At 37.9% G+C, this 144,179-nt stretch overlaps 2 protein-coding genes across 3 annotated transcripts; one reads left to right on the top strand and one right to left on the bottom strand.

The window, feature by feature from the left end:
* The first annotated feature begins 36,065 nt into the window (after window positions 1-36,065).
* Window positions 36,066-39,265, top strand: CCN2 (cellular communication network factor 2). Its single transcript, XM_032484934.1, has 5 exons — window positions 36,066-36,254; window positions 36,399-36,621; window positions 36,942-37,193; window positions 37,325-37,536; window positions 37,919-39,265. The coding sequence occupies exons 1-5, from the start codon at window positions 36,189-36,191 to the stop codon at window positions 38,213-38,215; spliced, it is 1,050 nt and encodes a 349-aa protein (XP_032340825.1). The 5' UTR covers window positions 36,066-36,188; the 3' UTR covers window positions 38,216-39,265.
* A 27,910-nt stretch (window positions 39,266-67,175) lies between these two features.
* On the bottom strand, window positions 67,176-141,364 carry ENPP1 (ectonucleotide pyrophosphatase/phosphodiesterase 1). Of its 2 annotated transcripts, none has more exons than XM_032484933.1 (25): window positions 141,097-141,364; window positions 107,567-107,639; window positions 105,037-105,153; window positions 104,146-104,271; window positions 103,254-103,314; window positions 101,210-101,307; window positions 99,207-99,286; window positions 98,191-98,310; window positions 97,026-97,135; window positions 95,596-95,661; window positions 95,112-95,184; window positions 92,935-93,043; window positions 91,864-91,995; window positions 89,993-90,024; window positions 89,119-89,246; window positions 87,812-87,881; window positions 87,021-87,108; window positions 85,180-85,349; window positions 84,317-84,368; window positions 82,851-83,005; window positions 81,182-81,311; window positions 80,061-80,141; window positions 79,066-79,198; window positions 77,756-77,918; window positions 67,176-67,564 (listed from the first exon to the last, which is right to left on the bottom strand). In XM_032484933.1, exons 1-25 carry the CDS (start codon window positions 141,334-141,336, stop codon window positions 67,490-67,492), a joined length of 2,682 nt encoding a protein of 893 aa, XP_032340824.1. In that variant the 5' UTR covers window positions 141,337-141,364; the 3' UTR covers window positions 67,176-67,489. The 2 variants fall into 2 exon arrangements, with proteins under 2 accessions (XP_032340824.1, XP_032340823.1); XM_032484932.1 differs by lacking the exon at window positions 67,176-67,564 and adding an exon at window positions 70,892-74,866 and having other exon boundaries at window positions 141,097-141,363.
* Window positions 141,365-144,179: the final 2,815 nt, after the last annotated feature.

Raw genomic sequence — 144,179 nt, 5'->3', positions numbered from 1 at the left:
CAGGCAATAATCTATTTTCCATTGTTTAGGCTAGATGGAGTTACTACTAAGGAATAAAAAAAGGAATATTTCTATGTATATATTCAAATATATGTGCAATAATGCTTATTAAATTATTATTTGTAACAGCCAAGATTTGGAAACAATTTAAATATTCCTCAATAGAGGATTCATTAAATAAAATATGGTGATTTCATACTATGAAATATTATGCAGTTGTTAAAAGAATGAGGAAGCCTCATAGCTACTGATACAGAAAAAACCTCTAAGATATGTTACTAAAAGATAAAGCAAGCCACAGAACAACAAAGATCATATTTATTTCTTAAAGGTATATATATATATATATACACCTTTATATATATGTATGTAATGTATTTACTAAAGTTATTGAAATAGAACTGTAGAAAGAAGGAAAGACAGAAAGATGGGGAAGGAAGGAAGGGAGGATGGAAGAAAAACTGACACAAGAAAAATAAAAAATCTGAATAGTGCTGTATCTCTGAAAGAAATTAAATCTGTAATTTCTCTCCTAGGAAGAAAACTTAGGCCCAGGTTACATCAGTGATTCCTTGAAATCTTTAAGGAAGAAATAATACCAATCTTACACAAAGCCTTCCAGAGAAAGGAAACAAAGAATAGTTCCACTCCCATTTTGTGAGAGCAGCAATGTTGATATTAAAATCTGACAAGAATTTTATAAGAAAGAAACTTAACAAGAATAAGCCAATCTCTCCCATGAACATGAATGTAAAACTCATACACAAAACATAAGCAAATCAAATCCAGCTGCATATGAAAAGCATAAAATACTGCAAACAAGATTTGTTCCCTCTAGAAATGCACAGGTGATTTAATATTTGAGGCCTATTAATAAAATTCAACAAACTTACAGAAAAAGAAAAGAGAAAACTCATATGGTCATCTCAAATGATCCAGAAAAAATAATCATTTGATAAAACTCAACATTCATTCATGGTAGAAAAACTTCTTAACAAATGAGGAATACAGGGGAGACTCTATACTCTGGTAGCCACAAAAACAAAACAAAACAGAAAAAGCCCACAAAAAAAATAATTTATAGTGAAATAGAAAAATCCCAAACCACTCCCCACCCTTGATTTAACAACCAATATTTTTGTGTGTTTATTGTTGTTAAACTGAGAGAGAGAGTTGAGAAGTCGCAAGCCAGAGGTTCCAACATAAATGGCTGACGTGTTGGCCAATGACCAACTTAATAGCTGTTCCAAAAATGTTTGCTGTATTACTTGATTAAAAATACTACAGAATTACAAACACTCTCCTCTGGAATCCAGGCAGTTCAATTTAAATTCAGCCCAGTAAAGTAAGTGCAAAATTTGAGGCATAGCAATAGAAATTGTGTAGATTTATTACTTGCATATTTGTGTTCTCTTTCCCCGTCTCTTGAATTTCTACTCTTAGATACGTACATCCAAAAATTTAATTCTGTATTCTTTTATTTATTTTCTATTATTTATTGCATTCTATTATTTATTTTCTTTATAAGTTACGTCAAGTCAGTAACAGAATTAGCCCATGAATAAACACGTTAAAAACAAATTTTAAAAAGTTAAGATAGGACTCAGCTAACAAAGTTGCTGTCTTTAAGACCTTGCTTTTTCTTATTGTGAAAAAAAATCTAAATAACATCAAATCCTAAATTATGTTGTTCTTTGCCATTTAAAAATGTTGTTTTTAAAACAAATTTAAAAGGTTCTTTCAAAATATAGGTAGTTGAAATACAGACAAAATTCCCTTTAGGCTTTACTTGGTGAACATGGTAGGGAGGAGCAGAGATCATCTGTGAACAAAAATTACTTTCTAAAGAAAAGTGACAGTTATTAACCTGAGACATTATCTTCCTGTATTAACTCTTGAGAGATTCTGAGTTATTTGAATGATAATGAATATTTTCCTGCCACTTAAACTTTGTAGTCCATATTAACAATAAAAATGATATGTTGCATTCTAAAACACAAAACAAGATTTTGTGCCCATTCAACTCAGCCTTTAAAATGTCTTTTTCTAACATGATTCCCAATGCATGAATACAGAATATGCTATAAGCTCCTTGAGAGAAAGTGCTGTGTTAGTCAACTGGCACACAGTAGGTACTCAATAAAGAGCTGTCGAATGAATAAATCAAGTTTATTTTATTTTATTTTAAAATAGAAACACTAAAATATACTTGTTAAAAGATAAAATTATCTTAGAAAGACAGTAATTCCTACTGGAATATATTTCCAAATTGTCTTTTAAGATAAACAACAAGTGTATACAGTATAGCACAGGGAAATATATTCAATATCTTGTAGTAACTTACAGTTAAAAAGAGTATGAAAACAAATACACATATGTTCCTATATGACTGAAACATTATGCTGTACACCAGAAATTGACACATTGTAAACTGACTATACTTCAGTAAAAATATTTTTTAAAAAAATAAAAATAGTCTGTATTCTACAATCAAAAAAAAAAAAAAAAGAATAAAAAGAACATCTGATAATGGCACCAATGGTTGAGAGCTTACCATGACCCAGTCACTTTACATTAGTTACTTTATTGAATCCTGACAAAAGCCCTACAAAGAAGATACTATTTTTTCAAATTTATTTATTTCATTTATTTGTTTTTTTAATGGAGGTACTGGGGATTGAACCCAGGACCTTGTGCATGCTAAGCACACAGTCTACCACTGAGCTATACCCTCCCCCTGCTCCAAAGAAGATACTATTAATATACATGTTTTACAGATGAGGGAAATAAGGCTTGGAGTTACATAGACTGCCTGAGTCACATAGCCACTAAATGGTAGAGGATTCAACCTCAGTCTGTCTCTCACATTTACCCTTTTAACCACTCTGTTACCCTATCTTCAATTTTTTAAATCACTTTTCACTTAACAGCATGTAGTTTTTGAAAGCCAATTATTAAAAAGACAAAAAAACAAAGCAATAAGCAGACCCCTACTTCCTAAAAGGAGATATTAGACAATAATGAAAGTACTTGTAATGGCACATATTGGAGCCAAGATGGTGGTTTTTAATAAAACTGAGCAAGGGTTGATTGCTTTCCCACAGAAATTGTGGAAACACAGACGCTGTCCAACCTTAAAAATGTAAAATTGTTCATGTTTTTGATCTCTGGACCAAAGGAAAAACTACAAATTCCACTGTTTGGAACATTTAATGGAAGAGTTTTAAAGGAAACCATTATTATAATCATGGTACCCACCAGCACTATGAGAATCCAAGCTCTGTCAACATTTCTTTATAAATTCACTATTAGGACTTTCTAACTCATCCAGTATTATTCGACTAGAGCTTAAAAATCTGAAATGTAAGATCTTAAATTGTGAGTGATATTATTCCAAGAATTATGCAGAGGAAAATGGATATCATGTGATACAGACACAATAGAAAAATGTTTGGCTTATGCAGCATTTTAACAGGTATTAGCTGTCTTTTATTTTGTTTTTCTTGCTTTGGAAGAAGGTTTAGGGGAGGAGGGTTGACCTGGGATGGAAGATTGTATCGCCAACTAACCATGAGCAAAACTTTTAAAGTTTAGTATGTTATATACAGCTTGATAAACTCTTTTAAAACCTAGATATTGTCTCCACTTTCTAAGTCTACACAAAGGCTTGGAATCTCATAAAGAAAGATTACTTTTAAGAACTCTGGCACTTTGCTTTTAGCCTAAACCATAAAAAAAAAAACCCAAAAGAGCAGTCATTTCTAATCCTGTCCAGTACATTCCAGCTAAATGGAAGCAAGAAAACATAGACTAAAAGGAACTATTCGGTCATTTCAGAACTTCAACAAATATTGAGTTAAAATCTTTTCTCAGTAAAGGTTAAGGCTGAAGGGCTCTGATTCCTCTGAAAATGCTTCTCTCATCTCTGCACTCTATTTTCCTTGACATTATTTTTTTTAATCTCCCTTCCTTGAGATGACTTGCCTTTAAAACTAAATCAAAGGTGAAAAAAGAGATGTGGCAAATTGTATCTTACAAAGGAAAATGAAATAAACTTACTTAACAACTCAGTCTGGAATTATAGTTCTTGCCACCATTTATCATGCTTGAAAACCATGATGAACCATGACCATGTTAGATGATTAAGTCAGAAGAGAAGCCATGAAATAATGCAACCCATTCAATTTATATGGCCAGTCCACACAGTCACAAAATATGGAAGAAACCAAGAACAATTAGGCCCCTAACTGACACTGGAAGATAACATAATGGATTGTCCAAGGACACTCTATTTTCCTGGAATCACATAAATGTAACTTTGTGTGGCTTCTTTTGTTAATCTATCCAATTAGATATTTACCTTACTGGATCTTTAAAAAAGATAGAGTCAACATGAAGTTCTAATTTTAAGCTCCCTTGCCTCCTAGGATTACTAAAAATCAATCGGTTGGTTATTAGAGTGCAAAGTAATTTAGATTTATTTTCTGGTAGGGCTTGGTACTCCCTACCTTAGAGTTGTCAGACTATTTTACCTAACCTAGAATTTTTGCGTCTGGATTTATTGTACATAGTAAATTTCTGCATCAAACATTCACTTAATGAGTAAAGCCTGATAATAATAGACCCATTTTAAATAAACTGTCCAATAAGTAAGTAAAGTCTTGAAACTATGGAAAATATGTTTTTTTTCACTATTATGCTTTAAATCGTATGATGCACATAATCTTCTTATACACATTTTTTTAGCTACAACTACATCATAATATTAAATAAAAATAGTTTAAAAGTAAATTAATTCATGTGTCAGCATAATCTAAATATGGAAGGCCTCAACTTATAAGTAGAAAATGGTGCTAAAATTCTGAAGTTAGAAGGTTTACTGTAAGTAAGAAGCCAAAAGTTCAGACACTCAACCAAAGTTGGTCCAAACCTCTTGGCTTGGAAATATCACAAGAGCGGGCTTTTCCACGAAATGGCCTGTGTTTCCTGTTTTCAGCTAAGCTGGAAGTGCAGTAGGAACAATACTTTTTATGGCATGTCATTGCGTCTACTTTGGGTTTGAAAACACCAAGCAGAGACTATGAGCATGACGAATCAAAAGAAAAAAAAAAAATGTTGAGGGGAGAGGTGTTCTGGGCTAAGAATGGGAGAGTTAATGGGAACAGAATTTCCTAACTTGACCACCAGTTAACCATAGCTTGGACGCCCAATGTGCTGTGAGTCACTAGCAACTTGCTCCAAAACAACACAAGAACATCTTGGGCTAGATCACCACTGGAGTATATTGTTAACAATATTTCCAGAAAAAAAAAAACTAAGCAGAAACAGATATTTAAGGGGCAAAATGGTACTCGTGCGAATTCCTTTTTTACAGAATAATCTGGAAATGAGATCATGCAAACAACTTGCTAGACAGATAGTCTGATAATGTTATTCATCACATCCATTTAGAAATTGTAGGCAAAAATCACAGCTCTCATCAACAGGGTTGATAATAACTCTTCACAGGAAGAGTGTCAAATTGTTAGAACACACAGTGAATTTTCAAAAGTGAAGTCTCAAAAGTTTTATGGATTGTGAATACAGAAGTGCATTTTGCATTTTGCAAAAGGCCACTTAATGCTGTTGTCTCTAACATAATTTCTTACAGTCTTTAAACCTAAAATTTCTTAATTGATACACCCAAACCACCAATATTCAACCATTTAGTTAATATATTTATTGGATGTGTACAATGTTGATGTGCGCTCAGCCAAGAAAGGAAACTTGGGAGTTATTCTCCTTTTCTACTTGATTGCTCTACAATAAAGGCCAGGCTGCCAAGTTGGACAAGTCACTTAGTGGTGCAATATCTAAGGGTCCCCTTCCATAACCTGGAAATAATACTTGCCTCCTAATAAGTCAACTCTCAAAGATAAAAAACAAAAATTATAGTAATAATGAAACACAGGAAAAAGAACACAAGTGTTCAGGATTTGCAGCCAGGATGAGAGAGACTTAATAGTGCAATATAATGACACTAACTGTAAAGGAAGTTTGTGAGTCCTCGCAAAGAAGAGTAAAAAGCAAGAAAACAATGAAATGAGACAGCAGAACTGAGACACAGGTCCAGGTGTCACTGGCGGCCTCATCCATCCCTTTGTGGAGGTCTGCTGGTCTCAGACAAAGGAGCAGGCTAAGCAGGCTGGGGGGCAGGGTGGCATCCTGGGGGTCCAGGGCTCAGTGGTGCGGCAACCCAGACAGAATCAAACAGAAGAGCAGAGACACCATCGCTTAGAACTGGCCCTGGGTCACGTTTTCCTCCAAGACCAGGGTATGAAGCCAAGCGGGGCAAGAGTCAGTAAATTCTAGAACAGGGAGCTATTCCCAAATCACAGGCACAAAGGTGATGCCAGGACGTAGACCTTTGTAGAGAAGAAGGGCGGCCTAGAATGTGCTCTCGGTGGGTACAACGAATGAGGACATGCCCTAGAGTCTGGGGCAAAAAGCCAGCACCAGTGTGGGCTGTTCTGTTTGGTTTCTGTGTGTTTGGCAATCTCCATTTTTCCACAGTTCCCGCCTCTCCCCTTTGTTTACCCCCTTGACATTTCATGTGTGTGTTTCTTGTGTGTCCCTAGGAGTCTGAACCCCAGGTCTGAGGGATAGTTAACACAAAAACAGATTAATCAAGTACACATACAGTGTGTTTATTATTCATTTCTATGGCTGGGTTAATCATTTAGTACTTTTAGTTAATGGTTAAACAAAGAGTGAGATAAAGACATAATGGGTTTCTTGTTTGGTGGCAGTCAGGCCTCCTTCCTGGAGCCATGCTGCTGGCGGGCTCTGAAACAGGCATGAGCTCCGCTATGGGGCTACATTCAACCGATGGTAAAGCCTAGAATAGCATGTTGCTGGACTTGAATCTAAGAGACTATGTATGCTTGTTTGTTAAACTTTGATCCCACAACAAAAAGACTGATTTCTTGAGAAGCACTTGCCTAGCTGAGGGAAGACCCACACAAAGGAAACCAAAACTACACAGAAGTAAAGAAAACACACACAGTGTGGCTCTCCTAGTTTGTCAACTGCATGACGATGAGCCCCTTAGAGTGAGTTATTTACTGAGGCAAAGGCCATGTCTTACTCATTGTTTCATTTCCCAGCATCTAAGCATAGTGTCTGGCATACGGTAGGCATTCCGTAAACATTCGGTGAACTGAACTGAACTGTGTTGTTTCATATTCCCACCTTTCATTAGGTTAACAACTGTTCTTGCCCTTGGCCCGGCCTTGGCTTCCTCAGAAAAGACCCTACCTAACCTCTCCAGCTTGATCAATTCTTCCTCATATTTACAGTTATACTATTATGCACTCTCCTTTGAAGCACCTAACACAGCTGTAATTTTACATTTATTTACAAGGCTCTTTGCTATAAACAATACAAACCATAAACAATAAATTTTGAGGAGGACTGTGTCTGTTTGTTTTCCGCTCATGCAATAAATGTTGTTTTTGTTGGCTCTCAGTAAATATTTATTAAAGTAGTGAACCAAGAACCCATAATTTCCATGGTTTCCTCTCATTCTAATAATACTCACAAGGCCTTAAATAATATGAAATAAATTAACCAGCACACACTCACATTAACAATCAGAGCTGGGAAAGCAAGTTTGTGATGCAGGCTATCCAGTTAGGAAGAATTTTGATAAAGCAAAGGAAAAATGCAAATATCTTTTACTATAGCCAGAAGTACATCCTCCTGGAGTGTACCATAGAAATTTTTGTAGAGAAATTTTTATTCTTTTATAGGCATCTCAGTTGTTTTTTTTTTTTTTTAAGAAGAAGGAAAAGCATAATCCATTAAGTTTAACCACTAAAGGTCAAAAACTCTTAAATATCATCAATTTCATACAGCCTAATCTAGCAGACTGTGTGTATTTACATAGCTTCGTTCATCACATGTGAGCAGTTTTTCTATGGTATTATTCTCTGTACCTTGAGAGTAAAAAAACAGAAATACTGCCCTGATCCAAAATACAATACTAAAGAATATGAGATGCGGTAAATGGCAAAGTTATTTTCTGATTAAAGAAAAAGAAAGAGCAGAAACTGAAACTTAGTCATGTTTAATCTGACATCTAAACATTTATACTAAACCAATATGTCCATTTTTTTCCAGTCAACAACTTAAGTAAAATTCCAGGAGCATGATTAAGGCAAAAGAAGACCATCCAAGAGGGATGTTGCTTTAATTCAGCTGGACCATATTTAAGAAGCAACTCCTGTGTGTCAGGCAGTGTATACAACACAAAAGATGCAGCATGAAAGACATAGGAACTTACATGCAACGACAAAGTCCCTAGTCCATATCCCACATCCTTCGTACCTCTTCTATCTTCTTCCCATCCTCTAGGGAAAATGCCTGGCCTCTGGCAGGTCCACAGAGGATGCTCTCTTTCCCCTAAAGGAAATTATTTCTCTTCACTTAGCCTGAATTCTTTAGGAATGGTGCTGTGTGCTAAGTCAGGTGTCAATAACTACTCTCAGAATAAATGAAAGAATAAATCAAATAATCACCAAAATGATAAGAAAGGGAGATGTGTAAATGAGGAGTTGAGCAAGAACACCTATGGCTTGCTTTCAGCAAAGGTCAGGCTTTCTGGCTTAGCTCTGATCTTTTACCTGCTCCTGGGACAAAGACATTTTTATGGCTGACTGAAGTCAGTCTTACCCAAAAGTAAAAGTTCAATTTTCTTCTTTAGCCATGTAATATGTGCAAATGATACCCCTGGCTCTTAGAAGGGAGAAGAATCTCAGTTCTGTCACTGAGTGACTTCAAAAAAGTTACAAAATCTCTCTGTGCCCATTTTTTTAACTGTAGAATGATGATAATCATACAGTAATTTCGTGAGGATTAAGTGAGGCAATATATGCAAAGCACTTGGCACAGTATCAGGCACAAATTACTGCCGTGATGATAATTATCATATGATTTGAAGCATTAGTATCTCTCTTTCTATGTATTTGTTATTGGGGAAAGCAAGGTCCTGGTTAGATTGAGCTATGGTTAAAAGGCTCAGCAAAAGACCTGGTACCTTCATTTGATCATTCCACAAATATTTATTGAGTTTCTGCAAAGGCACTGGGGTTGACCAGCTCCCAGAATCAAATGGGTGACTTACTAGGGACTTGGAAGGGAGAAGGTAGAACTGTGGAAGAATACGTGAACCACAAGTTAATGGGTCCAAACAAATGTCCAAACCCTATGGACAGTTAGCATAAATAAAAGAGGTCAGGTACAGAAGTGAACCTCAGAATCCTTGGGCAGCATTAAGTCTTAGAAAACTGCATTAACCATTAACAAAAGGAGAGCTCAAGCTTGGAGAACTTTCTCGCCCATAACCAGACCCTACTTAGAATGCTAAAGAAAAATTCCCCATCTTAAATGAGCATGAATCTCATCAGAGATAGTTAGCTGTGTTAATGTCCACCATCATGAAAAATCAAGAGACAGAACACGGTTATCATGCCAAGAATTACCATCCAAAAATGAACCGGAGGTCCATTCAGAAATGGAAGTCTAGTATTGAGCTTAGGATGAAAACCCAGCCTAGTGAGGAACAGTGAGGATACTTTCCAAATATATTGAGCAATAAAATGGGAAAGTAAGAGGTGTTCCCCAGCATGAAGACCTACATCCCAGGTTTGCTCAAGGATGGCCTTAAAGAGACTGAAGTCTGCAGTGGAGGAACAGCAGTGAATTATCTAAAAGCCCCCAAATTCTCTGCAGTGTCATTATTTCCTGACTACTTTCCCCCAACTACATATCTGGTTTCCACAGTGTTCATTGTGAAATGCCAGAATCATCCTGCTAATAATGCACAAGATTCAGGAAACCATATGCAGGTCTTGAAATGTCTTGTGCTTTCCCCCCCCCCCCCCAAACTAGAGATTAGAAGAAGGAGAAATGACTCGTGACCTGTCAGAACTATACTGTGAAGGCTATTTGCAAACTAACATTCAGCCTGTCACACTTTTACAGATGCTGGAAGAAGACATGACACAGCTGAGTCAGAGACAATTGACTTTATTCCTCTTAGCAGTAGTGGTAGCCAGAATAGCAGCATTTTCTTGCACTGGTTCCTAGAGAACCAATTCTCATAGGGCAACACAGAGAGGATCAGGTGGCACCTGGACACACAGTAAGCATTGCAGGAGAGGGACCCTGAGCTTAGGGAACCTGAATCCTTTATACTGGACAGTAAGCATGCCTGCCCTTTGCTTTGGAAGGAGATATTATACCTTCCAAGGCTATTCACTGTATAAACATTCTGGAAATAATAGAATGGAATAAAGTTAGTTATTCCTCTGCTTACAAGATAGGAAGTGAGACTCACCCCAAGAGTTGTCTTCCAACATGACCTTGACACTAGAGTACTCACAAAACATGCTTTAGTGCTTAGCACCCTGTTGTTCAACAGCTTAAACAACTGTGGATCTGCAAAGCCCTTTCAGATTCAAGGTGTCATCTAATCTGGACAAACCATTACTGCACATTCCCAAGAACATTTTTCTGAGCTTATCAAACCACCTACAGGTATTCATTTCCTCTTTTTTAAGGTCAGCACAAATTTCTAAAACTATAGTCTTTTGCCATTTCCCAGAAGGATTTAGGGATTCACATTGTAAAAGGCTTCTGCAAAGTAGAACATCTCTCTTCCACTAGTGCTAGAACAGTAGTCAAAAGTAGTCTATACCTATATCACAGATTTAAAGTAGGCACAGTCCTACTTTATCCTATAAAAGCCTTTCAACAATAATGCTTTTTGCATCCACCTACCAGTCCACCCAAGCCTCCTAAGTAAGGATGTCAACACTAAACAGTAACAAAGGCATGAGCCCAGGCTTTAAAGCTTGCCAGCTAGTGCCTCGGGTGCGTCGCTTCATCTGCCTTAGTCTCCTCATTGTGAAATAAGGGTGATAATATTCACCCTTCCTTCCTCATCCAATTTTTGAGGCTATCAAATGACCTAACACCTGTGAAAGCATTTTATAATCAAGAAAAATTCTTACCCTCAGAAACTGGGTCACAATAGTACACTAGGCAGAGCTGTGGGGTAACTGGTTCTTTACAATTGGATTCATGTGTTACTGGGTGTCCAGGGGGAAACCTCTTTATCATCAAGGATCTGGGTGGGGGAGGCTGTCCGGCGAAAAGGGTAGGGGGTGAAATGGAAGAACATTGTTATTTCTAGGTCAGAAGCCATTTCCAGATATATAAAGTAGCCAAGGTTTTATGATACTCAATATTGACTCTTGGTTAATTTTTAGTTGAAAATCAATGAATAGAAAGAAATAAAATATACTATCCACTTTTCATTAATATCTGCCTTCTATGTTTTTATATTTTTCCAAGTTACCAGTAAGATGGCTGTCAGAGTATATTCTTTTCCCCCACCAGTGTCAGGGTGGGTCTACACATAATGCACAAAAGTCTCAAGAAAAAGTAGTTTAAAACCCATAAAAGATGCCCTGCAACTGGTGAAACAGTTCTCATGCTGCAAATTACAAAGACTTGGATCAAAACTTCTGCTCGCTGCCTAAATTTCCAGAAACGGAAAACCTTATAGACTGTTAATACAGTAAAAAGGCACAGAGCACAAGCACTGACAGATCAAAGAAAACAGGAGAAAATGAAAGGGGCAGAGATCTTCTCCTGATCCAAATAGTTCTGAAATGGAAACCAGAATAAAAATGAAAAAAAAAAAAAAAAACCTAAAACATGGACAAATGTTCTTTTGACATTGCATTATTTCCTTTAAGAAGAAAACTTGATCTAGATTATTTCTACTTCCCAGGGTCTTGAACTCCGTTCTCTTTCCAGAAGCTGTCAAATTTTGGTAAAGATACCACTTAAAGGAAACAGATTTTCCATTAAAGGTAACAAAAGTATGTCTCAATTCCCTAAATTCCCCTGAAAACGCAAATGCTTTGAATCAGCAATGGAATTAGATATGTCTAAGTATGTTTCTAATAGCTTCCAATAGTCTAGAAAGAAGCAATCCATAGAGCTTCTAAGTATGAAGTCTCTTTCTGGAGAAAAGAGAGAATAGTGAGTTCAGAAGTCAGCTTGTGTACTGTGTGTCTTTTATGCTCTGTTTCCATTCTCTCTTAGCTTATTTTGATCTGTCTTATTCATTAATCCTGTGTTCTGATGTTTTTCACCTGGTTGTTCAAAACGCCTAAAGTTCTTAATATCAAATATTCTATTTTTCAGCTTAAGAAAGTCCATTTGATTAATTTACATAGATTCCAATTCGCTGTTGAAGTTATTCATCTTTTCATCGATTCTGTGCATCATTTTCTCCACTTCCTTGATCGTATTAACCATAGTAATTTTAAAGTCCCTGATAACTGCAATATCTAAATCATCTAAGGGTTTATTGTATTTTTTTCTCTTGAGTTTTGGTAATTTTTTTTTCTATTTTAAAGCATGTCTTCTAATTTTTTATTGAATGCTGACTATTATGGAGACTCTGATATCTTCCTTCAAAGAGAATTAAATTGTTTTCCAAAATTCAGGAAAAAAATATTCTGATAGATCACCTGATCCTGTCTAGCTTGACTTGAAGCTCTGTTGGAGCTTGTGTATTTCATTTTTCCTAGGGTAAGGTCCCTACTCCCAGGGCTTGACAGACAAGGTCCCCTCTGAGAACTTGAGGTTGATTACCAATGCCCCTCCACCTTGGAAGCACTGGAATTCCTCTCTCTCTCCCAAGCATTATGTGGCTACAAATATCCCAGATCAGTTATTTAGCTGTTCAGATGTCCTTTTGTGCTAGGTTTCTTGAGGTCTTTGTCCTGCTTATCTGCAGATTAGTAGTTGACAACTGACTTGAACCGAATTTATATGCAGTTGTCCGGGCTACTTTTCTGCAGCTTCCTCCCCTCCAGAAATCTGCCCCTCCAGTCCTAGCCACTTGGACTGCCCCAAGTTCTGATGCTGTTCTCCTCAGTGCAATAATACCACACTTTCGTCTTATACTTCATTCACCTATGCTAGGGTTTAGAAAATGCTCTCATAGGAGAAGCCAGGGAGAACTTAAGTTCAGCTAATGTGCTTCTCTCTTCTCAAGGACCATAACCCCCTCCCAGCTGTGTCGGTTGCTCTCCAATGTCTTCAATCTATTATCTTACATATTTCTTCCAGCTTTTACAATCATTTACTGCAGAAAGGTCTGTCCATGAGGAATGACTCCATCATGGAAACTGAAGTCTTCAATGCAAACTTTATTACACAGAATGCTTAGAGACTGAGGTAGGCTCTCAGGTAGAAGCAAGCACAGATACATGGATCATGATACAAACAAGAACGAGATAACCTCCTTAAGGTTGGTAGAGCAGTAAACATGGCTTGACATAGTAGAAAAAGGTTAAGTAGAGTTCACGTGTATGGTGGCAGCCTACTATGATAGCAAGCAATAGAAATAGACTGATTTATGGTAGCAAACAAAGATGGACCCAATTCAATAACGAGGTAGCAGACAATCAGGTGAACACTTGTACCAGGGGCCTAGCTGATCCTGAAAATCCTGAACTCTAGTGTGAGCAAGGAGGCTTCAAGAAGGCAAGGAATCCTGAAGCAAGGACTAGCATATTTGCATGGATCTCTGGTACAATTCATTTTCCCTGCCAAAGGAAGCCTTTTATTTTGTCTTGATCATGGCTAATCAATCAGGCCCAATCACTGAGAGGAACTATTCTAGTTTTAAAGCAATTTTGACTAGTTAAACAGCGACCATGGCCATCAGTAATTATACAAGGAGATATATTTCTATCTGGAGATCTACAACCCATTACTACCCCTTCAGGTTCCACCGTAAGATTAGATAACAAGAAAGACCCCGCCATCCTCAGCGTTTTTCACCTTAATCAGTGACCTACCACCAAACAGAGTTTAGGGGGCCTCCATCCCATGGGATCAGTGACTCACAGCAATATCTAAATTATTTACTTAATTAAAAAGTCATTTAAAATAAAATAACTTTTTTGCTTCAAAAACAAGTCTAAATAGGGGAGGAGGGTATAGCTCAGTGGTAGAGTGCGTGCTTAACATGCACAAGGTCCTGGGTTCAATTCCCAGAACCCTTATTTAAAAAAAAAATTAATATGTAAATAAATAAATAAACCTAATTACCCACCCCCAAAAAATCCACACTTTATTCCTATTTCCTCAGTTTGTATCTAGTGTCTTTTTTTAAAAAGAAAAGTCTAAATAAAAATAAAAAATTAATCAATTATCCTGCCTTTCTAGAATATATATTAACCATGAACAGAGCATTATATAATGATTAATATTTAATGTTTAAAGAATCAACAGTTCAACACAATTTTTACTTTCCAGCTAAGCTGCTACAAGAAACATAGTATTTATTTGTGTATCTATCTCATATTCCTCCTATACCTATGAGGGAAAAGATGGAGTTTTCATCAACTTGATATTCCCAGGACTTAGCATGGTGCCTAGTAGACACTCAGAGCAGGTGATCAGCAGATGATTAATGAATTAATCTATTAAACATTGGGATGGATTTGCACTGATCCAAGGACATGCCCATTATGCTGATACCAAGCTAACAGACTTTCTTGTCAGGTACAGCTCTACAATAAAAGTGGAGAAAGGAAAAGAATCTGGATTGTTAAGAGCTCTAAGTTACAGATTCTTTGCTAGGAAGGATACAGGGTACAATCAAAAAAGCAGACAAGGTGAAAGTATTTATTCAAGAACTGGCTTTAGCGCTGTCTGTCCAAAGTGTGTCTTTGAACAAGGCACACATTGCCTCTGGGATGAGTTTCCTCCCCATTAAAGGAGAGGTATGCAGATGGGCTTTGCAGAGCCTGGGTTCTGCAGGACTGGTGAGCTCAGTTCCAAACCCCTCTCTTGTAAAGACCACAGCTGCTCCTCTTGGTTTCTATAGATTACATTTGTGCAAGTAGGTGTCATGGCTAGAAGTTCAAAAATCATAACACTACATGATCCCAAAGATTTTTTTTCCAACTTTACCAGTCTCTAATTCTATATATATATATATGTCTAACTAGAAGAGAGGAAAAAAAGTAGCTGTCAACTTCTATAATCAGAACCAAAAATGAAACTACTATTTTTATGGTGCTTACTTCTGGCAGATTTTCTAAGACAAATTCCCAAGACTTTCATAATTTTTAAACTCACATACTAAATGAACACTTAATCCACGCCTTAAATCCATTTACACAGCATTCATCACAATACTGATATTCTGAGAACTAATGCCACATCTGAAGGGACTTCTTAGTCTATTTCACTAATATTTTTTTAGAACAAAGCCTGAGTTTCAAAGCCAGATAATTTAATTTAGTAAGCTGCTAATTAAGCTTGTTTATGAAGTTTTTACTAATTGAAAACATTATTCTCCTGTTTTTCATTTAATGGCCTCTCCCATGAATTAACTACGCTTGTGAGAGAGATCACTGGAGTACTTAAGAAGCCCTTTTCCAGAAAGTGAATTTCCCCTCGATCTTTAATTTTTTTTAAGTATTTTAACTTGGGATAGTAAATCTTTCCTCTTCCTTGATAATATTAATTATTAAAGTAAATAGAATATTATCTAACACTTGGTGGGGAATTACTATAGACATCAACACTATTATAAACACTTTAAATAAACTATATATACCTCATTGAATTCTCACAACAACCTCCAAAAGTAGGTTTTGCTGTGCTTTCCATTTTCCAAAGGGGCAGCTGAGACACAAGTTGTTACACAGTGAGGGGTGGAACCAACCTCACCCAAGCGCCTGACTCCTGAGCCCAACTCTGGAGCCACCACACCGCACTGGTGCACATCAGTATCCCCTGCAGGACATTAACATCTGGGGAATGAAATAAACCAGGATGCTGAACATTACTAAAGACGACAGCCTTACTCTTTTCCACTTATTTTTATTTTCCTCAGAATATATTTCTCCATAGTAAATTAAATAAGATGGAATGAAGTAATGAGAAAGAAAAAAAAGCAATGGAGATGGAACTGAAGTCAGCAAACCTGCCCTTAGCACCATTCTGCCACTAACTGGCTATGCAGCTTTGGACAAGTCTTTAAATATATATTCCAAGCCTTAAGGAAAAAAAAATCTCTATAATGTTACCTCCATAAAATTCATGAGAGTTTTAGGGAGTTGTCAACAGTATTATGAATCACCAGAACATATGTGACAATTATTATTATTAAAGGAATAACTACAAATAACTGTCATGCTTCTCTAATACAATCCTAAACTGAACTTTAAAAAAAAAAAACTATTCTAAGACATTTTAAGAATGGTTTCCCTTGTTTCATGGGATGTGTTGTATAGATAAGAGTAAAACTGCCAGTATTTCCGGTATGATTCTTCTTCACTACTCTACAACTTCCTGAAGATGAAGCATGTTAAATAAATACTAATAGGCCACGGTTAGAAGATTAGGTACTTAGCAAACACTGTCTCAGGTTTATTCATCTTATAGGACAGATGCCTTGCCTTTTGTTTTCAAGAAAAAAGAAACTGAAATTGAAAGCACATATTTTTTTCCTATATTCATCTCAAATAAAAATCTAGTCTACAAGTGTAAATACTAAATAGTAAGGTTTGGTCCGTAGGTGATCATATGTTCAAATTTCCACAGGGATTGTTCCTTTCTCTCATACCTTACCTTTTTCATAGCAGGAAGTCAGGCTCTGTCAGTCACTTCTTCATCCTGTTAACTGCAACCAAACGACATGGCGTTATTTTCACAACAAGATAAAAAGAAAACTCCTATTACTAAATTTGCTAGTTGTATGTTCAAAGTCAAAATTATATTTCCCTTCTATTAAGGATTTGCCCATTTAAAATACCTGCTAACATCTATATATATATAACTTTTATAACCATTTAGGTCAACTGAGCTTTAACAAGTCAACCCAGTAAAATGTGTAAGTTAAAATACTTTTAACTCCCTTCTTTGGGGGTGGGGGGTGGAAGTGGAAATTTGACCCACTCTGTATTTGTTTTTCTATTTTTGGTCAAACATATGCATCGAGAATTAGTCCACAAATTAAATGGGTATAAAATTAAAGGAAGAACCACCAATTTTAGTGAATTTTCAATTTGGTTGACTTCTCACTTAATGTCCTAAGTCTCTTTTTTTTTTTAATACATTCATATAACACTGACTCTGTATTGATTTACCCATTCATCTTCTAATTCAATTGTTGTTCCTCTTGACTGACTGATAATAACGATCACCCACCTTCACAGCATTCAGACTTTCTACTTTGTAATGCTCTCAGTGAAAATGACTTCATCACTTTCATCCATATGTAAACACAACACATAAAAGACAAGCTATTGACCTAAATAATCCTGAAGAATCTAAGAAGAGGTATAGTTTAGAATATATGCTTATGCGTAACTCCTGACACTACTTCACAGTGAAGGGAGGAGAAATCTGACAAGGTTGGCTTATTGGGTCTGAAATGTTCTGCTTTAATATCCAGCCATTTTCCACTCTTTGTGATTATCTGCGAGAATTCCAGTTCTGTAGAGTAGGAAACAGTTCCACACGTTAGCTATTGAAAAGGACTGCTCCATCTCCACGCCTTTGGGATGCCAGTTGACTCAAGAGCAGCTGGATCCAACCAAGCTAAATTCAATTCAAGTCAACTCATATTTACTAACGTGCAAAGTACCCTGCAAGGGGCATGAAGAAAATTAAGACACGCACAAGCTGGCTTAAGGCATTTCTAGGGAGAAATAATACATTTCAGCAAGTCTCCTCATGAGACAAAAATCCAATAGTGCTAAGTCTTCCCTCTCATTTTGCATTTGTTTAAACTTAATCTTCCAAATAGGGTTCTGAGGACAGAATGACATCATTGCCTTCACCCAATCCAAGACACATGAATTGTTTCTAGCCTCCAAATGTGTAAAGGCACATGTCCCATTATAAACTAAATACCTATGTTTACCTTTTACATAGATTCTATTTATTCTCAGAAAGTTGTGGTGGGGATTGAAAACTCACAATAAAATAAATAAGAATATGCTAGTAGATTTCATTTTATTTATTACAAACAACATTGCTAAGTTTGTGGAAAATATTTTAAATCTAATCAGTCTCCATTTCTAATCTAAAGATAACTTACTTGGTTTGAGAGAGTCAAAAATAAATTTTTGAGTATTATTTTACGTTGGTTATTTAAATAGTTCTTTATTAAATCACATATTGAATAAATGTCATCCCTTCATTAACAATTACATTTTAATTAGGCTTTTTAAATTTAGAAAAATATCTTAGTCTAAAAATAATTAGGTAGTAGGCATTTACGCTGGTTAAAAGGAATATATTGCATACATTACACAACCTCCATAATTTCTTCAAAGTACACTTTACCAGGAAAAATTATTAGTTTTTCTTATTATACAACCAAAGAAAGAACTGAATGCTCTACTGATGTAATGGTATTTTTTTTAATTCCTGAATTTAGCCTTTCTGCTTCATATTTTCATCAAATTCTAACTTAAAGTAATGATCTTAAATCTATGTTGTAACAGGGTGATTTTTTTTCCTTTTTAAGAATCACAAAGTCATTCATGAAACCACTTATCTAACAATAGGTAGGTATTTAAATGCTACAGAAAGCATTATGCTTTGTGCTTTGTTCTTCTTGATCATACCATATTACCTGACAAATATTGATAGGTTACCATATTCTCTTTACTTTACAAAAGGTGATCTGGTGTCTGGAAAATGGAATTTGGGGAGTTAGAAGGGCTTGATGGGAATCCTGGCTTTGCCACTTAATTGACTCTGTGACATAAACATGACATGGGGCGTCTCCTCTGGCTCCCCTTATCCATAAAAAGGGAATAAATTTTATAAATTTGCAAGTACTGTGTAAGGATCTGAGTTAATCTACATAATTAGCCTAACACAGGTCCTCAATGAATCGCAGCCATTATTGCCATTAGTAATATACATGCAGGTCACTCTTGGAAGATTGTGGGGGGAACCATACTGTGGCAACTCCCCTCTTCCTCCAGAGCACGTGGATGGCCACAGGGGAGCAGTGTGTATGAAGAGAGAGACCACCCACCAAGCCCCTGCAGTTGTTCCCTGGAGTGTACATGGGGGGCTGCTGGGACAGTAGGATGGTGAGGTGGAAAAACTGGGGGCGGCAGGGTTAGAGTGGGCTCTTCTACCCACTGTGGTATCGACAAGGCAATCACTGAAATGTCCCTGCCTTTGTGCACACTGAAGACAAGTGATTTTATTTATTCAGTTGACCAGCATTTGGACTGGATGATCTCAAAGGTCCCTGCTTCCCTACTGTTCTCACACCCAGTGCAAACTTAAAGGGTTGCCTGTAAAGTTTCAATGAAAACACTACAGTAAAAGTTTGCTGCAATAAAAAAATGTGTATACCCACACAATATGACTAGTTTGTTAATGGTAATACACATTTCATTCCATATTTTATATCACATTTTCATGACTTTTTAGTTTTTCTTTCTTGTTAACTCACATCTTGTCTCCAAAATGTTATAAATATGATGGTAGTTTTTTTTTTCCAGTTAGTTTTCTGAACACAATACTTAAAAGTCAAATTGCCAGCTGAAAGCCATATATCTGACACTACCATAATTAAAGATTATATTTGTTCTACAAATATTTACTCAACAAACTCTTATCAATATGTATAAACATCTATAAACAAGATACTGGGCTTGGTTCTAGAAACCAAGAGGCGAATAAATCAGTTCTGCTCTTATGAAGCTCCATCTGGTAAGGGATACACACACACATTACCATATGGCTGGAGAACAGTTACGAAAGGATAAGCACCTAACTCAGGCTGGAATGCTAACAAAGAAAGTAATATAAACATTTTCAACACTTTATAGTTATTGGATGTCCACTGTGTGCAAAACACCATATAGGAGACATGGAGAATCACAAAAAGAAGAAATATAATCTCTGCTCTCAAGAAAGGTGCATTAATTCAATAAATGTTTATTGTGCTTTGTGTTTTCTCCATATGCCTTGCACTTTGCAAGTTGTGGAGAGAAAACATTACAGATGCTACAAAGCCAGAGGAGAAACAGAAGGAGAACAATTTCAGCATCACTAACTCTAAGTTTTGAGACTCTCTTAACTGTTCCCTATAAATCCGCAAGTATATTCTTAACATTCTCTAAGCCCTGAAAACTATTATAAAGCAACATATATGTTCCAAAATACTAGAGGACTAAAAATAAAAATGATATATTGAACATCAGAGTAAAAGAAAGAAACTAGGATTCCAGTTACTGTAATGCAATCTCTTCCTTAAATCTTTCCAATTCATCCCCATGTTGGCTCCAGTCAAAACAGCCCATCTATTCTCTTCCACATATGTCACAACATTTGCAAACTCAAGATTATTCTTGACACCATTCCTAAGGTCTGGAATGCCCTTGCTGTTCCTCTTGTCCTCATCCTTTAACCTAACTATATCCACTAAAAAGTCACGCTGGGTTTCCCCACATTGCTTACTTCTCTCTCTTCACTCACAGAGCACCACGGATCTGTTGACACTTGAGGAAGAGTTCTCAAGCCTCAAAGCATGTGGCTCTATCATAATCTACACCTCAAAGTTCTTCAGAAGTTCTAATAAACTTTTGAGTCATGAAATACTACATTACAACAATCCTCAAGAGTTTTCAGTGTCCTGTGGTTCCTCCATCAGACAACTGTGAGGACCACTGGTTTAACTCTTAGTCCACGTACAAGTTGCTTCTGCAAATAGATCATGATTCCTCATAAGCAAGAACTAGGTATCTTTTGATATCCTACTGTGTTTAAAACAATGTTAGAGATATATCAAATGCTCAAAATATTTGTAAAGTATTTACTTCATTAAGAGAGAGGCAATTATGAATGATGGACTGAGTTTTAATTTGGGACATCTGAATAGATTTATCAGACTAGAATAATTTTCCACTAATATTTTCTTATTCTTAAGGTTAGGCGATTTTGACAGTTGCATTAATTTTCACAATTACATTAGCCAGTCAATCAGCAACTTCTTCTACATACTTAGTATTGAAGATTCTAAGGAATTATTTACTTCAATAAATTATGGCTCAAATGAAATCAACACTGTATTCCCCAGTATTCTGAAAAGCACAAACTTACTAGATAAGAATACATGGACCTCAGAAATTTTATTTATATGGTCAATAAATTAATTGATAGAAATATGCTGTAATGTAAATCACCAGAGTTCCTAAGACCTTAATAATTAGGCAATTTTAGCTAAATAGGGAATATTTATAGAATATTTTAAAGCTCAAGCTAGTTCTCAAACTTTATATAAGGAATTCATTCAACAGTAGATTTGTTTGTACTTGATGCTGTGAGAGGTTATTCACAAATACTCAGAAATCAACTTCCAAGAAATACCTTAAATTACCTCAAAACTTTTTTTAAAATGTACAGTTTTCCAGTAAGCTGCCCTGTGATCTTTGATATCTTTAAACCAAGGGAATTTCTATACCTTTACTGTTCCAAAATTTTAGAAAGCCTTTGCCCCAAAATGCCATAAAAATATTATCATTTTCTATGTATTCTGTTATGTTATTTTAAAAAGGGGTGGTCTGGAAAATATTGTTATATCCTAATACCATGAAAGAATTAGAAAATGCTGTAAGTAATTACACTGGAAAACATAAATGTGAAAGTGAAACTATTATCTCTCTCACATTGGTAAAGTCTGTTTCAGCTAGGAAATTGTGTAACACAATACACAGAAGCCATTAAAAAAAGAGGAGTAGACATACTGGCTCATAAAACTGGTAAAACTGATTTAGTACCCCAAACCCAGGTTTTCTCTGTATCTCTGCTCTGTTTCACTTAAACACCAAACACTGGTCTCCCAGCAACTAAAGGTGCTCTTTTGATGATCCCAGAATGTCTACAACATCCCCAAACTCACATCCTCACACAACCTTCCTCTTCCCTCCACTGCGTATTCAGGTAGCCTACCCTGATCACCCGGGGTTGCAGAGCTATGTCTGTATACCTTATTTCTAAGGCATGGGTTCAAACAGACCATAAAGTAAGCTTGGAGGTTGCTAACACAATTCCTCTGTGTGTGTGTGTGTGTGTGTGTGTGTGTAGGCTTCCTCGCACCAACAAACTATTCAGATTACATAATTAAAGGGCTCAGTAGACTGCCCTCTACGTCAGATATCAGTCACAAACCCAGCCTGTTACCTGTGCTTCTGACCGACTGGCTATAAATCAGAGGTTCGCAGACCCCCTCCTTGAATTCAATCAATTTGGTAGAACAGCTCACAAAACTTAGAGAAACATTTTTACTCATCAGCCAGATGGAAAAAATGCACAGGGCAAGGTATATGGGAAGGGGTGCTGAGCTTCCATATCCTCTCCAGGTGCACCAATCTCCCCCAAATCTCCATATGTTCACCAACTTGGAAGCTCCCTGAACCCTGAACTTTTTTTTTATGGAGGCTTCATCACATAGGCTGATTGATATATCATGGGCCACTGGCAGTTAATTGAACCTAGAGCCCCTTACAGCTCCCAGTAGGTGGGCTAAAGGCAGCAGGAGAGGGGTACTGAAAGTTCCAACCCTCTAATCTCATGGTTGGCACCACTGGCAACCAGCCCCCATCCCAAAAGAATTCACATAACAAAAGACACCTTTATCACTCTCAACATTTAAGAACTTTCAAGTGTTCTGAAAGCTATGAGCCAGAAAGGGCATAAAGATATATTTTGAAATACATGCACCCCAGTGTTCATAGCAGCACCATTTACAATAGCCAAGACATGGAAGCAACCTAAATGTCCATCAACAGATGACTGGATAAAGAAGATGTGGGTGTGTGTGTGTGTGTGTGTGTGTGTGTGTGTGTGTGTGTGTGATGGAATACTACTCAGCCATAAAAAAGAATAAAATAATGCCATTTGCAGCAACTTGGATAGACCTAGAGATTATCATACTAAGTCTAACAGAGAAAGACAATACCATATGATATCACTTACATGTGGAATTTAAAATATGATACAAATTAATTTATTTACAAAACAGAAACAGACTCATAGACATAGAAAACAAATTTATGGTTACCAAAAGGGAAAGAGAGTGTGGGTAGGGGTAAATAAGGAGTTTGGGATTAGCAGATACAAACGATCACATATAAAATAGACAACAACAAAGTCCTACTATACAGCACAGGGAACTATATTCAATAGCTTGTAATAGCCTATAATGGAAAAGAATATGAAAAGGAGTATGTATATATATGTATAACCTAGTCACTTTGCTATACACCATAAACTAACACAACACTGTAAATTAACTATACTTCAATTTTAGAAAAGGAAAACAATGAGCTGCAAAAAAAGAAAAAAGAAATACAATTCAGTAATCTAGATGACCAAATATATTTTTTAAAAGTCACAATATCACAGAGGTCAAGACTAGCATTTTTGAGAAATGGAATGGAATCAGTCTTAAAATACTGGTTACTAGCAGCGGAAGCAAGTGGGAAGGAATAAATTGGGAGTTTGAGATTTGCAGATACTAAATACTATATATAAAATAGACAAACAACAAGTTCATACTATATAGCACAGGGAAATATATTCAATATCTTGTGGTAACTTTGGTGAAATAGAATATGAAAATGAATAAACGTACGTTCATGTATGACTGAAGCATTGTGCTGTACACCAGAAATTGACACAATATTGTAAACTGACTATACTTCAATTAAATGTATATATATGTCGAAAAAAAAGAAGTGAAAAAAATTTGTAATACCAAAGGTATCACATGTGGTAACAATAAACATTGTTCCCATGAAATTTTTGTTTCACTGTAGACTTGTAAATGTGAGTGTATATGTAATGGAATAAATATAAAACAAGCCCTGATACAGTCAAAAGCTGAATAAGCGACAGGAGCAAGTTATAAAGACATGATTATTGAAGAATTATATGATTCTTACTGTTATTGAAACAGATTGGAACAAAATAGGAAATGAAAAGTAGGGACTAGGGCAGGGGTGGTGGGTAGTGAGAAGTAAGAATGGGGAAGATAGGATGCAGACAAAAGGATTTTCTTGGAGGCAATGGAAACCTTGTGAAGGTTTTAAGCAGGTGAGTAAGCACTTTGCATTGATAGATTCTTCAGGTAGCAATGGAGGGATAAATCGGAAAGGGCAAACCACACATGTCAAAGACCAGTTAATAACAGGAAGACTAATGCAGTGATTCAGACAAAAGATGCTACTGGCATGGTATGCTGGGAAGATAGAATGAGAAGGTAGAGTCCACAGAGCTTTGGGACTGATTAAATACAGGAGGTGAGAGAGAAAAAAAAATCAAACAATGTACAGGCTTCCATTTGGAGTGAAACGGTGGTTCCAATCCCTAAGACTAGGAAACGTTAAAGGAAGCAGATTTGGGGGCGAGAGCAATGTGACTGGCTCTGAATATGCTTACCTTAAGGTCTGTGTAGGACATTCAGATTAACGTCCTGTACATAGCACAATGTTTCTAGTCGAGATCCAGAGAGCAGGGGACCATCAACAACGTGGCCATGGAAGAATATGTAAGAAGAGAACCAGGGACAAAAGACTATGAAGTACCCACATCAAAGGGGCAGACAGAGGGGAATAAGACTTCAAGGGAGGCCAAAGGAAATGGTCAAAGAGATGGAGAGAGGACGGGCGTCGACTACAACACCCACAGAGAAATCAAGTTACATGAGGACAGAAAAGAACCCACTGGATTTGGCAATGAATAGGTTGTTTGGTGGCAATTTGCAGTGTTAGAATTAGAAGACTTATTGCAATGGGTTGAATGGTAACTCAAAAGTAGGTATTTAGAAACAGTAAACCCAAAGGATGTGTGTGTGTGTGTGTGTGTGTGTGTGTGTGTGTGTGTGATCATGTGCTACGAGTATGTGTGTATTTTAGGAGCTTCAGAATAAAAAAAAAAAAAAGCACTACATAGAGGGACGTGTAGGACAAGGGGAAGGTTGTTCTATTTTGTTTGGGATTTTTCTTTTTTATGTAAGAGAAATGTAGGCATCTTTAAAGCCTGAGAAGAAGCCACTAGAAAAAAAGAAATTGAAAGACAAAAAAGTGAAAGTGTTCCATAGGAGACAGGAGGAGAGCTAGACCAAAGCACAAGCAGAAGTCTGTCTAAACCAGAACTGTCCAATCAGACTTTCCGCAGTGACATTAAGGTTCATCATCCCTTCCAACCCAACAGCCAGAGCTGTCACAACAATTGAAATGCAACCAGAACAACTAAGGAAATGGATTTTAGACTCTGATTAATTTAAATTGAAATAACCAGATGTGTGTGACTAGTGGTTACAGAACTTAATACTGTGGTTCCAAACTAGAGTGAATACGAGGCTGAGAACCCATCCGTCCTGGGGAGGAAGGCTTGAGTTGTTCATGCCTGACGGCCTTGTGTAGGAAGGACTGACGTGCTGGGAGGCAAAGGACAGGGTAGGGACCCTGAGGGGAGCATTAATGTTTGGAAGAGACACAAAAAAGAAGACAGAAAGTTGATGAGCAGAACAACTAAAAGCACAACTCAGCCCAAGTGAGGGCCCAGCTGAGCCTGGAGACCACAAATATACGATAGACAGTGGAAGAACAACTAAGGTAGGGGAGTTGGCTCGAAAAAGGTTGGGAGGCTGAATTCCAGAGGTGCTAACAAAAGACTGTTGACATAAAACATGGTGCCGTGGGCAGAGAAGGAAGCGAAGCCATGTGTTCAGAAGAAAAGGAAGGAGGCAAGTGATCAAAGTCTCCATTGGGTCAAAAAATTGATGTAAAGGGTAAGTGAGCAGGTGAGAGAGCAGGAGACAGAAGATGGTTTAGGATCTGAGGCGATGGAGCAGTTCTAGGTAATGGCAAAGTCCAGGGCAAGTCCTGGTTGACTATAAAGAAGCAGGCAATAAGAACTGAGAAGTAAGTTCTGATGAATGTTGTGGTCACCCATGATGGTGGCAGGAGTTGGGGTTCAATGTAAGAACAGGAGCCAGGTACAAAGTCCTCAAGAAGTCAGAAAATCAGAAAGTGTGCTACAAAAACACACATGAAGACATACCACAAGAATAAGCATCTTTAGGACAGGGTTTCTTCAGAACAGGGCACCAAACTGGAGAAGGGGAAAGAGAGGCAGAGTGTGGGAAAGGTGGTCCCACCTGCGGCATATCAAGAAGTCCTGAAGGACTCAAGGGGAGAAGCAGAGAGATGGAAGGAAGGCTGACCAACCATCTGCAAAGATGATTATTTCCCAACAGGGAAGGGTCACACCAGTACCATAATCGACCTACCCGACCTTTAACGTTTCTGTTCAGCTTCCCTAGCACTTCTGTTGTATCTCACTTTCTCCAAAGAAGCAGAGGAAATACCACAGTTTTGGCTATTAGTATTATGAAATTAAGCCACATCTTTTGTAGCTATTAAATGCAATTGTATCATTCAAAGGGATATTTCTTTTTCCATTTGCACAGTTCTCTCTGTTTTGGAATTGTCTTTTCTAGCAAATGAGTTCCGTAAGGTTGAATTTTCCCATGTGTACAGGATGGGTTTCATATCATCCATGTCACAGGCTGTCACATTATCGTGGCCAAGCTGTTCTCATCCTTGTTTTATACATATTAGCACTTACTTTCTTTCTCTCTTTTCCTCTCTTTCATTTGATGATTTTAATGGCAAAAACTAGAAACTTAAATTTTCTTCCCTCTCCTACAGTGCCAGTATTGCCATGTATGTACACAAACACATACATACACACATACACAGCTCTCTGTGTCCCACAGAGACATTTTCCAGACACTCTTTTCGCAACTATCACAAAATCATTAAATCCAATATAGAACAGCAGCCTAATTTATTTTATCACAAACATTTCTACTTTCTCTGGGTGTTAATATAATCTGCTTAGATGTTTTAGATATGGGCACTCAATAATAACTGGCATCAAATTCCTTAACTATATTCTGTGCTTCTTTCAAGAACTTATACTCCCCCCTGTGGCAATTTGATGATAAAAAAAAAAAAAACCAGAAAATCGAATCTTAAGGACAGAATAACAAGTCATAAATCATTCGTAAGTGACATAACAATGGTATGTGTTTTGCTAGGAAAAGGCTGTCAACAGAAACTGTTACAACATTCTTCTCTTTCCATGCAATCTGCAAAATGCATGACCCCAAAACCTACTGGGCTAAGGGGCTAATATTTAGTCAATGTGCTAATGCGAAATTTAGGATCTAAAAATATTTAGATATGAACTAAAAGGAAAGATTTACTCTACTTTAACGAACATTTATTGAGTGCTTATTCTGTGACAAGCACTGTGCTTGGCACTTTACAAGATCTGGGGGATTTAATCCTCACAAATTGTCCCCAACAATCCTATGAGGTAGGTACTATTAGTATCTCCAAGTTAAGAGGAACCAGCTGAGGTTCAGATAAATTAAGTAGTTTACATGATGTCATGCATTTAGTAAAACAGCTGAATAATGAAATAAAGAAGGAAAATAAAAAGCTCTCTCCTGATATAGTCAAAAAGAGAAATACAAAGTCCAGCAAATTCTACATTCAAGACACTTCCATATTACCTCTATCAACAGAACGTTTGTAACCAAGAGAACAAAAAGTTGGCCAAGCTAAATCCAAAATGGTTAACTTAGGAAGCACTTTAAACTCTAGAACTAATTTATTTGAAGTAAGAAAATCTCATACTGGAATACCAAAACTAGAATTGTTGAAAATCATCTTATTAAATATGAATCAAGTTTATTTTGTAGGCTTTATTCCTGAGATCCTAAAAATAAATGTAAACACCAAAGGTTTTTAAGACATAATCTACTGGTGTCTTTGTTTTTTCCTTTGCTTTCCTAGGCCTAGCTTTTCCAGGATTGATCAAACACTGGGTTATCTGAAATAGTAGAACAGTCGTATTTCCCTGCCACCACCACCACTAGCAGGGAAAAGAAGGAGCCCAAAGCAACATGACCGTCAGCAGTGCTTTTCTGAAGGCTGCAGGGCAAGCGTCCGTCCATGCATTTGGTCACCTGCCCTCCCATGCACAGAGTCGAAGCATTCCCCTAGTCCTTGGCACTTGTCGTAAGCAAAAGTCTACCTACTGCCACTTCTGCTCAATGCAAGGTCATTTTCTCTTCTTGGAGAGTTGGAGGTGATGCATGAGAAATATAGGAGTTTGGAGTTCCTGAGCCCTCTCTGGATTAAAGCCAGGCTTCAGTGAGAAAGAAGAGAATAGCAGAGAAGCAGAAGTGGTGTTGCCATGCTCTGGGGGCCCCTCTCTGGCAGCTCCTTCAGAAACTGGCCAGGAAAAATCTGCTTGACTGATGAGGGAGGGGCCTGCCCGGAACGCAGTGAAAGCCAACAGGGCTTTGTGCCAGGTCTACTACAGCAGTGCCCAGCCCCATAGCGTCCAATGCCGTCCTCAACACTGCCCCAGCCCACTGCAGAGTAAAATTGGTTCCAAGTCTATCAGAAGCTGCACCGGAAGGTGGCCTGCTTACCTACCGAGCTGACAGCAAGCAGTGGGAATCTCAGGAATCAGCCACACATGGAAACAGCAGGGCCAAACACATGAGCAAGAAGAATACAGAGAGCAGTTAGAAATAATGAAAATGCCACAAAAGATTCATCTGGAGAAGAGCAGCTCTCAAGATCCACATGTGAGAAATCGCTTAATGGTGAAATCTTCCCAGACATGAGCAAGTCAGTCTATGGTTGTATGAAACTTTACCCTGTGGTTGTTAACTTTCACACACCCACATGGGTCAGGAAGAAAATTCCCACATTACAAACCTGCCATTCCTAGACAACCCTCTTCATCTCTGCCACGTGTAGTGACGACACAGACCTGACTCCATTAACAAGAAACCCATCAGGTTTCAAATCAAGTCATTCCCTGGTGAACGAGGAGGGAAAGCTGTAAGCCTGAAATGCACACTGCAGTCAGTCTGAGGAAAGTGCATTTTCCCTGAAGATGAAGTTCATAAAATAAGCCGTGTGTTAATAATATTCTGGGACATGCCTAGCAAGGGATCCTTGTGAAAAAAAAAATCTGTCTGCAGTAGATGTTGCTTCAATGCCAATGGCCTGTCTGAGACTCCGTCACGATATTTATGCACGAGGGTAGCTTATCAGTGAATGATGCAGTTATTCAAGAAGACTTGTTTGATGCCTGTGGTTGGTCTCGGCCCGAACGAGACAGCACTGAGTTGGAGACTGAACATTTTCAGTGTGGGCTGAGGCTGATGTCACAGTAGTCCACACCCTGATATTAAGCCTCCCAAAGCATACTCATCATCTTGATTCATTTTTCCTTTTTTAGCTACATTGGTTCATTACTGGATAAGAAGCAACACATCTGCCTACATAGCAAAATCACAAAAATCTTAATAGACATAAAAAGGAAAAAACTTTGTCTAAGGGCAAGATTCTCTCCTAACCCAGATGAGTAAACACTGGCTTTCGACTTCATGTTTATCTCAGGCCACAGCATAGTACTAACTCTGCCGATGAGCCCGCAGCATTTTATAGGCCTTCGAGGGTCTGTGTTTTAAGAGTTTAAGATCTGAGACAACTTTCTTAAGAACAAACAGTGTTCAGAAATCACTGTCCATAGACTGTGAAGAAGAGATGCAGCGGCATTTGAAAGAAGAGGCAGGGTCTTCCCATTAGGATTGAATTCAAATTCACCTGTCCCTGCTCCACCTCTACCCAAGCTTAGGTAATGTTACTTAGCTTTCTTGGACCTCAATTTCCTCACCTGCAACATGGGGAGAACAATCCCTCACAGGGTCGTTATGAAGCTGAAGTGAGATGGTGAATGTGAAAGGGCTTCGTAAATTTAAAATGTCTGCATAAACGGAGAGTGAGACAGCCATGTAGGGTATCCATTTCCGGCAGCCAGACGGAGCTCTAAAACGCATTCTTGTTAAATCGATCAGACAAAATTGGTATTATGCATTCTCATGTCAAATTAAACAATGCATTAGTTCACATTTACTTCAAATCTGATGATGTCAGCAGTTTAAATAGAGTGGCTTTTCTTCGTCCCTGGTGGAAGTTATGACCTAGAAGCTCTGACACCTTCTCCAAAAGCCTTATCCACATGTTCAGATATTAATACATGATTCCAATAGGCATAGGTATTGAAAAATCCACAAAGAGGAGAATATGTTAGAAACTCGTTGGACAATTTGACCAACACTCTAGAAGGTACTGGCTACCAGTTTCCATTTAATTTGAAAACATGCTTGTCACTAGCATAGTAGCACAATGTGCATTACAAATTAAATGAAAGAAGAAAGTCTACCCAAATATATGTGGAGTGTAGAGGTCTGTGGCATTATGGTAAGCAAAAGGATATCATCTTGGTTTCTGAAAAATAAACTAAAAAAAAAGTCATGGACACAGGCAATAATAAATTTTTACTTGTTTTCTTAATATTTATACACCAGAGGACTCATGCCAGCTTACATGGTTTTCATTGAAGAAAGAAGGACTATTTGGAAACTTCCTCTCCCTCAAAAAAAAAAAAAAAAAAAAAAAAAAGAACGAAAACCATAAATGGAAGTAAAGGGAGTAGATACCATCATGTGTCTAAAATAAGCTGGGTATAGAATTTCTTTTTATGTATCTTGAAAATGATGATTAAAAGAGAAATGTATTGTTATATTTCTTTCATACAGGTGTAAGGGATATAAGAGGCATAAGACTGGCAGAAAAGTTTCATTTGTTAAATGTCTCTATCTATTCCGAGCACCTAATACTAAAAAATGAAGTATGATTTGCTCTTCTCTAAGCTCTCACAGCGTTGCAAAAATCCCTGCCAAGATGAATGGTGTTATCAAGTCAGACTATAATGGGCTTTTTAAAATCAAGGCTGAAGCTGGACTTGGTCTTAAGAGGAGGAAGAGCCACTGAAAGACAGAAGAGATGGGTACACTTTAAATCCTCATCCAATCTGTAAAAGCACTTTCATAAATATGGTCTCCCTGGGCTGAAAAATAATGATGAGCAGGTGGGAAATTGGAGGCTCAGAGAAGATTAGTGACTTCCCTGAGCTCACACAGCAAGTAAACAGCAGGTATGGAACTCACACTTCCACCCTCATAGCTAGTCCTCCGGATCCAACCTAGTGACTTTCAGAAAGTGTCCCACGGAGCCCTGAAGCTGTGAGAAGGGGCCCTCAGGCTTCTTAACAGGAGGTGGGAGCGCACTTCAAAGGCTGAACTGATGGGTGTGGTCTCATTTGCCCCCACCTCTCCACTCCCCTGCAAAATCGCTAGGGACACGTGAATGTATATTTTACACTAGTCTTTTCAAAATATTTATCCTTTCATTTACTCTCATCCTTTGAAGTAAATGCTCTAATCTCAATTCTGTCTTCCTCCTAAATCTATTGATCTGGTTTCCCCAAATCACACATTTGAAAGATTTTTGACCACCCTTCTTTTTCAGTTCCAGACTCATTTATCACCTTCAGTATCACCGAGGGGACGCTTTCTTTCCAGGCTAATAAAACAAAGGGTTGTGAATACTCCTGGTTGCTAAATCGTAAATACATTTGGTCACTAATCTGTCAGTAAAAGTGCTAGAGAGACACATCTCCATCTGAAAGCATCTGTATTCTCCAGTACCATCTCAGACTAATGCAAGCAGGCTACAGGCAACACAGGATTCTAATGAAATCAATAGAACAAGTGAGACAAGTGGCAAACTGAAGGAAATATCATATTTTGAAAAATTCTTTTCCTTCCTCACTCCTCTAGCCCTCAGCTCCATTTACAAGCAAGTAAATGAACAGGCAAACATAAAACACAGACCACATGGAATAGTCTTGACTTCCTTCTGACAAATACCTTTGCATCAGAAAATATCCTTAGAAAGTCAGAGGACTAATTATAAGAGGAAACGCATGAAGGAAATGAATGTAATTTAGATAGTAAACATCCGTTCTTCTTTCCCACCTCTAAACTCCCAAGGGGTACGCCTTCTCTATAACCTAAATCTTAAGCAAATATAAGGAAATGTAAGCCAAGCCAGGGTCCCTGAAGATTTTAGGATAATATTTATTACTATTTTTCAAAAAGCCTTCTGGCACACCTTTTTTTTTTTTTTTTTTGGTGGAATTCATTTACATGATTGAATTTGAGGCATGCTACAAACACCGGAAGCCCACTCCCAATCCACCAGAACGACAAATCCCTCCTTGTCCACATGCCCTTATACGGCCAGACTTCCTATAAATCTGACAGCTCAGTGTATGCATTGCGTATGGGGCTTGGCTCTGAGTCGCATTCCCTGGAAGCTTTGATTTCCGCTTTGAGGGCTGGCACTGACTCCTGCTTGCTCTTATAAGAAAATGTCTACACGACTGAAAGTTGAAATGTGCAAGATTCCTTCTTTAAGTACACAAACACTCCATGTCTAGCCACTTTCCTGAAGTCCTGCCAGGTTTTCTCTATGTCTGATACCTGATCAAGTAACCTTTTTTAGGGGAAAAAGAACAACAAAAATAACAACAACAACAACAAAACATAAGAGAAGGAATGTAGTGCATCCACAGTGAATATCTTACAAGATTTATCCAAATGACCTGTACAAACGAGGCCTAAGCAGACACACACATACCTTATATAGCTCTGTAAATAGGACTTAGTGGCCAGCTCAGTGAATTCCTCATTCTACCAGGGGGGGAAAAAAAAGCTCTCTAAAAAAGCATTTGCTAGAGAAACACTTGCTTACAAGACAAAATTAGTGCATCTTAACCATTCTGCACACACATTCAAAGACCTTTTTTTTTCCCAATTCTGACCTGGTGTCAATCAAAAGGGTTGGGATAAGACAGGTTTGGAAGAAGTTATAAGAAGCCACTATTTCCACTTTACCGCCCAGGCACACACAAACATTTGCTGAGTCATTTATAATAGTGTAAGAATTCAGATCCCATAGCAGGAGTGAAGGACTAAGTGTCAGCCTTTCCCTTCGAATTTCCTGGCATTTAATGGTCCATATCACAATATAAACAGACTTTTGAGTCTGTGAATGTCTTGGGTGTATTCATTCTTTCTGTCTCCCTCCCGCTTTCTGTCACTCTCTTAATAATCTTTTATTTTGAACCCTTCAAAAGAGTTTTGATCATAAAGCCCCAACCTAACTTTACAATTCACAGCATATTTTTCCCTTCTGCGATTCCATGTTCTGTACATTTCAATATGCTCCTTTCCTCTTAGCCAATGTTAAAACCATCCCACTGGAGCTAAGTATGGACTTTTGAGACTTCAAGGGACCATGTGAATTTTATAGTAAAACCAAATTCTTTTTATAATATGTCCTGATATTTTTAACAACACAGCAAAATAATAATATACTTGTCATGCTTGTGGAGAAAGAAGAAAATCAAGAAAGAGCAAAAAAAAAAAGTACCAATTCTCTGAGAACTGAAATTTAACTAACTATCATTAAACCCTATGAAATAAGTCATTTTCATTATGATCATCATTTTATAAATGGAAACTCAGGCAAATGGCTCCTACTTGTGACTTCCCTAAAAGTTGTGAATGGCAGTTCCAAGAATACAACCCAGGTCACCCAACTGTAACCCAGCCCAGCAATTTATCCCCTGAATGAATGAGTCTCTCCACTTGGCTGTACATGAAGCTGTTGGTAGTGGCTCTTAGACTCTCCAGAGGATTCAAAAATTCCCAACCATTCTCCCAACTACCTCACCCTGCAAGTCAAGAGAGCTCAGCACAGAGCCCACATGCCACCTTGGGTGAGGTTCCAGCTTCATATCCCTACCCTTCCCCATCCACCACACCTTTCCAACCATTAGTGGTAGATGTAATTGGGGGTTTCGGTCTTGAAAGATTTCACTGTGGCTTCCCACATATTTTGGACTTTTAAAATCATCCACAGGGGAAGAAAAAGTTGGGGGCCAAGTTGCCTTTAATACACATGTGGCTATTAACATAACTTGGAATGTTCCTTCTTTAAATAGGAACTTTTAAGGCCTCTTCTCTTTGAGGAATGTTTGGAAAGAATGTTAAATAACAATGATGAAAATTCTTCCTGAGCTTCAGAGGCCCCCATCGCTGGCCATTCACACTGTTGACATGCAACTGCACTGTACAACATGTGGATTGCTTAACGAGGTAATTGTGCACAGATGATGTGGTCTGTGCTGAAGTTGGAGTAATTTTTTTTTCTTGGCTCTTTTTCAACAGAATGAAATGAAACTTGAAAAAATGTGGCTGGTTTAAACAGGCTGTTTTCAAATTATAAATCTATAATGTTTCTGAAAGCGTGTCTTTGCATCTGAAACAGATGTGTTGATCTTAAACCTATACATTGAAGCATCAACAACTACAACGAATCTACTCATTGGTAAGACCAGTGTCAAGGGATGTAGCACTACACTAGGGAAGAATCGGCATAATCCCGGAATCATTCTCTTCGCATAAAATGGTAACTGGAGTTATTAGCAAAAAAGCAACTAAACTACAGATTCTAAACAAAAGCACAGTTAATTGAGTCCTTAGTGAAGCTAACTAGCAATATTAAGAAATGGACTTTACTCGCCAGATTTGATACCTGCACACAAGCAGAGGGAACGAAACCTATTCTTTCCTTGACCTGATCTCACTCCTTTAGGCTACAGACTCCGTGAGTAATAAGAAGTAACAATGGCTATTCATTGATCTGTAGAGAGTTACTAAAATATATCATTTACTGACATGCAGGTATAATGGGGTACAGTGTTTTTTGTTACATAATCAGATTTTTTTTTTACTGCAATACAAACCAAGTCCATTTCACATTTGACAATTATAGGTTTTAGTATAAGAAAACTCACTTATTTCTCAAAGACCCACAACTGTGTTTAAAACTTCCGAAGTAAACCCCAAGCTTCTTGCTGGTCCCCTCCTGCAAGGCTCCTTTTTCATTCCAACACATAATCATCTGCTCTGACATGACAACAGACCGATCTTTCTGGAAGTGTTGATGCCCACTCATCCCTTTTCCCTCCCTATACCCCAACAATAAAACTGCTACATATATTAAGAGAAAACAAAGCAAGAGTGCTGGAAACCTCTCCCAGAAAACCGCAGCTATCCTCAGACCCCTGGCTTTATCTCTCTCTTGTCTGGGCCGGGGCATCCAAACCGTTATTTCAAGTGACAAATGATCACATTCCTACATCCCCAGTATGGAATTCAGGGATTTGCAGGTGTGCTTCTCCTTCTTGGGGATTTCAAGCAGTTAAAAGCAACCAACTCCTTTTCTGCTCTCTGAAGAGTTTCAAAGGCAGACAGCCTCTAAAGTGAAAAACCATTACAAAAACAATAAAAAGGAAACCCTTTCGAATTTTTTAGGAATCCCTGCTGGTAGCCTCTTCAGCTACCTACCTCCTACAAAGGATTTATGTCAGTGGGTAGCAAAGGCATAGCTATTAGAAACAGAAACGAGTGGTATAAAAATAAAATAATCATTGCCGGAGTGTTTTGAAATGATATAAATCAGGAGTGGTGCGAACAAGCAAGAGGAAAAAAAATCCTATTTGGTACTGGAAATACTGCGCTTTTTTTTTTTTTTTTTTTGGTAAGCTGGAGTGTGCCAGCTTTTTCAGACGGGAGGAATGCTGAGTGTCAAGGGGTCAGGATCAATCCGGTGTGAGTTGATGAGGCAGGAAGGTGGGGAGGAATGCGAGGAATGTCCCTGTTTGTGTAGGACTCCATTCAGCTCATTGGCGAGCCGGGGCCGCCTAGAGCATATAAAAGCCTCAGGCCGCCCGCCCCGGCCTCACACAACAACTCTTCCCCGCTGAGAGGAGGCGGCCAGTGCGACTCCCATCACCGGCGACCCACCGCCTCCAGCCCGACGGCAGCCGTCCCGGCCGACTGCTCCAGAGACAGCAGCCCGGCGCGTCCAGGCCCCCGCCTCCGGCCCGAGCCCGCGCCGCCCCGCCCGGCCCACCGCGCCGCCCCAGTCCCGCCGCCGCCGCCGCCGCCGCCGCGCTCTCCGCCCGCCGCCCGCTCCGTCCGCAGCGCCCCGACCATGTCCGCCGCCGGCCTGGGCCCCGTCCGCTGCGCCTTCGTGCTCCTGCTCGCCCTCTGCAGCCGGGTAAGCGCCGGAGACCCCTGCGGCGGCGGGAGCCGGGGGGAGGGACTCGGCCGGACCAGGGGTGGGAGGGGGGACCCCGCGACGCCGAGGGGCGTGCGCCCGGCTGACCGCCGCCTCCCTCTCCCTCCCTCCCTCCCTGTGCAGCTCGCCTCCGGCCAGGACTGCGGCGGCCAGTGCCAGTGCGCGGCCGGACCGGCGCCGCGCTGCCCCGCCGGCGTCAGCCTGGTGTTGGACGGCTGCGGCTGCTGCCGCGTGTGCGCCAAGCAGCTGGGCGAGCTGTGCACCGAGCGCGACCCCTGCGACCCGCACAAGGGCCTCTTCTGCGACTTCGGCTCCCCGGCCAACCGCAAGATCGGCGTGTGCACCGGTAAGACCTGCAGCCCTGTCCGCTCTCCGCCTCCTGGGACCCCTCATCCTGCGCCCCTTGCCCTGAGCCGCTACCGCCACCACCGCCACTGCCGGCCAGGGCGCCGGGGGGCACTCGATGACCTGCCACCTTCTTCCTTAAGGCCACCTTCCCGCCAGAAAATAAAGCCGCTCGAATTGATTCCCTTCCTCCGACTGTTTCCAGCCCGCCCCCTGGAGCCCCGCTTCTAGCTCTCATCCCGGACGCGCTTCCTCTTAGAGGCTCAGGAACCGATGCTTGACCCCTGCGTCCCCCCCTCTTTTTCCCTTCTTCTCCTTCAGCCAAAGATGGTGCCCCCTGCGTCTTCGGAGGAACGGTGTACCGAAGCGGAGAGTCTTTCCAGAGCAGCTGCAAATACCAGTGCACCTGCCTGGACGGGGCTGTGGGCTGCGTGCCGCTATGCAGCATGGACGTCCGCCTGCCCAGCCCCGACTGCCCCTTCCCGCGGAGAGTCAAGCTGCCCGGGAAATGCTGCGAGGAATGGGTGTGTGATGAGCCCAAGGACCACACAGTGGTAGGCCCTGCTCTTGCCGGTGAGTTGAGTCTTCCTCAAAGTCAGCCCTGCGATTCTCCCCCAGCGGCTGAGTCGTGACTTCACCAGGGGAGAGGGGGAAATATCTTATCCTGGCGTCTTACCTCGTGTTTGTGTTCTCTGCTCTCACAGCTTACCGACTGGAAGACACGTTTGGCCCAGACCCAACTATGATTCGAGCCAACTGCCTGGTCCAGACCACAGAGTGGAGTGCCTGTTCCAAGACCTGTGGGATGGGCATCTCCACCCGCGTTACCAATGACAACGCCTTCTGCAGGCTGGAGAAGCAGAGCCGCCTCTGCATGGTCAGGCCTTGCGAAGCTGACCTGGAAGAAAACATTAAGGTACATGTTTTGCTCCTCCTGTTAACTCATTTTCATTGAACAGGAGTGGACAAGACAAAGTTAGGTTTCTTACCACCTTTATTATTATAGGCCTGTTATCTCCAAAGCTATCTAACCATTGAGCTGTTTTGCTGGAATGAGATGTTATGTAATAAGAACCACCAGTTTTTCCACTGGGAGGTCCTCCAGTGTTAGTTCATTCAAGACATCCCAAAAAAGGCTGTGTCTATTTTTGGAAAATTGGCAAATAAACTCAAACTTCCCCTGCTCAAAATGTAAACAGAAGTCAGACAACCCTAAGACTCGGAGCACACAGAGGTGGAAGAAAGCCACACCCTCTTGCAGAGTCATTGATTTTTCTCTTCTCCCTTGTCTTCCTTAGAAGGGCAAAAAGTGCATCCGGACCCCCAAAATCTCCAAGCCAGTCAAGTTTGAGCTCTCTGGCTGCACCAGCGTGAAGACCTACCGGGCTAAATTCTGTGGGGTGTGCACAGACGGTCGATGCTGCACCCCACACAGAACCACCACCCTTCCCGTGGAGTTCAAGTGTCCGGATGGGGAGGTCATGAAGAAGAACATGATGTTCATCAAGACCTGTGCCTGCCATTACAACTGTCCCGGAGACAATGACATCTTTGAGTCACTGTACTACAGGAAGATGTATGGAGACATGGCATAAAGCCAGAGAGAGTGTGAGAGACATGAACTCTTTATGCTGTCACTTGAACTGATTCACATCTCATTTTGGTGTAAACATAATTTTAGTAGCACAAGTTATTTAAATCTGTTTCTCTAACGGGGGAAAAGACAAATTCCCACCAAATTCAAAATATTGTGCCATGTGACATTCAAACAAATAGTCTATCAACCCAACACAGGTTTGAAGAAAGTAAGACTTGACAGTGGGACTGTGTTAGCATATAGCACCAGGATGTATGCTAGCAGCAGTGGGAGGGCATCTTGTCATGTTACCCTAGTAATGTGCCTGCTGTTTGGAGTGTCATTGAGAAGGGAAACTTGCACATGCTCATTGACCTGCCTGTAGCTCCGGCGACAGCTAGGATGTGTGTTCTCCAGCCATCATGAGGCTGAGTCAAGGTCTTCTTTAAGTCAGAACAACAGATTCAGCTCTGACATTCTGATTTCAGATGACAGTGTTCAGGAATCAGAATCCTGTCTATTAGACTGGACAGCTTGTGGCAAGCTAATTTGCCTATAACAAGCCAGATTTTTTTTATTGATACTGTAAATATTGTGTGTATATATATATATTTGTACAGTTATCTAAGTTAATTTAAAGTTGTTTGTTCCTTTCTGTTTATGTTTTTAATGCTTTGGTATTTCAAGTGTTAGCCTCAATTCTGAACACCATAGGTAGGACGTAAAGCTTGTCTGATAATTCAAAGCATGAAATGGATATTCAAATGGAAATTCTTTTCAGTTAGAGAGACAGGCCATCAGTACAGGTTGTTTGCTGAAGGTGAGGCAGCAATGTCTCTGGAAGTCTGATTTGTAGGTTGGAAATGTGGTAGCATCACTTTTAATGAACAAATGGCCTTTATTAAAAAATAAGTGGCTCTCTATAGGTGATTGGTTTTTCCACCTGGAAGCATTTGTTTCTAATTTGACTATGACTGTTTTTTGGACAGTTTATTTGTTGAGAGTGTGACCAAAAGTTACATGTTTGCACCTTTCTAGTTGAAAATAAAGTATATATTTTTTCTATAAAGGTCTCAGGTATTCATTTACTCTCTAAACATTTCTGAGTTTTCTTGAGTAAAAATGGGAAGCTTTTGTTTGTCTTAAAACAATTCACTTATAATTTTCTAAATATCTTTGATCATCTATTCTAATCAGTTGGTTAATCCCTTCAGTAGAATTTTTACACAAACAGATTTCACACTGAACCAAGTATCAAAAATTTGCAGGCATACGCACTACATTGAGCACACAGGCAATTTTTGTTATCTTCACAGTACGTTATAAAAACCCAATTCTCCAGATTATCTTGGTCTCCACCAATCCCTATTGTATTATGCTTGATCCTGTTTACATTTAATACCTCTCTGGCCTTGTAGGCATTTCATTTCCAACCCATCATCACAAACTAACCTATATGCCTTTCACATAGAAAATTTTTAAGTATTTTTTTTAATTTGTATGCTCTACTGTAGATCTGTTTCTGAATTTCAATGTCTTATTGTTAAAACAGAAAAAGTATAAAACCTCCATTAAAATGGAACAACTTAGTAAGTCTTATTTTGCATAATTCTGTTTTCTGTTGCCATGATAACCAGTCACAAATAGATGATGGGATAAGTGGAGAAAGAAGGATAAACAAATCTTCCATTCATTCACAATAATAGAAATTTACCTTAAATTAAAAGCTTCTCCTCCATTTCCCCAAGTTTTTCACTTTATCAGATCTCAAAATCAGTAGTTTGCCAAGTGGTTTGTAAGTGACAAAATGCAATCGTTCAAGAAGCCCTGTGTGGAAATGGTATTGGACCTCTTCAGGTCTCTACTGAGAAGTCAACTGAAATAAGTGGCAAACAAAAGAAATACTCTAGGGACAACGAGAAGCCCCATTCTTCCCAGATCATAATAGCTGTGGATTTGAGGGGAAAAAATAGTTGCAGACAGACTAACCCATCACAAGGTAATTAGCAATGTTGCAGCCAGTGTCATTCTAAGAGACAAAAATACATCTGAAAATAAAGACTAGTTCTACAAACAGTGCCCATGCCACAAACCAAAGGGAAAACTTCCTGTGTTCAAAATGTGAAAAGTGTTTCTGGTCAAAACATTGGATTTTTAGGATCCACCCAAATATGTATATAGCAACTGCTGTCAGCAGCTGCACCCCACTTCCCCAAATAAACCCACATGCAAACATACACTCACAGGCAGAGCACATTGTTTGGTTTACATTTCCTTTCTGTCAGTTGACTCCTAGCTACAAAGATTGAAGGGCCATGGTAAATGAGCCTGTTTTAAAAGGAATTTGAGACTTCTGGGAAGATAGAAATAATAATAGAAGCATGAATTTCAGATTTTCCAAATCTCCACATTAAAAAAAAAAAGAGTAGATTGCAAAATCAAAACAGTATGAGAAATATTTATACAAAATTAGATGGCAAAGTATCCCCTGAACCCCAAGATATGAGTGGGGGAAAATCATCAACCACCACAAGACCTGTACTATGTCAGCATAAATGAGAAAAAGCAAAGGAATGCACCAGGGTATCTGATGCTTCTGAGAAGAGGAGAGCTCCAAAACAGCCAACAGTGAAGCAGAGGAGACCAATGTGAGGACAGCTTCTGAAACTGGTAGGGGTCTTGCACATTCCAGCAAAACTTACCAACCAAGGCTCTCTCCCAAGGGAGGAATCTGCATTCTTGGGAGTAGAATCAAAATTAAGCAGGTCAGAGACAACAAAGATATTGAGAGAAAAGCTCCAGGTAAAAATGAGAAGAGAAATAGGTTCAAAATCTTAAGAAGCAAACTACCATATTTTTAATACTACATGAAAACAACAAACGAGAGAGCTCTGTGAAGTTAGAAGAGCTATCTAAACCAAACCTCCTTCCCAAATAAAGTTCAGGAAAACTAATTTCACATTGAAAAAAAAAATTATCAAAACCAAATACAAAGACATTATGTGAAAATCAGTAATAAAGGAGAAAATAACATTCCTACAGATAATAAAAGCACACCAGAAATACGTGCCCAGAAAACATGTCAGAACAATAACCTGCTAATATTAGAAATCAACTATATTTAAATTTAAGAAAAAATATTTGTTGAATGAAAAAAAAAACTATAACCTACTATTTCAAAGGAACATAAAGAAAATAACACTAGCCATAAATGATTAAAAGGAAATGACTAATGACATAAATAGCAACATAAATCAGAGTTAGTGTACCTTGGAAAATGGTGACAAACCTCTAGAAGGAATTAGAAATAAAGGAAATATTAGAAAGCTAGAAGACACACAGAGTGAACAAACACAACAGATAACTCCTTAAGAAGAATAGATGATGAGAAAGGAGAATTTTTCGAATAAAAAAGAAAAAGTTTCAAGAAAAAGTGATAAATATCTCAGATAGGCAAAAAAGATCCAACATATGGATAGTAGGAGTTCCTGAAGAAGAAAAAAAAACAAAAATTATAAATCAAGAAAAAGGAAATAAAAAGTGATGTGAAAGCACATATTGAAAGAGCTTACCATATACCTAATACAAGCAACCAACACTAAGACGTAGTCTAGTAAAATTGCTGGAATATAAAGAAAAAGGAAAAACTGTTGGGACATCTAAGCAAAAAGAACAGACTCTTATAAGTAAAAGAAAATTAATTTATTATTCTGATAATGATAGAAACACTTCATAACAAAAATTATAACAACATATTTAAGATACTCAAGGAACAAAAATATGAGCCAAAGAATTTTTATCCTTCAAAACTGATATTCCAAATCATATAAGAACTTAGGGCATATAGTTCCTGTGAACCCTTTCTGAGTTGCCTAGTAGAGAAGAAGCGCAAAAAATGAAAGTATCTGAGAGATGTTAACTTAAGGACTGGTGGTATAGCTTATCTTTAGAACTAAGAGTAAATGAAGGTTAAAGAGGAGAAAGTATAGTTTAAAGCAGCTATATGCTCTGACAGTGTAGAGTGCAACCACAAAAGACTGAGGGAGAGAATGAACATAGCATATCATACACACACACACACATACAAATATTTAACTCCCTTAATTGTTGATAGTGGTGTTATTCAGAGACTGTGGGTGTGTGATGTAGGATAAAGTAAATGAGCCATTATTGATATTCTAATGCCATCCCTAGTGTTGGTGAGTACTAGGATTCTTCACGAGGAAGTCACAAAATACAGATGCAATATAAAAGTAGTTATGTCAGATTCCGTAGTCCTGAATTTGAATTAGAAATATCAGCAAAAAATACAAAAGAAATAAAAAGAAATGTCAACATAAACTTATGATGTATTTTATCTTTTAAAACACATGTACTCATACACACAATTATATATTATACATTTTTTTTCCTATGTCTGCTCACTGAAAAATCTTAGCTACAATGACAACTCAAAAGCAATGAGCATCCCCAGGCCCAGATTGTGCTCTTGAAATGTTCATTTTTTACTAGAAGAAACTAGGACTTCTTGGAGAAAGGCTGACTCCAAGACTGGGGTAAGAAATGTGTAAGATGCATTTATGCAGGGAACACCTCTTCACGTTGAATAATAATGAAGTTAACAAAGACCACTAAGATCATACTGAAAGAATTTAAGAGGTAAATTGAAGAGACTCCTACTAAAGGTGGGACAATTTGAGCTTCTGTGAGAATAAGAGTTGCAGTGTATTAAGCCTATCATTTATCCTTAAATTCATTAGCTTATCACAATAGTTAAAGAAAAAAACTCTAATTGGTCACCAGAGAATAATAGGGAATCTATTGTATCATACACTAAACGTAACATTTCCATGATTACTTTGGTATCATATCCCTGGTACTCTACACAACTCGTGGCGCCTATGTCTGGGGTTGGCCCGATCTGTACAACCCCAGACGTAATCCAGAGATGACTTTTAATAGACATAAAGCCTGTTGTCAATGGTATTCACCCTGTGACGTTCAATTTAAAGTAATTTTATATTCTTTTAAAATAACGTTCTATAATTTTCCAAATTTTCAGAATGAACATGCATTATTTTATTATCAGAAGTTTAAAAAAGAAATATTTTAAGTCCTCATTTAAAAAACAGCAAAGACTATGCCAAAAAATGTTAGAAGTTTTCATGATTTCAGATTTAGATAAACAGCTCACATATACAATTCACTATGCCTTAATTTTCCATGTGCCTAGGAGCATGTGAAACACACAGATAGCCTCTAGAGAATTCATGTATTTGTGTATATTCAGTGTAATCTCTTAGCTCATTTTCCAATTCCATAAATAAAATCATGGAAGATTTTCTTCTGTAAATTTATAAGAACTATTCTTTACCTCATGAATCATACTGATTATATATAGACTGTTGCTAAGACTAAGAATAAAGTAAACAACATAAAACATAGTCAGATTCCAAATCTAAATATAGGGTCCAAAGCAATAGACATGGAGACCCTCCTCTATGTTAGGTATTTCAAAGGTGGACAAAGAAGAGTTAGTAAGAAATGTAGAATATCATTGATCCATTAGAATTTACATCTCAAGAATGTAAAACATATTAAGACTTGCATTAGATCAATAAACTCCAACACAGTTTTTTGTCAGCACGGTTAAAACACGTAACTTGGATAAATATACTAACTTTCAAAAACCTTATGGCAGCATCTGCTAAAGCTAAACATAATTTCCTGTGACACAACAAACTTCTATTCCCAGGCATAGATCCAAAAGAAATGAACAACATACACACACAAAATTCTCTGAGCAGTTTTATCCACCCAAAAACTGAAAACAATCCAAATGTATATCAATAGGAGAACATGTAAAATGTAGAATCTTCATGCAAAGAATAATAAATAAATCAATATAAAAAGAACTACTGATATTATACTGAATGATAGAAGCCAACACAAAGCACATACGCTATATGATTTCACCTACAATGACATTGAAAAATAGGCAAAACTTATCAACAAAGATAGAATTCAGAATAGTGGTTATTTTGGAGGTGATGGCATGAGAAAACTTGGCATACATTTATTATATATATATTATAATTCAGTTTAAAAGTTTAAAAATTAAATAAATGAATTCAAGCCCTTTTTTTCTTCTGCATGCTCTTTTATCGTCTTTATAATATCTGCGATATTGTTTCTTTCGAGCATTTTTTTAAAAGAATGTTGTGAAAATATTAACAGGGATCATCTCTAGGTTATTTTTTCCATCTTATAATATTTCAGGTTTTCCAAATTGTTTACAAAAAATAGTTATTACTTTGTAATTGGAAAAAAAAACTTCTTTATATTTCAGATAATGATCTCCTGAAAAAGTACACATAGTGCATGTAACAAGTTTTATTGCACAATGAAACTACTGCAGCACCATATGTATGGAAAATGAGACTGAGAAATTAAAGGAGAGAGAAACTCCAAGCTAGAATTACCTATAAGAAGAAAATTTCCCAAGATGCACAAAAATCTTAAGGAGCCATTGGATTTCCCTTTTAACATCAGATGGACTGACACCAATTTTTATTTAAATCTCAGAGGACAGGTTGATGTCTTCCAACGGTTTTTTTTTTATTAGTTTATCAGTAGTGTTTCATTAAAACATAATTCCAAAATGAAACTAATAAATAGAAACCATGAAACTGTATATTTGATATACATTTAATGGGACTCAATAAACATCATTTAATTAGAGTGCACAAGATTTTTAGGTGTCTGAAGTCCCTTGTGAAAAATAATTTCTCACTATATGAGTTCTGCTTCAGCAGTAAGGGTTATCAGCACATTTTATTATCTGTGTGTGTGCATTCCAACAGGAGACAGACAGGCAAATGGATACAAAATACCACTTTTATGAAAAATAAAAATTGCCTTTATACACTGCCTTTATCTAATTAAAACAAACAAAACTGAAAAGCTAGAGACACCAGCTAATAAAGTATCCTGGGTGGAGCAGGAGGAGCTACGAGAAGGGAGGAAGGGGTAATATTTTCAATAATTTTTACTCAGATGGGAATAAATAACAATTTCAAACCAAGCCCAGCTGTCTGATTTTAAAAAAAACAGTTGCTATGTATAGACTCACTTTCATATAAGAAACCAGGCTTTGTGAATGTCACTTTGGGTATCTGGGTCCTTTCCCTGAAAAGACTGGGCTATGAAGAAATACCACAGTGATTACATCTTAGTCCAAGATATAATAAACACCAGGAGAATAATAATAAGGCCCATGAATCAAACTGGTTGGGAAACATCTTCTACTTATTACCTTGTATTTTCAAATGACCTCCAGTCAATAATCATCTTCATAAAAATAATATAGAAAGTTTAGAAAGTACCCAAATCTTTGGGAAATACAGACAGATTTAACACAAACCATATAAAATCCAAGATTCAGTGCAGCAATTTAAATTGGAAATTGTGATCAAATTTTTAATTTATACATCTACATTGACTGCTAACAATGTTGACTATTCTCCATTTTTCTGTCCAATCTATACTGATGTATTCTGTTTGAGATTGAAGTCCTTTAAATTGAAACACTTATTAGCATTAAAAAAAGACAAACTATTATTCTTTCATTTTTTTTTCAAATGTTCTTTTGTATTATTCCAGAGGGATTTTTTTTATTATTATTAATGAGGATAGCCCCAACTCCTTATTTTTCTCCACAGTCTGAATTCCTCTCTACCTAAATTCTTTCTGATCTGTGGTCATTATTTGTTGTATCCTCTCTAGTGAGCTACTATAAAGTACTGAAAATGACATTAAACCTAGTGGCCAAGGAAATATTTTCTACATGACTGGGTTTGTTTGTTTTTTGTTTGCTTTTGCATTTTACTTGTTTGTTAGTTTTTAAACTTAACCCATAATTTGGGGTGATGAATCCCAGTGCAAAAATTATTTCATGTCACTGATAATTTTTAACTCAAGGCAAGTTTGTATGTTTATGTTCAGGAGCTCTGAGAAGTCTGAGGCAATTCTCAGACCTCCATTTGCATAGGTACCACAATATAAGAATGCGATGAGAGAAGGAACACGTGAGGGGCTTGAACAAAACACTAAATTTCCCTATATTTGGAGAGAAAGTTATGGTCTTTATGATGTGACCATTGGTAGATACTTTTCAAAGAAGACAGGAGCTTTGCTGGAGCTCCAGGGAAGTCAATTCACGTGTTGTACCTTGGTCAACAGCAAAAGAAAGTGGGATAGGCTGCTAAAAATGATCTCCTGAGTAATATTATACACATTCTTAGTTCACTTATACAGTTTCCGGTGGCTTTCATTCTTTTGGTACGAATCTTTGTCAATTTTCTATCTTTTCGTGGTAGTCTTTCTGTTACTCTGTTGCAAAGATGGTTGTCTAGTGACCTTCTACACACAGAGATTGCTCAGCTAACTGGAGTACACAGAGGACCCCACAATGAGAAAACACTCATCAGTCTTTCAAGCCAGAAGCCCAGCATCTCTGTCTGTGGGACTTTCCTACCAGAGGTATGTAAAGCAGCCAATGGACATACAAAGGACTTTGAAAGTGCATTATGGCATCTTAACTGCCCCTAAAGGGCTTAATAGGCAGGCTGAGTGGTGATGGAAATCTAATGTTCCCATTAGTTACTGAGGGAAATGAGCAGCTTTTTAAGAAGATGTTTGGGATTGAAGACTTTAAAACTAACCTTTTAGAATATAATGGGATTCCAAGGAAATAGATGTCAAGAGCTGCTGGCAATCTCTTGGAAGATCTGCTGGGAGGCGCTGCTGCTGGTTGGGACCTGTGATAATGTGGGTGGCCACTGGAAGCTGATGCTATGGAAATTCATGCTGACCACTGTTGGAAGTAGTGGCCAAGAAGTGGTCACTGCCAAGAGCAACAGCCAAGACGCTCTCCTGGGAGATGTTGACTGGAAGCACCATTGGGTGTATTTAATAGAGAGCTAGGTCTGGGGATCATCTGCTTCAAGGGTTTTTTGAGGGAAGAGGTTGTTTGTTTTGTGTAAACATGCTTAGGTGAATCATCATTGATGTTAGGAAAAAAGAGAAATGCTATTGGTCTTATTATGCTCCACACTAAGAGAACCTCATAATTTCCCTCAAAACCCACTTCTCCCTGTGACTCCTCATTCCTATTAATAGCACTATGAATCTACTTGCTCTCCAGGTGGGAACACTCCATTATCATGGAATCCTCCACTTTCCTTTTACTCACACTCAAATATTTTAACTTCAACTTAGAGATACATTTATAGAGAAAGTAATCCCAGACCCAATCATAAGAGGAGCCCCAGGCTTTTGTGAGTCTTACCTCCAGGAGCTCTGTGAATATTGGAGGAAAATCCCCTCTTGCTTCATGCAGGGGAAAGGGAAAAGTGACATCCTGCACTAAATATAATTTTCAGTTGTTAATTTTTTGAAGGGTGCTTATAATTTTACCTTTGAAATTGTTTGGCTATAAGTGATTTATGGTTGGCTATGATTTGTCACTCAGCACTATATCTACTTAGAAAATATTTCAAAGTAAGAAATTCCAAATTCCAAAAATATATTCAAATGCAATGAAATTTTATAAATACTAAATTTGACAATTAATACAATTGACATGGTTTTATGTAGAGAGATTTTAATTAAATATCTATTGCTTTCAATTTTCCAGTTTCCTTATCTTATTTGGAGCCACACGTATTTTTTTTTTTTTTGGACTCAAACATTCTGGGGGTGGGGTGGGGGGCTCTAGGATTTGGGCACATGCTGCCCAAAGCATTAAATGCTTTATTCCAGAACTATGCTGGGTGAGAAAAACACATCCTTAAAACATGGAGCCCAGAGACAGAGCTTTGAGAAGAAATTAAAAGTCAGATGTTGCCCGAAGGTCAAAGAGTAGAATCTACGTGTGAGACAGCAGGACAAGAGTGGGAAATTTTGAGATGGAAACTGAGGGATAGGAGTGAATGGGAGAAGCGTGGAAAAAGATGCTTAAGCAGTAAGGTGGCAGCAGGCACAGGTGCTCTGTGACCTCTGGGGAGGTGGGAGCTGCTGAAAAGCTGGTTTTTAAGTCCAGCACATTTTTGTGGTTGACCTGGGACAAAAAATGTGCCTTGTACTTTCTGATCCTAAATGACTGCCCCCTCAAACTCCAGAACTCCTGCGCTGGTGTATTCTTAGCCTCTCCACTTTTCCGAGAGTTCTTTGAAGTGCCCCTTCTGGGCTCCTTGCAGGAGCTGCTCCCTTCCCTGAGTGGCCCCAAGGGTTCCTCCCTTGGATGTTGGCTGTCCTGATCTTTCAATGAAGGATCACTGACTCTGAAAAGCCTATTTCCGGTTCTTGGTTTAACTTGTCGAATGGAGATTGTCTATTCAGTAGTTGAGGAGTGGTTTCCTTCTGGAGGTACAGCTGTGCTACTGCTCCCAAGGTTCAAAGTGGTGTCTACATCCTACTGTCGCTTTATTACTCTGCTACACTAGCTCTGTTACTCTCAGAGTCATGTGACCTCAGTGATTAAAGGATTTCTCAGACCGTGATAGAGCATCTCAGCTCTCTGATTTTTTTCCATTTCCCATTGCATTCATGTTTCCAGTCTGAAGAAGATACCAGTAGGTTTCCATTTGATTTTGAAACAGAGATGATACGCCGTTAATAAAATTGTTTCCAGAGCTTCTCTTTAATGACAAAATGAGGTGTCTTTTCACTTAATCCAAGCAAAGAACTTCTGGAATCTAATCACTGTTTCATATTTCTATAAAAATACTTCTTCACCATATCCTGATTGATGAGGACCAAGATGATGACCCCCAGGCCTAACCTCGTCTCTTCTTCATCATGGAACATGAGGACATTTTCTTGAGCAATTTCTGATCACAGAGCTACTGTGGAGGTGTCTGTTCATGATAAAGAAGTCTTCAGAGGAGACATGGCTGCTGGCCTGGATCCTGGGCAGATGTGGGGAAAGTTGAGAAGATGGAGCAGAGCACATCATGAGAGAGGCTTAGTGGGGGGAACCCGGAGCTGAGGGTCCTCTGGATGCCCTAACCCACCAGGCCAGGCTTTACGTGAGGAGGCCGTCTCAGCAGACAGCACCATCAAAGGCCACTAGCGGTGCACTACCATGTGAGTGGTGTCCCCTGGAGTTATGCAGTGTGTCATCTGTGTCACTGTACACTGTGGTCCTGACAAAGGGACCTGAGCCTGGTACAGAGAAATGGTGTTGGGAGCAGCACAAGCTAGCAGAGGGTGGAGCCTCAGTTGTCCTGGGTTTCAGAACAGGAAGATGGAAGTGTTCCTGCAGCTTAAGGCTTCATGGAAATAACTTTACTCCACACTGTCCAGAATGGCAGCCCCTGGCCACATGTCAGCATTGAGCCCTTAAAATGTGTCTAGAGTAACTGAGGAACTAATTTTTCAACTTTATTTAATTTTAATTAACTTAACTTTATGATTGACATTCAGTTTAGTTATCAGAAAACTTTTATGTATGATTTGTTTATGTGGAATAACTGTGTATATGAATCTAATATTTAGCTATAAATTTTATGAAATCTAAATGCATCAAATATTTCCCCCCAAAATTTAGTGTCCAAATTGAGATGGGCTATAAGTGTAAAATACACACCAGATTTCAAAGATTAAATATGAAAAACATGTAAAATAGATCAATAATTTTATATTGATTTCACATGTTTATTTTATTGGGTTAAATAAAATGTATCATTAATATATTTGATTATATGGATTCATATATTATTAAACTATATTATAAATAAATTAATATATATTTAAATACAAACATGTTAATCATTTATATATGTATGTAAAATAGCATTTATTACATAAATATATACAAGTAAAATTAATATATTTTAGAACATATTAATATGTCATTGCAATTAATTATACCTATTTCTTTTTACTTATTAAATGTGACTTGTAGAAAATTTTAAATTACATATGTAATTCATATTTTTATTGTCCAGTATGGCTTTATTACATATTCATGCATATCTTTTAGATTATTAAATAAATATAATTTTTAATAGTCAAGTACTATGCAAACTTTTTAATAAGCTCTTTTCCGTTTCCTAGTATGTGAAGGATATTTTGTCGTGTAAATAGACATTCATCTACATCTTCATCAGGACTAAGATAAATGAGATACTTGAGCTTACTAAGCAAATTAAATGAGTTGAATCTCTATACCTTATTAGGCATTTTCTTAAAATATTGATGGCAGAGAGCTAGGAGGTGGGGGAGCCATGGACCATTCGGTGAGATGTGTTTTTAGGAAGCAGAGTAGAGACTTGGACGAAAAGAGTGTTTACGAGCTAAATCTTTCACATTACACTTGCCCTAGTTGCAGTAACAATAACAGACTATTATCTGTCAGTAGTAGCCATGGGCTATTCTCTCATAGGAGCTTATGATCAAGCAATAATACTATTTTTAGGAGATGACTCCGTAGAGTTAACAAATCATGAAGTAGCTGCAGACTGCCTCTAAGCAACCACCACAAAACAGACTGATGGGACTTGCTGCACGTAAAGTCTTATAAGAGAACAGGGATTAGTAAAGCCTCAAAATAGATTTTCTTATAAGAAACTTTCCCTTTAAATGTCAACTTTTGAAATTCAACTCAAATACAGCAAATCTAGACTTCTCAAAATAAAGAATAGTTTGTACATGTGCTTACACACACTGGCATAGAAAGGTTTAATTACTTCACGAATTTCCAGATGCCAAACCAATAGTAAATGGCACCAATATGCCTTGCACAATCAAAAATTGTCCAGAGACAGCATTCACTATCAATGCTGCTTCTCAGAGAGGTAGCATGGTAGTGTGGAAAAGTCACGAGTTTCTAGCATCACAAAGACTGGCATTTAAATCCTGGTTCCACATTTATGGTTGTGTGGCCTTAGGTAATTTAACCTTCCTAAACCTCAGTTTTCCCATCCGCAAAAAGAAGCAATAATAAATGCCTTCTATATCAATGTGAATATCAACTTTAATATTGTATTCAATGAATTCTTTCAATCAGTTATTATGTATTAAGCACATAGTGGCTGACAGCAATCAGTAAATATTCTCTTTTTTCCACCTTATGTTACCTAAACATCTAATGCCATTACATAAAGAATATACAAGTAAAAGAGCAGAGAAAAGAAGAAAATAAAAATCAAGCATGATATCCTGCCACAGTGGACTAATGGGACTACGGATAGTTTGGTTTTTTTTTTTTTTTTCTTATTTCACTTGCCTATAATAATTTAGTTTCGAAAGACATTTCTGTGGGAGTTCACTGCAACATAGTCATTTGCTTTTTCCTTTAATTACACCAATATTTGTGAGCATCTGAACACATGACTGGAAATTGATGATTGTCACTCCCGCATATTAGACCATTATCTGCAGAAAGATGCCATAGGAAGCACTGAGTCTCTGCATTTAAAAAGTAAATAACAGAACAAGACCAAAGTATACACTTATTCTGAAGGCTTTATCATCATATCAAACATATAAAACACCCCCACGTTCTTAATTAAACATACAGCTAATTATAAGAATTGAGGTTAGTTGACTAATTGACATATTGTTTTGTGCTGTAGATAGTGAACTATCTATTAATTGTGATTTACAGTTTGGCATTTTCTTTCTGTGATTTGGAGACAAAACTTTGTTTTTCAAATTATAAGCATTTTTGTAGCCTTTCAAAATTTTATGCACCCGGGCAAGCACTGTATCAGAGTACTTAGCAGATGAAAGACTGCATGCATTGTAAGGCAGGGCTGCTTAGACTTGAGTGACAACAGACTATTGGTCCCCACCCTGCGTTTTTGACTCAGCATGTCTGGGTGGGATCTGAGACTCTGCATAGCTAAATTCCCTGGTGATGATGATACTCTTAGTCTAGGGACCACACTTTGAGAACCATTAGTGTTGTGGTTGTGACTACTACAGCACAGACAATCAAGAACAGACCATAAGTGAGGGGAACCACACTTAGGTAAGTAAGGATGTGTGTCGATATAAAAAAGATATTTGATTTTTACCTCAAACCACTTACTGCGTGGCAAGAGTTAGTGCCTGAAAGACGTGGTATTGGTACAGAGAACAGCGGACTTCTAATTTCTTAAATTAATTGGTAGACTTCTCTTGGGAAAGTTACTTCCCCTTTCTGGGTCTCAGCGCTGCCTGCATGGAGTAGATTTTGAGTATAAGTAAATTACGAAATAGTCACAATTTTGATGAAATTTATTGTTATTATTATTTTGGATTAAGTGAAAAGTGAAAAGAATGGGAGCTTAATATCCCTGAGAGAAATACATGCAGTCTAAACACTTTCAAAATAGGCGGGCAAGAATCTGGGTGAGAATGAGCCGGTTTGCACAGTGGTTGGCTGAGGCGCAAAGGCCCTCAGGATAAGCTACTCTGTCACAGCTTTAGAAACAGTTGCTGAAAATTTGAGAGTGAACTAAAAGAGCAGTAACCTTGCTGTCCAAAGGAGGGTACCAGCAAGGAAAAAATTGTAGCTGTAAACAACCATCCCTGGAACCAGCAGGACTCGTGCTCAACAGCGACACCATGTGGCAGTGACTGACAATAGCTGTGCTGGGGGACAGAGCAGTTCTCTGTCTGGGGCTTGGAGAGGACCAACTCCCTTTGTATTAAATAATCCGTAGGAGTTCTCTTAAATAATTTGCTGGAGAGAGTGAGGCCTCAAAAGAGAGACATTGGACTATGTCAATAAATTCAGTTAGATTTAAAGTGCTTATGCAGAAAAAACAAACATGACCATATTTCTACACTAAAAAATGGTGATTTGTTCATGCCTGAACTATATTATTTGTTTCTGCCATGAGGAGTAGGAGGCAGGACTCAGTCTTCTATCTCCAGACTCTATAGCTGGGACCAGTGTTACAGGTCCCAGTCTGTTGTCATGTGTGTCTATGGATGCTAAGGACTGCTTGAATGATGTTAGGTGTTAAGTATTTGCTGGGTGGATTTCTATTTCTGGGCAGCCGGCAACTTGAACATTCTCTCACTGTGTCTAAATCTCGAAATTCTGGATGAAATATAGCCAACATTCTTTAAAATGCATGGTTGAGCTGTCAAGAAAAAAAGGAATTCCATAGGGCCTTCAAATAATATGAAATTAAAAACTAAAGCTATGAGTGCATAGTAACACTGAGGCTATCCTGGGAGAGAAGAGAGTCTGGGGTCTTAGCACCCACATGGACACAGAATATGAAGCTCTGATGTCTGGAGGTGGAGAAGAAAGTAAGACCACTACCACCCTGCCCCTCCTCCAATAAAGCCACTTCAAAAGGTAGACTAGAGAAAAAAAATCAGCCTACTAGCACAGGAGAAACAGTTCTGTCTGCCTAGATAGGGAAAAAAGTCTCCTCTGACAATAATAGTTGTGAACCTTCCTGTGATTGGTTTAAGGTTTGAAATAGCACTACCTATGTTGTCTGGGAAACTCCAAGCTAGGAGATTAATATAAAGGTTAGTCCCAAGATGCTAATATCTTCCCTGTGCCTGACTAAAGCAAATTAGAAACCTTTTTGGAGAGGCATATTCCCAAACTAGGCTGTGGAGAATTCCCATGGATAAAGATGAGTTCACAGTTCAAAATTATAAAACATTAATAAAAATAATCTCTATGAGAAAGAAAAATATCATAAAATGCCATATAATATCAATCATATATGGAATCTAAAAAAAAAAAAAAAAGAAGGCTCTCATGAACTTATCCACAAAACAGAAACAGACTCACAGACATAGAAAACAAACTTACGGTTAGCAGTGGGGAAGAGGGTGGGAAGGGATAAATTGGGAGTTCAAGATTGGCAAATATTAACTAGTATATACAAAATAGATAAACAGCAAGTTTCTTCTGCATAGAACAGGGAACTATATTCAATATCTTGCAGTAACCTATAATGAAAAAGAATATAAAAATGAGTATATGTATGTACATGCATGACTGAAACATTATGATGTACACCAGAAATTGACACATTGTAAATTGATTATACTTCAGTTTAAAAAAAAAAAAGAAAACAAAAAAAGAAAAAAAATTTCACGAGGGAATGTTAGAGCACAGAAACAGGAATTTTAGACCCCTAAGAATGAACAGAATGGAGAACAGAACATCAGTTCTGGGTTCGGATGAGAAATAGGTCTCTATCTAGTGCACATGGTAAGGGCTGCAAGTGGCTGTCTGTTGAGAGGATTCTGAGGCCACATCCAGGCTCAGTGGAGAACCCTGATTGTCACGTATAGTGTTCTCTTCCTAGCGGAAGAGTTTATCTCTCTGGATTAGGGATACCAGGACCTATCAAGCATTTAGTGACGAAAAAGCCTGTGACTAAAAGAGAAAGAAGTATCGGTGAAATGTTTTAAGTCCTCTGTAATGCCTTCCCACCTTACTGCCTCCTCTACGTTCCCATTGCACTTTGAACATCTGTTTATTACCATTTATCAGGAACGGTGATTAGAAGTCCACAGATCTGCCTCCGGCACTAGGCAGTCAGCTCCTTGGGAGGGAAAACAGCTGACGTTTCATTCCGATGTGCATGTCTAGGGCCTGTCAAAGTACCTAGCACAGATCATGGGTTTTATAAAAGTGCGCTAAATGGAAGGAGCTGTGAGTGATAGGAGTTAAAAGTCAGAAAGTAGAGTCATTTTTAACGTAAGCAATCACCAATTCTTTTTTTTTATCTTTTTTTTTATTGAGTTATAGTTATTTTACAATGTTGTGTCAAATTCCAGTGTAGAGCACAATTTTTCAGTTATACATGAACATACATATATTCATTGTCACATTTTTTTTTCGCTGTGAGCTACCACAAGATCTTGTATTTATTTCACTGTGCTATACAGTATAATCTCGTTTATCTATTCTACGTATGCCTGTCAGTATCTACAAATTTTGAGATCCCATTCTGTCCCTTCCCACCCCCTCCCCGCCCCCTTGGCAACCACAAGTTTGTATTCTATGTCTATGAGTCTGTTTCTGTTTTGTATTTATGTTCCTTTTTTTTTTTTTTTTTTTTTAGATTCCACATATAAGTGATCTCATATGGTATTTTTCTTTCTCGTTCTGGCTTACTTCACTTAGAATGACATTCTCCAGGAACATCCATGTTGCTGCAAATGGCATCATGTTGTCGGTTTTTATGGCTGAGTAGTATTTCATTGTATAAATATACTATATCTTCTTTATCCAGGCATCTGTTGATGGACATTTAGCCTGTTTCCATGTCTTGGCTATTGTAAATAGTGCTGCTATGAGCATTGGGAGCAGGTGTCTTTTTGAAGTAGGGTTCCTTCTGGATATATGCCCAGGAGCAGGTTTCCTGGGTCATACAGTAAGTCTATTCCTAGTCTTTTGAGGAATCTCCATACTGTTTTCCACAGTGGCTGCACCAAACTGCATTCCCACCAGCAGTGTAGGAGGGTTCCGTTTTCTCCACAGCCTGTCCAGCATTTGTCATTTGTGGACTTTGGAATGATGGCCATTCTGACTGGTGTGAGGTAACACCTCATTGTAGTTTTGATTTGCATTTCTCTGATAATTAGTGATACTGAGCATTTTTTCATGTGCCTATTGATCATTTGTATGTCTTCCTTGGAGAATTGCTTGTTTAGGTCTTCTGTCCATTTTTGGATTGGGCTGTTTGTTTCTTTCTTATTAAGTCGTATGAACTGCTTATATATTCTAGAGATCAAGCCTTTGTCGGTTTCATTGTTTGCAAAAATTTTCTCCCATTCCATGGGTTGTCGTTTTGTTTTACTTATGGTTTCCTTTGCTGTGCAGAAGCAACCACTAATTCTTTATGTTGTCTTCCCAGAAAAAAAAGGAAACCATTCACTTTTTCTGAAGCACCAAAAAAAAAAAAATTCGAATCACCTATTTATTTTTGTTATCTCCCCTCTCCTAACACCTATCACTGTTCTTGGTGTATAGTAGAAGCTCAGTGAATTCTTGATAAGTGACTGTCAGATCTGTCTTTTCAAAACAAAGCTTCTTTAACTCTTGGCTAAGCTATCTTTCCTCCTGGAATCCTAGAATGCATGGCCAGAGTAGGGACATCAACTGGTTCGAAGCATCAAAGGCAGCAACTGGACCTCAAAGGACAGACCCAGTGGGGCACAGGAAGTCCACTAATGAAAGGGTTAGCAGCAGAACTGCCTCATGCACCACCTAAAAGTTACTATTTTTATTCCTCACAAGATATTTTCCACTTCAAAATTGTTGCCTTTTCCCCCTTTCATATATTTCTCACTTCCCAGTTAAGTTTCAAGCTTTCTTTCTTCCAGTTTCAGACCAAAGTTCCCTCCCCAGAGATAACTCTCTAAACATGGTTTTATTAGGAAGGCTTGCAGACCTGGCTGTAGGGTGTTAAAGGTACCTTTGATATGGATGAGGGCACAAACAGCCCTCTCACCTCCAGGGACAGCTGCCAAACAGGCAGCCGCTTTAAATAGACAGAACCCCAGCCCTGCCGGCCTTGCCCCCATCCCTTCATCATAACCCACATCCGAAATCTCTATCCATCATCCCCGCTCCTGTTTGGTCTGGACAAGGGAGTGACTTTGGCAAGGGTCTCAGAATATTCTTCGTGACCTCTGGCATTCCCCTTTGCGGTCCAGTCAACCACAGTGGATTAGTTCAGTTTCCCCTTTTAACGGAATTTTAGGAGTTAGTAGCCAAACTTGCAGACATGCTGTTGAGAGATCAGATTACTTAGTGTGGCAGAATCGAAAGGATAAGGAGAACAAAACTCCACAGAAAAAACGGATTTGAGCAAGACGTTGAGGGGAATGAGAAGAGGGGACACTCCACTGGGACAGGGCAGAGCACAGGCAAAGATGAAGAAGACAGGGTGGGTGGCTATGGGGTATGCCAAGGTCATGGTGGGAGTGAGATGGAACAACTGTTAACAGGATGAACGAGGGTGAGAAATAAACAGTAATGTTAATAATTTGATAGGGGTCAGAAGGTCAACGTAAAAGAACTGCAGTTATTTTGTGGCAAGAACCAAAACCACAACCATTGAGTATGTGCCAAGTTCTGCCACAGCCACTGAGGTTCCCATGATGTTTCAGACATGAGCCTCAAAGTACCGTCTAGGGACCCAGGGTCTCATATCTACTCACTAGACTCTTGAGAAACACACATTATAAAATAAGAGTATTGTACCCCATGGCCCAAACAAAGCCAGAGGCTTGGGGGAAGGGACAGGGGGTGGAGGAGCAATTTCAGTGTCACTGCAGGAGGAGGTGAATTTGGTTTTTTGTTTGTTTTTATCTTTTAATGATGTTTACCCATTTTCCCAGTCCCTAACTCTGGCAACTACCAATCTGTTCTCTGTTTCTATAAGTTCATTTTTTTTTAATTCCACATATTAGTGAGATTTGCCTTTCTTTCTCTATCTGACTTACGTCACTTAACATAATGCCCTCAACCTCCAACAATGTTGTTGCAAATGGGAAGATTTTGTTCTTTTTCTTGGTCAAATGATATTCCATTGTACATTTACACCACAATTTCTTTATCCATTTACCAATTGAAACACTTAACGTTGTTTCTGTGTTTTGCTATTGTAGACGATGCTACGATGAACACGAGAGTATAGATCTCTCTCCTGAATAGTGACTTCATTTCCTTTGGCTCTACACCCAGAAGTGGGATATCTGGGTGTATCTATTTTTTGTTTTTTGAGGAAGCTCCTTACTGTTTTCCATAGTGGCTGCACCTCACCAACACTTGATATCTCTTGCCTTTTTGATGAGAGCTATTCTCATTGTGTTTTGTTTTGCATTTGATGATTAATGATGTTGAGCACATTTTCATGTACATGTCGGTCATGGGAAAATATCTATTCAGGTCATTTACCCATTTTAAAATCAGATTTTTAGGGACAAGGATATATAGCTCAGTGGTAGAGCGTATGCTTAGCCTGCACGAGGTCCTGGATTCAATCCTCAGTACCTCCATTAAAATAAATAAATGAACAAACAGATAAATAAATAAACCTAACTATTTCCCCCCAAAAAAACAAAAAATGTTTTTTTACTATTATTATCATTATTATCTATTATTATTGCTATTAAGTTATATGTGTTCCTTATATATTTTGAATATTCATGCCTGATCAGATATGTGTTTTGCAAATATTTTCTCCCATTGTGTAGGTTGCCTTTTCATTTCGCTGATCATTTATTTTGCTGTACAGAAGCTTTTTAGTTTTGTATAGTCCCACTTGCTTATTTCTCCTTTTGTGGCTTTGTGCTTTAGATGTCATATCCAAGAAAAATCATTGCCACAACCAATGTCAAGAAGCTATTTCCCTATGTTTTCTTCTAGGAGTATTATGATTTCAGGACTTATATTTAAGTCTTTGATCCATATTGAGTTCATTTTTGTGAGTGCTGTAAGAGAGGGGTCCAGTTTCATTCATCTGCTTGTGAATATCCAGTTTTCCCAGCACCATTTATTGAAGGGACTGTCTTCTCTCCATTGAGTATTCTGGCTCCCTTGTCAAATACTACCATGGAAGGAAGAGAATTTAAACTGGGCTTTGGAGAGTGAGATAATCAGAGGTCTGGGAATTGATAGGACTCGTGAGCAAGAGAAGAGATATTGTTAAGGGACAAAGTAGGTGTGTTTGGATCAGTGGAGTATTGGTAAATGTTTAACAACCAGGTGGAAGGTACATTTGTAACAACAGAAAATTTCTACTGTAAATGTTTCTGATAGCCACTTGCAAGCTACAAATGTAAAGTCAACCTGCTTGCAAAATCTCTGACAAATTGTCAATCAGCTTTTATGAGCCTGTAGAGGCTGGACCCAGCTCACAACTGCCTGGTTTGAACATACTGAATTTGAGATGACTGTCAGATATCTAGATGGAGGTTAGTCACCTAGTCTAATTACAGGCCTGTTGTTCCCATGAGAAGATGAGCCAAAGCAGGGTCTTTGAAATCCCAAAGGTCTGCTCTACTGGGGGAGAGTGACTTCATGACCCAGTTCAACAAAACTAGCTCAGCTGCAGATCTGTTTTATGCTGAAACAGTAGGTGCCACTTTAGAGGCATCAGTTTAGAGGCACCAAATGAAACAGTATTTCAAGTGATATTCAAATTAAAAAGGTAACTTTAGATTCACATGATGTCCAATATGCCCTTAGAATGTCCTTTTCCGAACAGTAAACTCTTAGGTCCTTCACACAGATGCTTATTATGGAATTTTCCATGATCCCTTACTGCCACCTGCTGGGTGAAGAGGTGCAGCACTCAAGGAGCAACTAGCTCAAGAGCCAACTCTAAGTAGCCATGATTTCTGGGCTGTTTGTCCTCTGCTTGTCATTGTTGTTGTTAAAGCAAAAGCCAGTTGAAAAAAGATAGTCCAGACAGTCCAGAGAAACATGCCAATGGCATCTGCAGCCATCGCTGGCCATTCTGAGATCCACATGCCTGGTGATGGTCTCTACTGATTAAGCCAGGCTTCAGTGACAAGGGAAGGCACTTCTCCCATATGATGCTCTAGCAAACAGTTCCTCTCAGTGTTTGGGGCCCTCAGGAGTACTCAAACTGACAGGCCATGGTTCCCAAGGAATTCCCATAGCATTTGTGCATTTAGTTCATGGGCATCATATGCCCCTAATATTTCTTAAACTGAAGATACCCTGTGGTGATATTTCACAAGAGCTAATAATATTTTAAAGGTTTTGTGTTGCCCACTGTATCCTTCAATACAATGAGTGTCACCTCAATTTTTTGGCAGAATGATTGTAGCTTCTCAATTCTGCATAAACATAATTGCAAAGCCCAACTGTAGTTGCTGACTTCGTTTCTTTTCTTCCTTTAATTCATAAGGATGAAGACTTCATTATGAGAAGAAAAAAAAAATAGCCTATCGAAAATACAAAAGGCATTTTAAGGCAATTGATCAGCTAATTAATGTGTTCACTGCTTTTTGTATAATCACTACAAGGTGAAATTTAAAATTACTTATGAATATGCTAATAGGGTTACTATGAAATTCTACCAGGAGTGTGAGTTTTCTTTGTGTTGAAGGGGTTCAGAATGAGTGTCCCAAAAATGTGTCACTTTGACATGTGGATTGTTTTATACTAAAGGCATATTTCATTTCTGCTATTCTGATTTGTCATCTGTATATCTTCTAGTGAAATATCTCTTCATGTCTTTTGCCAATTTTTTTTAATTGGATGGTTTCTTTTGTTTAATTCTTTTATTATTGTGTCTTGAAAATTCTTTTAAAATTCTAGATATGAATTCTTTATCATATCTGTGGCTTGGAAATATTTTTCTCTTGGTCTGTAGATTGTCTTTTCAATCTCTTAACAGGGTCTTGCAAAGAACTTTTGATGCAGATTCAAGAGAAAATTTGCCTCTCCCTTAACCACCTAGAAGAATTTAAATTGGGAGTCTTTCCCAGAATTAGAGTTATTGCCAGAGATAAATTTTATTTCAGTGGCCCATGTGTGTGGCAGGACAAACTGCTAATTACCCAACATCACTTCTTATCATCCCTGAAAGATCCTCCTGTCCTTGGAGGCCTCAGTCCCTATCCCATTCCTTAGCCCAAGGTGTCATGTCCACCTCATTTTACCCTTCTGTCTTTGAACCTCTCACGTATGTGGAGTTCTCATATGTTCAAAATTAAATTTTTTTTTCTCCTGTTACTCTGTTTCATATCAATTGAATAATTAGATGAGTTAAAAGTAACTTTGAAGAGTAAAGTTCTTTCTCCCCAACAATATTATTTATTATTTTTTACTTGTTTTATTAAAAATCTACTGTTTTTGTACCTAAAATGGTATAAAATATGATGGATGCTCATCATAAACATAGCAACTAACATTCAGATTTAATTTTATTGAGAAAAATTAAGTAAAATGGCATTTCTTGCTCCTTAGAATGCTGGATAAATTGTTACATATTTTTCTACCAAAAGAGAATACCAACATTTGTCAAAAAACCCACAGCTAATGTCATTGTTAAGGGTGAAAAATAATGTTTCCCTGCTAGGATTGGGAACAAGGCAAGGATTTCACTCACCGCTGCTGTTCAACATAGGCACTATAAGTTCCAGCCAGTGAAATAAAGCAAGGGGAAAAAAAAAAAAAAAAGGAAAGAAAAGAAAAAAAAAAAAAAAACGGATTGGAAAGGAAGAAATATAACAGTCCTTATTGGCAAATGGTATAATTATCTACATAAAAGAAATCTCAAGGAATCTATTAAAAAAACAAATAAATACATTCTAGACTAGTGAAAGAGTTCAACAAAATTGCATGATACAAAATCAATATACAAAAACTATTTCTATACACTAGCAATGAACATTTGGAGACCAAAATTTAGAATACAATACTATTTACAATTGCTGAAACAAACAACCCCTCAAAAACCACTTTGGGTATAAATTCAGCAAAAACATGATAAAAACTGTAAAATATAAATGAAAGAAATCAAAGATCTAAATGAATGAAGAGACATACTCTGGTCATGGATTGGAATACTCAACACAGGAAAGATGTCAATTCTCTCCAGATTGATATGTAGGTTTATTGCAATTTCTATCAAGTTTCCAGAAGATATTTTGTTGGTAAGGACAAGAATAAGATTATTCTAAAATTTATACAGAAAGACAAAGGCACTAGAATAGCTAACACAAATTTGAAAAAAGAAATCAAGTGGGAGAACTCACTCTGCCTGGTTTCAAGACTTACTATCTGAGCACAGCAAACAGACTATGCTGTGTCGATGGTGAGACAGACACATAGATCAATGGAGAAGAATAGAGACCCCAGAAATAGACCAACTGGTTTTTGACAAAGGTACAAAAGCAGTGCAGTGGAAGGAGGAGAGCCTTTTCAACACACAGTATTGGAGAAACTGAATTCCCACAGGCAAAAATATAAACAAACCCTAACCTAAACTCACACTTGTTACAAAAATTAATTCAGTTTTGGATCATAAATTTATATGCAAAATGTAAAATGATAATGCTCTTAGAAGAAATCACAGGAGGTCTTCAGGATGTAAGTCCTAGTGAAGGCTTCTTAGACCTGACACCAAAAGCATGATACATTAAAAAAAAAGAAAAAAGGATAAATTAGACTTCATCAAAATTAAAGCATTTTAGTAAATGTAAAAATAAATAAATAAATGAAAGCATCAAAGGTTCTTCACAAGACCCTGTTAATAGGTTGAAAAGACAATCTGCAGACCAAAAGCAAATATTTCCAAGCCACAGATCTGATAAAGAATTCATATCTAGAATTTTAAAAGAATTCTCAAAACATAATAGTAAAAAATTAAATAGACCATCTAATTAAAAAATAGACAAAAGGCAGGAAGAGATATTTCACTAGAGGATACACAGATAGCAAGTAACAACATGAAAACATATTTGACATCACTAGCAAACAAGGAAATGCAAATTAAGATCACTATGAGATATTGCACACCTACCCAAACAGCAAAAATGCAACACTGACAGCCTGGATTGTTGGTAAGGAGGAGGAAAAACTGGATCTTTCATACATCGTGGGTGGCAGCATAAAATAGTATAGCCACTCTGGAAAATGGATTGACAGCTTGTCAAAAAAAACTAAACGTACATTTACCATACAATCCAGAAACTGTCTTGGGCATTTACCTCAGAGAAATGAAGACTCATGTCTACACAAACACTCGCACATGATTGTTCATAGCAGTTTTATACGTAATAGCTAAAAACTGGAAATAACCAAAATGTCCTATAGTAGGTGAATGTTTAAACAGACTGTGTGAACCCATAACAAGAATACTACACAGCAATGAAAAAAAAAGACTAGTGATATATGCAACAAATTGGATGAATCTCTAAGACATTGTACTGTGTGGGGGGAAAAAAAAGCCAGTATCAAAAAGTTATATACAATATGATTCCATTTAAATAACAAAATGACAAAATACCTTAGCATATTTCCTCCATTTGATTTACATGACTTACAAATCTACGTCTCTCTGTTAGATGTTACCCTTGGGGGCCAATGTCACCTTTTACAGATTAACAGCTGTCTAGCGTGAGGGATGGTGGAGGTCAAGGAGGTGGGTGTGAGTCTCTGGGAGGAGCGTTAGTTGGTCCGAGGCGTTGGAACACTGCAGCATTCCGACGGCAGTGGTGCTTACCAAACCTAAACATGTGATCAAGTGACACAGAACCGTGCACACGCTTTACACCACTGTCAACTTCCTGTTTCGAAGATGCAATCCCTGGGAAAGCTGGGTGAGGGGCAGTGGGGTTCATGGTACTACCTTTGCAATTTCCTGTGAATTGGTAATTATTTCAAATCAAAAAGATGTTTTTAAAAAAACCAACTAGAGATAAAAGAGGATGCCCTTTGACAATTAATATATTTGTATGACCAGCTTACGTCTTCTAAGTGAACTTTAAGGGTACGAATCCAATTTACTAATTATAATTCTGCTGAACCTCTTTATGGCCTCCTTTATGCCCCAATTCTTATTCTCCATTCCATGGATGATTTCTATCACACGTATAACTCTTTACTGCATTTTATTTAATGATTTGCATGTATATGTCACTCTATTAGATGTCAAACTCAGGTCCACACCAATGTAGTCTTTGAAAACTGTGTTTAGCACAGCTCCTGGCACCTACTAGGGGTTAAATAAGGGTTGGTGGATGAGTGAGCTATATCAAAATGTTCATTTTAAGAAGTGGAAGAATGAGTGAATAATTTCAGATAATAGCTATGGGACTTTAGTGTCTCCGCAGAAACTTATTTTGGTCAATGAAAGCACCTAATCTTACAGGGAACATGCTCATTCCAGCAGTTCTGGTTATTTCCTAAAACTAAACTAAAACGCTCAGCAGGGGGCGAACTGCTCCTTAGTTTACAGAGTTGGTCACGTACCTTGGCTACAGGAGTTCCCTACGTTCCATTTTATCCAGTTCTTAGGTTTACAGTACTAGCACTGTTTCTAAACTTGAATCCAAAAAATAAAAATAGACTCAAGGAAGATATAAAAAAACAATAGAAGGAGATTTTAAAAGAGGGGATAGCAGACCCAAAGAAATAATAATAGAGAAATGATAAATTACAAATAACAAAGGAGAAAATAAATATTGCCCCCAAATGGAATGAGGACCACGTAAGATGCTTGAGATCATCACAGTGATAGAAAACATAAAAGAAAAAGATTAATGCAATAATCAAGCTAATATACAGGGAACTGTATTCAATGAAAAGTAATGTATGTATGTATATGTATGACTGGACTATTATACTGTACACCAGAAATTGACACATTGTAAACTGACTATACTTAAATAAAAAAATTAAATTAAATTAAAAAAATAATCAAGCTAATAAACTAGACAGGATGTTAGTAGTGGGAGATTGCATTGGATGATTATTATTTTCCTCCTTTTATTTTATGATATACTTTTTCAATTTCCAAAATAAAAATAAAATCTGTCAATTAGGAAATTACTGTTATTTTTTAAAAGAGAAGTTATAAGAAGTGGGGAGGTCTGGGCAGATGGTCTGAAAGCAATTTATTGGAGTTCAAAAAGCGGAGAGGTTTGTGAGGAAATATAGTCAGGAAATAAAAACCAGTCATTTGTTTGTCTTGTCCCACAGTGAAAGGAGACTGTGAGAGAGCCAGAGGGGACAGATGCAATAGGGTACAAACCAGGAAAATGGAAGGGTACGTGCAAAGCCAAAGTAGAAAAGTGGAAGCAGTAGAGAGGTAGGAATCACAGATGTTCATGTGATAAAGAAGGACTAATCATTAAGAAAATAAAACCTTGGAGGAAGTGAGGAGTCAGATCTGAAGAAAACAAAGATCACACTTCCTCCGTGAGGGACTAGGAGAAAGTCCCGGTCAGGTGAGAACACAGACGATGGAAGGGAAGATGGTAAAAGATACACGTCTTGTGCAGTATGGCAGAATTCAAGTCAGAATGGGCCTTTTGGAATTATGTTCCCACCGCCATGCAAATAGCCGTGTAATGAGGCGTTTACACGTTATCAATCTGCACCTACTCAACATCCTTAGGTGCTGGGTACTTTCTGCTGATTGGACACTTACTGCCACCTATATAGGTATGGGTAAAGACACTTCAAATACTTTATGAGTTTTAAAAAGTTTTTTTTTTCCTAAACAAGTTTTACTGTTTTTTTTTCCAGATTTATAAATTCACGCATTATTGAGGAATAAGAAAGTGAAGATAGCCCCAAATCCCACCACTCAGACATAATTATTGTTAATATTTTAGGGCATTAACTTCCAGAGGGAAGAATGAGAGGAGATACACTGAAGAGGAGGGAAACAGAAGAAAAGGAAGAGAAAGAGGAAGGGGAAAGAGATGGAAAAGGGATTTTACTTTTCCTTTCACCAAAATGGATAAACTATCATGTGCTGTTTTAGAAGCTGTCATTTTCAATTCCTATGTTGTGAAGTTTTCGACTGTAGTAAATTTTGATGAGCATCACATTTTAAGAGCGTGCTCTATTATACTAATATACTGTACCATTATTGTTTCTCTAGTAAAAGTCAGCCATTTAGATCGAGCATCACTCTGTATCTTCCTACAATTGGACAATGGCTTCCACAGAGTAAATCTGAAGAACTAAAAGTTCTTCAAACTGAAGACTGACATTACAGTTTACGAATAATTTTTAGACTTTAGTCAAGTTGCCATCAGAGATGTCATAGCATCTTGTGCTGTGCCACCATCCTCAAGGTATGACTGGCTGTTAACTTGAAACACTGAAGATCTGCATCTTTTTAATCTTTTCCCGTATGCTAAGCACAAAAACGTGTCATGTGCATATGTTTGATTTAATTAGTAAGCTAAAACATTTTTATGTGTTTTGTTTGCTCTTTGCATTTCTTTCCTATGAATGTCTTAATCCAGATTTTGCCCATTCTTCAAATGAGAGTTAATGTATTTTGGTTTTGTTTTAAGTGTTTTTTATTGGTGATATTTCATGCTATTAATACATTATTAATAAACTTATTTCAAGAGCTGTTTTAGATTATGGGGGGAGGGTAATAGTTCAGTGGTAGAACACATGTTTGCATGCACAAGGTCCTGGGTTCAATTCCCAGTATCTCTATTTAAAAAAAAAAACTGTTTTAGAGCTCAATTACTGATGGAGTAGAACTTGATGAACTTGAAAATTTTCAGTGTGTTTATTAAGAAGGCAAAATTACATACTGCTTGAACATATGAACTTTGCGAAGACCTAGGTTCAAATCCCTGCCAGGGATAACCCACTAGCCATGGTTAGGAGGAGGATTTTCACATTACAGGATTGTTGAGAGCATATTTGTAAATCATTTAGCACAATGTCTGGAACACAATAAGCACCCAGTAATGGGCAGTTATTATAATTATATTTGATGTAGTTTCAGAGATGTTTGTTATCAGAATAGTATTACTGATTCATTGGTTATTTGAAAATTAAGGTTAATCATCTGTCAACCATCCATCAGAGATGAATGGGATGGTTTCACCCACTTCTAGCATTTCTTAGTTCACTACTATCTTAGCCAATTCTAGATTCCATTGCCCTAAATTTCAAAGATAGGAGGAAGGGGTGGGAAAGAGGAAAATCTCTTCTCTTTGGTGAAGTGAAATTGCCTGAAATCTGTTTGTTCCAGATCCTCCAGTGTGGCTGCCACCACCTACTCATTTCCTTCCAGGCTGATTCGCTTTCCCCACAGCACAAGGTGTTACCTGCAGTTGATGGACATGAGGACTAAGAGATGTTCCTGTTACTGACTTATACTCAAGGCCCCCCTCTTGGGGCCCCAGCTTAACCAAAGCCTCGCTGGCTCGGTCTGCATGTTCTTTCCGCTCAGGTTCTTGTTGCCAATAATGAAACTGAGTCTGGTGCAAGCAACACGTGCTTTTATTCAATGGCCGGAGAATGGAGGAGAGCTTGAGCACCAAAAGCACCTCCTCCCCCAGCAGAGGGGACTAAGGGAATTTTAAGGATCAGGAGGCAGACAGGTCATCGGGCTCCAGGAAAGGGGTGGAGATTTCCAGAGGCAGCCGGGGCACATACTTTCCACCATGATCCTTTGCAAATTATGCCAGCAGGATTCAAATCCCCTCTTTGCGTGGAGATCTTAGCATGGTAATGAAGCAAAGGTAACTGTCAGACACCTCCAGGTCTCATCCTGGCAGGCGTGTTCTGTGGTCAGGTCAGAGCCAGTTCAGGGTGCATATATCTCTCCAAGTACAGCTGCAAAGCATCTCTGTCAAACACCAGGTACTTTTGAAACAAGCACAAAAATGAGTCAGGGCAAGTGTCCTTCAGCTCTCAGGGGTTGGCATGGAAACACAGAGATAAATCAAGGCAAGGAAAGAATTGATCTTTAGACTACTTTGTCGGCCATCTTAGATCTAGCCGGTTCAGTCTGGTTTGCCCCAGGCCTGTGTGGCATCCTGCGGATAAAACACAACTAGCCTGTCTGGTTAAAAAAATGGTATGTGCACCTAGTGCCTGGGCTGCCTAGCATGAGTGACAGTCCCATGCATCTCTTCCCTTTGCCAGTGAATGTTTATGACAGCAGCTTGTTACTGGAAAAACACTGTGTGCTTTGTGGAGAGGTTTTCGTTTGACATGTCAAAATGCTTCAAAGTTCCTTCTTTCACCTTCAATTCACCAAGCATCATACTTTCCACAGGATGCAATGAAACAACTGTGAATGTCCTTGAAAGACACTCTTGATCTTTTATTATTTTTTAAAAATTCTGCCTTGTGGACTAGGAAATCTATAAAAGAACTCTTTTTCAAAAACATCCAAATGAAAATTCCATCTGGCACTTAAAAACTAGGGATAAAGAATAATTAATTTCAGTGAGATTGTCCTCCAGGTGCATTTCTGGAACCCGTGATTCCTTAGTTATCTTCACTGAATGTTTTGCTAGGACCATCTCATTGGTTTTTATTCATCTGGGCATTTTTTAAATTGTGCAACTATGTGCCAGGCACTGTGCTAGAAACAGTGGATATAAAGATTATTTCTGTTCTCAAAGACAGGTGACTGCAGACAAGACAAATAAATATATAAAAGGAATCTATCAATTTAAGAAACATGCTAAATGACAAATAAGAGTTACACCACTGGGGGGAAAATCCACAGTACTGAGTTGTACTCCTGGTGAAACAGCACATTCTTAACACAAATCTTATCAAAGTTATAGTTTTCAGGAATAAGCTCAAAGAATACAGTCTTAGCAAATTTAACAGAAGACCACAGGCTGGGAAAAGCATAGTTAGTACAGCTTCTTGTGACTTCTCAATTTCCTTATGAGGTTTGTGGTAATGTGTTCTCTTTAAGAGACGCTCCTGCCAGGTGCCTCCCTGGAAGCCCCAGGTGGAAGCTAACAATCCTTTTATACCTACAACCACACCACCCTGAAATTATTTTATTTCCTTGTATGGTTGCAGACTGCCTTTAGCAAGCCACGAGTTTGGATCTAGTATGAGGAAGAAGAAGGGCTGGGTACAATTTCTTAGCAGGAACACAACATCTAACAACATTGTGTACAGGTTATGGAATAAATTACTTCACATACAAGCAGTTGACTGCAGCTACATAACAATGTCTAGCCCTGAGGGCACGTCCTATCTGTGATCTCCAAGGTCTGGAAGGTATGATCACATGCCCAGTGCCTTAGGGGTACAGAGAAGAGGACTCAAAAGGACATGTGCCTGGGGCTAGACCTTGAAATAAAAGACATTGATAAGCACCTAGGGGTAGGCATCCCATGTGTCCTGTTCCCCAGTTTCGCCCTAATGCCAAGCTCCTTGACACAGATAAGCACAGCTTTGAAATTCATTGTCAGTCTTGATCTAATTGAATGGAATCTAGTTTCAGTGTCTTAAAGTGTGCTATTGAGTTAAATAGTGCTGTTGTCTTAAAAACAGCAAGTATACAAACAAAAGCCTCACAGATTTAGCAGCATGTTTCTGTTTGGACCTTAATAAAAGTAAATAGCTCTTCAAAACAGTGAAATTGTGTCAAGGTATAGAATGGATTACGATAGAGAATTCAAAATTGTAGGTTTTATCTGAGTTTTTTTTTTTTTAAGTTGCAAAAATATGAGCAATGAGATCCACTTATTGGATGGAAAAAAATTTTGTTCTCATTTATTTAAAATCCTTTCAAGTTTTTACTAATTTATCAATTTTCACGTCTTAGACTCCTGTTTCATTTTCTGTTACACCCAACACAATGCCATCTAAGTATATGTGTAAAAAAAAATTTTATAGTGAAAAATAACCTGGGGCAAAAATATCAAGAGATGTAAAAATCTCTGCAGGGCCAAGTGACATCCTTCAAAGTGCAACAGCCCCCATTCCTGGGGCTCTCAGATGTCTGCCTGTGATTCCTCAACAGATAAAGTACATTCTTTACTGGGCATGTTTGCCCTAACAGACTAATAACCCTAGGTAATGCCTAATCTCACAATAGCTCAGACTGGCTTGTTGCTAACCACCTTATCAGAGCCATAAACATCACCGCCCTTCACGGACCCTAAACCTCTTACCTCACCTACAACCAATCAGAGCCTTGTGCACAAGCCGATCAGGCACCTTGTGACCCGACCTTATAAAACACCCCAACAACCAGCCCTCGGGGCTCACACAGGCACCTCTGTGTCCCGCTGTTGTCTATGGCAGCGAATCCTAATAAACTCCTTTTCTATTCTCAGCCTTCATCTCTGATAAATTCTTTTTACCAACCTGTGTAACCACCACCTGTGTCCCACAACAATCTCATTTCCTCAGTATTTATTAAATTGTTCTGTATCTCTATTCTGTGAAAGCTGATGTCTTTTCTAATTTTGAGTTTTGAATTTCTGATATATAATGAAATTGGATATGAGTTTTAAAAGTAATGTCTTAGATATTTTTATTAAAATCCTCAAATTGCCCCTTTTATTGAGGATTTGGGGACAAGTAGGAAGTTAAATTTAAAACAACCGCATGGGGTGACATGAAAGAAAGGCCTTTTTAAAAATATTGTTTCATTTCGCCATCCCTTGGATATAATATCTATTCCAAAGATTCTTTAATTTTTAGTAAACTATAACATTTTATGCATCTATGGTTTCTCATATGGATACAATTTCTATTAAATATTTTTATTTTTTCTTCGCTGTTTATATATCATGGAGAGGATGAATTCAAAAATTTAATGTTGAGAAAAATCTATGGAAGTTACAATAGTTGGAGACTTTCCCTCTGATTTAAGACCATTTAAAGTAGTGGAAGATTTATACATGTCTGTCCCTTGTTTTTTACATGGAAGTACGACCAAATGTAATTAAAATAACAGAAACAAGAATATAGTCAAAAATGCATATATATAGTCAAAAATGCATATATATAGTCCAAGATCAGAAATGGATGTTTACTCTGTGAACCTGAAATGAACTTTGGATCTTTTTTTGCCTTCTGACAACACAGCTGTGGTTAATTGTCTACAACCTTTGCACTCAGTATCAATCCCTGCAGAAACACCGCCACCCGTCCTTGCCCCCCACCTTCCAAACACACACACACACCTACACAGGAAATCAGCGAAGCTTCTATATATACAACTTTTATTTGTGAAACCACATTTTTTAGCTTAGAGACACATACTCTATAGATTTTTCTTCTACCTTACAATACTTAGACTGACCAAAAATCAGGGAAAATGTCCTTGGACTGTAGCCATGATAAAATTTAACTTTTGAAAGCACCCACACACCAAATTCCTGTGATAGGCTTCAGTGTGAAGCGTAACCACATTTGGTTTCAAAGTTCCAACAACAGCATCTATTATAGATAAGCCCGTACCACAGATTTGGGCAGGACAGTCCTGCTAGTGGCAAAAGACAGCCAAGGGGGTTTAGAGCCTCTCCTGGAGGACTCAGTGGTTCAGCTACACCCTCGTCTGTCCCATCTCCTTCAACAGGACCGAACGGGCCAACTGGCCTTGTTGTCGTCTATGTGTCTACTTACCCTGGGACCTTAACGTTTGCCTTCTTACCCATAAGGTTTGTCTTTTTCCTCTGATTCTTGGAAATATTTTTAAGTTCCACCTGATTCTTTGCCCTGCCACGAATAGCCTGGTAGAACATTTTGTCTGGAAGTTACTTACCTCATTGAAGAAGTACTGACTGGAGGCATGGCAGTAAAATTAGGGATAAAGGTTTTGCTGCACATTTGAAAGCAAAGAACGGACTTTATTGAAATAAGATAAAGACATTTCCATATATGATCATGTGAATCTACTATTCAAATTGGGGACGTGGAGACGAGTCATATGTTTTAAGTTGATGAAAGAGTGAAAGAAAGGGTCTCCATCAAGACAAGAGAAGAAAACAAAAGAACACCGTATAAGAAAAACTGAAAGCAGGAACAGAGGTGGACACCTTTTCCTTCAAAGAATCAACACAGAATTTATAGCCTGACATTTCCTTTCTGAACAGAAGATGAACAAAAGTAAGAAAAATGAAACAGTTGCAAATTGTAAGTTGGTCACAGTGACACCTGTAGAAAATATGAGAAGTAGCAGTAAATGAAAAATTGTCCAAAATATATCCATTCAAGGGAGGCCAGAATGCCCCTTCTTTACCTATTCACCTGAACAGCTGCAATTCATCCTTCAAGTCTTAGCTCAGCCGTCACCACTTCTGGGAAGCCACTGCTGATCCTGTCAAGCAGCACTGTGCCTCCTTCATATGCTCCCCAGCACCCTGCCTGTGGCTCCATGATAACATTGACACTTCTGCTGTCTCCTCTCTCTTGCCAGCACTATAAGGACTGCAATTTGTTTTTCTCTGTATTCCTGGTGTTCAGCAAAGGGGAGAGGCATCTATTCATTTAATTAAGATCTGCTAAAATGCTTTACATAAAGGTAATTATGTCTGCATGTATTTTGACAAATATATAAAAATCAACGAGACGCTTCTACAAAGAAGTAGATATTCTGCTAAGTACAGATAAAAAGCTTGGTTCTTATACATAAAACAGAAAGATTTGGAAAGGAGAAGGCAGACAGGCTAGGGACCTTGGGACCCAAGGAACAACACCATAATGAGTTCCCCTGGGTCTTCTTCTTAGCTCATGTATCCCAGACTTGTTTTCAAAAAAAATCTGCAACCTGGAAACGATAATGAGTACACATGAAAAGAAACCGCAAGAAAGACCTGCTCTCTCTCCAGCCAAAGAACCAGAAAAGGAGTAGCTAGCAAGAGAGAAAACAATAACTGCTCCACCTCAGCCAAACCCCACAGAAAAGACCCTGACCCCACCCATGCCGACAAAGGCTGAGGCTCTGCAGACTGTGAAGAGGGGTGCCAAGTCCTCTGCCAGGGCAGTGTCAGAGAAGACTGAGTAGGAAACTGGTAATTTCATCCCCGCCTGGTGATAATACAGCTTTCCCTGCCACCCCTCTCCACAGTGTCAGTGGAGACCATGTGGGAGCAATAAGAAGGTACCCTGCACATTCTAGCCAGGGAGGCATCAACAGAATGCCCAGTAACAAGGGTTCCCTCTCATCCCAAGGATCAATGGAGGCTGAGACATGAACCTAGACTCTAGTACACCTGGCAAGTAATGAGGCAGTGCTCCCAACTCCCCTGCTAGGGTGATGTTAGAGAAAGTCATCTAAAAGAGAAGGTTTAAATAAGATCCATAGTCTCATACCATAATACCTTAAAATATCCAGGTTTCAACTGGAAATCATTCATTACACCAAGAACTGGGAAAATCTTTTTGCATGAAAAAAGACAATAGATGCCAACACAAAGATAACACACGTCTGAATTATTTACAAGGATTTTACAACAGCCATTATAAAAGTGCTTCGGTAAGCAATTATGAATATATCTGAAACAAATGCAAAAATAAGAGTCTCAGAAAAGAGTTGAAAATTCTCAGCAAAGAAATAAAAAATACAAAGAACCAAATTAAAATTTTAAAAATAAAAAAGTACAATAACTGAAATATAAAAATCAATGGATGGGCTCAACAGCAGAATATATTAAACAGAGGAAAGAATCCATGAACTTGAAGACAGAATGATAGAAATTACCCAATCTGAAGAACAGAAAAAAAAAAAAAAACCAGACTGGGGGAAAAGGTTTACAGAACCTCAGGGATCTGTGGAACTAAAATAAAAACCAGTGAAACTTTCTAAATTATTAAATAATTTTCAAATGCAAATTGCATTATCTGAAGGTCTTTGTGGTTTCTATGCTCTCTTTGAAGAATAAGTATCATATGAAGGACAAATACAGACCTTTGGTGTACTAATATAACCCACAAATTAGACCCAAGCAGCCTAAAAGTGAATGTTGCTTTTGAAGGTCCACAGGTTGGAACTAAAGGGTATATAGTCTATGAGGCTGAGAAATAAGTTCATGTACCATGACCACCAAGAAGATATGAAGTGATGGTAACATATTCTCTTCAAATCGATGAAACTTCAAAATGAACAGTTCTGAACAGTATAGCTTTGCTACTGGTAGGGTCATTTTTGTGCACAGAGGAAAACATTCCTACTACCTAAATGGAAAACTGCCACCTTGCATGAGTTGACAAACTCTGCAGTTTCACTAAGATAAGACGCATTTTTAATAGTTTAAAATAACCACTTTTGTAGTTATTTTCAATCTATGTTAATTACCAGTGAGCAGGAAGGGAGTATTTTTCTTTTTCAGTACAAGCGTAGAGTAAAAGTCTATAATAGATACACTCAATATAGATATTCCTTGAAAGTTTACCTTGCAAGAGACATTAAATCTGAAGAAACCCAATCACAATTAAAAAATAACACAGGATTACATATTTTGGCTTTTGAGGAGATATACAGAAAAGACAGACATAAGGCCTCAGAAATATTTTTGCTTCCATTAACTTTTCTAATTAAAATACAAATAATTAAAACTCCAAGTTAAAAAGAATGCAGAATCACTTTTTAATATTTGTGAAGAAACTAACAAAACATGGACTATTCCAATCCTATTCATTATTCTAGTGTTTGCCAGCTCCATGGAAGTTTATTAATGATAGTAAGATTCAAATACCTGGTATTCAGACAATGTTCACAGCTACTTCTGCCCTTAAGAGAAGTAGAAAAGCCGTTTTCGGTATGGTTTTTCTTTATTCCCAAATTTGAACAATTCTTACACATTCAAACATGTGCGAGACTCAATAGGAACTCTTTCCTACTGCTATACTGAGGCCACAAGTTTCCCTGAGATGGTCGTGTATCACAGAGGATTCCCAGTTCTAACTCTGGTTGACAGTTTCCAAACAATGCAATAGTGTGAATAGAGCATATATAAAACAGAAGGTTCTTTCAAAAAGATTTTTGGTATGTTTTTGGAATAAAAAATATCAGTCTTCTTGGTTAAAGGTTGGCAAATGTGTTTTCAACTTTAAAATGTCTGAAATTGGCTCTTTTCTTTCTTGATAGAAGCTGAGTCCAGTGATGTGTTCAACATCTGTGATCCGAGCTCTGTGCAACCTCAACAACTCTTCAACCCATAAGAATTCACGTTTCCTGGGCTATGAGGGTGGGAAAGGAAGAAAAGTCACTGGAGAACAGTCAGCCCACTTGCTCTGCAAGCTCTCCATCTCCCCCATTCTAATCAGCCATGACACTTTGGCTCTTAAATGGCAGATGACACAAGGTTTGTTGGGCACGATCCCTCCTCTTGAGTAGCTCAACATCTAATATATACCATGCGTGTTTGTTTAATTAAATGTTTAATCAAACTTGGGAAAAGTATATGTAAAGCAGCTGTTCATGTATTGCATTGGTGCGAGAAACTTCAACAGTATGGGGTTAAAAAATGTTGGAAAACAGAAGCAATATGTCCTGGTACAAAGAATATGGGAATTCGCAGAAAGAAACTTGGACTCAAGTCCTGCTTCTACCATTCTCCTAATGGGTAAACTAAGGCAAATTATTTAACATCTGAATCCTAATTCTCTTATCTGCACCCTTCTTAAGGGGTTGTTTTGAAGGTCAAATATAATGATGTGGGCAAATGCACTATACAAACACTAGTTCTTATCAGAATCGGTTATCTCTGTGCTTGCAATGAAAAAAGGGTTGGGGCTAGTGGTAAAACACTCCTTTCATTTCTGGTGAGGCAGTGAAGTCTTAGCTGGTGTGAGATCAAAGAAGAATTTAAAAGCTTATGCTCTGGCACATGGAAGCAGAGCTGGTAGCTGAGGCAGGTAACAGAAATGGAAATCATACAACCACAAGCTACTGTAAATTTTCCTGAAAATGGCTACTGGAGAAAGTCAGATGAAGAAAGTATCCACTGGTTGGTGTGCTCTGACTATGCTTTAAAGACATCCTTCCAGAAAGGATCATGTACCCTTAAGACACTATTAGATGGAAATGATAAATACAGACTTTTCACGTAAAAGGGAACAGAACAATAATTTCTATTTCCCCATTAGCCTCCCATCGTCTACTTTCCAACACGACTGTTCCACTCAGTCTCCTCCTCTGCAGCCATCCTCACGCTGGGTCTCAGGGGAATAGCCCTGACTGACGAGACTACTTGGCCAGTAGACATTTGTCATCTGTTCCAACATTTACAGGAATAAATAAAAGGTGCACACAAAGCACTTGTTCTCTCAGGCCAACATCCAGCTAATCCTTAGTCCCTACTTCACAGATGAAACAGAAGAAATCGGTAAGTATGTGTGATATCAAATCACTTTCAAACATCATAAACATTCAAATAAGCCTCTTTCTGGTTCAAGTCCAATACTTACTTATACTGCCATTAGAGAGTTTGATAAAATGCTTGTATTTAAGATATCGGTACAGTAGCTTTTGGAACAGTACAGATGGAAAAGGAACTCAGTACCTAACTCACGGCATTTAACATCATTTTGGTCAATGAGATGTCAGCATAAGCCTATTCTGCCTTCTTTTTGGGCGGAGGACCCAGGACAAGTGACACCTAGAGAAGTAGAAGCCATCTTTAGCCCACATGGGCCACATGCTAAGACTAGTGGTGGAGAAGGACAGGAAAGGTCTGGGTCTCTAACGGTGCTGCTGACCCAACAGACCATCCCAAGACTGCCTCTGGACTTTGTTACATGGGGAATCCCTTAGTTGCTCAAGTCACTATAACTGGCTTCTCTGTTGTTTGCTGCAGAACACAACACTAAGTGATACCTTTAATGACAATTTATCTTTCAAGGAAGAGAAAGCAATGAAGAAGGGAATACTGGATATGTGTCCAACACAGTCCATAGTATTGACCAGTTAGCAGAGTTAGATGCTCAGCAGGCATCCAGATACAGTTAAAATCTTGCTATTCTGTTCTTAATTCTAAAGTTAAGGCAAAAATAACCCAATGAGAAATGTGTTCTACAAAGACTAGTCAATTAATTCCAAAAGTTTATCAGAGAAACAATTAAAGAGAGACATATCTTCATTAATTCTAATGACTGGTCCACAGAAAGAGTACCAGCTCAGGGATGGCAACTGGGGCACTGTATTCCACTCCTGGGCCCACAGCAGAGAGCCCTGTCTGCTCTGTTCACTACTGTTTCCCTAGGACCTGGAGTATCTGGTGACAAATTAAAGGAATGAATGGCTAGATCGAAGAAGGGATAAACAGATGAATGAAGGAATGAATTGATGAGGGATCAAAGCACTCTCTCCTGACAAACTCAGACTGGGTCTCAAGGTTCTTTTGACCACAGGACTCCAGATATCCACCACCTATCTTGAGGCTGCTAGGAAAAGCCAAATTGATTTGAAACTTAGGTCTAGGTTTACTTTGTGTAACTTCATGGATACAAAAAAAACAAAAAACCAACCAGGAAATCTGGCAAGTACTCTGAAAGAAAAACCTTTTGGCTCACTATAAGGAAAAATTTAAAACTTGCTAAAATGTTAATGCAGTCACGATGTTCAAAGACTATAAATTTTTAGTCTGAGCAAATAAAATAACACAAAACAATGATCTCCAAACACTGGAATGACAACAGAATAAGGAAAGATAATTAGGGACAAATGTATGATTTTTATAATAAAGTGACATAATATAGAAAATTAATTTGAAATGTTGTCTAACCACACCTTTAAGACTATAACGGTGCTGCCACTTTTGGAATTATACATTCAGTTTTGAAAAAAGAATAAATTCACACATCACATAAACCTAGAAATTTAGTGGCTTAGCCAAACAAAGTCACTACATTTTTACATTTTGATCTGATAGTTAGTGTCTTTAACAGACAAGAGTGATGTTCTCCGAAGATAAGTCATCTTAGAGGATCAAATTTAAAACCATCCCATAATGCCACAGAACACGTCTAGTCAGGCTATGTTTTCTCCCGCAGTAACGCCAGATGTAAGATGCATGCAAATATATTTATATATTCAGTGTTTAAGGTAAATTAACAAAGGCTACTTACCGCACAACTCTCACTGTTATCAGTCCTGTGAGGCAAAATGAAAGCCAAGGTATCTAGATTTTCACACTGTGAGGGAGTCTGGGATGTATTTTTACAACTTGTTAGCACAATGAAGAAGTGAGTTGGAATCAGAATTTCCTGATTACGGATGTTTCTGCTGTTTCTGTAAAATATGGCAATATGTTAAGAAAAAAGTAACTATCTTCCTTGTACTGAATATTTCACTCCAACGTATTTTTAATACAATATATCCCAAAATAAAATTCAGTCAAATAATTAAACATATTGTCAGAAGTTAGTCATCATAATACACTGCAACATTTTCTGCCAGGTGGAGAAAGAGTTAAGAATTAGAAGACAGTGAGATAAACACAATCCAAATAATTTTATTCTCTATAGAAATTTATTAAACTCTAGATTTTTTTTTTGTAATTCTACCTTAACAAATTGGAATTGAGACACTAAAGAAAAAATACCAATTTTTAATTGTACAGCTAAGGTTCTAAAATGACAGCCTTTTAAACTCTATGTAGTTATAAGCAAAGTGGATAGAGATACAGTAAAAAAAAAAAAGTTGTAATTTCACAAACTGATATGGTCACAAGAGTTTGTGTAAACAGTCATCCCTAAGTCAATCTGAGACAGTAGTTCTCAGAAGGCTGAATCTCAGCAATTGTTTCAGTCTCCTTTTCTTACAGTTTTAACATAGCAAAATTGGTTCCAAAATCTTGAAATTATTGTTTTCACAAAGATCAACCAGTCTCTAAAATGTTCTTCCCCTCTCCTTTATAAAAACAGCCCCACTAATGGTTTCGCAAGAAGGTCACTCTGTTACTCCCCTCCCGGTAAAAGCTATGACGTTCGGCCAAGGTGACACTGGGGGCAGCGCAGCTGTATAACCCTGCTGCTGCTTTGACACAGGACGCCTCTAGCCACCCTACAGCGTTCTTCGTCTGCTAGCTGGCAGTATGCTCAGGAAGACAGTACATTAACAATTAGCCATGCAGAGAGATTTCTAAACACTGATGTTATCTTAACATATGGCAGAGTTCAGTATTTAATCTGAGCTCAAGAATTACGAGTCTGAGCTGAGTCGGGGAGAAACACTACTTCTTTCACCTAAACAGTATTTTATTGAACACGGAGGAAAACATCAAAATTAATCTGATATTTCAAGAGGATTCCAGCGTAATCAGAAATGTCATGTACATAAATATGAATAGCATCAGACACAAAAGGTTCTGCTGACTCAGTTGGATGGTAATCTCACTTGACAGCTGTTTTTAAGAGTAAATGAAATATGGTCTTACTGCTTCAGAGTCTCTAAGGAATCATAACGTCCATCATAATCAGAGTCAAACACAGGACCGCTGACAACATTGATGCCATTTCTTTCTTCAGCATACTTTTGCAGTAGGGTGTCATGAAAGTAGTGCCATATAACTGAAACAAGGAGGATGGGGTAGTTTCAAAGGAGAACAGGGTGCCATGCTGTCACGTGCAATAAAATCAACACCATGATTCAAAATTAGCATTTGTAATAATCAGGGATAAAGTCAAGTTTGGCTTTGGTCTTGGTGTGAGGACAAAAATCCATTGTTCAATTGTTCCATTGTTTGCTCTCTGGAAAGACTAACAGGCAAATGCTGGATTCAATTCTGCCTCAAGCATCCCCACACATGGGCATCACCATATACTTGTGATCATACATCATCATTAAGCATAAAAAAATCATGAACACAAACAAGGCAGGTTATTCAGATTTCATGTTGATATCTGAATATTCTTTCTGGAATATTCAAAAGTATTCTAGACATAAATCAGAGTAAAAAATTCCTTGTATGCTCTATATTTTAAAATTCTATATGACACTTAAAGTATAAATGCATATTTATTCTTGTAAGAGCCAAATGTGGTAATAATTCATAATGACTGTAAAATCTTTTCATTTTAAAATCAAAAACAATTACCAACAACTTCCAAATAGTTAAATAGGGAAACAGACTGAAATTAATATGTCAGTAGACTGTATTAGCTAGATAACTCAGGAAATATATTACATACTTTTTCCACCAAAAATGTTTCTGAAAATTTAAATACAAAGCATAATAATATAGGAATACATCATAATTCTAATACTTGTAGAATTTAATGTGTACTGTTATTCTCAAAGTTAAATGAATCTGTAAGAATGTACTTAATACTTAGACATTTAATTATGGTATCAGTCTTATTACATATAAATCATACCTATAATTTATAGAAATTCCTTGAAATTATGAAATATAAGATTAAAATGTTTTACCTTGAAAGCTCTGGTACATGGGCACTATATTAGTAGTAAGCAACGCTTCAGAATATACTTGACTTGAACCTTTATTTAATTCTACAAAGAAAATAAAAAGGACAACTATTTCATTCTTCACAAATAGCACTAGAAATTATGCTTTCTCATGGGGGTGGGGAGCATTTAAAAAAATTATTTGAATATTATCTTAAACTCATAAAACTTTCCCAGGTACTGGGGTCAAAGCAAAATGCAATGTGTTTGGTCAAGTCCCTTAAAAAAAAAAAATTGGATCTTTTCTTCTTCAAGATGAATTTACCAAAGAAGCAAAGACTTTAATATGAAGGGCCCCAAATTAAACATATTCAAATTTCATCTCATTTGCCTTATTTCAGCTAACATGTATTGTGTTGACAATCTTCGTTCTTTAAACTCTTTCACAGTGAAAAGGAAAAAGAGAGTCTCTGGCTTCAGAACAACACCTACTAAGCAGAGAAAACATCGCAGGATGCCTGCCTTAAACGCTGTAAAGGCTTCTTTGTACGGACGTTTGGCTTGGACCTGTCTATCTTTATGATGCATTAGCCGAGTTCTGACTTCAGAAGCTTGCTCTGGGGAATGGACTGGATACTGAGAGTATCTGAGCACCTGAAGCCATCAGTTTTAAAGCTGGCTTCACAATGTCTTCTCATTAACATACAAATCTGCCACTTGTGAAAACAGAACGCTCCAAAAAAAGCCATTCCCTAGGGGCCCTGTAAGCACACTCAGGCTCTCCCTAATCCTCTGACAAAATCACATTCTTCTTTTTAAACAACAAAGTGGTATCTCCTTCCCAAAAACCCCGATGCATCTTTCTGACCTGACGGAGTTTTCTCAAATTCTGTGTAAAAGAAACATAGGAAAGTGAAGAATGTTCTCTCTACAGTGCCTGCACTAAGTAAATCATCCTCCAGACAAAAGTAAAAAGTTCTCCCAAACTCAAGTTTTAGACACTTAAAAATTTTCCCTAGTAGTCTATTTCCCACACATGGTCTTCACCAATAAATCAACAAGATGTAGAGTGCCCCACAGGAAAGAAAAGGAAACCGAAGAAAGAAAGATTAGGGAAGGGGAAGGTCAGGGAGGAAGAGACTTACGTGGTGGGGAGAGGAACCCATAACTCAGTTTAGCGTTATTTTTATAAAATGAACATTTATGGACAGGACTAACAGGAATTCGGAGATCCTGGTAAAGACAGTTGGAAAAGTCTTCTGCAGAGAAGCTGTCCTGAAGAATAAAATGAACAGAACGATCAGGGATCAGGCACACAGAAGAAAAGGAGAGAGCTTTACAAATAGTTAAAGGTGAATCACATCGTAAAATCTTGGAGTTCTGTTCATGCCCCTCACCGTTTTCCACTTTTCTATTAGCGTATCCAACTAACCAACATGAAAAAACTCTTTATAATATTAAGGATATTAATCACTTATCATATTATCTGCAAATACTCTCCTACTATGTTGTGCTAATTTTGTTTATTATGTTTTGATTCTACTCAGTTTCAAACTTTTATGCAGTGAACATAGCTGATTTTTAGAGCTCAGGCTCTTTCATACTCAACAGAGCCAAAGGATGGGGGTGTGGAGAAAAGCCACTGAACTGCAATTTGATACAAAAACCTCAGGAGGAGTGATGACTGAATTTTTGCAGCTTTCATTATAAAAGAAAACTGAAAATTCAAACAGAGTCCAAGAACACCATAGGTAAGGTGTTGAACAATAATAAATAGGATGGGGACATACAAAACTGCTATATATTGCAAAGTCAAGTAAAAAGTGTTCCAAGGGTTTAAAGATGGTCTTCAAAAATATAAAATCAAGTTTAAGGTAGAAATTTTACGTAAATATGTGAATGTGTATGTGTACTATTTATATATGTGTATATGTGTGTGTGTGTATTTAAACACAAAAATTACATATATATGCAAATTTCCCTATCTTTTTACTTCACAATCTCAATGAGAATTAACAATAGCTCCATTTTAAAATCCAACTGCTGCACTCAACTAAACTCTCTCAAATGCCTTTTCCATCCCTTAAGGGCATCCCATAGCTTGCCAGACACTTTCAGTTTATGAAAATCTGGTCCGTCTAGTTTAAAACTTCTTTTCCAGGTAAGATCTAAATCTCATCTCCTCTCTCCATTCTCTTCCTCAAGGCTTCATTCCTTCATCATTTCTCTTTCTACCACCACACCCAGAGGGCGTGGGGGATGGAGAATGTGGTCTGATTCTAGGATATTTTCCCCAACTCCTTTCAAGGCCAAACCCCTCTGGTGTGGGTGGTGGACAGGATGCCTGGCCTCTCCCTGGTTTGGTCGGGGGAGGGAGGGTCTTCCTTCTGTAGACGGTACATCAGTGAGGTTACTGAGCTGTAACAGCCCTCTCCATCATTGGGACCCCCGAAGATATGAGTAGCTGAGAGAAATTCTTGTACTTACACAGCTGTGTATTTAGAGAGAAATAATTGTGACTGATTGCAAATCTGATTTCATGAAATGCGAAACTAGAACCATCAACTATTAATATTGAAAAAAAAAAAGCAAGGGAGAACTCTTCACTGCACTCTCTCATCTCACAGACAGAGTTTGCTCTGAGTCACAGAGCTAGCTAGCGGCAGAGCTAGAACCCAAACTGATTTTTCTGACTCCCAGTTAAGTGATATGATTAGAGAGCCAAGAATGACAGTGAGAAACGATGCTTTCAATGTTTTGCTTAGTGATAATATAACATAACCACATGTAGCTAAAGAGCTGGCAAATACTTGCATTTCTGTTGACAGTGTAGGATGTCCAAAGGGGCATCAGGATGTCATGGCTGTAACCACTCACAAACTGGTGCTGGTAAAGCAGACAGACAGTGCTGTTCTTCTGAAGAATTCTGGGTCTTCCATAGGGTAAAGTGCCACGCTTAACGATCTTCTCTTGGGTCGCAGGGGGAAGACGAAACCACCATTCAAACATACTTAGTGTGTATTACGGGATAACGTACAAAGATACACTCATCTAATTCTTTCCTCTACTTAACTCTATTGAAAAATTATTTGGAATTGCAAAAACAAAACAAAACAAAATAAAACAAAACCCCAAAAGCCTAATTATAGAAAGCAAAACTATAAGCAATTCTTCAAAAACCAAAGGGATTCATTGCAGTTTTTGCTTATGAAGTGCCTGAAAGATCAAAGTAATATCACAAGGAATTGCTAGAAATTTCAGCAATTAGGACTAAAATTATATTCCTAAAATTCTTTAACATTATTTTAATTACTTATTCTCCAGGACATAGTGAAAGAAGAAAATTTTCTGGATGATGTGTGTACTTGGAAAGCAGAAGTTCAGAACTGAGATTATGAGACTAAACTGAATAAAACAACAATATTATCTATGCCATTTATTGCCCCTTTTCCAAGAGTCAGATGCTCTACAGAGTTCTTTGTACACATTGTCAACTTAATTCTTATAAAGCCCTATGAATTAAGGTTATATACCCATTTTACAGATGAGAAAACAGCAACTTACATGGATTTTCTGTGGACATACAGTTCCTAAGCTCATATCCAAACCCAGATCTACTCAATTCCAGAAGTGTCATCCTCCACTATAAAACTTTGCCACCTTGAGGCTATCAAAGATTCTCTAATCTGAACATTTATGGAGATTTTTATAAAGAGAAGTTCAAGTCAGGATTGTGCAGAATTCACTCTTTTATTTCAGCAAGAAAAAAACTGTTAACCAAGTAAATTTAAGGATCAGAGACAGCATCAAAGTGATGCTAAATATCTAAATTTCATCAGTTGTCTGCATAATCTTGATTTCCATTCAGAACTTACGAAGAAACAACTTCAGATAAATAAATCAATTTACACTCTTATAATTCACTAAGAACCAGGTGAGACAAAAGGTTAATGGGTATTTTAAATGGAAATCTGAGGATCTATTATAATATAAACCTATAAACATGTTCAAAATCTCAAAACACCTCCACTAAGTTCCTAAAGAATGATTCAGCTTCCACTAATTTTATTACATGCTGCTTGCCACTGTAAATATCCCTTCTTCCCTTATGACTAACAGTTTAGACTGTCAAGCAAAGAAATCTCTGTTTCATTAAGTGGTCCTCCACTACCTCACTTTATCAGTTATCCTCAAACAATAACCCCAAACCAATTCTTTGCTTCACATTATTGAGAAAAAGCCTGCTTTCACATCCCAAGCTTGAAGAAAACCTGCCTTACCTTCTGCCATGCTCAGATTCAATTGTGTCTGAAAATCCACAATTGGCAAAATCTAAAAAGTTAATAATATTATTTTTAAGGATCAAGAAATGTGCTTTAATTTTGTAATAAACAACTTTTACAGCTTAATTATTCCATCATAGAACAAAGATAAAATTAAAACCACCTTGTAATTTTTTTTGTCGAAGAGAAGAACAGGAATAACAGTTGCAAAAAGACAAAATTTTTAGCATAGCAGAACACAAGTTATCAAAAAATAAGAATATAATTGCTGCTTTATAATTCTTATCTCTACTTTTAGTCTTTTTACAAGCCTAAAACAAAATGGAAAGCATGAAATGAACTATTCAAATTTCTATTTTTATGGACACTATCAATTTTGTTCCTAACTTGTCATAATTTTTCTCTTCTTACAACAACTCTATATTAAGACAGGAATGAAAAAGGAAAAGTGCCATGAATCTGTTTCGTACCTAAAAATGATAATTTTCCATCTAAATTTAAAATAGATTGGGATGCATTTTAAAGAAGGAATATTGTGACTGGCTAATAAAAGACCTCACTGCTAGGATAACAGGACAGATTCTGGAATTCAGTATGTGCCATGACTCAGATAGACTTCTCCCAGCCTGCAGCCAAATCAAGTCTCAACACAAGGGGATAAAAATAGAGGCGAAAATGCAAAAACTAGGAGGGAAAAAAAAACAATAAAAAGGTCTGCATGTGTCATTAGAATTAAAAATAAATACATTTATTCCCACTCATAAATTCCAATTTAATCATTACGTATTTCTATAGCATATGCTACGCAGAGGGTGCTATAAAATCATACACTCTGGGCTAAACTTCTTGGGAATACTAACCGAGGGGGCACACGAGCAGTCAAGGTTCTCTCTGGGGGTTCTTGTGAAGGGGCACTGGACCAGGGAGCGGACTTCTTTGGGATGTCTTGGTGTGTAAACGGGATTCTTTAGAAGGTGGTTAAGACTTCCATGAGTTCCATTATTAGGAGCTGGTGTCAAATTCAGTAAATCTGCATGATTCCAAGAATGGTAAATAAAGATTTACTTAGAAATTTCAAAACCAAATAAATAGTAGACTTGCAGTTTGAATTTTATTTTTTAAAACCAAATCTCTATGAGAGTCCTTAACTCTTCACCTAAAATAAAACTATAAAACACTCTTGGGTTTTAGAGTATTTATGTCTTGCTACTTTTAATGGAAATACTGATATGTATGCTCTACTTCTCTATAAAAACTTCTAAACTTTAATGTATATAATAACTATAGTTACCACCTGTTGAATGCTTATTACATGCCAATTATTGTGCTAATACAGTGTTCCTACTTAATCCTCAAAACAATTTACTAAGTTACTGTCAAGATTTGGTAGATGAGCACAGGCATAGCTCATTTCATTGTACTTCGTTTTATTGCACTTCAGAGATACTACATTTTCTTTTTACAAATTGAAGGTTTGTGGCAACCCAGCATTGTCAGATAATGGTTAACATGTTTCAGCAATATAGTATTTTTTAATTAAGGTATGTACATTTTTTTTTTAGACATAATGCTATTGTACACTTAACAGACTACAGTATAGTGTAAACATAACTTTTATGTACTGGGAAACCAAAAATTTCATGTGACTTGCTTTATTACAGTATTTGCTTTATTGCAGTGGTCTGGAATGAAACCCACAATTTCTCCAAGGTCTGCCTGTAATCAAGGTGCTTAGCTCAAGGTCTCAAGCTACTAATGTAGTAGACCTAGGATTCAAATCAGCTTTGTCCAAGTCTAAGATTCATGCTCTTAATAATAATGACAGCAAACACTTACATAGTAAAGCATTTATTATATGCCAGGCACTGTTTAAGTGCTTTAGGATATATTAACTCATTAAGTATACAGGCTCCCACTAAAATAATTATACTTAGGATATATTTAGAGTTGTTTTTCTTTAACATTTTTTTATTGAGTTATAGTCATTTTACAATCTTGTGTCAAATTCCAGTGTAGAGCACAATTTTTCAATTATACATGAACATACATATATTCATTGTCACATTTTTTTTCGCTGTGAGCTATCACAAGATCTTGTATATATTTCCCTGTGCTATGCAGTATAATCTTGTTTATCTATTCTGCATATGCCTGTCAATATCTACAAATTTATTTGCAAATATCCAGTATTGTTATCAGAAAAACGAAGTAATATTTAAAACGCAATACCCAATCATAAAAGTACTAAGAAGGTACAAAGTAAATTAACAATATATCTAATGTGTGTGCCTCTATTTCTACAACCTTGACACTGCTATCCACCCAACTATTATTGCTACTGGAGGTTCCGCCTGTTTTGTCTACATTTCACAGCCCCCAGACTCTTTTCTCTGGCTTCCACCCTGATCAGGTTCAACTGCCATCTACCCAGTGCCTGGCAAAATACTAGGAACTTGGAGTGTACAGATCTCCCCACTCTGAGGGTTGTACTGACCGAGGGGAAGGAAGACTTACGTAATCAGATGGTACATTCCGCACATTTTCTCAATGACTCTCGGTCAGGAAGAAGAAAGGCAGAAATGTGAGGGTCTGTCTTGCCTTACCATCATTTCCCCAGAGATGCCCACCATGCGACCTACTTTTGATAATCCTATTCCAGTTCTGTTTTCGAAAGGGAGGAAAGCCGCCTGTTCACACTTACCACACATTAAGTTGTAGACTTCAATATTTTCAAAGGAGTCAACTTCAGTGCCGTGCTTGAATCCAGGTCCGTAGCCAATAAAGAGGGCCTAGGTTGGCCAGAAAAGTATCAGTATCTATTCATTTCAGTTAGGTATGTAGTTAGAGAAAAAAGGTATTTTATATCATCCCCTCAAACATATGTGAACTGGTTATGTTAAGATAACAGGAAAAACACTGTGCCCAATGGACTTCGTAGGACATTGTTTTAACCCTTGTTGTACATTTAGTCTAAGAACAACAACGATATTTTTCTTAACTTTACTGTAATTTCTGCCTTGACAGTGTGAAAAGAATGATGATGAAATCTTTTTTCAATCATGAAATGGGATATAAACCTCACTCTGCCTACCACACACAGTCCCCCATAGGGATCACCTTAGATAATTGCTGTGAGTCTATTTTGAAAATTTTAAAATGTTCATAAATGTAAGGCATTATCTTCACTTAAAATATAAGTATGATATCTTTTCACCTATTAAATTAGTGGCTTTCATTTACTATGGAACAATAATCTTAACGAAGCACAAATACATGCAAAATAATAATTAGAAATTTAATATGAGGTGTAAGCCACATATTCATGAAACATAAATTAAATTTTTAAGAAAATTCTATTAATGTCATGTCCAAAGTAAAACAGCTATATGAAAGTACACACTTCAGTAATTCTCATTCAAGACTTGTAATGACAGTCTATGTTTTTTCTTCAGATATAAACTATAATTTTAAAATTATAACAGGTTTACTCACTTGCATATTCAAAAATGCATTGTCAGAGCCATGAAATCCACCTCCACAGTATTTCCTTTCTGAAGGATTCCTAATTGCCACATAATATAAATTAATAAAGTCCATTCATAAAGCAAAATTAACAATCATGACAATATTTCCATTAATAAAGAATAAGTAACCATTATTTAATATTCTTTACTATTTTAAATATTCTTTTATATTCTTTGATAAAGGATAAGTAACTATTAAGCAAGCAATAAGAAAAAAAAAGTAAGTAAAGCCACTGGTTTTGAAAAGAATTAAGGGGCCAGCCACCTTTATCTTTCATTTTGTAGACAAATAACTTATAAGCAATATGATACAAAGCAGAAAACCACCAGCATGGTTTTGAACACTGATCATACTATTTAGTCAGCAATTACGTTGGCGATTTAATTATCTTCTCATGGTTTCAATTTTGTCATGCTAGGTTTGTAAAATTTAAAAGGTTCAGCCTAAAGAAATGCTTGGAGTGTAACAGATGTTTGCTAAGTATGAGTTCTCCATTGAGGGTAAGGACCTCCTCTTCTTTCAGTCTTCTAAACACTGAAAGCACAGCTCTCTAATAAAGGAGAGACAGGGCAATTCTGTTGACTGAGTTCCAGTTCACTGCTTAGGTTTTGCTTGACAGTGGTATTTATCATCCCTGGTTTCCTGGCAACCATCAAAAGAGTTAATGACCAAGTTTTGAGATATTAACAATATGAACCATCCAAGTAATTTGCTGAACACACCAATAAACTGAGGTGTATTGATGGATTAGTGTAATAAAAATGAAAAACAACTCTGTCTAATGAAGACAGTAATTGCTCATTATTATAAAGAGCTTTTGCCAATTATTTGCTAGACTCTGAAGGTATTATCAGGCATAACTGTAACATGCAGAAGAGATACTCTGGCAAGCAATTATACAAATCAGAGCATAAGAAGTAATCAATACGGAGGTGAGGGGACAGAACAGTGGTAATTAGCTGAGGGTGACCTCCCTCCTCAGGGGACTTCCAGCAATGCCTGCATTCACTTTTGGTTGTCACAAGTATAGAAAGGGTACTTTTTCACCTAGTGAGTAGAGACCAGGGATGCTTTCAAATATAGCACAACACACAGGCCAGTTCCCCACAACAAAGAATTACCTGATCCAAAAAGTCAGCAGGCCAAGGTTGAGAGACCCTGGGATAAAAAGGATATTTGTCGCTTTCATATAACATCATTGGAAAGGGCCCAAAGGTGACCTTGAATTATTAACAGATCAAGCTGAGTTCAGAAGGGAGGCTGTCAGAACTTACAGTGCAAGTTGCCACTGAGGGTCCAAGTAGAATATCAAGGGCTCAATCCTGTCACTTTTCGCAAAGTGTAAACGCTTGGGTAAGAAATGTTTCAGGTAAGGTTTGAAATGCTGGTTTGGTTCCTGGCACTGAAATTGGAGAAGGCAAAGGAAAACCATTATTTCCATATTTTTGGAATGGTAAACGTCTCTTGAAATTGCTCTCTAGCTCCATATGAATTTCTTCTCACAAGCATTTAACCAGTAGGCCCAAAAGTCACAGATGCAAAAATAAGAGCTCTTATTACTAATATAATGAACAAGCTGAATGTTCCCAGCTATTAAATACTGCTATTTTTATAGGAAATCATAATTCCTGCATAAAAGTCCCGGGTGCTCAGACTGAGTCACCAGTTTACATTTCAGCTACAACTGATGATCCTATTTTTAGTATTATAACAATCATTAAGAATTTTCTATCAACTGGAAAAAAAAACAAAACAACGTAGTATAGATAGAACTCAGTACGAGGACAAAAAGTTATTTAAAAAAATAGGCATTAAAAAGACTGGTAGGAACTGTAACATAATGCTAACAGTATTTATGTTAGTGCAGCTTTAAGGTTTCTCCCTCCTATTGTTTTCAATTATTGCTTGTACTATCACGCACATTTAACAATGTCAATAAATAAATTCTTAAAATTTTTAAAGCCTACATTATTGGAACATGTCCTTAAAGATCTTTAAAGACTACAGAGCATTTAAATGTTGGCCCAGATACTTGAAAATTAGATTAGATTAGAATCCTATAATCCTGAAGCAAATACTAAGCCTTTTTTCCAAATATATATTATACAAAACTAATAATAACTAGATAATAGGAAAAAAGATACTCACAGAAAGATTTCTGACAATGCCTTCATAATTAACTAAAGGGGGCAAAGATAAGAATTAATAGTGGATGGTATGCTACAATTAGAAAGAAAAATAATACAAAAGTAGAGAATGTCAGGCTCAAACCCTATATTTAAATACTAAAGCAAGTTTTAAGCAGATCATTTAAATTATTATACACTGACCACTGACAAGAATCAGATGGATCTTTAGGAACCATCCCACCCTCTCTACCACTGTGTCTATGAAACGATGTCATATTGAAAAGGCAAGTAACAGAACATCCATCTATCCGTCCATCTGTCATCCATATGTCTGCCCATTCATCCATCTGACAGTTTATCCAACTGCCTGTCCATCTGCCTATCCATCCGTCTGTCTACCTGTCCATGCATCCAAATACCCATCCATTCCTCTATCTAGATCCTGTATAATTTCACTTTTGTTCCACACATGCATAGCAAATATCTGGGAAGACACATCTCAAATCTAACAGGGTTCATCTCGAGAGAGAGAAACTGAGCTGTGAATTAGGGATATTTAGGGTGGATAGCTGTTACTTTTTACTTTATATATTTTAACATTCAAGGATAATTCCCAAATTTCCAGATAAGAGGGACACAGGGGAATCTGGAAGTGAGGGCAGGTAGAACAGTTCTGAAACTGAAGTCCACAGCACACCTGCTTAGTGCACTTTGCGCTACCAGTCGGTATCTGTCGAGCTCTCCGAGATTATTTCAGCTGCACTTCACACAGGGTGAGACAGTTATCCAGATAAAAGATGTACTGTATGTATCTTTTATGCATGAATGTTGATAAAGAGATATGCAGTTTTTGCTTTAATTTGGGAAATTTAGGGGCCTAATGGAGATGAGGATGTGGCTTACACTTGGACATCCGTGGAGTGTGCCACTGCCTCTGTAGTTTTATGACAGGTTTTGTAACAATCACGTATTACTCTAATAAATGTTTAAAAATACTGATTAAAACTCGTCACTGTACAAGTTAGAGTCCGTGCTCTGGGGTTCTATGCTAGTGTATTTGCATAACCATTTTCCTGTAGGGAAATCTATTTCTCCTCATACATATTCAACAAGATCTATGAACACGCATAGCAGGGCAGTACTCAAAACTAATCCAGTGCTAGTAACTGTCAGAAAAGCTCTTTTCTCTTTTCACCTCAAAGTTAACTGTAGTGAAAAAATAAACAAAACTGCCTTTAGCATTCGAGAGTAACCAAGGATGGTAATCAAAAAGAGGCGTGTAACAGAGTTGGTGCAATCAGTTCTGAAACAGCCTTGACTTTCAAAAGGATGAATATTTAAAATTTCTTGGCAGTTTGGGCACGGCATGTAGTCAAGGGAGAATGTGAAATTTCTTCTTCTCTGTCCACAAAACACATTCTCGTTGTTTTTTGGAATAGCTTAAGGAAGTCATTTCTGAGAACAGAAATCAGTTGCTTATAGAATTAATCATCTCTGCCAGCATTCCTCCTCATAATAGAATATTACTCTAAAACATCTGTAAGTTGCTTTAATGAAATGTTATTAAAGTTGAATAAATGCAGCTGAACTTTTAAGTTTTTTTCTAGTACAAGTAATATTGAACCCAATATAAGCAAAACCCACATTATAACATAAAATAGTATTAAGCTCATCAAATAATATTCTTAGCCATGAATAACAAATAGATAAGTGGTTAGACTTGTGCCTTCACCTCCAGTCCCATAAAATCCCTTTGGGTACACAGGATCAGCCCTGGAGATTTAATCATGAAAAGAAAATTAACTATCACCTTTAATTTAGAGAAAGAATGATTAAAGGAATGTATTGTGAATATAATCATATTCAAAATTAGCACAGAGATATACTTACATGAGTAATATTTATCTGGAACATCGGAGGGTCTCAGTCGAGCTGCAGGTCCATATACAACTTTAACATTTTTAATATCCCCCAAATATTTATTCAGATATACATATTTCTTACAACTGCCTTGTTCCATGCCTAGGAGAAAAAAAATCCCAAAACATGTTGCAATTTTAATAAAAAAAAAAAATTTAACATTCAATAAGCATGTGGTCAGCATTCATGATAGTTGAACATCTAATAGAAGACACAGAATTTTACCTACATCTACCACTTCACTTAAAAAAAGTCTTTCCCCTTTCCTTCATCCAAAATTCAGTTTAGTATTTCTTCTTATTTCTGTATCACAATATCTTTATGTGAATGAGGAGGAATATCACAGTTTTAGATTGAACATGAAAGCTCAGTTATCTTCTCAGAATCAACTAGCATATTAATTGGGAGCATAAAACTCTCAGTCTCGTTCCTGAACTGGAGCTTCCTTAGGATATAGCTTCTTACGACTGTTTCCGGAAACAGTTTTCAGTATTTCTGAAGCAAACAATAATAACAAGAAAAAACAAACAAAAAGAACCTGTTTCTTATTTTCTTGTGTACACATTGCTTCTATAGCCCCAAGGCTGTACACCAACGTATGTTCTACAGGTCATAGTAAGAGTTAAAATATTGCCAAAATTAATATATGCTGCCTTTAAAAGTCAGGTTTACCATGCTAAAGGAAATAGAAGTATGTAATAATCTGTTCAAAATTATGTTTAAAAATTTTAGACTAGACTTACCAAAATTCAATATTGAAAAAAAAGTTGTAAGTATCCCCCACGTAAGGAATAAAGCATGTAACCTCCCCCAAATCAGGAGATGAGTGCATTGTGGTTGACAGGTTCTTAGGTTTCTGTGAATTCTACATTTCACTTGTAGTTTATATTTCATATAGTATTTTCCTGAAGACTATCCACAAGAAACCATATTTAAAAAAAAAGAATTAACTGTAAAATCCAGAGGAAATAATAAAACAATAATCGATCAAGTAAACTTTAGGGGGCACCATTAAGGATAACTGATGCCAATTTAGATTACCATGATCTGAAATAAGGATGAGGTTCAGGCATCGATGCAAGTTCAGCTCCTTCAGACCATCCATCAGCATGCCAACCATGTCGTCAACTCTCTGCAGAGCTCTGATGACCTAAGAAAGGGAAACCATCTCATGTCATGGAGTTAAAAGTATTCATGAACTGCTTTTTATAGGACACAGAATGGCACATAGTTTTTGGCTAATTGCCTTTGGCATTTCTCTCTTCATTTTTCTTGGCAAAACCACCTGAGGGAAATTCTTGTGCAGCTTCGCCTGTGTTTTCTGTACTGTATCACATCAGTCTAATCTTTATTTATAGTCCGGGTATTTCCCTGTACTATGAAACAAGCTGTTTAGACATGTTCTTTCATTCACTCAAAAAGATATTTGAGCAACATAGATTGGAATCCTTAAGTGTTAAGATAAAGTGAGTTTTAATGAGCCAATAATATTAGAGTTTAACAGAGTTTATAAATTGACGAGTATGACTTGAAAAGCAATGGGCTCAACCTTGAATGAAGACAAATCAGAAAAGCCAGGTACTCTGGAAAATGTTTAGTGAATTAGAAAAAGTAGCACTGGTTTTAAAACTTATATGATCTGATAATCAATTATAAAAAGATTAATTGCAAAGACTTACTTGTAGCCAAACTGACCTAGACATGGGTCTCAAGTGTCAGTGACGCTAGTGAAAGAATAAAAATTATACTAGCATCTGGCCAATTGTTCAAACCAAGAAAAGAGCTACAAAAAATTTTTCCCTTTGTCTATGACATGGCCACATTGTTAGCCACACATCTCCCACCTCCAAGAAGGAGCATTTCTGCTTAGTTGAAGGACATAATAAAAGCAAGGGCACATGGGGTTGTTAACTACATTAAAGCCACTGCAGATAGATTTTGATGGAAAGAGAACAAGGGTTAACACAGATTAAATGACGGTCAACTTCCCTTTCTCTTCATTCTCCTTTATCCAATGAAATGGCACCAAAGAGAAACCTACTCTTTAAGAGGGGAAAATCATGGGTAGACCTAAGGTAAGGAAAATAGGGGAAGATTGTTTAAGCAGCTGTTTTACATTCAGGAGAGAAAAATGAAGATGGTTTTTCTCTCCTCCTTATTTAGAGTAAGTAGCACCCTCAAAAACAGGGCTCACAACAGACATGTCAGGCCAGGCTTTAGTCTGAACTCTGTACTGAAGAGTCATTGAGCCTCACAGACTATCCAGCCTGGGCTATCTGGGTACAAGAACTGATGAAAATTTGGGGGTGGCTCCACTGAGGAAGAGTGTGTTTTCCTAGCCTTTCATCTCTTGGAACAGCATGGAGCAAAAGGGAACTTTCATCATGACCAGCAATATTCACAGATTCATACTTACTGTTTCCTTTTATATTTTAGGTCACAGAAAAAATATAAATCATCTCTAAGGCAGCTTAGAGGCACGAAGAAAGAAGCTCAACTCATTTTCTGTTTTAATGCCTTTTGTGCTCTAAGATATAAAAATGATACAGCCATACAAAACCTAAAAGTAGTATCTGATGCTTTAGAACACTCCCAATTACAAACATCGCCAGAAGCAGGCTAAGTTCTTGAAAGAATGTCAGGTCAAACAAGAGGTTACATTGAGTGTTAGTTCATGAACTGTTTCTGTATTTCTAGTTTCCTAGTAGCCACTCAATGGAACAACAATTATTTGAACTTCTCTAACTTTTGATAAGGACTTCCATCCTTTAATGTCCAAGCTCTGTTGTAAGCACGGTCTCAGACAACCAGAAATAGATCCTCCTGAGGAGAATTCATAAGAGGCTTCTTCTGCTATTTGACTTATTATCCTACATCACCATAGAAGACTGAAACCTTACTCATTTACAAATTTTCAAAGAGCACTTGGTTTTTATGCCAGTGTAGGGGGATATGGAGTGGACAAAGGCTTTGGAAATTGAAAACAGAATTTAATTTATCATTGATTCAATTTAGCACTATTGACAGCATAAACAAAAAAATGCTCCCAACTCTTTTTGATTAAAATGCATCCTTTGGTTCAGTAAAAATGTGCTTAATACTCACTCTTTCCAGAAATCGTGGATTCTTATAGAATGATCTAGAAACCTACTTCAAAGCAAGATTCAGTTAGATGCTACCAGGTTTAATGAAGTAATCACTGATAAAAATACACTTACTTCACTGCTGACGGGTCCATATGAATGACCTGAAGAATCTGGTTCTTCTAAATACAGAGTGTAAAAGTGTGGTCTAAATCAAACAGTATCAAAATGTAATATTTTACGAACACATTGTAAAACAGAATAGAAAGAATAATCAACAACTGATAGCCAACAGCAGTTATACAACACTGGGGTGACATTTCTAAACTGGCTGAAAGGGGGAGGGTATAGCTCAGCAGTAGAGTACGTGCTTAGCATATACAAGGTCCTGGGTTCAATCCTCCATTTACAAACATTTAAAATAAATAAATAAAATGGCTGAGAAATAATTTACATGTTTAGAATTCTTCAAAATGCGGTATAATGGCTCACTAACCAGTTCATCTGGATATAAAACATCATAGCCAATAGCACAGTTTTCTTGTCATCTATTTAAAATATTCTGTCAGTTTTATAAAACAAAGGAGTATCTTATAATGAAAATTAATCATCTACATACCTTTCATCTTGAGGAAGCTGCAGCCACTTGAGAACAGCCAAAATTCTTTCTTCAAATGGTACTGAACTAAATTTAAAGATAAACAAAGTGAAACAAGTCTGCGACAACTGTTTGGGTTTAAAATATAAATGTTGTTCTGTCTTACCAAAAATTGTATTCAGAGAAACTAAAACAATTCAAGGCATCAAACGTGTTTGAAGCAATAGAAGAGTTTCATTTGAAAACGTAAATTTTCCCAACAGAGAAACGAACGTTAAATATTACACGTATGAAAGTTGTAATCGGGATTAAAACTTTGCTTCCTATACCCTACTTAAGGACCTTACTCCTGTATCTGAGAATAGCAGTTGCTACCGCATGGATAACCCATGTGCCGATACACTCTTCAAAGGGGACCTCATGAAGAACTCACTCATTGATGACTCAGTAAAACTGGGAAGTGGACATCTGATGGGCAGACAGCTCCCCAGGCAACATTTCCTGGGCAGAATCAATAATGCCTTCCTCTGGGTGTAGGATTTTGCCTACACAGCTCCATCAGAGGGCTTGCCCAACGCCCCGTACACTTAGTTGTGTTCTCTACCAACTCTGAGGTGTCAGAGACCATACATCACTACTCTTTAAGCCCCCAGCCCTCAGACAGTGCCTGGCACACAGACTTTCAATCACCATCCATGGAATGAATTTAACAGCAAATAACAAGGTGCTCATGTGAACCATAAAGAGTGAACAATAGCCTAAGGTCACCAAAGAGAATCATTATGTATTTCCTGTTTGGAATTTATGAACTTTTCCTTTCGTCCCTCAAATACGTTGTTGCAATCATTTTACGACATACATTTCCTAAGTGTAAGATAAAATTATTTTGGTAGTCTCCCTAAAATTGTCCACAGGGAGTCTTCTAGAAAAAAAGTTTTGTTTTTTTTTTCCCTCAATGCCTCATGGATTTTGAATATCACAGGGAGGTTACTCTAATCAGCTTCTCACATTAGATGGAATGTTTATAAAGGTAATTTGGAAATGCAAATCCAGAGATGTCATTAAGATCTTCTTTTAAATGATATTTCCAGACATCAGAGTCATTCCTACCTGTGCCCCATTAATACTTTCATCTCTGTCTCCTAGTTCTCTTTCTTTCTAGAGTAAAAATGTTCACTGGGACTTCATTTCTTATTTCTGCCCAAAGATCCGAACGCAAACTCCAACACGTTACCACTACTTTCTAGAAAAACCTCCAAAAAAAACCACTTGTCTAGTTTTACTGCCTATTTACCATCCATCTAAAACTCTTTAAGATAGACTTCTTATTCTGACAAGTCTCATTTTTCAGACAACATATGACTCAAATGCTAGAACTCAGGCTGTAATTAAGAAAATGATAATAAGCTGTTCTATATTATAGGTCCTAGAAAAAGCACATCCATACACACCCATTATATATTTTATACATGTCTGGGAAAATTCCATTAATTTTCACATCTGATCCCGGCCAAAAAAACGTGCCTGTCTTCAGGCCTTGATATTTAGCTGTGAGCCAGATCTAGGGGAGACAGTAAAGCAGAGTTAGTACCTCATGCAAACATTCATCACTCAGGAAACTATTTGTTTATGCAACACCAAGGCATTCTTCTCAAGTACTAGAATGTTTTGGACGTTAATCAGCTCCAGCAGTTAGACTACAAAATAACCGTGTAATATGACTTTGAACAGCAGCAAAAAGAAATTAAATAATCAGAAATTAAGTTAAAAAGTAGGAACAGAAGTCAGCTGGTAACTCCGGCAACTTTTACAGCCATACTTCTACTTAATAGGTTCCCCTGAAAAGAAGAAAAATACATGAAAGAAAAAAAAAGAAGAAAAATTTATAAATACACACGTCTTTAACTTACTGACATTTCTGCTTCTGTAACTAACATTTATTAAGCACTTATTGCCAATTAAAATTCTAAATAGTAGTCCTATAAGCATCCTAGATTATTAATTTAAATAATCCTCACAATAACTTTATGAGGTAGTTAACAGTATTATCTACAGTATAGACATGAGAAAATTGAGGCACAGAAAGAATAATTTGTCCAAAGTTACACAGCTTTGAATGTTAAGAGCTAAAATTTGAATTTATAACTTGCAAATTAAACATCATGCTCTTTTGCTTCTAAGTGGAATAAGACTATTCAAATAGACCTTATAGAATTATCACAGCATTTTTTTTAAATAAAAAGGAGAAAACTTTTAAGTCACAAACAGAGAGAATCTTCTAAATTAGCAAATGCAAATGACGTCTAAGTTTACTCCTGCAGAGACAATTAGCTTGGTAGAGATCAAAATATTATTCACAGACTACTGCTCTTTGCTACTAGGGCAGAAAGGCAGAATCAAGCAGGGAAGAAAAATGGCTCAGCATAACCCAAAGCCAGCTCTGAAATAAACCACACAAAGATACAAGCTATTTATCTCCATTTGTAAAAGTGTGGCCACAAACACAGTAAATGAGATAGGTTATTAAAAACTCCAGGGAATCTGGTATTCTACTCTGGCTGAAACAGATGAGAATAACAAAAGAAATTATTTTAGTAGCTAAAACAAACAACTCACTGGTTCTCCTTTGTACCACTCAGGATTAAATTTCTCTGTACTTTTAAGTGCAAAGTAAGCGTTCATTTTGGGATCATAAATTTTGTTGTCAATTATGCCGTGGGATTCTGGATAAAGTCCCTAAAAAATATAAAATACAAGTTTTAGACGACTTACGAGTTTTTAATGTTAGTCACAGAAAACCATCAAAGAGAAACAGACAACTAAAACTACAAGGAACTTAACACAGCGTAAGGAGGGAAGAACAAAACAGTGGGTATTGCCAAACACAACCAACCACTCAAGATTTTATGTATGATTTGTGTTTTATTTATAGTATAGGAGAAAGTAAACTAGGAATGCTGTGGATGAAGCTCTTTATAAAGAAGCAGCCTCTCCAATTTTGAAAACAAGTACTGTGTTATCCTTTTCTATTGCTCAGTGAAGCATTTCTGAACAAACTCATCTTTGGCTAGGTCTGAGAATAGCTTATATCAATACAAGATAAAGTATTAATTCTCTGGCTTCAACTCTAAGACTTAATGAATTCTTTTTTTTTTTTTTTCTTTCCAGATTCAAATTAAACATGGAAACTGAAACAAAAATAGCGCTGTCATCCTATCTGGAGTCAGGCAAAGTAGTTTGCTTAAACCCATATGTGAAAATGATTGGGAAGATGGTTGAGAACATGCAAGTGTAGACACAGTTTGGGGCTCAAATAAAGTAGGCTACAAAACTAGTAAGAAAAAAAAAACAAGACTCAAGAATTAGAGAACCCTAAAACTCAAAAGAAACCAAGAAATCAGTTTTGGGGGTCTTTAGTCACCTCTTTTCACAGATGGGAACCTGAAGCCCAGAAAGTAAAGTAACTTTCCCAAGGCCACAGCTGGTTAGTGGAAGAGGCAGGACCAGAACCTAGATTTTCTTGCTTAACTACACAATGAAAAAGAAGTTGTTTTTTTCTGATCTAAAATCTAATTGAAAAATGTTACATTTATACTTCTTTGAACATATAAAAGCTGAAATGCAGAGCTTACTGTGACAATGCTGTAGTGATTGGGGAAAGTCTTTGTCGGATATACTGGTCTCATGTTTTTAGTATACGTTCCACAGGTTTCTACAAGGGAAAAAAAATTAAAGATTGTTATTAAATACAACTGACAGTCTGTTTCCCTCATTTCGCTTTGGTACCACAGATATCTAAATAGTATTAAAAAATGAACGCAGAAGGGATATAAAAATTCAGGATGAATTACAAGCAACATTGTGGATGCAAATTCAATGTTAAGATAAGGGTTTTTCTCTTAGAAAAACATTAAACAAAATAATTAAGCCAATGAAATAATTATCCCAATGAAGTAATTATCCCAATGAAATAATTATCCCATATCTATCAATAACATTAAGTTCCAGATGGACTAGTAATAATAATGCCTGCTAAATCTTTGGCTGCTACAACTTTGTGGTGACATACCTAAATTACAAGAGGTAGTTATAAAAAACAAAAAACGAAATCTGCACTAGTACCTAAATCTGCAAAATTAAAACAAGAATGAAGCAGTAGCCGGGGTAACAGTATCCCACCTCAAAAATCCAAACCAGCTAACTCTGGACAAGTTCAATGTTGCTCTAAAGATAAAAGGCATCTTGTGGTTTCAAGGACAAGAAAGGACAGAAGCCAGACTTCCTGATTTAGCCCTACTGTCACATTCCTCTTCTGGCTCTAGCATTGAGGAGGGAACACATAACTAATGATTCTAGCATTTCAATACCTCATTGCCTGAAAATGTTCCTCAGGTTGGCATGTGTATATTCAAACAGTTCAGAATCAAAAGCTACATTCTCCCGTTACCCAGAGCAAGGACTCAGGCTAGCTGTGTACTTATTTCCTTTCAACTTCATGTTTAGGCACTTACTGCTCCTTAACAGTGAGGAGTCACTGAACTCGGGATGTCATATTTGGTGCCATCGAAACAAATTTCCTCCTGATGATATAACAAAGGGCCAGATTCAAACTTCAAAGCCCATGAGCTTGGCTGGAAGAACAGAGCCTTCCTTGCCCATGCAAGCCCTTTGCTAAAGACTTTTTATGTCAAATGATTATGTATAAAAACTATTTTCTTCCAAGTAGAAATTCAGAACTAAAAATTTAAAAAGCTCTCCAAGAATTATTTTAGCTTGTCACAAGAGAAGTACAATAAATGTACATACGTTTTTACTGAGAATGATTTTGACATTTAAACCAATCCCATATACTCAAGTCCAGCAAATAGTGTTTCAGAATCCCAGAAGATCACCAAAATGGTGTATGTACTTAATTTTATTTCAGTCCAATATTATACTGTAGCTACTTAAATACTGATCCCTGATAATGAGCAATGGTCTTCAGTTTTTATACCCATATTTGATTTTCTTCCTTTTTCAGTAACAATGGTGACACAAGTTGATACCCATATTACTGGTGATTAATGTGATTTAAAACTTCGGCATTAATACTATAAAAAGACCATTCTACTCTTGTATCAGTAACTGATAGAATCATCATTCATTTAAGGCTTTAATTGAGATACAGAAATTGGAAGGATGCTACACAATACTATAGGATAACTAGCAAGTAAATATTCTATGCCTACACCATTAGAATCATATCAGAAATACGTTCGATCTCTGAAATTCTATTTTAAGATGTAACATGTATTAGACAAATAAATATATAAATGATTTGTCCACAAAAGGCATCCAAAATCCTAAGGGGAAAAAAAGGTATATCTTATATATCTTATCCTTATATCTGTATCTATCACCAAGGGATAAAAATCATAAGATAACTGCTTTTATCTTAGAATTATTTAAAAAGCAGCTTCAGAATTGTTACAGTATTAAATACTAGTTTCTTATCATTAGGTTTAACTACTTTTCAATAGAGAAGCTCAGTAAAACAGTTAGATTCTGCCAGTATTTTTCCAAAAAAAAAAAGGCTGCCTCCTTAGTCCTTCCCTAAAATTGTGGCACTCCAATAGTAAACTCTGAAGTTACTCACTTAGTTTGCTAATAACAGGAAGAAGTCCACCCCAAGTGTGTAAATACTCTGCCCTGAAACCATCCAAAGAAAATAAGAGGGTAGGAGGTGTTTCAAACCTGGGTAATGAGAAAAAAAGAAAGAAAGAAAAATAAATGTTTAAAGAAAGAGAAAGAAGACACACATCCAGTGAGGATTTTCTCTTTCCTTGGCACAGGTACCAGTGAAGATTTTCCACTGAGGTCTGTATGTAATCTAAAGTAAACTAACAAGCTGAGCAAGCATCCTCATGAAGGATATTTTACAAGCATTGATATTCACATACATGCTTTTATATACCATCTTATGTATCATCAAATAGTATTGATTACGCACTCATACCATTTTGAGCCACTACGCAGACCATCATTCATGATTTCTGCTATTCCAAAAGCTAGACCAAATGCTACCAAGACATAATAATATTCCCAATTTGCAGGAGAATAAATGTTAACAAACAGTATTTTCTAAATTATGTTCTTATTTCTACTAACTTTTTTTTCCAGAAAAACCCTTTTCTGATGTTGTCTCTACTTGCATCCAAAAGAGAGTACTTCTTATCACATAAATGATATTCAATACTTAGCTTTGAAGTTTACCATATTTAAAAGATATCAATATGTCATAGAGAAGATGGAGAGAGATTTACTGCACTTAAATATACAGACAATAGAGAAATGATCCAAAGCTAGGGATGAGCAACTAATGAACGTACAGACACACAGAGTTACATGTGTGGTATGGAAATCTAAAGACAGAGGCAAAAAAACATGTACAGTGATACACTCAGCAAAAGAGAATCACTGTGGACAACCATTCCACAGCTACACCAAAACAAGCATGGTTCAGAAATTCTGCAGCTGCATATCCAGTAGATGGTAGGAAAGTTGTATATCACTGGATGACCATGAAAAAAACTGAACGTTCACTCTGTAATTTAAAATTTGAGAGCAAAGACTCACTTTGTCTTGCCTTTTTCAACTCTGCCTCCTCCCCAGCTTACTCTTACAGCCAAATACAAATGGAAAAAGGAGAAAATTTGTGCATAATTTCCAGGAACTAATATTTGTATCACAGCTCTCTTGGGAAACTGCAGAATCAGCTGCAGATAGTCTCAATGGTCCATACTTGTGTAAAATTATTTCTATTCAATCAACAGAGAACATAAAAATAGTTTACTGGGCCTCCAGGTAAATGTACTGCTATGAGAATTTCTAGTATAATAGAACATGCTCTAAATTATGATCTTCTTGTAAAGAAAGAAGGGTTTATAGTTTCCACTAAAAGAGTCAATGTTACAATTGAAAAATAATGATCAAGTTTTAGAAAAAAAGAAAGATTTAAAATTCATTAACTCTAAAATTTATAATATACCTTGGACTTAACAGACGGCTTAGGGTACATGAGATGTTCCCTTTGAAAAAAAAGCTCTTCTGTTGGAATTTTTTGCCTTGGGTTTAGTTTTTGCTGTTGCTATGACTGTTGTTTTAAACAAACAAAAAAGTACTCTCCCATCCGAAAGGGGAAAAAAACACACTTTATAAAACAAAAATCTTATTTAAACAAAGGACAAAAAGAACAAGTATAAATTATGGAAATTATGTAAAATTCTCTTACAGATATGTTGCTTATCCCCCAATTTATAAATGAACCAAAATACAAAAAAAATTTTTAAAAAGAAGCTGTAAAGTAGTTTTTGTAAGTTCAACTTGATAAATTCCAAATGAAAGTAAAGAAGAAAAGAACACAGATACTTTCCTTTCCTAAGAAGAAAAACACAGATACTTCTACCCAACACTCATGAATAGGAAAGACTAAACATTCATGACATCCCTTTTCCCAGGAGCTCCCAGAGTGGGTGTGATGCCATAATCATCTCTGTACTACCAGCGCCAAAAGAAGGCCTTACTAAAAATAATATTGACTGAACCAATGAATAATTACTAGTTTTATCGTTTCAACTAGAAAGAGAAAAAAATGGTACTTTTGAAAAAGAAAAAATTAGTAACCGAGAATATAATCTTACCCTGCTGGACACTGTGGCTCATTAATGTTCTCACATGTTTCTTCTACCCAACTTTTCTCACCTAAAATATTTTCAAGAAATAAAGTGAGTTGAACACAATAAAAACAATGATTGTGACCCTTGTGAGACACATTAGGACAGATTCCAAGAATAAAATATGTTAACAAATACATAGATAATATGGGGCATGATTCTAGGCAAATCTAACAAATAAAGGGAGTTATTCTGCTTCAAAATAAGAGTTAATATCAGGAAGGAAAAAAAATGAATGCATCATTGTAAGACTAAAACATACTACTGTATTTGTGAGAACTTCAATGCATCTTTTCCATTTTCAAACTTTTAATATTTTCAGCCAAGATTTACAACCCTTTTTCTAGCCACCCAACAAAATCTTGTGGTATTAAATCCTTGATGTCTTATTTCCTCCATACAGAGACTGGTTCTGTCAGCCAAAGAATTTCAAGGAACCCTGTTAATACCTGGACAGGACATCCTAATAACATCAGTTTACATATAATCTTTTGCATTAACTTCACAATCACCCTCTCAGTGCATGGCAGACACGCATTAAAAATGCAACTAAATATCAAACAACATGAGGGGAGAGCTCTAGCAGGAGAGTGGGTGACTACAGATAAAAGGAGATTGGCCACGCGTAGATAATAATCATTATGCTGGGTGACATGCACTCGCTTCATTAAAACTCTCTCCTCAGGTATATGTGTTTGAAATTTTCTTTAATAAAATGTTCTAAAAATATATTTTCAGTCAATATTGTTGATCAATAACCATGACTTCTAACATAAAAAATAAACCCATGCTACGCCCATCTAAGCCCTAGGAAGACATCAGCCCGCTGGAGAAGCGGGTGAGCGCAGGCGATCCTGACCTCGGCACACAGGGCTGTAGTTGATGCAGCAGTCACCCTTGTCCCTGCAGTCATCCGAGCAGGAGCAGAGGCTTCGGGACAACCTTTTCTCACCACACCTGAATTTGCTGCAAGTCCATATATGTTCTAGAAACAGATATCAACATGACACATTGTAGGACCCAAATTCAACGTGTCCAAAGTGAACACAGAATTGTCTCCTGGAGCCTGATCTACAAGAGACAATGGACTGCTCCCTACCTCTCGGTTACCTGTAGCATCCCCACCACCGTGCTCAGTCTGAACTAACAGCGTGAAAACAGGCAGGCAAGGCAGCAATTCACTAAAACCCCAGAATCCCATTATTTAACAATGTAAACAAATAGTAGTAGTAGCAGTAGTAGTGTTAGTATTAGTATTATTATTATACAATTGGCATGTAGATCTTGGCTTCTTCCAACAGCCATTGTCACAGTTCTTAAAACTTAATCTAAATCTGGCTCACTTCCATTCAAATAATATTTCATGTCATATGTAGAGAGGACCAAATCAAACTGAGACACTTTCCATAGTTTGATAGTTTTATTTTAAAATTGAAGTGGACATCTAAGAACTCTTGCTTTAATACACCCATAATGGAAATAGTCATGTATTTCAAGCAGCCTTTAGAACTTAGTTTAAATGCTATGTAGGCTTTCAGCATATATTAAAGACAGGCACAGTTTTCCAGTTCATAAAATTTTTAACAAAAGCTAAATACGGGAATGTTTTTCTCTAAGGGAATATAAAGGCCAATTTTTTTTTTAAATCTCTAATGAGTTAGGTAAATCACATACCTTAGAGATGCAGAACTTCCCTTCAGTCTTTTACTAAGACCCACGACCCCATCTTTTTTTCCCTGGACACTTTTACCTGGTTCTATACATGTCTCCTGGTAATCTAGACAGCAGTTTCCAAGGTCAACGCAAGCAACATCACAGCGACAGTTCCCAAACGTTCTCTCAAAACAGCGACCTTTGCAACTTTTAACTGAAAATATTGAATGAGTTAGATGTTTCTAATCATTATATAATTACAAAGCAAACAACAACCAATATACTTAAGTTAGGTATAAAGTAGGTTCAAATACTGTTTTAGAAAACACAAATGGGCTGGTCAATAATGTTAATCAAGCCTTTTCACAAACACACATACCAAGTGACTCAAACATGAGGCAATAACCTTTTGTGTAGAGTTTGCAATTTTATCTCTTGCCACAGGAAAAAAGATAACTTTTTTCTTTTATATATTATAAACCCTCCCGTGGCTAATAAAAGTCAGACACTTATGGGATAGTAAAGAAATGAAAAATGAGAAGAGCTTGTTCTGAATATCTTATGCCATGAAAATGTTGGCTTAAACAACCAAGGAGTTCTCTAAAATTTCACAATGTGACAAAAGATTTTAAAAAAGTTATTATCTGTGAATATTTCAGAAAAAGAGAGAATAGCTGACTTACCTCACTCTCAGTCTTGTGTAAAGAAGTAGTAATGTGTTTGTGCGGAACACATTCTGCAGGACTGCCTCTCCCACCATCACCTAAAACACCCACTGCACCTTCAGACCCAGCTTAACACCCTCTTAGAAGCTTTCCCAAACTCCCCAGGCTAGGTCCTTTTTCCATTTTTTAAGCTTTATAAAACCTGTCCTTCCTCTTAGTCTCTTAATTCCATTTGTAACTAGATTATTTGGTTAACATCCCACTCTCACACTAGACCACAAATTTCTTAAGAACAAAGACCACATCTGGATGTTGCCCAGCACACTGTATCCCTGGTACCCAGCAAGATCCTTGACTATGGTTGGTACCACTAAGTTTTTGTTAAATGGATAAACGTCAGCTATGGAAGGAAAATACTTTTCATTAAAAACAATTTTATACTGTAACTTCTTACTAGTTATCTGGAATAAGCTAGATTTTTATTAGATTACTAAAAAAAAAAAAATTGGGATGGCAAGGAAAAAAAATCCCTTATAAAATAATGAAAGTTCAACAGAAAAAAGGAATAATCCTGATTCTTGATTTTAATGGTCTCCTGACCCAAGATCACACTGTTACAGAATTTAACTCCCATTTGACACTGGGAAACTAGGCAATTTTAAGGACATGAAATAATAATAATTTCTAGGGTCAAAAATACTAACTTTCCTGACACAAGGGGAAAAAAATGCTATTATAATAATAGCTATTACTTAGAGCTCGTTAATATGCTCCCAATAATTTTAAAAGTACTATGCATTCTACGTTGAGTTCACATTAAAATTGCTGTTTTCAATCATTCAGTTTTATTTTCATGTATCAAACTAAACTCAAGGTGAACGACTCTGTGGCCACAGGCTACACAGGTGAACACTGAAGTCTGCAGCTTCTTAGTTTTATTAAATTTTGACATACATTTGCTTAATAGTTGGTGACTAAATACATAAAATTATTACATTCTATTCATTTCAACAGTAAATGACAGCTTAACAATCACTAAAACTTTATAAATGACTAATATTACAATTACAGAATAGCTGAAAGGAAGCATTTGTTCAATTTTCAAAACTGAATTCCCCAGGAAGACCATCAATGATTTTAAAGGGGAAAGAGTAAAAACCACCTCAGAGCCAAAATAATGACAGCTACAATGTACTGTGATCAGTTTTATCATTTATAGCAGTCTTGTCAATGCTGGCTAGAGTTCTGCACCCAAGATAAAGAAAAATACATGTCTAGAATCTTAAACATATCACTACTGCTTTGAAATCTTTGCAATTTTAAAAGGCTTACAAGCACGTAAGGATAAGTTTCTGATAAGCCCCAGTAACCTCCAGGGCTGCTTCAGTAACTCCTTAAGGAGAAAAAATGTCTTGGGGGTCCCTGGAGGAAGTCGGGGAGAGGGGCTCTGGGAGCATGGCACCAGAAGCTGTCAGCCAGGTATGCTTTTTGTGTCTTTGTTCTTAATTAATTTTTTCATTGTGTTGAGGTTTTTTCTGCTTGTTTTTTGTTTGTTTGTTTGATTTTGGTCATAGGGTGTCTCTTCGTTGTTTTGGGATAAAGTTTTGCAAATAAATAAAATATTATATGGCTAAAATAACAAAAGAGCTTCAAGTTAGGGAGGGTATAGCTCAGTGGTAGATACATGATTATTAGCATGTACAAGGGCCTGGGTTCAATCTCCAGTACCTCCATTAAAAATTAACAAACAAACAAATCTAATTACCTCCCCTACCAAAAAATAAAACAAAACAAAAAAATAAAAGTTTCGAGAAGAAGGCTCAAACCAGCATCAAATTTGTAATATCTGCAGACTATCTGTGGAATTAGGACATAACACTTATTTCAATCGCATTCTGGAGAAGGCTGTATATTACCCCACCATAAACACAACAACACACATACACTTACTGTACTAATTACCTTCTTTGGCACAGCTGGGTTTCAACCCAAATATACAACCAAGGATTGTTGTTAACACACAGACTGACAATACCTGTGGGGAGAAAAAAGAAAATGATATAGCTTCAAAAAACCTCTTATTTCTTCTAATACTTCTCAACATTTTGGTATAGCTGTGTTTCCTGATCTGGGTGCTGGTCAGACGATGTGTGCACTAGGTAAAAATTAAAACTGCTTCATGTACTTTTCTGTGTGCATGTTATACTTCAGCCAAAAGTTTACTTAAATATTATCTAATGAGGCTTCCGGGAGAAGATGGCGGAGTAGAAGGACGCTCGCAGGTCACCCTCTCCCACAAATACACCAAGACCCACATCTACAGACCCACTCAGCCAACCAGAGCACCTGTGGAACTCCGACAGAACATCGCCCTCTTCAAAAGATAAAGACGCCAAAAATCTGGTAGGAGAAAAGGAAAAAAGAAACAAAAGGCAAAGCAGCGCGGGACGGGTCCCGCGGGGAGGGAGCGGCAAAGGAGGACTGGCGCTCGCTCGCTGGGTCTCCCCTCTCCAACGGAGAGGCCAGCGGGACGGAGGGGGAGCCTCCGAGGCTCGGATCTGTACAGAGCAGCCCTTGACTGACAGAACTAAGTTAAACGGGCACAGAGCGTCCCCCCGACACCCAGCCTGAGACGCGGGCCGGCAGCCGCGGGCAGGGCCAGGCTGCACAAGCCGGGCAGAGGACGGAAGTGGCTGCACAGGAGGCAGCCCTGGGGGACTACAAGGGGCTGCGCGCCGTGGCTGTGGGTGCACAGGGCAGAACAACCTGGGCCCTCCATAAAACAGCACGGTTGATGTGCTCTCGGGGGAAGGGTGCACACCCCCATCTCTGAAAACCCGCGGAAAGTTTTCGGGGGAAGAGAGGCAGGGCTCAGGCACAGCCGCCATATCCTCCGCGCTGAGCACTCAGGCGGGGGCGGGGGCGAAACCTGCATCCGCACTGAAGGGCTTAGCAGCCTCAAAGGCCAGACTGAGACTGGCCTGCAGCCCGGGGCAGATAGGAGCCTTCCATCCTGGTCCCTCAGAGAACTTGCTCCACAAAGACAAACAAGGAGCTGGGTTTTGGCTCGGAGCAGGGACAGGGCTGTCCCTCGGTCTTCCCCGAGCCCACCCGGGGCGCGCCGACCAGGACGGCGCGCCGACCAGGGCGGAGCGCGCAGCCGCACAGAGCAGCGGAGCTACCGGCGGCGGCGGTGCAGGTAGAGCGAGAGCGGCCCCCCGCCTTTCCGGCAGGAACACAGCCCCTGACCGAGGTGCTGGGAGGGGGCACGACCCGCCCTCCTACCCGGCCAGTCTGCAACATCTGACTGCGGCATCCGGAGGGGCAGCGACCCGCCCGCCCACAGCAGAGAGCTGCACCTGACCCAGTGTTAGAAGGAGGCGCGATCTGCTTGCCGACAGGTGCTGGGAGCAGCACAGAAGAGGGCGCCAACGGAGGGCCTCTGAAAACAGCAAGCTGAGCTTCCAAAACAGGACGAAGACAGAAAGACTTCACATTAAAAGCACACAGACTCCAGGAGAACACCGAAACCCCCCCCCCTTTTTTTTTAAATCTGTTTTTACCTGTTCTATTTTCTATTACTCTCTTAATCTTTACTTCTTAATTCATTTCTATTTCTCTTGGGTTTTGACGTCCTGCTATTGATTAGACACAGGTTTCAAATACATCATCTCCCCCCCTTTTTTTGTAAAGGTTTTAAAAGGACGTCTCAACCCGATTAATACTCTGCTTCAACTCACTCTTCTATTATTCATTATACACTGTTTTCAAACCCTCTTTCTCCCTTCTTTTAAAATTCTTTCTCTCTCTCTCTTTTTTTTTTCTTTTTTTCCTAAGTTCTATTCCTAAATAGGCATCAGATAGATAAAATCCTTAAGGACCAAAATAAACAACTGATACTCCATAAACCACAGTGCCAAAGAGGTATGAGCAAGATGAAGAAGCAGAAAAACCTTTCCCAATTAAAAGAACAAGAGAAATCCCCCGAAAGAAAGATCAACGAAATAGACATCGATAGCCTGCTAGATCAAGATTTCAAAAAAGGAGTGATCGAATTGCTGAAGGAATTAAAAGAGATAGTGTTTAGAGATATAAAATATGTCAAAAATGAAATTGAAGCTATAAAGAAGAGCCAAGTAGAATGGGTAAACTCATTGACAGAGATGAGGAATGATCTAATAGCTGTGCAAAGCCAACTAGATAATGCAGAGGAACGAATTAGTGATCTAGAAGACAGGGCAATAGAAAGCACCCATTCAGAAGAACTACAAGAGAAGCAAATAAAAAATAATGAAAATAGCATAAGGGAACTATGGGATAATATAAAGCGTCCCAATCTTCGCATAATAGGGGTCTCAGAAGGAGAAGAAAGATCAAAGGGGATTGAAAAGGTTTTTGAAGAAATCATGACTGAAAACTTCCCAAACTTAAAGAAGGAATCAGATATCCAAGTACAGGAAGCTCAGAGGGTCCCAAACAGGAAGAACCCAAAGAGACCCACACCAAGACATATCATAATCAAGATGGCCAGAGTCAAGGATAAAGAAATGATTCTAAAGGCAGCAAGAGAAAAGCAAAGAGTAAGTTACAAGGGAACCCCCATAAGGCTCTCAGCTGATTTCTCTACACAAACACTACAGGCCAGAAGGGAGTGGCAAGATATATTCAAAGCCCTGAATGAAAAAAAGATGCAGTCTAGGATCCTTTATCCAGCAAGGCTATCCTTGAGGATAGAAGGAGAAATAAAGAGTTTCACAGACAAAAAAAAGCTGCAGGAGTTTAGCAACACTAAACCCATGCTAAAAGAAATATTGAAAGGGCTATTCTAAATAGAAAAGCAGCGGGATGCTACAGAAATGAGAAACACACAACTGGAAAGGTGATAACTCATGAATTACAAATAAAGTAAACATGAAATTATAAAAGAAGACATACAAATCACTGAGAGTGGGAGAGGGAGGCAGGGAAATATAGAATATTTTTTTCTTTCTTTTTTAAATTTTTTTAACAGTAGGATGGGTTTGAGATCATGTTACTATCAGTTTAATAAAAACAGTTACAGTAATGGGTTGATAGATTTACAAAAAAGGGTAACCACAAGCCAAAAATTTACAAAGGAGTCACAATAATTAAATAAAATCCATGATAATACAAAGGAAAATTACCAAACCACAAAAGGAAGAAGAAAGGAACAAAGAGGATATACCAATTCAACTGCAAAGATAAGTTAAAAATGGCAATAAACACACATCTATCATTGATTACTGTAAATGTTAATGGACTAAATGCTCCAGTCAAAAGACACAGAGTGGCAGACTGGATAATAAAGCAAGAACCTTCAATATGCTGCATACAAGAGACCCACTTTAGGGAGAAGGACACATATAGATTGAGAGTGAAAGGATGGAAAAGGATATTCCATGCAAATGGAAAAGCCAAAAAAGCAGGTGTTGCAGTACTGATTTCAGACAAAATAGACTTTAAAATAAAGGCCATAAAGAAAGATAAAGAAGGACATTTTATAATGATTAAAGGAGTGATACAAGATGAGGATATTACACTCGTTAATATATATGCACCCAATATAGGAGCACCTAAGTACATACAAGAATTACTAACAGAGATAAAGGGGGATATTGATGGGAATACAATCATAGTTGGAGATTTTAACACTGCATTAACATCACTAGACAGATCTTCCAGACAGAAAATAAACAAGGCGACAGAGAAATTTAATACTACAACAGAAAAACTAGATTTGGTGGATATTTTCAGAGCATTACACCCCCCAAAAATAGGATATACATTCTTTTCAAGTGCACATGGAACATTTTCCAGGATCGATCATGTACTTGGGCACAAAAGAAACCTCAACAATTTTAAGAAGATAGAAATTATCTCAAGCATCTTTACTGACCACAATGCCATGAAACTGGAAATCAACAACAGAGAAACAAAGGAGAGAAAAAGGAAAGCATGGAGATTAAACAATATGTTATTGAAAAAACAATGGATCAATGAGGAAATCAAAGCTGAAATTAAAAAATACCTTGAGACAAATGATAATGAAAGCACAACCACTCAAAACCTATGGGACACAGCAAAGGCAGTGCTAAGAGGGAAGTTTATAGCAATACAGGCCTTCCTCAAAAAAGAAGAACAATCTCAAATAAACAATTTAACCCACCACCTGAATGAATTAGAAAAAGAAGAACAAAAAGCCCCAAAAAGCAGCAGAAGGAAGGAAATAATAAAGATCAGAGAGGAATTAAATACAATAGAGATTAACAAGACCATAGAAAAAATCAACCAAACCAAAAGCTGGTTTTTTGAAAAAGTAAATAAAATCGACAAACCTCTGGCCAAACTCACAAAGAAGAAAAAAGAGCACAAATTAGCAAAATAAGAAAGGAAAATGGAGAAATTACAACAAACAAAATAGAAATACAGAATATCATACGAGAATATTATGAAAAACTATATGGAACCAAACTGGATAACCTAGAGGAGATGGACAAGTTTCTGGAAACATACTGTCCACCAAAACTGAATCAAGAAGAATCTGAACACTTGAAAAATCCGATCACTAGAAAGGAAATAGAAATAGCAATTAAAAACCTCCCTACAAATAAAAGTCCAGGACCGGACGGCTTCACCGGGGAATTCTACCAAACATACAAAGAAGAACTCATACCAGTCCTTCTCAAACTCTTCCAGACAATTGAAAAGGAGGGAATACTCCCAAACTCATTCTGTGAAGCCACCATCACCCTGATACCAAAACCAGGCAAAGACACTACAAAAAAAGAGAATTATAGGCCAATATCACTGATGAACATAGACGCCAAAATCCTCACCAAAATTTTAGCAAATAGAATCCAACAACACATAAAAAAGATTATACATCATGACCAAGTGGGGTTCATCCCAGGGACACAAGGCTGGTTCAACATACGCAAATCAATCAGTGTAATACATCACATCAAGAAGAGAAAGGACAAAAACCACATGATCATCTCAATCGATGCAGAAAAAGCATTTGATAAAATTCAACACCCATTTATGATAAAAACTCTCGCCAAAGTGGGTATAAAGGGAACATATCTCAACATAATAAAAGCTATATATGACAAACCTACAGCCAGCATACTACTCAATGGGGAAAAACTCAAAAGCTTCCCACTAAAATCTGGGACAAGACAAGGATGCCCACTATCACCACTCCTATTCAACGTAGTCCTGGAAGTCCTAGCCACAGCAGTCAGGCAAGAGAAAGAAATAAAAGGGATCCAAATTGGAAAAGAAGAGGTAAAAGTGTCATTATATGCTGATGACATGTTACTATATATAGAAAACCCTAAAAGGCCCACACAAAAGCTACTAGAGCTGATTGAAGAATTCAGCAAGGTAGCAGGTTACAAAATTAACGTTCAAAAATCAGTTGCATTTCTTTACACTAACGATAAATCAACAGAAGAAGAAAGTAAAGAAACAATCCCCTTTAAAATAGCACCCAAAGTAATAAAATATCTGGGAATAAATCTAACCAAGGAGGTGAAAGAATTATACACAGAAAACTATAAACCATTGATGAAGGAAATTAAAGAAGACTTTAAAAAATGGAAAGATATTCCATGCTCTTGGATTGGAAGAATCAATATTGTTAAAATGGTCACACTGCCCAAGGCAATCTACAGATTTAATGCAATCCCTATCCAATTACCCAGGACATATTTCACAGAACTAGAACAAATCATAATAAAATTCATATGAAACCATCAAAGACCTAGAATTGCCAAAGCATTACTGAAGAGAAAGAAAGAGGCTGGAGGAATAACTCTCCCAGACTTCAGGCAATACTATAGAGCTACAGTCATCAAGACAGCATGGTATTGGTACCAAAACAGACATATAGACCAATGGAACAGAATAGAGAGCCCAGAAATGAACCCACAAACTTTTGGTCAACTCATCTTTGACAAAGGAGGCAAGAATATACATTGGAATAAAGACAGTCTCTTCAGCAAATGGTGTTGGGAAAACTGGACAGCAGCATGTAAAACAATGAAGCTAGAACACTCCCTTACACCATATACAAAAATCAACTCAAAATGGATTAAAGACTTAAACATAAGACAAGATACAATAAACCTCCTAGAGGAAAACATAGGCAAAACATTATCTGACATACATTTAAAAAATTTTCTCCTAGAAGAAATAAAAGCAAGAATAAACAAATGGGACCTAATGAAACTTACAAGCTTCTGCACAGCAAAGGAAACCAGAAATAAAACAAGAAGAAAACCTATGGAATGGGAGAAAATTTTTGCAAGTGAAACCGACAAAGGCTTGATCTCCAGAATATATAAGCAGCTCATACGACTTAATAAGAAAAAAATAAACAACCCAATCCAAAAATGGTCAGAAGACCTAAACAAGCAATTCTCCAAGGAAGACATACAAATGATCAAAAAACACATGAAAAAATGCTCAATATCACTAATTATCAGAGAAATGCAAATCAAAACTACAATGAGGTATCACCTCACACCAGTCAGAATGGCCGTCATTCAAAAATCCACAAATGACAAATGCTGGAGAGGCTGTGGAGAAAGGGGAACCCTCCTACCCTCCTACACTGCTGGTGGGAATGCAGTTTGGTGCAGCCACTATGGAAAACAGTGTGGAGATTCCTCAAAAGACTAGGAACAGACTTACCATATGACCCAGGAATCCCACTCCTGGGCTTGTATCCAGAAGGAAATCTACTTCAGGATGACACCTGCACCCCAATGTTCATAGCAGCACTATTTACAATAGCCAAAACATGGAAACAGCCTAAATGTCCATCAACAGGTGACTGGTTAAAGAAGAGGTGGTATATTTATACAATGGAATACTACTCAGCCATAAAAACCGACAACATAATGCCATTTGCAGCAACATGGATGCTCCTGGAGAATGTCATTCTAAGTGAAGTAAGCCAGAAAGAGAAAGAAAAATACCATATGAGATCGCTCATATGTGGAATCTAAAAAACAAAAACAAAAACAAACAAACAAACAAAAACAAAGCATAAAAAGGACAGAAATAGACTCACAGACAGAGAATACAGACTTGTGGTTACCAGGGGGGTGGAGGGTGGGAAGGGATAGACTGGGATTTCAAAATTGTAGAATAGACTACACTGTATAGCACAGGGAAATATACACAAAATGTTATGATAACTCACAGAGAAAAAAATGTGACAATGAGTGTGTATATGTCCATGAATAACTAAAAAATTGTGCTGAACACTGGAATTTGACACAACATTGTAAAATGATTATAAATCAATAAAAAATGTTAAAAAAAAAACGTAGACTGAAAAGCACTGCATACGTTAATGGGTGGATTTTCTGGTATGTAAATTTTACATACATAAATAAAGTTTTTCTTTTTCATTGTGAAAAAAAAAATTATCTAATGAATCTATACCATCCAAGATTAATGTTGTCAGAAATTTTCAAGTTGATGTAAGTGAATCCAGTCTAAAAACCTATAATAATTAAGGGATAGAAGAGGAAAATCTAATTAGAGATTCAATTTTCTATTTGTTAATCCACAAAAGTCAAGATAAGAATATCAGATGCTGCTTTGAACAGTTGAATTACACAAACTTAACACTATCCTCATATGCACTGTGACAGCTTTTGAGAATGTGTAATGGACAGGGTCAAGTGACTACATCCTGGACCCAAATGCTACCACAAACTGGTTGTGTAAAGATTTGGGGCAAATCACTTAAACATTCCAGACATCACTTTTATTCACTTACAAAATTAAAAGGCTGGACTACATGGATCTCTAAGAATCTTTCCAGCTCTAACATTTTGCCACTTTCTTATGGCCTTTGACATTTAAAAATAAGTGGTGACACCGTATAACTTCTACGAACAATGACAGAAGTTTTATTTGTGAGTTAGAAGAAAAAGGAGCAGAATAACCTGTAAAATGTCCTCAATATTTTCCAGTGGAATGGAGCTCCCTTGGCAGCTCTGGAACGTTACATTTCAAGGAAATATGCACTGAGCACCAACTCTGTGTGAAGACTATGTTATGCATGGAAGGAAAGAATAAGAGGTACCTCGGGGAGCTTCTGTTTGTGTGGGAAATGGCCAAAACAACAGCATAAATGGCTTGTATTTGGCAGGCTCTAGGAACTGACTGCAGAGTCCTGTACTTGTTTCAAGGGGAGTGGTTGGGGTGGCTGGGAAGAGGGAGATCAGAAAACATTTCAAAGAGAAAAGTCTTGGGGCTGGGCTCTGAAAGGGGGAAATGATGGTGTGATGCTGCCAGGCAGAGCTGAGAGAAGGGAAGGAGGACAGAGCAGAGCCAAATTCCAGGGACAAGCTTGTAGGAAGGATGGCAGATGAACAAAAGGCAACCCATTTTGGTGGGAACCAAGCATATGAAAAGAGGAATGGATGCCATATAGAGGTGGAGAGGTATTTCCCAAAAGCCAAGATGAAGAGATAAGAGAGACAGGGGCAATGGGACAGGGTGGCTGGTGGCTGGAGGCCTTTACGTTCTATGAACTCTTCCTCCCAAATAAAACATCTTAAGCATTGACCATATGCGAGTCCCTAGACAAGGGACTGGATATTCAGTAATAAAGGAGGCGTGACCTCGGTCCTCAGGATGCCTGCTGTCAAGGCAGAGTAGAACTGCAGAGTTAAAGAGGAAGTGGATGGTTGGTAAACTGAGGAAGCAGGTCTAACTCATTTCAAAAGAGAAAGAGGGTAAAGGAAAGATGAGCGAGAGTACAGTGGGTCTAAAATGCAACAGGGTCTAGGTAAGGCTCTTCTCTAGCAGATCAAAAACCTAAATGTACGTATGTCCAGTGAACTAAAGAGCCATCAGAAGGAGAACTTAAAGAAGTAAACAAAGGCAAGGAGAACTTAAAGAAGTAAACAAAGGCAAACAGAATAAGGTATCAGAAGAGAGTACTAGTGGATTTCTCCTAAGCCTTCGATGGTGGTGTAAACAGACCAAAATTATGGAAGGCTAATTTTAAAGTATCTATCAACAATATCAAAAACTCTCTTACTATAAATATATAGGGAAATGAAAAACATAGTAAAACTACTCTGTATTTAGTATCCTGTAATTTAAACTATGGAGAATCAAAGTTTTATTTCTTTGAAATAAACCTATCAAGAATAGTTTGAACAGTGCTTTATTTACGTCTCATGATGTAACTTACAACACAGAGTGAGAATCTTTTAAATGCCTTGGCAAATGGTCACATTCCTTTCTAAGCTTAGATCCATTTCCAGGGTTTTAACTTTTGCACTTTCAGTGTCATGAACTATCTCCAAGAATTCTTTTAATATGAACTTTGTGTCACTGTCACTTCCTCTGGGACATCTTCATCCTTTTCATCACAGCCATGCGTCCCATGTCAATAAATTCGCTGTCACTAAGTTCCCTTGTCTGTGTATCTATAGAGTCTGCTGAACAGTGGCAGTGTTAGCATTCCCACGTCAGCTATTTCTTCCATAACTCCATTTACATTTGATGTGAATTTCACATCCAGCATTATTATTTTTTAACTTGACTTTCATTTTTATAGGCCAATTCTCTCTTTCAATTATTTAAAAAATAAAATCTGCGAGGTAACCATAGAAAGTTGGAAGCAGCTGATGATGGGTCTCTTCAATCTTATTGGGCAGATAAGAAGCATCTGCTGGGAGTGAGGAGGTCGAGGTGGGACTCTGAAGTAATGGGGTCTCAGGACACCCCACATGAAGGATGGCAGCAAATCAGTGGGGGCAATGGAGACTGAGCCAAGGGAAGAGTGACAAGACCCTCAAGCTCCGGGAGCCCAGCTTCACTGAGATCATGGATGTAACGGACCCAGTGGCCTGGAATTCCAAGAGTGGGAGTGGGGCAATGGGATAAAAAGATAACACGGCGTGGGGAGATGGGGAGGTAGTGAAAACAGAAAAGGAGACAAGAGAGGTGTGGCTGCAATGGCTGAACAGGGTTAGCACCATGTGCACATGGGTATCTGAATGGAGAACTGGGAGAAGAGACGACCTGAGTGAGTGAAGGAATGAGAATGAGGGAAGGAGTGAGGAAGGAAGAACAGAAGTTATGAGCCCTGAAGGGAATTTCAGAATCTGAGTTCTCAGAAGTGGGGCAGTTTGGAAAGAAGGTGAAACAAGAAGCAGAAACCTGAAATTGGCATAAGGTGCTTGCTGGAAGTAAGAGGGCATGGAAGTTCACAGTTAACCTCTTACCAGTAAATGAAAATCACAGTAAAAAATATTATTTACATGCTGAAATTTATTGACTTACAATACATATTCCCTCGCTGCTATAAAAAAGCCAGTCATGAAGAAGTATTACCAATAACTTTACTCTTCTAACTAAATATGAAATAGGACTTAATGGTTCTGTTACAAATAAGACTCATCTTGAGGAAAACCGTGAAAAGACCTGGTGGGAAGCAAGCATTTAAATCATAAGCATGAGTTTAAAACCCACATGGTATATGCAGGTCTTCACTTTTTTGTTAAGCTGCAGAAGAGGCATGCTGACTTTTTTAAATTACCTCTTCATTACTAAAAGATGTTATTTAAATTTCTCTTTAATAAGACAATGCATACAGCATGAAACTGAAACTAAAGTATGACCATAGAAACAATCATTTTAACATCAACAGTCATATCTGTAAAAGATGAAATTTAGATTACCTACTATTTTGTTATGCAACACCCTCTCAGAATAGTTTTTATTAGGAAATTTCTCTCCAACAATTTTCAGAGAGGTGAAATCTAATTCAATTTGAATTTTCTTCTCAAAGTGGTTTAATCCAACAACATCAAAATCCACCATCCTTTTTTACCTCTAAAACAATTTAGGTAGTTTTCATGTTTTGATATTTTCTTAGAAACTATAGATAAAACATTTTATCTTAGAAAACATAAAGCTTGGAAACATACAAGTAAAAGTTGTGTTGTTGGAATGGTTTGCCTCTATGTAAGAAGAATATTTATTTGGAGTTTCCTGCTTGTTTAGTTAGAGTTCCTGAATCATTTCTTGGATTTTTAGTGAACCAAAAGAAACAGGTATAAAGAAATCACTTAATTTTTTTCTCACCAATTCCCTCAAATACAGCGCATCACCACAATGTGTATTATTCTTTCTTCATCAAGTATTCATTCAAATGTGTGTTTACTTTGTGAAATCACCTTGCTAAAGGCCACAGATGCAAATGAAAGCAGTTCCTACCCTGACAGAGAAATAAAGCACGTGGACACTAAAATGAATAATGACAATGGAACTGGACAAGAGTTCCAGTAGAAATATGTACAAAAATGTTAACATGCTAATAGCACAGCGGAGAGAAGGAAAGGAGAGAATGGCTACAAAAGGCTTGACAGAGAGCTGGAGAAAAAAGGAATTCCCCGTCAATCCATAAACAAATGTTTGAGTGCCTGCAATATGCACTGTGGACAAGACGAAAAATAAAACTGAAAAAGATTTTGTGGTGAAACCCCTAATCTGGGTTTATAATCTACTCAAGGCAACAACTCTATAATCTGTTGACGATAAAGATATGATATAGTGAGAAGCAAACTAAGAATTAAGCTACACAGTGGCAATGTGTCATCCAGGCCATGCAGCCCAGGCACCAGGTGTATCAACTGTTTTTTAACCATACAGGCTAGTTGTGTTTTAGCCACAGGATGCCACAAAGGCCTGGGGCAAACCAGACTGAACCGGCTAGATCCAAGATGGCCAACAAAGTAGGCTAAAGGTCCTCATTTTCTTTGCCTTGATTTATCTCTGTGTTTCCATACCAACTCCTGAGAGCTGAAGGACACTTGCCCTGACTCATCTCTGTGTTTGCTTCAAAAGTACCTGGTGTTTGGCAGAGATGCTTTCCAGCTGTACTTGAAGAGACATTTGCTTTGAGAGGTATACAGCAGTCAGCTGCCCTGAACCAGCTCTGACCTGACACAGAAACGCACCAGCCCAGACGAGACCTGGAGGTATCTGAGAGTTACCCTTGCTTCATTACCATGCTTAGATCGCCGCCCAAAGTGGGGATTTGTATTCTGCTGGCATAATTTGTGCTGTGTGCAAAGGAGTGTGGAAAACTGTGTGTGCCTGCCCTGCCTCTGGAAATCACCACCCCTTTTCTGGAGCATGATGACCTGTCTGCCTCCTAACCTTTAAAATTCCCTTAGTCCTCTCTGCTGGGGGAGGCGGTGCTTTCGGAGCATAAGCTCCCCCTTTCTGTCCTCTGGCCATTGAGTAAAAGCATGTGTTGCTTGCACCAAACTCAGTTTCCTTATCAGCAGCAAGAGCCTAAGTGGGAAAGAACTCGCTGACTGAGCCAGGGGGCCTGGTGTCTGATTTGGCAACAAATACACAGCACTTTGTGCAAAGCCAGGGAAATACAGAAAATAACACATCTGGGAAAGAGCGGATAACAATGATGACAGTAAGAGCCATCCTTTCTACAGCACATTAATAGCCAGCCCTTCTGTAGTACTTACTATGTGCTGGGCATTTTTCCAAGAATTTTATTTCAAATCATTTAATCCTCACAATAACACTGTAAGATAGATTATCATATTTACCCAGTTTAAGGAAACTGAGCTGCAGAGAAGTTAGCAACTTGTCAAGGATCACAGAGCTGGTAAGTAGCAGGGGCGAGATCTGAACGTACAGTCGGGTTATAAAGGCAGTGGGCAGTAGAGGGGTCTGGGAGTGGCTGAAAGGTGGCTGCGGCCTCAGGGGCGGTCAGTGAGCAGCTGCTGAGGCCTTTAAACATGGAAGTGACATTACTGGATTTATAAATTCTATAAAGATCCTTTGGCGGCACTGTGGAAAACTGTGGTACAAGTTACTCACTTGCCCGTCTTCTCTCAGGAGATGCTCTGTCCTCCTCCAGGTCCCCTCACCCTCAATGATGGCAGCCCTGACTCTGCCCCAGGACACTTGTTTATTGTCTGTCTCTGACTGGACTGTGTGCTCCCGGGAGGCACGGATTTATTTACTCATTCCTCCATTTCCCGGGTCTAGCACAGTGCCAAGCACACAGCAGACATTCAACGAAAAACTGTTGACATGAAAATCAGTAAACTGACTTCATTAAACATAATTTGGAGGAAAACTATAAACCTCCCCCTTTTTTCATCTGAGTCAACAAAGTCAGTTTGTTAAGTGCCTTTGTGTCCGCTTTATACAAAGGTGCCTAAAATGAATATGTGAATTTTTTTTTTTTTTTTTTTTTTAAGGAAATGGTGCTGCTGGATTTGGTATTCAAATGTGACAGATGAAACCAAAGACGTCCATCTTATGTGAAGATGACTTAGCTGACCACACTATCAGTTCTCTGACCTTTGGCCAAAGCTGCAAGCTTTCTGGAAATGAGTCTGTGAGAATTCAGACCTATGCACAGCCGGAGTCTTCAGGGGATTTTCTTTCCTAAAGAATGAAGGTTAGATCCTAGGGCAATAAGTCCAGGGCCAAGAAACTACCCCCAGAGACTCAAAGGGATGTCATGCAGGAAGATAACTCCATGTTCCTGAAGAACTTTGAAGCATTACAAAGTTCAGAGTAGAAGTGAGAGCATTGCTTGAGTGGATCAAGAAGCTCTTTCAAGACAAGGTTCTAACTTTTGCTTAGCCTCTTAGACACGTAGTATCTTTAGTTACATTTGACTTAACTGAAGATTCTCCCAAATGGCAGTGAACGTTTATGTGAAGCAATTTCTATAACTGGTCAAATGAAAATGGGGGAAGGGGAAACTACGCAGTGGTCAAGCCATCGCTGAGGGGCAAACCTCACACTCGACCTCTCAGGGAAACTGAAGACACTGACATCTGCCTGGTAGAAAGGGTTTCCGGTTCAAAGGGGCTCCGTTCATTCAATTTTTTCAGTACTCAACAAATATTTCCTGAGAGCCTACTGCACGTCCAGATGGGTCTCGTGCTGGGTATACACCAGGGAACAAAATGATTTTAGTGCTTTTGTGGCACTTACATTCTTGTGACTTCTAGACAAACATCAGCTGTGTGACTTAGGAATGTTTCATACCCTGGCTAGATACTGTTTTTTTTTTATCTATAACGTGAAAATACCCACCTCACAAAATTGGCACAAGCCTTGGGCATAATGTACAGGAAGTGCCCAGATTGGTGACCGGGGCACTGAGGTGTTCCTTAAACGACAGTTCCTACTAGGAACATGCAGCTCACTTAGAGGGCTGAGCCACTACAGAGTCTTCCACAGGGACAAGGTAACCCTAATCAATGTTCCATCAAACCCCGGGGCATTCTTCCTTATTTGCTGTTAAAAGAAACACCATGAACTATTCTATTAACATTATCTTCTCTCTCGCTTTTTCTTTTTTTTTTTTTTTTTTTTGGTTATAATTCTACAGTCATCTGTTTTCAACAGTAGTTGAAGACCATGCAGTGGTAAAGAAATATGTCAAAATGATGTAATAGAGAGAGAAGAAAAGCAAATTATTACTTAGCAGGGAATGGTGGTACTGGTAATTTTAATTATAACTACACAGCAGCTCTCCAACCCATGACACTGAAAAAGGGATCCAGGTAAGCACCAATTTGTGTATTAGAGATTATTACAGATTCATGTCTGCACACTTAACAAAAAATAGCTGAAACAAACACCTTAAATTATCCATATTCTTTAGCTCAAAATTTACACTTCCTACACTTTATCCTAAGGCAAAAAAAATTAGGTACAAATATTTAGGTACAAATATATACATGCAGTACTGCTTATAGCAAAAAAAAAAAAAGACATATATACAATGTCGAACAATAGAAAAATAGCTAAAGAAAATATGGAATATGGATATAATACAATTGAGTATTATACAGCTATTAACAGTGATAATTTAGAAGAATATATAAGGATGTTGGGAAAGACACGCTGTTGAGTATGAATTGAAAATTATACAACAGAATGGGAAATATGATCCTAGTTTTATGTTATCTATAATACAGATTTTATAAATTTATCTCTGGGTGATGGGCTTTCAGTGATTCTTGTCATCTTCTTGGTACTTTATTTTCGAACATTTCCACAATGAACCCAAATACTTTTAGAATCAGTATACTGGAGAACTAAGGGGGCTAGCATGGGTATTAGGGGCACAGAGTGAAGTTTACCTCATGGGCACATCAGGGATCTTCAGCATAACAAGAAGCTCCTCCCTGTCCACTTATTCTAAGTTAACTGTAATCAACAAATTCTGCCTCCATTCAACCTACCTAATCCCTCATTCTTAAACACCAATGAGGCACCATGATTCACCAGTCATTTGAGGTAAACCTACAATATGAGATCAACAGAAAGAAAAGGTCTAAGATGAACACAAACGGGAAAAAAGGGAGGCGAAGAGAAAAACGCATTTAAAGCAAACCCATCTAAACAGTATCCTCAATGGAATTCGAGAAGACACACACAAATCTTGAAATCAAAAGGTCCTAACATCATGTATCCAGAATAATAAATCAAAGGCTCGTACTTATTCACATCACTGTGATACAAATACCCGAACACTAATGATAGATGGTATTAAAAAAAAAAAAAGGATATGCCAACTTCATAAAATAAGCAGTAAAGCTGTGTAAGATCAGAGTTAGTATTTCCTTGAAGGTTTAGCAGAACTAACAGGGGAAGTTCTCTGGGCCTAGAAAGATCCATGCAAGACGTTAATTGTTTTCTGGGTTAATTTCTTCATGGTTTATAGAATTACTTAGATTTTCTCTGCTCAGTGGATACCAGTGTTTTCTATAAACAAGCAAGGGAAGATATTGCCTTTAGAAGGAGAGATGTTATGACAGGAGACCACAAAAGCAAGCTTCAAAGACATATCACATAAATTTTGGTTGACTTTCCAAGAATCCACCATGAACACATTTTTTTTTACAATAACAATAGAATTGGTGGTTGTATACATCATTTCCCACAGTATTTGCTTCTAATTTATGTCAGAAATAGTACCATGAATCTGGTACATTTATTAAAATACTAACTACTTCTCATATGTAGTAAATGGGAGAAGTCAGTAGCAGGCTGAGCTTAACAGATTTTATCAAAGTGAATTCTAGTCATGAGTAAAAAGAAATATATTCACATTGAAAAACTACACACTTTCCTTTGGGATTCTTTTTTTCTCATATCTTTTCAAAAAAGAACAGAAGAGAAATAAAATCAGAAGGCAGCAGAGCAGTTTTGTAAGGCACAAAATATTATTAAATTAATATTTAAATATTTAATGCAATGTTTAAATTATTATTATTTTAAATACTGGCTCTCTTAAATGTTCCTATAAATCACTCAGGGACTCTGAGCTTTTAATCCTTTCCTAAATGAGAAAGAAAGATAATCGCAGTCAAATTTTTTTTTTTTTAACATTCAGTTATGACACTATGTACATGAAAGAGAAGATAATGCCCCAATCTAATATAAATCTGCTAGGAGTCACTAGTAATAGAAAGTGCAGTTCAGAACAATTATTTTGAATAGACACGGTACGTACTTGGTTGAACTAGTCTCTCAGGCAGATAGAACTATGAGATTCTTGTCTAAACTGTAATAGTCCAGGAAAGGTTTTCGGCACCTTTGATATTTAAGCAAAAAGTCATTTCATCATTTCCCTAATTTTCAATGAATTATCCTCGTAAAATAGCATTTGAAGAAAAGTCTCAAAGGAAGCTCAAATCAGTAGCCCATGAGAGTGGTGATGATAACTGAAAAATAATTTTTCAGGAGAACAGGTTAAAACGAAATGTCAAATTAAAAAGCTAGCTTAAGAAAACAGGAACAACGTTAGAACTTTACCATAAACTATAAGGAAATTATTAAAATTCTATCCATTTTTGATTAAAAACATAATTATGGAAAATTATGGCCCTAACCTCAAAGGAACCAATAATTCTTGTGCCTTTTTATCCTAAATTAGAATGTGTATTACCTTTGGAACTTTGTGATGTCAGGAAAGCCACGTCATCCATGGTCCCTTCACTGGGCTGGACTGGATATTTTCTACAGTCCCTAATAATCTAAAATACCTATGAATCTACTTTTCCCTAATATTTGATCCTACTTTTATTTGATTCACCACAACCTTACATCCTGTACCCTCCTCTCTTAAGGAATATGACCCCAAATACATACACGTATTAAGATTTCTTGGTTGAACAGGGGCCATTAGGCCAGTCATGAGAAGAATCTGAAATACCAGCCCTGAAGCCTTACTTCCCCAGGCAAAGCAGAAAGGGGGTCAGGAACTCAACTGAGCCGTATCCTTCATGTTAGAAGTTTTTCCTGGGACCCTGTGATGCCTCCAGAGAACTGATTTATCTAGGGCAGTAATTCTCCTTTCCTATCATGTTCATTTACTTGCTCCCAGTTTTATTAAGAAATAATTGACATTCATCACTATATAAGTTTCAGGCATACAGCAGTATGGTTTGATTTACATATATTGTGAAAAGATTACCACAGTGGGTTCAGCTAACATCTGTCACCTCATATGGATACAATAAAAAGAAATACATGATCATTTATTTTTGGTTCAAGAGCACGGAGGATTTTCCAGGAAAAAAAAATATCCAGTACTCATAACTTCTGCCTCAGTGAGCAAATCACTTCCTCCAGATCTCACTGATTGCTTTCACAGACCATTTCTCTCTGAAGTTAAAGGTCAAAGGGTAAATAAAATGTCCATTTGGTAGTCTAAAGTCATGGTATGAGCAGAGATTCTGCTTTGATGGCTGCCTTCGCTCCATGGCTCGTACACTCCCACTGAATCTTGAGAAGCAAGCACATAATCAACAAGATCAGGAACAGAAAACACCTCAACACAAAGCAGGATCCTCCTTAAACAGCTGAGGGGTAACTCCTCAGAACAGCCTCCCACCACTAGTTAAATTTACAAATGGACAATGCCCTTAAGGGATCACAGAATTATTAAGTATCAACACTGTTCCTGGTCTGATGGCTTATTTAACTGTCTTCTGTCTTCAACAGGACTGTTAGTATTGAAAAATACATTTTTGTGACCTGTTTTTAGCTAACCTTCTGAATTACTTTAGCTTCTTAAGAAAAGCAATCTACTGAGAAAAGAAATCTTGAGGAAAGTGTTTACGTAAATTAGATTTCAACCTCTTGCCTTAGAACAAAATAAAATAACAGCTGGAGTAAATATTTAAAGGTTTAACATGAAATCACTAGAAGAAAATATGAGCAAATATTTTTTATAATTTGAGGGTGATGAACAACTTTATAAGCATGGTGCAAAATCCAAAAATTATAATGGAAAAGTTGATGCAACGGATTCCATAAAAATTAGGAATTTCTGTAAAGCCAAAAGAAAAAGAAAATCTACCACAAGCAAAAGTAAGGTGGAAGAAACTAGGATAAAACTTTTCCAACTTTATGACAAAATGTTAATGTTTATGATAGATAAGAAGTGTATAAAAATAAAGTAGAAAAAGATAACTCAGTTTTCAAATACCAAAAGTAATAAACCAGCTATTTAAATAAATAAAACAGCTAATAAAAATATCAGACATTCACTTTCACTAAAAATCAAAGAACTACAAATCAAAGAATCCCTTTTTTAAACCCCAATGAAATTGATAAATGTTGAAAAAGACTGATAATAGCAAGTACTGACAAGGACATAAGGAGACACAGGAACTTTCACACTGTCTTCATAGAAGCATAAGCTGCTTTCTGAAAGGTCATTTAGATGAATCTATCTAAATTTAAAATGTTCATATCCTCCACTCCTGCAATTCCAAATCTATTAACTTACCTGATAGAAATATTCACATAAGCAGATAAGGATATACAGAGATACTTATTTATTGTAGCATTATTTGTAATAGCAAAAAAGTGCAAATAACCTACATTTCTGCTAATAAACAACTGAGTTAATATGTTATGGTAAATCCAAACAATATAAAGTACTATCCAATTACTTTAAAATTATATAAATCCATCACTGGAATATTCACTCTTAAAGCCTTAAGGCCCCACGTAAGCAATCCACCGTGAGGCTATTACGCTGGGAGTAAGCCTAAACTATCCCACGCATAGGGACCACGTGGGGAGGTGTTGAAACTCCAAGAAGCGGGAAAGAGATGCCCAGCCAGCATTTAGATGCTCCATTCCCTGCTGTTGCAACTCCAGCCACAATCCGACCACAACTGCGTAAAACTGAGAGGTTTTTGAGTCTACAGAGCTGATGACAACATGCTAAATGGAGATAAATGTATCAAGTTGGTAGTAACCAATACGGCTCCCTGAACACATAAGATAACATGCTTGCTCTTCCTTTGCTCCCAGATTTTATGCCTAAACCATTTCCAAGGTAAAATGATCAATGAAGGAATCTAAGAGCTGGCTCTGCTGAAAGTGCACGACTGGCCAGCTTCACTCAGAGGTAACGACCTGGTCCTGGTTCACTTCACACGGGAAGGGAAATGTCTGAAAACTGCTCCACAGAGTGATATGAGGATGTGAGTGGTGTGATGTGTACTTTTCTTCCTTTTGTAAATGCACAGAGAGTTTAGACACATACTTCTAATTTTCAAGTGGAGAAGTGGATTTTCGATTATACTCACTATTTTTACAGTATCAAGAATATCAAGTAATAAGTCATGTACAATACAATGTACAGTATCATGACTGTAATTAATAATACTGTATTATATACTTGAAAGTTGCTGAGAGTAGGTCTTAAAAGTTTTCATCACAAGAAAAAAAGAACTGTAACTACGTGTGATAATGTTTCAGACTTTCAGACTCGTCTTGTAGCACCAGAAAGTAAAGGAGCACTAAACACACACATACACACACACACACACACACACAATGGTGGGTGTATATCAAAGGGACACAGGAGCCAACTCCCAATGGCCAAATCTGGAATAATCTGAGCAAACATATAAACAACATATTATTAGGTTATAATCTAAAGTGCAAAATAAATATAACGAGTTCATATAGATATAAAGAAATAAATGAATAGATAAATAAGTGGAGAAGAACAGACAACTCTCCAGTACAGAAGAATTCCAAATAATTTACATAGATTCTCTACCCTAGAGGTGAACCATAACTGTCTACTTTTTAAGTGTGGCCTGGGCATAGTGACTTTCTTCCAACGAGTACAGAACAGAAAGGCACAAAAGAGAGTTTCTTTGCAGTGGAGAAACCTAACAAACACAACCTCAGCCAGGTAATTAAATCTCACATCACCAAAGATGAAGTCACAGTAATAGCACAGACATAATGTGTTGAACTCTGCCTGTGGTCTGCCTCCCAGAAGTGCATCATCCCAGTCTCGTCACGAGAAAAACATCAGACATTCCGCAAAACACAGGACTAGTCCTCTTCAAAACTGTCAAGGTCATCAAAAAGAAGGGAAGTCTGAGAATGTCTGAGAAACTTAGCCAAGAGCAACCTAACAAGATGTGACAATGAAACTGGACATGGTATTCCTGGACGGGATACTGGTACAACAAACAAAAAGGACATCACGAAAAAAGTAAGGAAACACGAATAAAATTCAGACGTTAGTTAATAAGGCTACATCAACATTGGTTCGTTAGTTGTGACAAGCGTACTGTATTGATGTAAGATGTTAATGATAGGGAAACTGGGTGTGTGGTACATGGAAACTTTCTGTACTAGCTTTGCCGATTTTCAGTAAATCTAAAATTATTCCATAAATAAAGTTTATTTTTAAAAAGAAAAGAAAAAAGAAATAGGCATGAATCCACATTATTCTACCACAAAATTTCCACTATTTAAAAATGTTGGTCTCTTTTCTCAATCTTTTTAAATTGTATGTATACACACAAATGAATCTATGTACATAATTGAGAAATTATTCTACAAACAATTTTGTTTCTTCTTTTTTTGCATGCAGTACTATTTTATAAGCATTTTTTAAATTTTATCAGTAAATCTTTTATATATATATAAATAAATATATATATATATAAAAATAAATTTTTTTTAATGTAGGTAGAGCCCTACGTTGGGACATGGAAATATCTAAGCAATATATGGTATTAAGTGAAAAAAGTTGAACTTTCACTTCACTCATTTCAGCAATATATGATTTTAAGAAATAAACAATGTGCGGACATTGCTTTCACATCTGCTCCCTGTCTGTGGTGGACCCTGTGGTTAGCTGCCTGGATTCCCCTTCAGGAAGGAAGGAATTACTCCCTTGGTTGCTGGGGGTGCCACCTGGCAGGGACTCCCTCAGCCGAAGAGAGTACGTGCCCAAAGCCACCACACCCTCTTCCCAGGAAAGCTCCCTCTCAGCTATTCTAAAGGGGTATTTCACTCAGAAATGCCCGTAGGGTGGGCTGAGGTCCCCACTGAGACTGCATCACAGCTCACCGCCTCCTCTCCACAGTCCTTTTCCTTCCCTGGCCTTCCACAGCAGCTGACCTCAAGAGCCCCCCCGATAAAACCCCTGCATGCCAGTCTCCATCTCAGATTCTATTTCCCGAGAAACCCAAACCCTGACACTGCCTTCCTCCTGCGCTTCCATTTGAGAGAAATTACCTGTGACAACATCGCCCAGGCTCCCTGGCTCCAGGCAGCAGACCAGGATAAGCCAGTGGGAAACACTGACAGAGACTGAAGAAGGGATAAGTCAGAATGTATCTCCCCTGTTCTCCAGGGCACTGACAGGACCGCTGGCAGTGGCTGGACCTCTCCAGGGTCCTAGCTCCTCCAGGGAAGCCACGGCTGCCTGCTCCGGGTTTCATCAGCCTTACCCTTCGCCTTTCCTGCCTTCAAGGCGGTAGAAGCTTCCTTCTGTTACCCTGCCCTGGGTTGCCTCACTGCCACACCATCCCATTTGGCTTTCAGCTCTTCCAGCACCTTTGTAACTTGTTTTTTTATATGAAATTCTCTTGATTAAATAACCAGGTATGGACTCCGTTGTTCTGATTGGACCCTCGCCAGTACAGCAAATGATCAGACATCAGATACACGCACACAGATACACACATATACCAAGGCATAAACTAAACTAAATCTAATATAAGCAAAGAACTTTTCATTTTGAGAGTTCACTTGTTTTTAATTCTCTATCTTCTAGATGCAAGAAATATTTTCATTAGATCTTGCTTCAGTTGGGTTCCAAGGGGGGGAAAAAAGCATTGCTAAAATAATCCTGAAAACTGTTTCTTTTGAAGCTACAATCTAGAGACACGACTCATTAAATAAAACTAGTATTAAGTGATTTTAGGAAAAAATGTTTCAAGTTTAGTTAAGCTCATGAGACAGAAACGAGAGTAAAAGTTTATTAATGGCACAGAACAGCCCTTCCCACCCTCAGGCAGAGAACAGAACAGATGGACTGAGGTAAAGCACGATGGGTTTTATCCAAATGACACGTTTTTCTTGCCTAGGCAGGTATCTTGCAGGTGTCTGTGCAGGTGGTAGGTCAGGGATGAAGGAGCACGAAAGGAGAAAGAACATCGTGTTCAGTTAAGTTTATGCGATTTATTTCTGGGCTTTTTTTTTTTCCCTGAAATAATTCTTAAAACATAATGACTACAGTACCTTGCATTTATTTTTGAAAAATGGGCTCAGTGGAAATAAACAAAAAGATAACTTCCAGAGGACTTTTGATAATTCTTCCTGAGGACAGGGAGTGGGATTAACAAGGAGATAACAATAACCCTTTACCTTCTGTAAAGACCCAGTGGTTAAGTACTCAATCACAATTACACTCATTCACAATTACAAACACAGAACTTAAAATCTGGTAATGGATACATGGGTTTGTAATTTAGGAGGGACCATTATTTTATTTTATTTTATTTTATTTTATTTTATTTTATTTTATTTTATTTTATTTATTTTTTAGGAGGGACCATAATTTTAGAAATGCATCACCATTTAAAGTATATATTTAGGCTTAAGTCAATTTAATGCATTAAGTCAATGACATGCATTCATTTGGGTAAGGAATCTTAAAATTTTATTTGTGAGAACATTCATAACTTAACCTTCTTAAGCAATTCCTTTGTTCCAATAAATGTTTCTTCAACAAGGAAAATTTGTTCCATGTACATTTTCATTATTTCTTGCCAGAAGAACTATAAAAGTAAAAAAGCCCTATGCTATCACACTTTTTAATCTCTGTGCAATACAAGTTTTTAAGACAATAAAATGTACCCTCTGTCTGTGCTGTCCTATAGGGTCCCGGTGCCAGCACACCACTGTTGAGCACTTGAAAAGTGGCTAGTGTGATGAGGAACTGAATTCCCTTTTATTCTATTTAACTTTAATTAATGTAAATTTTAATTTGTATAGCTGCATGTGGACACAGACTCCCTCAAGGTGTGGATCCCAGACCATACCCCCTCAGCAGCCAATAGGCTGGCTCCCTCCTACCTCACACAACTGTGCCAATCAAAGGAAATGAAGGGCTTAACATAAGGTCTGGCAAAGAGTAAACTTAATAAGGGCACGTAGGAATTCAGCAAACACACAGCGCTTACTGAGTGATGGGCCTGCTCTGGGTGCCTGACAAACACTGACTGATAAACGGCTACACTTACACGTCACAGGCCTTCAGGATTGCTATGAATGGATGGAGCTGTTCGTGCTAAGCCCTTGTGTGGTAACACTTTTACTCAAGTAATGAGAAATAAGGCTAAAAAAGACTGCGTTTGGGAATACACATTTTCCCACATGTGTCGTGGTAGCCTCTGGGAAATTCTGAGCAGAACCATAATGCAAGGAAGTCATTATTTTAGGAAAACTAATAACTAAAAACTAATAACTGAACCATAAGAAGAGGCAAGGGCAATGGAGATGGAGAAGGACGAGTAAAACAAAAAAAAGTGTCCTAAAAATTATTTAAATTCTTGGGGAATGATTATATCTGAAGTACTAATAAAGATGCTTTCAAAAACTATCCCATGAACTAAGGTTGATAAAAATTAGTCTCAAAATCCTATTAATGAAAGGTTTACTTAAAAATTTTCTAGCAATGGTAAAATCTCATAATGGAATATAAGTGAAAAACGGAAATGGGACAGTATACACAGCATGATCCTATTTTTGTTAAAAAGAAAAAGAAGTGATACATACACATAGAAAAGTTCTGAGGGAAGAAAAACCAAAATATTAATAGCAGATAATAAGTACCCAATCTTTATTTTCTCCTTTATACTTTTTTTTTTGCATTTTCTGAACACTTTCTGTAATATGCAGTATCTTTATAACAAGGGGGAAAATCGTATAAGCTCTCTGTACAAAGATTTTAGACCTAGAAGAAAGCCACCTTATCCAAGCCCCTCAGTCAGAGGAAGCAAAACAACTGTCCAACGGTCACACAGCAAATCATTCTTGTGACTTCACATTCAGGACTCTTTGTATGACCCCTCTCTCAAGACCTTTGCCTGAATCATCCCAGAAAAATTAGTGTTCTCTTTTTCTTTGAAAGTTTCCAAGAAATGGCAAAGGCATATGTCAGCATTCTTCACATTGACTTCCTTTGAGCTGATCAGTTAGGTATTTAAACAGTGTGCAAGCAGTTATTTCTCTGGTTAATCCAAAAAGAGATAAGATCAACAGTCTACTCACAGTGCTCCTAAGCTACACCCTTCCCACCTGAATATACTTCATTCACCTATTTCCCCTGGTCTCCGGAAGATTCTAATCTAAATGGTGTGGGTGGTACTTCACAGGAAGACAGTGTGTTTGGATGATGAAGTAGTATGGAATAAACTCCATGCCAAGGACATCTAACCTGACTCAATACCACCTGAAAAAGCTCTGGTCTAAGTTTCCTCCATTTTGGTTTTGTGTCAAGTACATTGTTGATTGTTGAGAAGGTACTGAAGTGGAAACTTTGAATTGAAGAGTGCTATTGATAGTGTGATGTAAAGTGAAATCTACCTGATATTCTGATGGATGGGTGAACTGGAAAGAACACTGGAATGTTATCAGATCACAACAAAGGCAGAAGATTGGCAGAGCTAAGAGCAATAAAGAATAATTAAAGGACAAGCCAGGGCGGAGTAAGGAAAGACAATTAAAGAAACAAATAAGAGTACAGGTAGGCTCCTGGGAGAAGGAAACTGCACACACGAAGGGAGGTAAAAGGCTGTGTATACAGCGTCCTGTACACACGACAAGGGCAATGGGGCTACTTCAATCAATGTGCCTCAAGTTCAAGGAAGGAAAAGGGACAAAGGCAACCAGCAGGAGCACCATGTCCACCCAACGCCAACACAGTTGAAGTCATTAAGGAACATTCAGTAATTTTTTATTTTATCATAGCATCATATATGAAGACAATGGCAAGACAGGGTTGAATGCTACCCCCAGCTAAAGAAATCTTCTAGACCACCTCATAGCCCTATGGATTGCTGTTCCTCAAGCTTTAATGTGCAGATAGATCCCTGGGGATTTTGAAAATGCAGATTCTGGTACGGCAGGTCTAGAGGGGAGCACAGGATTCTGCATTTTAATATAGGTTCCAAGGAGATGACACTGATATGCTAGTCTGCAGACCACACTTTGAAGAGCAAAGATGTAACATATCTTCTAAGGAAAAATTTTTAAAATTCAATAACACTGAAGCTTATCGGTAATGATAAGAAAAATAAACACTTATTCAGGGCAAACTATGTGCCACTTTGTATACGTTATTTAATTTAATTCTAACAACACCTAACATGGTTTTATCCATTCTATGTTATGGTTGTGGAAGCTAATATTCAGGAAACTTAAGTTATTTGCCTACATTCAAACAACTCATAACAGTACCAGAATTTAAACCCAATTCTGTCTGACTTCATTTGTCAATAAGCTATAGCAATGAGATTAAGAGGATTATAAGTTTTGTGATCTTATAAAGTCCCCCAAATTTCTCTGAGCATGATTTTTTCATCTCTAACATGGGGATAAATGGCAGAGCTGTGGTCTGGACCCAACCAGGCGGTAGCTGTAAAAGTATTTTTAAATCAATAAAGGACCTTACCTAAACAAAGACACAATTGTTGTAACTGATTCTTTTTATATGTCTTAATTTCCTTTCCCTCTCTCCCTAGTTCTTAAAACAGTATTGAATGTACACCTTTCCTTAAAGCAGATATTCTCACAACTTTTGGTCTCAGAATACTTTTAAAAATTACTGAGGACCTAAGAAGCTTTTTCAGATAATTGTGCACATTCTTCTTTAAAACTACACCAAAATTCTATAAGCTGTTCATTTCTTAAAGGCAAAATGTAACAGAAAACTTGAAACAATATTAATGAAGTTTTCATACTGTTAACGTTAACACTCATTAGTCTATCTTGCACTTTGATTGGAACTTAAACCCATGCATAATTTTTGTTAAGTCATCCATTGGTCCTTTGGAAAATACTGGTTCACTGAACTACGTATTTCTTCTAAATGTTGACACATGTCTATACCATATGAAAAAAAAATCACACTCCTGCTATCTCCATCAATTTCATCAGGAAAGTCTTTAAAGATTGGGAGGATGTCGAGCTTACAATGGCATATATAAATACTCCAAAATTTAAATTTTTACCTAGAAGATCAGATTTTATCACAGGCAGCAGTTACCTTACTTTGTTTTCCTTGAAGTGACAAGCTAGCACTATTCATTATTGAGAAAGCATGTGCCAAATACCCAAGTCTGAATAATCAGTTTGTCAGTTGTCCTTTCAAATAAAACTGGTGTTCCATGCAAAAAAAATGCAGCTAGTTCTGCTCACAACTCAAACAACAGCTCAACAGCTTTTCCTCCAGAAAATAACAGGACTTCAGTATGCAGCAGATGTACTAAAGGCAGACTTCCAATTTTGTAGCACAGAATATTAAACAGGCAGGTAATTTAGGTTGCAAGTTAATAAAAATCTGCTTCATTGAGGACATTTTTACTGTTTCATTAAGTGAAACTGGCTTTTGTTTTGTTTTGTTTTAATTGCAAATTCATGACTACTTGTATAATTGGAGCCACTGCCCTGATTCCTGCTGAGGGGCAGGCAGTTTGACCCACCAAAGCTCTAATATCGTCAATGTAAATGGCAGCACACTGAAAAGGGAAAATAATGTCTATTATTGCTCAAATGGTTTGGACTGCATGGCCCCCCTGAAAGGGAGCCAGAGACCACACTTCAAGAACTGCTGCTTGAAATATTTTGGTTGAACCTTTGTTCTACCTGTGCTGCCTTTTGCTTATAAACATATTTATCCAAGATCACATTAAGGTACTCTGGAGTAATATGCAACTCTTATTTGGAAAAAAACCTCATAATGACAAATACATTTTATTGCATAACAGCAGCATAAAAAAAAAAATACTTGAGTTTCTTTTCAGTTCTCTCTCTCCATGAGACCAAAAACTCCAGATGCTTGCTAATCCCAAAAAGCTCATCAAGGAAAGAAATCAGGTCTAGGAACAAACTACTTTCTCAGGAATCTTTCCTGAAAACCAAGACAGAATGACCTTTAAGGGTCTCAAACCACATCAATGATAAGATGTTTGCCACCTAAACCTGTGTGAAGTGCTAAGCTATGGTAAGAAAATGATCGCCCCACAAACGAGATATGCTTGTGAAATCTCATTCCCTCCAAAATGGCTATCATAAATCTATTTTCCTATTCTAACATATTTTAAAATGTATTAAGAAGGAAATTCAAATTAAGAAGAAAGTCACTTTCCTAAAATTCTGTTTATGCTGGAAGCTCACAATGACATGATTATTGACTTCACACCGACAAAAGGAAAACAAATAGGAGCCGTTAGTCCAGAATAAAAATCTGTAGTTAAAAGTCCTTTCAGTTATCATAGTCCTCTACTTAACAAATCATGAGCCTTTTGCCTGTAAACTTAACCCATTATTTTTAGAAGTGGAGTAAACGAACCAACTACATCTGAAGAACTTGAGGTATTTGTTTAAAACATGCAGATTCTCTGGGTCCATTCCTATCTTAATCTGCTCAAGCTGCTAAAACAAAATGCCATAGACTGGGTGGCTTAACTAACAGAAATTTACTTCACACGGTTCTAGTGGCTCAGAAGTCCAAGATCCAGGGGCTGACCAATTTGCTTCCCGGTGAGGGCTCCTTCCTGGCTTGCAGATCGCTGCCTTCTCACTATGTCTTCATATGGTCTTTCCTCCAGGGGTGCACCAAGAGAGAAGCATACACAGATCTCTTCTCTCTCTTCCCCTTTTCATAAGGCCACTCATCCCACCGTGAGAGTTACATCCTCATGACCTAATCTAAATCTAATTACCTCTGAAAGGCCCCACTTCCAGATATCATCACACTGGTGGGTTAGGGTTCCAACAATTTCCAGCTGGTTCCTATGCACCCTAAAGTTTTAGAAAACTGACTGCACCCCTGCCAGCCTCAGTTTCCTTATCTGTAAATTAGGATTGATTGTCACCATACTTTCCTATTTCAGAGTTGCTGATATGTCAAGGATCAATTAAAACTATACGAGAAAATGCCTCTGAAAGTGCAAAGGGCCATGTGAATAATAATCATTTAAACTTTCACAACCTACATTTCCACTAAACATTATTCTAAAAACTAAAAGTGGGAAGATAAATGAAAAATATTATAGATGTTATCTTAATTTTATAATCAAAACCTCAGATAACCAAAATACTCAGCAAACAGAGTGTTCTAGTTAATATTTAGCTGAACATTCTGGTTGCTCTTTTGAAAAGGCCATTTAAATATATTATTACACTTTCTTTCCCTGGTAAATGCATAACTTAGCTTTTATTTGATGCCAAAGGGTTTTCATGCTGGGTCAGCATTCTGAATATCAGTTCCTGTCACACAGGACTGAAGCTTGGAAGAGTATTCTATGTTCTGCGTTGGGCTCATTTGCTAAAAGGCTTCTTGTTTATTTTTTGTTGTTTGGGGGATATTTCATGGTTGATGGAGGTATGTTTATTTTAACCAGAGGCAGATCTCTAATTATACGTTATATTCCAAAAGCTTATTTGTTCCTAAGTTGTTTGAAACTTGAAATGCCTTTCCCCTACCAAAAAAAAAAAAAAAAAGTTATGAATTATGATTAAGTTCTCTGGCTTGTCTAAAAAGTCCATAATAGTGATTAAGTATATTTGCTATGTCTTAAAAGTCACAGAGATATTTTACAGTGGAATTTAACTCAAAAACAAAACTGAATTTAAAACTATTTTCATTTGCCTTTAGTACTGATAGCTGAGAAAAAAGAGTGAGATGGAGGAAGATGAGAAGCTGATAGATAAAAATTTCTGTAAATATTCTAGAAAGGTGTATGGTCCCCAGTTCTTTATTATACAAAATGCATACGGGCTCTCAACACGACCCTGGGGATTCTCTTCAGAGTCATGATCAGGATATGATGGGGCAGGAGATGACAAAACTGAGTGTCCAGAGGTAACTGAAAAGTGGAAAAGAACGGAAAAAAGGAAAAGCGTTAAAGGGTGCCTGTGCATTCCTCAGAGACGGCGTGAAGCAGAAATAAGTGGTGAGAGAAAGAAAGGCCAGTATATGTCTCAAAGCACAAGAAAGGAAGTCATAGAAAGCAATGCTAAAGAAAACAGCTGAGCCACAAAGACTGGATCTGGGTGTGACAGCAAAGTCACCAAAACAGAAGAGGCCTTGGTATCAGCGAGGGAAACTTAACTTGTACCTGCAAAATGGCCACACTTGGGTTTATTCCTTCTGAGGGCATGTCCAATAGCTAGATACTGATTCTGAATCCAAGTTATCCCAGAGGCCCTGTTGGCCTCTTAGGTACACTGACCTTAGTTGGGAACTTTTGTTTTTCATTCATTCACTGCCTCTTCCATCTCTGTATGTGTGAATCAAATGATGCCCCAGTTTGACCTTATCCCTGAATTTATACCCTAATGTCATCTCTGTTAGTGGATTTATATTTGGATTCCTGACTTTCAACTGGCCATAGGGATATGTGGCTGTGTATTCAGTCTTCCTATTTTGCCCTTTTCCAAGTCAAAATGTTACTTGGTCTAAGTCAAAGCACACTGCATTCATTCAACCAAAAAAGCTGACACTGAGTGTGAGAGCCAATAGTAAACAAAGCAGTCTTGCTGGGTTCCTAGAAACCTTAGATACATTTTATTAGAACATGTGAAACAAACACCATACGGGCAAACAGGAGGTGTCTTTGGCCTCTAAGATGTTCTGGTCATTCTGAAATAAAATGCTCAACTCTGGCTGGACAGATATGAAAACCAAAGAGTAAGGTCAATTTCAAGGTGGATTAAGAGCAGAGAACAATCTTGAATATTCACCATTCTGTATTCCAGAGATAAGATGATGTTGCAAGAAGAAAGAGAGAGAAGCTAACAGGACTAATAACCTTCACACCCAAGTTTCTGATACACAAGGGCAACTTCTGCCATTTACAAAGAACTCTTTCATCAAAAGGTGAACTTTGTCTCTCTCCACTCACCACCACCCACACACAAGGCGCCTTATGAACACACACACAGGGATGTCTTCATAAGTACAGCAGGAGGTCACAAGCACAAAATGATGCTGGGGAAGAGCCAACTGGAGAGTGGAGAAATGTACCACAACGTGGTTGAAAATTACCTGCCAGGGAACAGGAAAGTCATTTCCAATAAACGTCCAAGACCAACCTCAGTGGAAGTTGACATTCCAGTTCAAAACTTAATTTGGAACCAAGGAAAGGCATCTAGAATTTAACATATCTCCTGAAGCATGTATTTATTTGCCCTCTTGGAATTTTCCATAGTCTAGCTCAGTGCCTGGATATGAGTACTTTCGGAGGCCAGGGCCAAAGCCTCCAGAGCAGAGCCTGCTGGTCTTCCCAGGATTCGAATGGGGAGAAGCAGCAAGGGGAGGGCAGGATGGTCTCTTCTGCATCCACTCTCACATACCTTGAGCATTTAAGTTTATATGTAATATTTTCAGAAAAATGCAACAGTCATGTTGCTACTGCTTATCTCTGCAAGGCAATTCTTGAGTCTATCCTGCAAAATAAAAACTGTGCAGCTGAGCACACAAACTGAACACATCAGTAGTTGGATTCTTCTAATCTCAACCCCAGATGCAATTAGTCATCCCATTTCTTCAGCTTTATGAAAAATGTGCTGATCTTTAACCTGAAAAAGGGAACCCTATAGTTGCAGCTTCTTTCTAGAAGACATGCCCCAAGCTCTTTGAGACAACCATCAGATTCCTTTTGGAGACTTTTTCTTTTAGAAGTGCATCATTTGGGAAAGTCCAGAGGGAAGAAAGGTATTGAAGTAGTGAAAGAAGAATGAGTAAGAGGTTTCGCTTTCAGCTGAAATCATTAACTAAGAGTTTCAAAAATACAAAGGTGAGTTTTGGTGTATATTAATGGCCCACTGTATTTCATCAAAAGACATGAAGAATTCCTTCCAATTCAACATGTGTGACAGCAGAAGACTCCACCCAATGGTATGAAAAATATTCATGACTGTCCTACTTGAAGAAGTACTAAAGATACGCCATGTCAAATGCCCAGAGCTGCAACACCAGAGAGCAACAGAATGCTGTTTGACCAGCTGACTACAGGTGTCAGACTGAAGTGTACGTACCAAAGGTGGATCTTTGCTGATACCTATTGTGGACCTGTAAGTGAATGAGTAGGAAAGATTTTAAAACTGAATTCAGCAATCGGTACTTCAGCAAACTTTCAAGACTACAAGCATGTAGAAATGATTTCACATTGGGGTTGCGTACAGAATCAATGTATAATTATCGAATGCCTCTAGAATATCTCATAGTGTGCTCAACACCCGAAAGTACTGATACTAAGAAAGTTAAGCGATTGTGTTGTAAAAGCTAAGGTCTCCCATTGACTAAAACAAAAAGGTGACTTGAAAGACTACAACTTCTCATCAATATCAGATGTTCTTGACTCAAAAAGTAATCTCTGATGCAAAAATATACTTGAGATACAAACATTATGCAGTTTGGGACACTTGCTCTTTGAACCTTAGGCTTATTGTTTAAGTACTAATTATATGACACCATCTCTTTAGTCTAGGAATGTTGGTTCCTCCAAGTACTGTACCATCTCCATGATACCAAAATATAGTGAAAATGGAAATGCTTACAAAAGAAAAGATTTCAAAAATCAGAAAATATATCCTCCACATCTTATTGTTCAATCATATGTAAGTGACCATATATTTTAAGGTCCAGTAGTGGGGAGGGTATAGCTCAGTGATAGAGTCCATGCCTACCATGCATGAGGTCTTGGGTTCAATGTCCAGTACCTCCATTAAAATAAATAAATAAACCTAATTACCTCCCCCCATAAAAAAAAATGTGGAGTACACTAAACATAAAAATGTCACTTCCATTTAATACAATAAAATGATTATATCTCCGTGTAGTTTTCAAATTTACTTCCCCACACACACTGTTCCACTCGACCCTCACAATAATCCTATGTGATGCCCGTGGGGTGATGCTGTCCTCATTTTAACATAGAAGAAACTGAGGTTTGAGGAGACTTATGGGAGGCCCCAGCAATTAATAACGGCCACGAAAGCAAGAATCCAAGGCTTCTGATTCTCCGTCCAGCACTTCCTGCCATACATGTAGAACGAAAACCCACCCCACATCTCAGGTGGATCCTGCAACTGTCATAACAAAACAGCAGAGGAAGAGTGGGTACTTTTGTTGGCAACAAAAACTGTGTAACCTACAGTTCAAAGAGTGGGCAAAGAATCATAAACGTTTCTTCGCATTCACATAACATGAATATTGATGCAATTTCTTAATAGCTGCAAGGAAATTCCTAAGCAGAGCCAAAATATAAAGTATTTTTAAAGTTCCCCATACGACTTAAAGAGCTCTGTTAAATCTTTCCAAGTGGTATCAGTTAATGCAAGGAAAGTCCACAATACTGCACCCAGAAGAGGTAAAAGGTTAAATTAAAATTTTTTAAAAAAGCAAACAGAGGTAAAAACTTAAATTCAGAGGTAAAAGATTAAATTAAAATTTAAAAGAAAAACAAACCCAAAAAACCCCATAAACAACCACTACCTTGTCCGTCCTTCTTAAGACCAACAACTTTAGGGTGGGCCATTTCCCACCCCCACCCCCCAACTAAAAACCTCGTACTCTCTCGAGGGAAGAAGTGGTACTCCTAAAGATTACAATTTTTAACAGCCTGGTTTCGTAACAGGCCCTCCTGAGCATCAGTAATACAAATGAGAGTGAATTAGTCCCTCAAGGGAAAGAGAAGGATCAGTGGTGATGAGCAGGAATAAAGCCCGCAGAGGAGAGCGAGAAGGCGAAGAGGAGCAGCGCCTCCCTCCCGGCACCGGGTGCTGAGCGCGCGCTCGGAGCGCAGGGGCCGGTGCCGCCCTCCCCGCCCTTCCCGCCCTCCCGCGCGCCGGCCGGGACCTACCAGCGAGAGCACTTTATAGGTGTTGGGGTCCTTGGCAGTGCGGGCGCGCGCCGCCTTCTCCAGCGGCTCCTCCCCCAGGTCCATGGGGGCCAGCAAGGACGCGGCCGCCTGCGGCTCCCCGGGCCCCTCGGCGGCGTGGCCGCGGCCCGGGTCGCGGCCGTTCCCCGCCGGGCTCTCCCGGGGGCCGCGCCCGCCTTCGCCGCCGCGGCTCCCGCCCCCCGCGCAGCCGTCGCGCTCCATTGTGGCCCCGGGCGCTCGGGCCCCGCCGCCCCGCAGCGCCTTTAATAGGCTCCGCGCCGGCCCCGCCCCGCCCACCGCCGCGCCCGCCCCTCGCCGCCAGACCTCGGGCTCGGCGCCCGCCGCCCAGCGCTCCCAGTGAAGGGAAAGCAACTCAACGCCCCGGATTATTTGGCTTCCTGTCTGATTTCGGGCACTCTGCGTGTCGGTTATTTTGGGTCCTTTACGTGGGCGGGTCTTGAACTTCCCCCACAAGCCTTCCCCTCCCCGCGCCCCGGGCACCATCCGAACACTTGCAGGAATCGCCCTGCGTGGCCTCGCGGCGCGGGCTGGACTGGAATTGCAGAGTGTGGTCTGCACGGGGCATGAGATCATGGGGCCTCAAAATAGAGCGGGAGGAGAGAGAGGATGGATGCAGCCACCCGGCCCGTGCAGCTTTTCAAAGGCGGGAGAGTGGAGTCGAGACAGACCTGTGTTTCTGGATGGATAGACTATGGTGTCAAACGTGGGGAACGGCGAACTTCTTTTTCTCCTTTGTAGAAACAAATAAGGATTCCCTCAAAGCCACGCTGCTGAGAGAGAGAGCACTATCCATCCTTAAAATACTTGATCTTACAAATACACACGCATATAAGAGCTTTTAGTTTTCTGTGGTTTCTGTGTTTGGGGGCTTGCTCTTGCTTCAATATATTTATTTGTTAGTTTTTTAGACATTCTATATTGCAAGGTTCAAAGTAGCCTGAGGTTGCTGATGATACTTGGTTAGCACTATGAAAAATTGTAACACAATTTGGAATACTTTGTTTTTGAACTAGGACACGAACAGTAGGCTATAATTCCTGATGGGTTTTGATTCACCTTTGATTCTACAACTTTTACATTTCCTTGCTCATCAGTTAGAAAAACCACAAGTGTACAGTGAAGTGAGTCTTGCTTGTCAAGGGGAAAACAGACTTTCAACTGCTTTGCCATACTTGGAACTGACTTTAGTGACCAAGGAAAGTTACATAAAGCAATATCAATATACACCAATATTTTTAAAAATGAGAACAGAAGCTTAACATATAAAGTGTGCATTGTCCCCTTCAAATTAGTTAACTTGGGAGGCTTTCCATTTATGTTGATTGATTGGTTCATTCATCCATTCAATAATGAATCCTACAATTCAATCTCTTGGCCTCCAACAATGCATACCATATCAAAGATGAACAAAAATATATCTTTCCTGAGTGGCTCTCAGTCTGATCAAACTGAGTGAGGGCAGCAAGCAGAAAATTAAAACCCAAGTCATACATGCATAATAGAGTCACACATAGGATGTTATGAGAGCATAGTGGAAAGGGTAACTGATGTCTGGAGGAAGTAAAGGCCATACTTCAGAGCATTACTGAGCTCCTCTTTTTTTTCCCTTAATTACCTTTGAGTCAGCTTACAAACCACCCAAGAGAAACAGGTTCTCACTATTTCATAGTCACATATTTTTTACCCCAAACTTGGCTCTAAATTTTCCTTTAACTGTTTCCAAAAATCAGATTTAAGGACTAAGATTTGCTCCATAGAGATTGGTCAAATGAATGTCAAACCTTCTAAAAGCAACTCAACAGAGATATTCCAAAGTGACTTTGAACCTGAGAAAACACATGGAATAAGTGTATTATCTATATGCCAAGTCAAGAAAACATTTTAAAGACTCTACCTATTGGAAAAGCCAATGTATATAGTCTGCAGGTTCACAACCTCAAACATCCAGGGACCAGCAGGAACCATAAAAGAGTAAGGCAGCCCCCTGTAGGTGAGCATGTGCCCTGTGAAAGGCTACAGCATTTACTCAGCGGAAGTGTGTGCCCACTGTGGCCAGATAGATTTTTAAGAGAAACAGGAAATTTAGATGTTTGTGTAAATTCTCCAGATTGCAAAATTTTGTCTACAAAATCCAGGAAAACAATTTCTTTAAACATTTTAAAGGCCAAACAAAATGCAGCACATCTGCAGGGTGGACCTGGCACACAGGCTACCAGGATGTGGCCTCTGCCTTATGCTGAGGCTTGCCCTCGGCCTGTTGAGGCTTTTATGGGTGACTATAAAAATCCAATTGGAACTCTAAAATCGGAAGAATAAAAATGGATCGAGTAGGCCACTCATACTGTTTAGCCATAGACTTAGCTACAGACAGATCTTGCTGCTATCTTGTTTATATTTGAAATGGTCTGAGGGACAGCTTCACACTCCAAAGTACAGTAAGGTCAAGAAACATAAAGGGCACTCTCATGTGGTAGAGCGCATGCTCAGCACACAAGAAGTCCTGGGTTCCATCCCCTGTACCTGCTCCAAGCAGAAATCAGTGAATAAACCTAATTACCTCCCCCTCATAAAATGAACAATAGTAGCGAAACGTGTGCTTTCAAAACAAACAAACAAACAAACAAAACTTCTCCTGTTAGTGTGAAAGTGAACAATGAATGTGTCGTCCTTCATCCTAAACCATTCTGCCTTTTGTGACTGAGGTCTCTAATCTAGTAGAGCAGTAAAGGTGAGAGTGTAACATTTTACAAGCTTCCTTACGTTGTACTGCACAGAAATACGTAGACATACAAACACTTCTCCCTTGGTGCCTGAAACCTTAGATGTGGATAAGGCCAAAACACCAGACATAACCGACTTTTGATCTGTGTTTGAACGATGACTTCTCAAAATTGAGAAACAACTCTTCTTATCTTTAAAAAAAATGAAATATGCACTAAAGTAATTATTTTAGCAGCTGCTCCAGAGCTTCTGTAGTTGAAATTTCTCCAATTCTCCAGTGAAACACGGAAGACATCTTGCCTGGTCTAAATTTTTTTTTTTTT

Source organism: Camelus ferus, chromosome 8 (assembly GCF_009834535.1).
Source record: "Camelus ferus isolate YT-003-E chromosome 8, BCGSAC_Cfer_1.0, whole genome shotgun sequence".
Classification (NCBI taxonomy): Eukaryota; Metazoa; Chordata; class Mammalia; order Artiodactyla; family Camelidae; genus Camelus; species Camelus ferus.
The sequence above is the reverse complement of the archived record's forward strand: the minus strand, read 5'-3'. Positions and strand labels throughout refer to the sequence as shown.

Bases quoted from the DNA above. Each gene is read 5' to 3' on its own strand.
- ENPP1 (XM_032484932.1), bottom strand. From the start codon at position 141,336: ATGGAGCGCGACGGCTGCGCGGGGGGCGGGAGCCGCGGCGGCGAAGGC. The intron at 98,311-99,206 runs GTAAGCTCTGCA...TATATTTTTTAG, and splicing joins ATCACTACAGCATTGTCACA to GGACTTTATCCAGAATCCCA. The intron at 80,142-81,181 runs GTAAGTCTCTTC...TTTTCTTTGTAG, and splicing joins TGGGTTCCTCTCCCCACCAC to AATTAAATAAAGGTTCAAGT.
- CCN2 (XM_032484934.1), top strand. From the start codon at position 36,189: ATGTCCGCCGCCGGCCTGGGCCCCGTCCGCTGCGCCTTCGTGCTCCTG. The intron at 36,622-36,941 runs GTAAGACCTGCA...CTTCTCCTTCAG, and splicing joins CAAGATCGGCGTGTGCACCG to CCAAAGATGGTGCCCCCTGC. The intron at 37,194-37,324 runs GTGAGTTGAGTC...CTGCTCTCACAG, and splicing joins GGTAGGCCCTGCTCTTGCCG to CTTACCGACTGGAAGACACG.